This window comes from Sceloporus occidentalis, unplaced genomic scaffold, assembly GCF_023333645.1.
Source record: "Sceloporus occidentalis isolate IW3139 unplaced genomic scaffold, rSceOcc1.0.p SCAF_10, whole genome shotgun sequence".
NCBI classification, from domain to species: domain Eukaryota; kingdom Metazoa; phylum Chordata; class Lepidosauria; order Squamata; family Phrynosomatidae; genus Sceloporus; species Sceloporus occidentalis.
Genome location: NW_028316990.1, coordinates 34,975,040 through 35,119,218, shown reverse-complemented (window position 1 = coordinate 35,119,218; position 144,179 = coordinate 34,975,040). Strand labels below are relative to the sequence as shown.

Genomic DNA, 144,179 nt, shown 5'->3' with positions numbered 1-144,179 from the left:
CAGAAACAGACAAAAGACAGTCCAACTTCACGCGACGTATAATTCAGTTATGGCATTTGTTGTTGGAACGGTTATTTGACTCTGAATGGCGTTGCAACAAGATCGGAGAAATTCGAATGCAGCTTTAATGGGATATGAGACCAATCATCCAAAGACAGTAAGTCCTTCAGTAGAGAATAGCTAAAATGGGGGTATAGAACCTGCATATTCAGGGGCAATATACCTGTATCAGTTGCTGGAGAACAACAGCAGAAGGGAATTGAAACTGCGGCATCTCTTTCCAGAATGGGTTGCAGAGAATGGATGGATGGGTGGCCTTGGGCAAATCACACTCTCTCAGCCTCAGAGGATGGCAATGACAAGTATGTAGCACCTTTGAGACTAAATGAAAAAAAGAAGTTGGCAGCATGAGCTTTCGTAGGCTCCAGTCTAATTCCTGAGTCAATTTCATCATAACAACATTGATATCAATAAAGGTCATGGTCTGAGCGCTCCGTTTTAATCCTGCTTTTACTTGCCTTGTGCGCCTCCCTAAGCAAAAGGCACTTAAGTTTTATAAGTCAATACAATACAATGATGATGATGAGACTCTAAAGATCTTGGGCCTCGTAAGGCATTGATTTATCGGGTGCTGTTTTCTCTCAGTGACTGAAAAATCCTATGCAACGCTATGCAAGTCCTACAAAGTTTGAGTGCTGGTTATTTTGGAGTGTCAGAGTTAGACTACAACTCCCAGCATGTTCCATTTTAGCAATCCATTGTTGTGGTTGCTGTGGTTGTTAGCACCCAATCATTTTTTGGGGGGTGTCAGGTCCCTAGCAGCCTAAACTTGGGGGTCTCCAGCATCCCTCCATTCCAAGGTCTGTCTCTGCAGAGGCCTAAAAGTTCTCCATAGTTGGGTCAAGCAATTGGATGTAAGTCTATAAGTGGCTGATGTTTCTTTCTGCACAGAGCGGAGGGTGCGATCTCCATCCCGATGAACTGATTCCACCCCTCCACAAGGACAAAAGCAGCATTTCATTTCAGTGTCGTTCGGGACCCCAGAGATCATAATTCCAAAGGAAAAAACACCATGCAATTGTAGCCAGATCAAAGCTTTCCCACGCAATGGGGAGAGAAAGAGAGCTAGTTATATCCTCTGAACAATACTCACTTTCCATTGTGCACCGAGGGACCCAAACATTTCACTCCCAAAGCTTCGTCTCAGAATAAAGTATGCCAAACATGCAGATGTGTGCAATGTTTTATTCAGTTGCAACATTTGGAGTGTTATTCTGGGTTGAGATTCTTTTCTCAAATCTACCCATATGTCCCCGGTGCATTCAAATTGTGTGTTCAAGCCTTGCAATGGGCCATTTTATATTTGCATGCATTTAAATGGTTACATAAATTCCAGGGACTCCATTTTGAAAGTTTAGGCATCTATATCCTGCCTTTCTCCTAGGGCTGGGACTCAAGATTTGAGTCCACAGCATCATGAAACACCAAGAATGAAGTAACAGTAGTAATACAGTTGAACAAAAACGCCTTTGAAAATAAATATGAACCCAGATAAATATAGAGCAGGATGGCTGTAATAAGTGCAGTTTGAAAGGGAATGATTAATGTGGATTTTCGGTGTCCTTTCTGATTATGGAATTTATTAACATAATGTCATAATTAACTGCGATGTTTGGAGGCCGGAACAAGACTCGCTTCCAAGCCATTCTTTTGTCTTTCTCTTTTCGACATTATTGAATTAATGGCTGACCCAAGGGAGCGGGTGACAGGAGAAGACTTCATTGTCACCGGCATTTCATACAGTGTTTTAAAATGTAGTAAATACAAAATATCGACTGGCATTGTGCTTGGGACTTCACATCTTCATAAGTGGCCTTGTGTATGTGTGCAATTGAATTATTTCATAACATTCATATTCATCTAGGGAGTTTCCATGATGTACAGACATCCGTTATGCAATGGTCAGTGTGCATTGTTGCACATTGGGGCATTCACTGATGCACATCTGGATACTGCGCACCTTTCCAGTTCACTAACAGGGTTTTGTCGCATTTCTGCACCTTACCTATCCATTTGTAAAATATAGACTGTGATGTATGATCCTTAGCCTGATGAAACGTATCTCCTTCATCCAATATTTTACTCCACTTTGGATTATTTTAACATTCCTGTTCCTTTCTATTTGAGGTGGCTTATAACTGGATTTCCAAATGCCAGAACAAGACAGGCACAATGCAAGCGTAGCAATGAAGCGCTGTAGAAACAGCACAGCAGCCAGCGCATAAAACACATTGTCCCAGACTCTGAATCGAAGACGCCTGTCAGAATAATTGGTCTTGAAGGATCTCTCGAAAGACTGACAGAGATAAGTGACCAGGCAGACGCACTTCCACCGGGAGGCTGTTGTAATTTGTCTCTGCCGCTTGTGAACCACACAACTGACAGGAGGTCTGACTTGTCCCAGTCTTGGGAAAGTTACATTTTGCTCTATGACAACCAGCATCCCCAACTAGCTACTGCAGTTCTGGCAGTTGTAGTCCTGGAAAATGTCATGTTTCAAGCTCTGCACATGTCCATACCTGAGCAGGGAGGGCTGCACTGAAGAACACTCCATACATAGGGGCAGGGGCCAGATCCCATGGTAGTCTCCATGCTTATGCATGAACTTCATCAGTGTCATCAAGCCATGGCATGAGCATCCAGAGGAAAGGACTAGCATTGGTCCTAACAGTAAGGTGTGACCAGCATTGAAGTGCCTGGACTCAAACTAGGGTTCAGTGAAGGCTGAGCATTTACATGCTTAAAGCCCTTGTGCTGGCACCTGGGCACCATCTTGGCACACGCCCGACCAGATGACGGGTGCCATGATGACATTGCTCGTATGCAGTGCCCAAACAGCACTATGCACAAGGGGCATCATAAGGCCGTGGTGTGGCACTTATGGTGCCCCTGTAGCGGCATGGTTCAGTGAGAACTTCAGCCTCCCAAGTCACAGTGCTATCCTGTAAGTGTAACCACTATGCCACACTGTCTCTCAATATCCCATTTCCTTATCCTATTTCTTCTCGTATGTTCCAGGCCTATCTTAGCTGTACACCTGTAGATAGAAAGCATGTTTTACCTCCCTGCTCTATGTATAGCAACTCACTCTCTGGATTCTGTTTGGACTATATATCCCATCATCCCTCTGCCTCCTGGAAAGTCACTGGTTCCGCACTCCTAGTGCATATCTTCTAGCTGCTTTGCAGTGCCTGATAAATATTAATAAGATACAGATTTTACTAATGCTGTCATTATACATGTATATATCATTTGCGTGACCCATAAGCATATTTTGTTCAATTCACTAGGATTCCAAAATTGCAAGTAACCTTGTTAGCTTTTTCTGTTTTTCTATGAGCTCTTTTTAATATATGTACATACAGTTCCACAATGTTGGCTGAAATAAAAATTGAGAAGCCTACATTGTAATCTTATTTTATACGCTTGAATTAATTTCTGGTCTTGTTTTGAATTGGGCACTGCATGCGATACTGTTTTTGTGTTTTGATCGGCATTATATATACATGACACCGAAAGCTAGCAAATACATTGGATTTGAATGCTATTTGTATTTGGCTGTGTGTTTGCCGTTCCTTCATTTTGCTGGCAGCAAGGCTGTGTTTTCCAGGTTTCCGTTCCACAAGGCATGATGGCGTTATTTTCGTCAGGTCTTGGGAAGTTCTTTTTAAAGAAGCAATGAATACGGAGACATCTTGAAGCCATCAACAATGTGTGTGTGTGTGTGTGTGTGTGTGTGATCCTTATTATCCGCTGGGGTTTGGTTCCAGGACCCCCAGTGGATAACAAAATCAGTGGATGCTCAAGTCCCATTCAGTACAATGACATAGACAATATATAAAATGGCAAAATCAAGGTTTGCTTTCTGGAACGTATATATTTTAAAAGCATTATCAAGCCATGGATGCTTGAATCCGTGGATAAAAAATCCGTGGATAAGGAGGGCTGATAGTATACAGTGCACCGTTTGTTTATGCAGGGGATCCATTCTGGATGCCCCCGTGTTAAACAAATAACGTGTATGCTCAAGCCCCATTTAAATGAATGGGGCTCACGCATGTGGCGGTGCGGTGGTGCGGCAGTGTGCGCATGCCACCGGTGCGTGCCCCATTCGTCCCTATCAGACGCAACAGTCCTTCCTTCCCACGCTGCTTTCAGCGTATGCTGAAAGCCATGTAAAGCGCGCCTGCATATGACGCAGGCGCACTGTATATAATAAAATCATATTTGGAAATACAAATGTTCTCTTAACATACTTTCTCCCCTTAAAATGTGTGCATCTCAGATCCCAAGAACAACAACATTTCAGCTGTACAGAAAACATGAATGGCGTGCAAAACCATTGCTGTGTACATCCCAACAGCAACAACAGCTTGGGAACTGGGAATATGAACAACTCAACCCATGTCTTTTTTCCTCCCTTCTGCGGAGTATCTCTGAGAGCGAAACATGTCCTTTTCTATTGTCTGCATCCCTCTTCTCCACCCAGTTCCTGGCTTCGGAGCTCAATGATAACAGATGCAGCTCTCCACTGTTCAGTTGCCTGCTGCGTGTGCCATGGAAATGCAAAACCGTTGCTCTAGTAATGAAGCCGTTTGACTTGCCTTCTGAAACACGACATGCCAGGCCTGGGATGGGAAAATAATTGTTCTTCTGCAGCATTATGCCTTTAAAGATGGGAAGGGCGGGGAGGATGGGATTCAGATCTTGGTGAAAAATGAATTATCTACAGAGACATAAGTGGGTGGGATTGAAGGGAAACTCATGGTTATTTTTAGCTGCCTATATTTCTTCAGAAACCCAGCAGTGGGTTGGATATTTTGGAGTATGCTTCCCTAACCTGCTGAGATTTTCCAATGGGCGTAACTATCCTAAAGGCACCAAATGCCATCTAATCTTGGAAGCTAAACGGGGTCAGCTTAGTACTCAGTACTCAGATGGGAGATCACCAAGGAATAGCAGGTACTATTTCAGAGGATGAAACTGGCAAAACCACCTCTGAGTATTCCTTGCCTAAGAAAACCCTATGAAATACATGGGGTTGCCGTAAGTCGACAGGCAACTTGAAGACACTGAGGCCTGTTACAGACAGGCCAAAATAAAGCTGCTTCGAGTCACTTTGGAGGTATGGTATTTCAATGATGCATGAGTCCTAAGAGTCCTAAAGCCACACCAAAGCTGTACTCCAGTCCTTAGGACTGGAGCGTGGCTTTAGTGCGGCTTTTTGACTCCTAGGACTCATGCATCATTGAAATACCATACCTCCAAAGTGACTCGAAGCAGCTTTATTTTGGCCTGTCTGTAACAGGCCATAGACTCTCATGGACCCATGCTAGAGCCATTGTGGTGCTGTGGTTTAGATGCTGGATTAGGACTCCAGAAAACCGGGGTTCGAATCACCTCTTGGCCATGGAAACCCACTGGGCAACCTTGGGTATGTCCCTCTCTGTCGGCCTCAGAGGAGGGCAACAACAAACCCTTTCTGAGCATGTCTTGTCCAGAAACACATGTGATAGATTAGTAGATACGGTCCCCTTGATTTACTGGGGTTCCTCTAACTGGGACTATCAACTGGACTATTCTATGTAGTTATTACATCAGAGAAGCAATACTACATAGCAGACCCTCCACATTTGCTGCGGTTAAGGGCACAGGACCCTCATGGAAGTGGAAAAACCGCAAATAAAAAACATTTTTCTTTTTATATCAGAAAGAACACCTCTCTAGCAATCTCTAGGTCCTCCAGAGCAAATCTATGGTCAAAATCAGTCAGAAGCTGACCATAGAATTGCACCGGAGGACCTAAAAACATCTAGGCAAATATTCTCTCTAGAAATCTCTAGGTCCTTTAGCGTGACGTTTGGTGGACATTGACCACAGAGTCATGCTGGAGGACCTAGAGATTCCTAGAGAGAACATATTAATCTAATCAATCAATAATCAAATCTACAAAAGTCAAAGCCATGTTTCAATCGAAATGTTATTAGGCAAACTGCTTTATCACGGCCTCTTGCATTAATCACTTGCAGCCAACAAAACAACCTTGGGTCCCATGGCAGATTAAAGACTAAGACATTCATTGCACTGTGAGTTTTCTTGGACTCCAACCCGCTACTGATAGCAAGCTAGAAGACAAGCAGGCATATGGTTGGAACGGAGTCAGGGCTGCAGGGAAGTATGGTTTATCATCTGCTTTTTAAAAAGAATATCTACATTTTCGATCCAGGAAAAAAAGCATGACTTCCTCCACCAGCATGCATTATGCAAACTGAGCACATTTGCCTCGATTTGTTTATTTTGTATAATTTATTCTGCATCCGCTAGTCACAGGAATTCACAACGGGGCACCAAAGCGCTGTCATCCCTTGAATACCCCAAAACCAACGCTTGTTTCTTGAAATTTCACCAAGAATCCGACGCTTACGTTTGATCTTAAGCTCATGCAACAACGTCTTTCACACAGTTAGTCTCAGCGGTGCTACAAGATCCCTTTGCATACCGATATTCCAGACTTACATGGCATATCTATATGAATTTTGATCTTAAGTTATTGTTATTATCCTATACCTTGTGTCCTCTGGTACCACTTTAATCTCCAGATACTGAATGCCATAAGTGAGGTGTGGGTTATGGACATTGTCGTCTTTATTGTAGCTGTTGTAGGCTTGGATTCTCATGTTGAGGTTCTTCTTGATTCATATTAATCATATCAAAACACGCAAATGGCACTGCTCTTGAACTATATAACAGGGTTCTTAGAACCTGCCCAACACTGCAAGGTTGAAGTACATACTTTTGTTTCTCTTAATGTTTGGATTTGCAGCATACCTTTTGAATCCCTTTTTGGCTGCATATACACTGCGGAATTAATGCAGTTTGTGACTGCTTTAGCTGCCATGGCTCAATGCAATGGTAGTCTGGGATCAGTAGTTTTGTGAGACCGTTTAGCCTTTTGTCAGAGTGCTCTGGTGCCACGACAAACTACAGATCCCCAGAATTCAATAGGATGGAGCCATGACAGGCAAAGACGTGCCGAAGTGCATTAATTCAGTCTTAAGCATTGTAACCTTTGCGGTGAGAAATCTCCATGGTGCTCCCTGTTTGAAACTTGTTTATAGAAAGCAGGGGTGTTTCATCATTTTAAATAAAGAATGGATGCATGGCACGCTGAAATGCAAGGGGAGGAACATCTCCCAGAATCTCTTGGCCGGGCAAAGCATGTCACCTGTTGAATTTCGACCTCTCCTACAGCTTTTAAGTGTACAGAAGGAAAAATAGAAACCCCAAAGATTAAACGAGAATGCATTGCTATGGCTTCTCTTCGCTCCCATTGAGACAAGGAGGTAGAGCTCCCAGTCTTTAAAAAACAACACCCTTTGCTATCTCATTTATTCATCCATTGAGAACATGCGACTGTCGTCCCGATGGGAGCATCCCCATCCATCCCTGGAGGCTGCCTTAGGATCCTTGCACTAAAAGTGAGACTTCAAGAGCAGTTATTCTGTATCATCCTTCCCGTTTCCCTCTGAAGTCAATCCCCACGTGGGTCAGCCTACCTCTTCTCTGAACTCGCTTACTTATGATATTTGTATATGACCGCCATTGGGGATAACCGGCGAATGCGGCAAGTATGCATATAAGATACTTCCTCTGTTTTAAATGGCAACGTAAAATTGCAGAGTCTCTCAAACAAACCCGAATCGCACTGGGCCTCCCGCCAATCTCTCCCCCGCCATTCTGCCGCTCTCTGAGTTTATGAATAATATTAGTGTTTCACCCAAACCTTTGATGAATTGTCAAGTTCCTGGTGTGTGTGTTTTCCTCTCTTTCCGCCCTTGAGAACTGCTGTTTGATCAGGTTTTATCTTACTTGTGTTAATTAATTGCTTTATTAGTGGGGATGGGATGGGGTAATGCACAACCATTCGGGATTCTTCAGGCTCTTTGATAACCTTCCGCTTGGTCTTTCATCCTCCATATCTTGGCTGTTCTCATTATTCTCCAGCATTAGAGTGGCCACTTACACACTGTCGAAGCAGAAGAAAGCCATCCCCTAAAAAGAGGACAATGGAAGACACAGATTTACACACAAGTCACATAATGTCACGTAATGTTACATAAAGCTAATATATGGGTTCGTTGTTGTTGTTGTTACCAACTTTGACGTATGGTGACCCCATAAATGAAAAACCTCCAAGTCGCCCTATTATCAGTCTTGCAGACTCAAGGCTGTGGCTTCCATGGTTGTCTCTATCCATTTGGAATGCATTTTTCCTCTTCTTCTGTTGTTCTCCTTCCTTAGCAAACACTATTGTCTTTTTGTGGGGTTTTTTCGGGCTTTGTAGCCATATTCTAGAAGAGTTTATTCTTGATGTTTCGCTAGCATCTGTGGCTGGCATCTTCTGAAGAAGATGCCAGCCTGAAAATGCCAGCCGCAGATGGTGGCGAAAGGTCAGGAATAAACTCTTCTTAGAACATGGCCACAAAGCTTGAAAACCCACAAAAATCTATGGATGCCGACCATGAAAGCCTTTGACTTCACTAAGCCTTTCTGCCTCATCATCTTGACTATAATAATAACTCATTCAGCAATGAAGAGCTTGCTGCTGTTTCATGGCAATCCCAAATCTGTTGCCTGAGACGGCTACCCTCACTTTACCTAATAATAGGGCTGGCCTGATAACTAGCACTTCAGAGAAATCTTGAACCAGAGAAATCTTCCAGCCAGCCTCTTCCTTCTGCAGACTTTGGGAACAGAGCGCATGGCTGTTCCCACACCTGCCATCCTTTTGCAAAGACTGTGCATGCTGATGCTGCTTCTGACCCACAGACCTGTGGGATGCAAAGAAGGTTCTGCATCCCTTTAGCGAATGCTTTCAAAGGTCAACCCATTGCTGACAGCCGGCGTTCCTTGTTTGCAACAGTGACGCCTGGCTCCCGCTTCATGGCGTTAATGCAAATGAAATGGCTCTGTGCACAAGAAACATGAAGCCGTTATTTCACAAAAAAGGGCTCAGCCGTTCGTTCGGTAGCAATAGATCGAAACGAAATGGCTGCTTGAGCTTGGCACACACTCGCCCACACACACAACAACAACACACACACATATATATAAATACAAGGCAGGCCTCCTGATAGGCTGCCAACCCAACAAAGGAGCTGTCTGCTAGAGGGAAGATGCAAGACTGACCACACAGATAACAGCAGGTTGGAAAGAGAACATCAGCCTTCTAATCTCGAATACCCATGGGCTATTTGGGAAGAGGATTGGTTATCCATTATACACCAGGAGTTGGATTTCTATTTGTCAATTGGGAACACAAGTTGGAAACTAGGGCTGGAAAGATGTAGGCACAGTTGGCTTACCATAGCCACCTCTTTCTGATTTAAATAAACTAACCCAAACCAGTGTTGGTGGTAGCTTTTATGTCGCTGAATCTACGCTGGCCAGAATATTCTGGCCCCAAAGGCGCCCCAAATTCCCCATTACCTGGGCACTGCAGAATGACACCAGATGACAGCCTACATGCTCACCCTGCTGTGCCATCTGGCACCACCACCGCTGGCATGAATTACTCCCTCTGAGGTTGAAAATGTGCTGTCCAATGCCGAACACATGGCTGGGTACTTCAAAGGGTGTCGCTTGCTCCAACGGTGGTGGTACCAGGTGGCATGGCAGGTTGGGTAAACAGCTGGCCGATGTTGATCTGGAGTGCTCTGGATTTCTCTAGAAAATTCAGAGCATACAGTAAAGTTTTCCAAATTTGATTTAGGGGAGGGATGGTCCAAATTCAGTAAGGGATCAGTCTTCCCAAATGAAGACAGTCTTCACTTGAATCAGGGCTTTGGCATCGTATAGACAGGGTGATGCAAGAGTGAAAGGAAAATGGTGTCAATAGCCCATGTAGACATGCCCAGAGTTATACCCTAAGTTTTAAAAGCTGTCCAAGGTGCCGTTTGTCTTCTCGTGACCCTACAAACTTTCTAGGCTTTTCTTAGGCAAGGAATACCCAGAGGCAATTTGCCATCGCCTTTTCCAAAATTTAGCCTACAGCACCTGACATTCCTTGGTGGTCCCTGATCCCAGTACTAACCAGGACTGGCCCTGCTTAGCTTCCAAGATGAGATGGGATCTGGTTCCTTCATGAGAGGCAGGCTGCTGCCACACTGCAGAATTAAGGCGGTTTGACACCACTTTAACTGCAAGAGCTCAAACCTATGGGATCCTGGGATTTGTACTTTGTTGTGGCACTGACTGAGAAGGCTAAACATCTCACAAAACTACACATCCCAGAATTCCACAGCATTAAGCTATGGCAGTTAAAGTAGTGTCAAACTGCGATAATTCTGCAGTGAAGATGCTTCCCTAGGCCCTCATCGCTTCCTCCTATGTAGGCCCTGCTATGGCATCTACTAAAGTTCACACTTGATGCAACTTGAGGTGTTGCATTCCCATACAGAAGTTTGATCTTCACTTTTGCGCATATCCACACCTGTGATTCTGTGTGAACATATATAAACAGACAAAGGTCTATTGTGGTTGAATACAGTCAGACAGGACTTCTTTCTATATAGCTGTTTGGGTTTACAGTTTGGTTCGGGTTGCTTTTGGTTCTGCTCCAACTAACAAACGACAAACGGGGTTTTGGGTTCTGGTTGCTTTTTCTTTCATTGCTCATGCCAGCAAAGCCAGAGACTGTAGATCCTAATCTGTTCTGGCTGTTTCTATATCCGTCCCACTAAAATCTCTTTCTCTGCCGTGTGTGTGTGTGTGTGTGTGTGTGTGTGTGTGTGTGTGCGCACGCACACACACTCTTTTTCTCTCTCTCTCAATCAACTATATATATATATATATATATATATATATATATAATGAATGCATTATTCAATTAGGAATTTTAACACATAATCAGGTGATAGCGTAAGAGGATTTTTCATAAGTTGGGATTTAATGCGCCTGGTGCATTGAGGAACACATTCTCTTCACTGGTTTATTCTTTTATCAGATTGCTCCCCCCTTCCTCTCCTTCTTTCTCTGCTAAGCTCTTTTTAATGCATTTAATTTCTCTCTCTGTGTCTTTTCAGTGTTGTCAAAACCTTTTTCTCCCCTTCTAGGCGTCTTCCCTCCCTCACTTGAGATTATGCAAATCCTCCGTTAAGGCGTTTAAACGGGTTGAGTTTGCTGAGCACTATAGAAAGCGCTTTTCCACACATGCCTTCTCCGATTAGGACCGTCGGAGGAGGCCAAGCCTTGGGAGATGAGACCCTTGGCTCAAAACTGGCCGCTTTGGCTGGAAACGCTGCATAGGCCAAGCGTTCGGCGACGAAGCCTCCTCTGCCCGGCTTGTCAGGGCTTTTCTTTTCACATTGCAGCTAATGCCCCCAAAGCTCACTGACAGCGGTACTGTAATCTTACAGGTTTATCGAGGAATCTGAATGGAGCATTTGGAGCCAGCCCTGTCTGAAGCTATTTCTCGCTTTGTCACTTGGATGCGGGGAAAGAGCGCAAGGGTCTACCTTGGGTGGATTGGCCGCATTAAAATGGATGGGAGTTGTGCGACCGGGGAGGACTTTTCTCCCACGAGTCAAAGAGGCGTATGGGAAGACGTCTCGCATGAGAAGTAAAGGAAAGAGGCTCTTTTTTGGAGGCCCGCTTGCGACGTAAGGCCCCACAGCTAAGACAGGCTAATAAAATTTGGCGTAGATTCAATGGTATATCTTGACGCTTCTGAAAAGGTCAGCTTTTGGAGTCACATTCGGTTATTAACAACCATCAACGTGAATCCCAAAGGTTATAAAATCATAATTCTGGTTTACAATCTCACCGCTGCTGAGTAGGATGCTAGCCACGGCTTACTGAGATGTCTTTCATTTGTGCAACAAATATACAGTTGGCCCTCCTTATCCATGGATTTTTTTATCCACGGATTCAAGCATCCATGTCTTGAAAATATTATATATATATATATATATTCCAAATAGCAAAGCTTGATTTTCCAATTTTATATAAGGGACACCATTTTGCTATGCCATTATACTTAATGGGACTTGAGCATCCACGGATTTTGTTATCGACTGGGGATCCTGGAACCAAACCCCAGCAGATAACAAGGACCCACTGTATGGTCATGCTATGCTAGGATTCTACTTATGGATCTTAGAATTTGATCTTACTACCCGCATCTATCTACCCACAGAGACCTGATACAGTATTAATATCAGCAGGTACCTATCTGGGTACAGAAAGGGATTTTGACTCCTGGGGAATCTTTTTCTGAGCATGGTTTTCAGCAGAATAATCTCTCTGTCCATTGCTCCCCCGGTGCTAAATAATGCATAATGGTTATAAGCAGTAAAACAGAACAAGCGACAGAGAGTGGAATGAAAATTAAAAGGCAAGGGGATGAAAATAATCAGTTTTTAGATGAGGTTATAAAAATGAACTTAATGGTCAATGAAGCAGAGAAATGCAAAATCTGTTTGGCTTAGCTGGATGTCAGCTGAATGAATGTGAATAGAAACACATCTTTTGCTGTTGGATTCTCTCTAAGTGTGAACTGCAGTTAAGCCAGAGAGTGTCACAGTTTCCTATGTTACCCAAATCAGCAAATCATGATTATCAGCTTTGCAGGATTTCAAGTCAACTTCAAATTGGGGTTTGAGATACTGGCTTGTTGCAAAGCTAGTAATTCAGGTGCTGGAGAGACGGGTCCTATGGGGCACCGTCATCACGTGCAAAGGGCGGCGCTTCCAGATGCGACTTGCCCCTTGCACGTGACAAGAGCGTCAAAATGGTGGCGCCCTATACATACGGGCGCTGCCATTTTGACGCGATGGACACATAGCATCCGCACATCCCAGTGCCTTTCTGATGTCGCAAGTGCTGCGCGAGGGAGCCACGCAGTTTGTCCGCTGCGGCTCCCTCGCGCAACAAACCAGGGCGGCGGGAGACTGTCGTTTTTGGCGGTCTTTATCCCGCCTGAGTTTCCCAGTCTGGGCACGGAAAGAAATTACGCCTTATTTCTGTATCTGTCTCTGGATTCCCTTTTCTAACAGCCAGTATACACATACCATTCTCAGATCTATATAGGATAACATCATGCTCTCAAAGCACCTGCATATATATATATATGAGTTCATAAAGGATAACTTTATCCCTCCAACTTTTCACATATGAGAACTGAGAGACATGTGGCCAAGCAGCATCAGGGTATGATGATCAAGATGCAACAGTAATTAATGATGAAGATCACACACAAACTAGGAGAAGTTCCCAGACTTTGCTTTTGCCTGAATCTACTGGGAAGGGGAAAATTCCATTCTTCGTCTACTGAATTAACTGAATGCAAACTAGTTTTGCACTTTGCAGCAACTGAAATAAGCTGAGGACAAAGGTAGAAAGTTGGGAAAGGAAAAAAAATCCTGGGACATCTGAAAAAGTGGGATGGCAAAAGATTAAAATGGTGGCTTCACATAACTGCTGGAAGTAGCCATTGGCATTCCAGATTATGATTCCTATCTACTTTTTCCTGAACACTGATTCCTTTCATATAATCTGCAGCTATATTAATAGTCTAAAATAATAACTACACTATTAAGGTTGAGTGATAAGAAGATCAGAACAGAGATCGAGAGAGAAAGGAAGTGTAATGCATGTAAGGGATGTATACAAATTAAGCTCAACAATTACAGCAAACCGGAGACGGACATTAATGATAATAGTTATAATTATTTTTTTTTAAGATCAGGGGGAAGTGGGAAGGTTTACAGAAGATAATTGTGTATAATATAATTGTAGTAATGTATTATAATATGTAATCCAACTTTCCCCAAAATAAATAAATAAATATTAAAGTGCAAAAAAAAAAGTAAGGGATGTATACAAAGTGAGTGTTGAAGAGCGTCGAAGAGCATTGCTGTCTGTTTGAATTTCTTTATTGCATTTTTATTTTTATTTTCCCTTTTCCTTTTTTGGGGTGTTTTTGTTTGTGTTTTTATGCACATTGCAAATTTTAATAAAGCATGACTTTAAAAAAATGTACGCTGGCCGCCAAGCCGTTTAGCAACAAACCAGTGGAACCGAGAGCAATTGAGGTTTTATCAGGCCTAGTTTTTAGACTCCTCTAAATGGAAGTCAGCACGGTCCCCTTGGGAAGCGAGTGAGCTGTATTTGTCAAATCCTCCCGTTCGTTTGTGTTCCTTGCAAGCATCAGTAATTCATGAATAACTGAGCATCGCTGTGTATGAGCCACCGAGCATCATCTCCGAGTCCTTGGCTTCACTCTGGAAAATGGGCTTTGTTGCAAAGCCCTTCTCCTTCCTTCCCTCCCTCCTTCCACCTTTCTTTCTTTCTTTCCTTGCTGTCCTTTGCCTGCAGTCTTCTTCTCTGCTCTGCTTACTTTCCTGAGCTGCCCTGGAGGAGGTGACCCCTGGGAATGCATTGGAAGGCACTGGATGTTTATTTAAAGAAGCAGCTTCTTCCAAGTCAAGAATGGCTAAAGCTACCGCAGGAGCCCTCCCAGCATCATCCCATTACTGGTGGTCAACCCATGTGGAAAATGGAGCGAAGACAATACCGACTCAAAGCAGCGGGAGAAAGGGTTGAGGCTTTGTTCCTTGAGAGATCTGAGCCTGGCTGTCAGGAAGAAATAAAATAAAACGTTTAAAAAGGGCAATTTACCTTCACCGTGAACCTGCATGTTATGTAAGGCATTTTACAAGGCCTCTTATGCCTTCGGACTGGGCTGGAGTCTCCGTTTTTTGTCAGTCATCTCCAGACAAGAAAAGAGGATGTACAGTCTGCCTTTCTTATCCATGGATTCAAGCATCCACAGACTGTAAATTATATATATATATATATATATACACACACACACACACACACACACACACACACACACACACCAAATAACAAGTCTCTGTTTTCTATTTTATATAAGGGACACCATTTTTCTATGTCATTATATTGAATGGGACTTGACCATCCACAGATTTTTTTATCCACGTTGGGTCCTGGAACCAAATCCCAGCGGATAACAAGGACCCACTCTACCTTCCCTAATTTTAAGGAGCTCAGCTCTAAGCAAGAGGGAAGAGTGGCATAAAAATCTCCATCTCAGCTAGGAGAGCAGCACTTTACCACAGCTTCCAAGGCTTTACTGATCTTGGAAATATTCTGCGGGGGGCAAGGGGAAGCCTACATATTTCCTTAGTTGACTTCCTCCTTTCCTCCCAGTTGTTGTGGCACCAGGGCTCACCCTCCACTCTGCTCTGCATCCACATTCTGGCTAGACTAAATGGTTCCATGAGTTTTGGAATAGATCTCTTTTGAAGCCAAGATGATCAAATTGATGCTGTTTCCACCTCAGCTAGGAAATTTGGCCAAATCATGAAAAGACAAGACTCACTAGAAAAGACCATAATGCTAGGGAAGGTGGAGGGAAGATGAAAGAGAGGAAGACCACATATTAGATTGATAGACTTCATTAAGGAGGTCATGGATATGAATCTGCAAGAACTAAGAACAGTGGTGGATGATAGGGAGCCTTGGAGATGTCTCATGAATTGAGATCAACCCGAAGGTGGTTAACAGCAAGAACAAATCACATCTGTGTAATTCCCTAATAATCTCATTCCATTTAGATCTGAGAACAGTCCCTTTAGGAAAGATTTCTCTTAATCTGATAATTTGGTCATCAGGAAGGTGCACGGTGTGAAACTGATGGTCGAAGAGCTTGCAGATAAAAGGAAGAGTCTCAAAGAATCTATGGACTGTCAGCCAATTTCCCCCCCGAATGTTGCCTCAGTAGCCAGTGGTTTCTCAAGAAACAGGGGTAGGCAATCTTTTTAAGCCGGGGGCTGGGTTGCTGTCCCTCAGACAACTGGGGGGCCGAAGCCAAAAAATAAACAATTAAATAATTTTAAAATATATATATATATAAATAAACCAGGGCAAACGTAGGACAAAATTTTCAAATGGAAGACACTTTTTTAAAAAAAATGGAGGACACGCGAAAAAATTTGCTGATTTTTAATTTTTTTTAATATAAATGCATGTTTCTGAGGCTTCTATAGACAATTGCCCCCCAAAGGCCCCGGCGGCAATTGGCGGCAGGACCAGGCTGGGGCCAGTCCCAAGGCCTCGCCGGGCCGCATCCGGCCCGCGGGCCGCAGGTTGCCTACCGCTGCTCAAGAGCAATGGTATGTGTTCACATATTGACTAAAAGGGAACCACATCTCACCAAATGCTTCTTCACTTCCACTTCCATCAAGTAGCTCTTGACACATGACTCAATCTTTCCATTAGGGCTACATACCAAACTTTTATCCACTGATTTTTGGGTGATGAATGGATCGAGTCCATCTATTGACTGGAGATATTGAGCTTAGCAGCAGCGATTAAAAGTAGAATTAATTTTCTTTTGGCTAAGCCGTCGTTATTTGCAGGGGAAACACACAGTTTACGGCAAAGTTTCATATTTTGAAGTGTAACAGAAGAAATTGTGTCTATTAGATCTCCCTCCTTGCTTTGCTGTAGCCAAGGTGAGATGTTCCTCCCGTCGCCCCTCTTGCTCCAGATTCATTCACTGACATCATCTCAGCTCTGAGATCTTGCAAAATGAACAGTTGGCCGAAAAAGAGAACATGTTGCTATAAATGGGACACAGCTTTGGGGAACGGGGAGCTGACAGAGAGAGAGAGAGTCAAACAGTTGTTCTTTCATGTGCATTAAAAGTCCACTTAAATCATTAAAATAAAAAAGGACACAGACACACCAAGAGAACAGAAAGGATTGGAAGGATGCAAGCTGAAGACAGCAACAGTGTGAGAGGTGCAAAGCCCTCCTTATCCACAGATCTTTTTATCCATGGACTCAAGTATCCACGGTTTGAAAATACTGGGGGGGGGGAGTATTAATTCCAAACAGCAAACCTTAATTTTCTATTTTATATAAGAGACCTCATTTGACTCTGCTTGACCTTTCCTCTGTGTGTTAGGCCCCATCCTTGCAGAATAATCCATCCAGCAGTGAACAAAGCGCTGTCAACTACCAAGCCCAGCCTCCGACTAACAAGAAGACCCCATCAATATTTACAAGCCTCTAGAAATGGCAGCGTAGGTGTAGCTGTTAATGGAATACGCCTTAAGCCAGACCAATTTATTTAAAAGCAGCAACATGGATCCTGCCAACTTTCAGGGGCTGGGGGTGGGAATGAAGAAGACAGATAAGGAGATGGTTTCCAGGGCTGTTGTTCATTACAGCGGAAGGTGCTGAGGTGAAGGGTTGTTTTCTCTGCCCCACAGGCTTAGAAAGTATAGGAGCTATCCATGATTCGAATACAAATAAAAAATGCTTAAGAGCAAACACTTAAAAATCAAGGGACTGCATTGCATTGGGGGCTTTTTTGCAAATATTTTGCATTTACGGCAATAAACAATAATGAAAAATAACAATAGAACCACCAGAAATGAAAAAGAGAAAAGAAAAGACAGAAACAAAGCAACAATTGACCAAGCATCAGAAACGTGGGTTTCACTCCACCCAAAAGCGATTACGAAATTGTATTAAACAGATGAGACCTAAAAGGTTTGTTGATGTGATGGCAGACCACATAATGATTCTTTCTCAGTGACTGAATAGTGTGCGCTGCAAATAGACGCCACTGTGGGCTGCACCCTCCCATACCAGACCCAAAGATTTTCATTTTCTTCTGCAGTCTCTCTCCAAAAGGCACAAGATGTTGTGTTGCATCTCTTGCTGTTATCATTTTGAAGGGGGGGGGGTGCATACCCTTCAAAATGTATAGATGAAAACTAGGACATACTGTGGCCAAGCAACATCAGAATGTGGTCAGTATGGCACAAATTATCAGGTATGAAGAACACACCCGCTAGGAGAGACTGCAGCAGTTTGCTTTTGCCAGAGTCTACTGGGAAGGGCAAGATTATGCTCCCTTGTCCATCATGGCAGAGTTCATTGAATACAAGCTACATATGCACTTGCATTCAGGCTGCTGCCACACTGCAGAATGAATGCAGTTTGACACTACTTTAATTGTCATGGCTCAGTGCTATAGAATCCTGGGATCTGTACTTGGTTGTGGCACCAGAACTCTCTGACACAGAAGGCTAAATAGCTCACAAAACTGCACATCCCAGAATTCCATAGCAGTTAAATCAGTTCCATGGACAATAATTTTGGAGACCAGGGTTCGATTCCCAGCTTGGATACGCCATAAGTCAGAAATGACGTGAAGGCACACAACAACAACAACAACAACAACAAGCATTATCAGTAAATAAAAGACTGTCAATTATTACAACAGGGAAAGGCATGGAGCCCATATCTTTGTAGCCACCTAGGCCTCCCCTGACAGCCAGCGTCATGTAGTGGTTTAAGGGTTGGACTAAGACTCTGGAGACCAGGGTTCAATTCCCAGCTTGGCCATGAAATCCATTGGGTCCCCATGCGCACGTCACATGTTCTCAGCCTCAGAGGAAGGCAATGGCAAACCTCCTCTGAACAAATCTTACCACGAAAACCTCATAATGGCTGAGAAACCCAATGGGTAACCTTAAGCAAGTCATATTCTCCCAGTTTCAGCAGAAGTCAAAACCTCCTCTGAATAAATCTTTCCAAGAAAACTCCATGATAGGTCCACCTTAGGGTCACTATAAGTCAGAAACAACTAGAACACAAACAACAGCAAGGCGTTATCAGTAAATAAAGCGCTGTCAATTGATACGAAAGGGGAAAGAGATGGAGATCATTTCCTTGTAACCACCTAGGCATCCCCTAGTAAACACTTAGCGATGGCCCAGGTCCTCCTCCTTGTTTTTTGGCTTGAAAGCATCAACTCGTGCAACTAGACAATGCTCCCTTTTCTGGCTTTTGAGCTCTGTCATTTTGTGACCTTGCTCAGGAGAAAAGCTGTCACCAAGGAAGAAAGCAAGCATCGGTGTTATGCAACCAGGTCCTCCCATGTTCCCTGACAGCGACATGTGCTTTTTTATGGTGGTGACAAAGTCATTCCCATGGCAACTGCAGATGGTCCATCCAAACCATCTTCCCTTGCTGTTTTCACTGGGGGCAGGTCTTTGTCCTGGGCAGAGGCTGATGTAAAGGAGCCTAATAGATTTTAACTTGATAAGCATGAAGATAAATTAGGTTTTCAATCCCAAATGAGCCAGATGGCATGAGGCCGCCGGGTTGGGAAGGGCAGTCCATTAGCGCTCACCTTATTATTTATTTACCAGGGAATCCACAATCTATATCACAGCATCCTCAGAGGAACTAAATTAATGTTTTGACTGAGGAAGCTGTACTATCTTTGGGATTTGCAGTGGTCTGAAGCAGAAACCGCCTGCGTTTTTGCTCCTAAAAGCCCTGATCCTGACAGTGAGATAGTACAAAGTGAGGCGGCCGCCTCAGCCCCAATCGCAATTCTTCCTGAGCTGTGGGCAATGCCTTAAAATTAGCAGATCTGTCTATGCCACACAGCTTCTACTGGGCCCATCCAGCACCTTTTCTTCCTCATCCTCTGTCTAGATGGAAGTTGTTTGCAGGATCAGCACTGGAGGAATAGCAAGGGAGGGCTGGAGGAACACAGACTTTCTGCATCAGGTTGCAGCAGAGTGTCTGCAGAAAATAATGCAATAAACAAAGCTTGAACAGGAAAAGAATGGGATTCTACAATAGTCTATTCTACTGTAGGTATGTGCAAACAGCATTTGCCTCCAGAATCCCTTACTAAGCATGTATGAACAGGGAAACAGATACAAAGGGAAGAGGGAAGAGGGAAATCTGGTTCACCAGCTATGCCCAGCATTTTCAAAAACATAGCTCTATACACTTGGCCAGCAAAACAGAAATCATAAGGAAAGTGGTGGCTCATGAAAGAAAGAAAATATCATCCTCAGATACATTTTAAGAGAAGATTTCAAGTTGTATGTAGAGAGATCTTGAAACACCTGTGGGACTAACTGAAAGAAAGAAGTCGGCAACATGAGCTTTCCTAGACTTCAGTCTACTTCCTCAGATGCATTTGGCGGAGTGGAAAGGCTTATCTATGCCATCTAATGACATATATGTCTATCCCTGGCTTTCCACTCCACCATATGCATCTGAGGATGTAGACCTAAGTCTACAAAAGCTCATGCTGCCAACTCTTTCTTTCAGTTTAGTCTCAAAGGTGCTACGAGAGCTCTCTAGATACTAATACCACAGACTAATATGGCTATATCTTTGCATTGTACCACTTTTCAAAGCAGTTCTCTTGCCCTGAGATTCCTTCCTCTTGTCTCTGACCTGGAGCAGAGGGTCCAGGCCCTGAGATGTGGCGACTTTATGAGTCCCATCCCACCATTGGAAAAAGCACCCACCCATTGGGGCTGCCTTGCTTTCTATCATCCCCTATGTTGCAGCAACTTCATCCGCAAACACACGCTCTCTCGCCACGCAGCCGTTGGCACAGGATGAAGTTCACGCTTGCTTATCAATTCCAGCATTAATTTCCTGCTCTGTTTTTGCTGGCTGTTCAGAGAGAGGCAGCCGCTCCTGCTTCTGTTTGTTGCACCACAGCAGTGCCTGCTGCCTGACTGGAGCCGTGCCACAGGGGCATGAAACCGCCATGCACCCAGAAGTAGGATAAATGACTGATGCTGTTGCTCACAAACTTGGGAGAAAGCTGAGCTGCTTGTTGGCCCTTGCAGTTAGCTGGCCCCTAATTGCCTTCATTTTTCACAGTGGCAGGCAGCATTTCCAAGGGAAAGAGGAAGAGAATATGTATGTATGGTTAATGGGGGAAGAGAGAGATACACCCAAACCTCAAGCAGGGGCTATCATTTATAAGACGGCAATGTTCCAACCGTCTTTCTTTTGACCAAGGTAATAAAGCATCCCCTGTACAAGGTTATCACTTCTCAGGACCTGAGTCTCCAGTTTGTGTGGGTCATCTCCAGGTAGGAATTGTTGTTTCCAACTGATAGCAACCATAAGGTGAACCTGTCTCAGGGTTTTCTTGGCAAGATTTGTTTAAAAGAGGGTTTGCCATTGCCTCCTGAGGCTGAGAGAGTATAATGTTCCCACCGTCACCTAGTAGGTTTCCAAGGCTGAGCGGAGGTTTGAACCCTGGTCTCCAGAGTCCTAGTCCAACACTCAAACCCCTGCACCATGCTGCCTTTTCCAGGTGGGAGACAAGGGTTCAAATTCTCCAGTTGGGCAGTGCTCAACTCCAGGGAAGAAGAAAGATCTGTGTGCAAATTTCCAGCTCAGCCAGTGGACAAGCAGCTTGCTACCATTTGCAAGGCTTGATTTGTTGATGCAACTTGCAAAGACACTCCATGTGATCTATGTTTTTATTTGCCATATATACTCGACTGTAAGTCGATCTCGTGTGTAAGTCGAGGGCAGGTTTTGGGGCACAAATTATGGATTTTGATATGACCCATGGAGATGGATAAGCCGAGGGTAAAGCGCAGGGACATATAACAAAGGATCTAAAGGATGAAACAAAGGAAAACAATGCCAAAGAATTGGTGTTGGTTCCCGCAACACCAAAAATAGAAGAGCAGGTCAACATGTTTTATTCAAAGCTGACAATATGCACATGTGAAATGAAAGGTCAGGTAAGTCTTGCATAAGTAAATAAAGATATTTTGAACCATCAAGACACCACTTCAAAACCTCTCCCAAAATGCATCCAGGGATTACTTTTTTTTCTTTCACCGGCCTCCATTTTTTGTCATGGTTTCCATTTTTGTGGCCGAAAATAGATCTATACTTTGTTTTTTAACATGCTGGGAGTAGACATATCTGCTTTCCACTTTTGAGCCAGGGCAGTTAAAGCGGTCTCAAACTGGATTATTTCTGCAGTGTGTTTTGGATCCCTTATCGAAAGAAGGGCAGGCCATACGATAATGCCCCCAAAGGGCCTCTGTTCCAACTGCCTCCATTTACCCAAAGTGTTCTCTATATAGCCATACTTGATAAATTACTCTTGCTATACGTCTCTATACTTACACTTTAGGGGATATTTTTAATGTATTGTTAGGGCAAGTTGCCTGAGTTTTAATTATTCAGGAGTCAGCATTCTCCCAAAGGTCTCCCAGTAGTTAAATTAATCTCTCTGTCTGGAACTTGGATCTGCAAGTGGTTTTTCTTCTTTCTTTTCCTATACTGCACATAGGGATAATTTCATTTGATGTGCAGGAAAACGTAAGCCACCACATTGTGCGCGCATACCCTCAAATTCCTCCCATGCTCCTGCTGCTGAGATGTATTTGGAGATAGCATATTACACAGACAATTACGCTTCACAAGTACGCCTTTAATGGGAAGAACAAATATTGCTTTGGCTTTTAAATCCATAGGAGTGGTGCTATTGCGGAATGAATGAATGCACCGCGTGGGATATTCAGTTCTTAACAATAATAGGTTTGAGACCACTTTAACTGCCCTGGCTTAGTGCTAGGGAATTCTGGGAAGTGTAGTTTTGTGAGACACTTAACCTTCTCTATCTTTGGTGCCACAATAAAACTACAATTCTCTAGCACTGAGCCAAGGCAGTCCCAAACTGGATTATTTCCGCAGTGTGTTTTGGCCCTTAGCTATTCCTATGCTGCTTTTCTCCTTGCATGGAGTCATTTATTTGCCACTGTTTTTATATGGGAGGAACATAAAAATTCACTGAATAGTGTAGTTTATTTCACACTGGGGGAAACAAAACACAAAACTGCCGGTCCCTGATCGAATAGTTTTAAAAGCAATGGTTTATTCTACTTTTTCAGGACTCTGTTATTTCACAAACTACCCAAATGTTTGGCTAATGGAAAGCTTTATTAAAATGACCTAACCCCAAATGTCGGATCAACTGAAAAGCTTCTGACAAATAGTTTGAGCCTGCGGGCAAGGTCCTATTGCTTCTTTTCAGTCCATTTCATGTTGTATATTTAGGCAGCCTATAAATATGAGGATAACATACGGAAATGGCTTTCCGTTGCACACGATCTATCTCCTCCCTTACCCTAAAAGGCTGACGCGCCTTCGATATATTAAGCAGAATAAATGGTGGCCTGGGTTTCACTGCGAAGGAAGAAGAAAGTGTTTTATCTCCATGATTTCTCCTGGCGTTAAAGCCGGGACGGGGTCCCCATAGGACCTCCAAAGTGATAGATGGAGGGTGGCATTTATTGACTATGAGGAGATTGCAATTCATAACCTGGCGCTTCGCGTTTGCAGCCAGCGTTGGCAAAGGGAAAAAATGGGTCGCTTTTATCGTTCCGCCATTGCTTTGGCTTCAGGTTCCTTCCAGCCACAGAGAGGCAGCCATTTCCTAAATGAGAGGCAACGTTTGTGCCTTTGAGATGCCTGTTGATTTGTGGCTCTGTTAATACCTCAGTTGGACTAAAGGCATGGTGCCTTTGGAAAGGTGGCAATTTCATCGTTATTTTATTTATTTTGATATTATCTTGATACTGGAAGGATGCCGTTCTGTTTTTAACCTCGGTTTAAAGAAGCGAAGCCATTGCTTTCATTTGGCCGTTGTTTTCGCAGTGGGCTTACACATCTGAACCAAGATTTGAACCCTGGTCTCCAAAGTTGTAGGAGATTATCACACAGGGTTATAAAACAGGAGAAAAATGGAATGCTCCCATCATTATAGTGCAAGTGTGCAAAGATTTTCACGCGACGTTATGCTCATGCAGTACTTCTTCCATGACTAAACTGGCTTCTCTGCTAGATATAATCCTGACATTTGGTTTGTGTTGAAAGCCATTTTTTAAGAGGAGGGGATCAATACAGAGCTGCAAATACACAGACACACACCCGTATCCTCCTTGTTGTTGTCATTTCCAACACTGAATAGACATCTTTTTGGGAATGCTCTGATGGTGTCTTCTTGCATGGCAGCAGTGCATTAGACTGGATAACTCTTACTCTCAGGAAGTTCCTCCTAATGTTGAGCTGGAAGCTCTTTTCCTGTATCTTGCATCCATTGCTCTGGGTCCTATTCTCTGGAGCAGCAGAAAACAAGCTTGCTCCATCTTCAAGATGACAGTCCTCTAACAGGGCTATCATATCACCTCTTAATCTTCTCAGGTTAATGTTAACATACTCAGCTCTGTAAGCCGCTCCTCATAGGGCACGGTTTCCAGACCCTTCACCATTCTCCAACTTGTCACCATCCTTTTTTGAATTGTGGTGCCCAAAACTGGACACAGGAAAGGAAGGAGGGTCGCAGCAGAAGAGGGTGTCTTCCTGCATGGGGGTCTCAGGCTCCTATATTGCCTTGGGTTGGAGGACTGGGTTCCTGCATGACAGAAAGGGGTTGGACTGGATAGCCCCTTGGGGTCCCTACCAACTGGATGATCCTACCATCCAAACACTGACCTCACAATGTCCAGATAATCCAACGCTCAAACCATTACCCCAATCCCTGATCCCCAAAGGGGACTTCACTCTTGGTGTAGGAGCCTTGGGGGTCCAATTTTGCCTGATCTTTGGGTTGAGAGATCCCCAAGCTTTTGCTTTGGGTTGAGGTCTTGAGCCTACATAGAACCATAGAATCATAGAGTTGGAAGAGACCCCGAGGGCCATCTAGTCCAACCCCCTTCTGCCATGCAGGAAATCTCAATCAAAGCATCCCCAGTAGATGGCTTCCTCCCCCATCATTCCTGGGTCTCTGGGGGGAAGAAAGAGAGGAAGGTGGTAGCAGAGGAGGGTTATCTTCTTGCATGACAGAATGGGCCTGCAGTGGATGTCTCTCTGCATGGCAAAGGGGGTCTCTTCCAACTCTAGGGTTCTACCATTCAAACCCTGACCTCACACAGCCCCCCCCCCCCATCATCCGATGCTCAAACCACTAGCCTTGGGGGAGGGGTTCCAGTTTGCCCTGATCTTTGAGTCCAGAGCCCCCCTGGCCTTGTCTTGATCCCCTCCTTGCTGAGTCTCTGGAGGGAAAGAAGGAAAGGAGGAGAAGGAAAGGAGGAGGGTGGCAGGCAGCAGAGGAGGGAGCCGGTGGGCTGTCCTTTGCCCTGCGCATTCCCACGTTCACAGCTTCACTCGCTTGCCTCTTTGCTTCCCTCCCCATCCAGCCCAGTCTCCCTCTGCCACGCTGTGCCAACTGTGAGTTTGCCCGGAGCAGCCAGAGGAAGAAGAGGAGGAAGAGATGCCATGGCAAGGAGCTCCAAGCTGGCACCGGCTGCTGCCCATCTGAAGGCAGAGAGGTGGCACCGGTGCTGAGATCGGTCCATAGACCCAAGGGAACACCAGCCTCAGCCCCCCAGCAAGGCCAGGTAAGGCAATGGTTGGGGGGGGGAGCAGGGGGGATCTGTGGGGTACCTGTTGTCCTGGGAGGATGAAGAGTGGTCCTCTTTTGTTCCTCCATCCTTCTTCCTCCTGGCAAAGAAAAGAAGGGGCAGCTTTGCTAAACAAAACAATAAAATGGGGAGGAAGGATGGAGATAGGGGGGATAAGAGGAGGCAGAAGGGGAGGCTGGGGTTGAGACAGTGTTCCCAGCTTGAGAAAACCCCAGGTCCTTAGAGAGCCCCCCATCCAAATCCACAAAAACACAGTGGTACCCAAAATGCAGGTTGCAAGCTTTCCAAGTGGTTGAGGAAGCCAAGGGTCCCCCCCATCCACACACTCCAGTCCAGAAGGATAATATTGTGGGGGGCAGACGACGATTGGGTTTGTCATCCCCCAAATATTAATGCAATGGGTACACTTTCCTAGCATCCATTGCCATTTAAACACACAAACAACCCTTGGAGATGTAAATGCATTGTTCTTGGCTTCAGGCTGGTGCGTTTGCAGAGCGCCCCCTGCTGGCCTCCAGGGTTTGGTGCTCTCATCTGGGACTTTCCCCATTGCACCCCACTCCTGCCTTTGTGTGTGTGCATTTGTCACCTGTGGATTTGTGACTCTGTTCATTCCAAGGGGTTTTCTTAGGCAAGAATACTCAGACTGCTCACAAGTGGTTTTACCAGTCCTTTCCTCCGAATGCAACTTTAACCTAAGACAGTCAGGAAATAGAAATAGTCAAAAGAATTTTTCATCCCTGGGTTCAAATATTGATCAGAGCAGGGACTGTAGTCAAGAAATCATAAGAAGACTAAGAATTGGGAGGTCAGCTCTGGGAGGACTAGAATATATCCTAAAATGTAAAGACGTACAACTGAGCATGAAAGTTAGAATCATACAAACCAATCTATAGATGTGAGAGCTGGAAAGTTAAGAAAGCAGATAAGAAGATAATTAATTCATTAGAAATATGGGCCTGGAGAAGAGTGCTGAGGATCCCATGGACAGCCAAGAAGTCAAACAAATGGTTCCTGGAGCAGATCAAACTAGAAACCTTTCTGGAAGCCAAGGTGACAAGACTGAGGCTGTTGTACTTTGGCCACATCCTGAGGAGGCATGAATCACTGGGGAGAAAATAATGCTAGGAAAGGTGGAGGGAGGCCAAAAGAGAGGAAGGCCTCATGCAAGATGGATGGACTCTGTTAAGCAGGTCATGGGTATGAATTTGCAGGACCTGAGCAGAGCAGTGGAGCAGAGGGAGTCTTGGAAATGTCTCATCTACAGGGTCGCCATGGGTCAAGATCAACTGGAGAATAGACAACAAGAACAAACCACCTGGTATTCCTTGGTGGTCTCTCATCCAAGTACTATTCGAGGTTGATCCTGTTTCCAAAGCCAGAAGGGATCTGAGGCCAGTCCTAGTGTGTGCTGTTATCTTGTTCCTGTCTTTCACACTGATGGGGAAATTGTTTGATTTGGAAGAGGAGCATCTTCTAACCCCTCCAGTGCAATCTCTCTTTTGCTTTTAATCTGGATAAAGGCGACCTTTTACAGGGAATTGAACATTCAAGGGAGGATGTTTACTGGGCTCTGGCTCCAATTCCAACAATTCCACTCAGAATCGCAGGCTGCATAGTCCTGAGTTAGATGCTTATGAGCTTAGGCAGGCTTGCTTCATCGCAAAGATGATGGCTATTAATATTAATTGCATCTATGCCACTGTTTCTTCAAGGTAGTATGAGTATCTTAATATGTATCTGGCCTCCTTTGCTTTCCTCCCAACAGCCCTGTGAGGTAGGTTTGGCTAAGAAAATGTGACAGAATCTATGGCGAACTTTGAGATGGAGTGGAGATTTTGGAGCATGTCAGTCCCTTGTGCAACACATGAACCTCATGGCTCAACTTTTAGCCCCCAGATGTTGCACTGCAGACAAGGATGTTAGTTGTGGGGGGAACAAAATGAGGGTGTTGCACACAAGTTCTCAGTGTGAATGATTGTCAGTGTCTCACTTTCGTCAAAGCTAGAAATCTGGGGACTGAAGGGAGAGAATTCTTTATTTGGAAAGGCAGTGTCTGTATTTTGTGACACCTTGTAGCTACACTGCCACCTGCAGCTTCTGTCATCATTGGCCAAGATGGGTGAGAATGATGGGAGCTGTAGTCCAAGAGCATGGGGGGGGGGGTGAGGCAGGGAACCACTATAAGTTTACTATACTGTAAACTGAGTAAACCCATTCCTAGTGAATTCTCATATGTGACTGTGTGACTCACCATATTCACCTTAGTAAGTCAAGTGTGCAAGTTTGAGTTACAGACACATACTTCTTCCAAACATTTGTGGGACATATGGCTGGTGTGTTGTGGGGGCCTTTGGTTACCCACATTGAGCATTTGGAAATCCCACTGAGACTGATGAGGCTTACTACCCAGTAAGGGAGTAACATAATAGTTCAGCCTGAGCTTCTTTTTTGTTAATGAGGATTTGAAGCCTGACAGAGTCCTGGAGTCCAGCACCCAAACCACTACCTCATGCAGTTTTAATGGTTAACTATTGGGGGGGGGGGGGGTTATTTTGCAGCTGAGCATTTCAGTGCATCTTAAATGCTTGTTTACCTTGTAGCAAGCAAGACAGGAGCATCATTTTGTCATCTTTGGTTTGGTTTGCAAGGAAGACCATCTTGGGTGGTTTGTTGGCTTACTGAACATGACATAATCACTTGGATTATCATGGAAGGATGTACTCCATCAGGACCAGGAAACCTGTGGCCCTCCAGAGTCCCATAATTTCTCACAATTAGCAGTACTAGTGAGGTCTGATGGGAGTTGCAGTTTGGCATGAATGGAGGGGATGTATGGGACTGCTAGATGTTCCTGGATTGCAAATCAGATCAGACCTAGCCAACACAGTCCCACAACATCAGAGGGCCACAGGTTTCCTGCTTCTTTGAGTCGCTTTAACTTTTTTTTCCAGGAGGGACTGGGAAAAAACACATGAATCCTTGTGTGTGCAGCCAGAGGATTTCCTGGGAACTGGGTAACCTCAAAAAAGGCCTCTGTAGCAAAAGCACATTAACAAAATGTCATGCATACTTTTCCAGTGGCCTTTGCCTTCCTAGGCTATTATCGCATAAGCATCTCGGGAAAACAGTGAACAAATGCCATTATTTGCTGCTTTGGAGTCCTTCGTGGCCTGTAGCTAAATTGTTAAAATTGTTTTAACTGTATTCCACCCACCAATCTCACAACAGAAGGTAGGATAGAAATATTTTAGTTAAAATGAAATAAAAAGAAAGAAAGAAAGAAAGGTTGCTCCCTCTTCACCCCAGCACCACCGAAAGTGCCTATCCTTGTCACAAGGCATGCCGTTTTGAAGGGTAAGAGCACTACAAATCCCCTCAGCTGCTCAAGGAAAACACATTGAGGCTGGAGAACATCAACAGGAGAGCTTAAGGTAGTTATAAAGCAGCGGCAATGTTATAGGGCTACGTTTTCCATACACAATACACATCATTTTGTTCTTTAGGTACTCTGTGGACACCTAGCATCTGCTCTGGCCCCAGATAGTGTAGAGGATGATGTCCTGTTACAGATTCGGGTCAGTCTTGTGTATATGGAAAGGAAAGGGGCACCATTTTGTCCTTTGCATTAGTTGTCCTTTTCTAAAGTGCATTGGTCGTATTCAGCTTTTTGTCCAGTTGACTTTTGTACATGGAATGGGCTGTGAAATGTTTTGGGCTGGTTCTGGACAGCTCCAAAGACGATTACTGTTCAGAACCATGATGCCAGGATTGTTTGTCATGAAGCTGAAGGTGGAAAGGGTGAGGGAGGAATTTAGTGGCAGTGTACAGAAACAAGATACTCATTTGTGGCAGAGCACTCGCACACCTAGTTAGCCACAAATGCATTTCCGATTCAGAGTTGGGGGCAGAAGGGGAGCGGACTTGCCATGAATGTGGGCTTGTATATATAAAATTCATTCTAAAAGTAGCTTCAGGCAGAGGAGAACCAAACTGGTCTGCAGCACAGAGTTAAAACAAACTTCCTGCGTCATGCTCAGATGAGCGAGTCCAGATGCAAGGTGAAGGGTGCACCAATATATCCCTTTTTATCGTTGCTCTCTTTTATCTGTTCTCTTTTATCTATATTAATTTATCTTGGAATAGCTCCTATCCTTCATTTCCATAGTCACAGGCAACACCGGGAAGCTTTCAAAGTGACGATAGGATGGAGGAGAGAGAGTAAGCACACATGAGATGTCCTTCCTTTTCTAAATTCAGGCCCAAATTGTCAGGATGTACTCCACAACTGAGCCAGTGAGTTGTAGTGGTTTGCGTGTTGGACTCGGACTCCAGAAGATGAGGATGTGAATCTCCTTTCAACCATGGAAACCCACTGAGTGATCTTGGGCAAGCCACACTCCCTTAGCCTCATAGAAAAACAATGGCAAACCTACCCTGAATATATATCTTCCCCAGAAAATCCTATGAGAGGATTGCCATAAGTCAGAGTTGACTTGAAAACACAGAATAACAACAACTGGAGAAAGCAGAATCTATTTGGCACCTGATGGGAATAAATATTTAATAAATTAATTTAAATTAATATGGCAGGGATAGTCCCAATTAATCCTTCACTTGTTCACTGTTTCAACTGCTTTTGAAATGTCCCAGTTTCTCTTCCCTCCTCTCACTTTCCCATTTTCCCCCTCAGCTTATTTCAATGGCTGCAAAGTAGTTTGCACTCCATTTACATTCTTTGGCAGAAAAGGCTTTCTAAAACTACAGATCCCAGGATACCATAGGATGGAGCTGCACCACTTAAAGTAGTGTCATGCCGCATTATTTCTACAGTGTCGATGCACCTTTAAGTGCCCCACAAGCTGCTCTTTGCACATCATCCCTGAGCTGGCCCTTAAACTCTTGGGCCCAAATGGATATACCAAGCTTTACCTTCTCTGACGGTTTTCAAGGATAGACTTCTTGGGTAATGTCTGCTTCATAAGGACCTCTTTTCCTTGCCGTTATTTTGGGACTTCTAATATCGACCTGGCAAGATGGGAATTAGTTCCATTCTTAGATTAAATCTAGAGCAACAAAAGAGAGTTTATGTAAGGAGCCTATGGGAAGCATTTCATTGTGCATCAGGTATGTTGGCTGAATATTGACAAGCATCAGATAAGCAACGTTGGGTGTTTTTTTCTCCCCTTTTTAATAGGACCGCTATTTAAAAAGCAAACAACCCCCACATCTTTTACAGTTGGTATATGGAAGTAATTTCCTGTCTGCCCTTATCTTTTCCTTTTTTCCTTTATAGTGTTTACCGACAAAGATATTTTCCCGTGCTGTTGTTCTTTTTTGGTCCGTTCTGCTGTCTGTTCATCTGCCTTTGTTTTTCCGCTGAAAGGAGTTAACATGAGGTTAATTAAGCACAACTTTCTCCCATTAAGAAATGACGAAGAGAACATCTGTACTGCTTTCTATCAGCAGCGGAAGACAAAATAATAATAATAATAATAATAATAATAATAATAATAATGGTTTCTTTTCAGTAGAGGAGACCAATGCATTCTGCATCAGGTAGCAATGAGACCCTTTGCAGCTCTAACTATATGCTTTCCAACATATTTGTTTGGATAAGAAGATGTATGCTTGCTTCATGGCATGTAGATGAAATTTAGTATTTAGTAGTGGAATAATAAGCATGCATTACATTACAAAATTTAAAAATCTGCACAAGTGGTACCCCAGATCTTATACCAAGAAGGTTTGCAAATGTTGTCCAATTCTACTAGCACTTGAGAGAGGTAAGGATCTATTAACCAGTTAGCTTTACTATCTAACTTGAAAACTACACCTGGAATATTGTGTCTGCTTCTGGACACCACAATTCAAGAGGGATATTGCTAAGCTGGAATATAGTCAGAGGAGGGCAACCAAAACGGTGAAAGGTCTGGAAAGCATGCCTTATGAAAAGAGACTTAGGGAGCTGGGTATGTTTAGCTTGGAGAAGAGAAGGTTAAGAGGTGTCCGCATGTTGTTGTTGTTGTTGTGTGCCTTCAAGTCATTTTCGACTCAGGAAATCGCGGGATTTTCTTGTCAAGTTCCTTCAGAGGGGGTTTGCCTTTGCCATCCTCTGAGGTTGAGATGGTGTGACTTAGCCAAGGTCACCCAGTTGGTTTATATGCCTAAGCTGGGATTCGAACCCTGGTCCTCAGAGTCATAATCCAACACTCAAACTAATACACCATGCAGGATGGCCATGTTTAAACATTTGAAGGGATGTTATATTGAGGATGGAGTGAGCTTGTTTTCTGCTGCTCCAGAGACTAGGACCTAGAGCAGTGGATTCAAACTTCAGGAAAAGAGATTCTACTTAAACATTAGAAAGACCTTCCTGACAGTAAGAGCTTTTCTCATAGTGGAATAGGCTGCCTCAGAGTATGGTGGAGTCTCCTTATTTGGAGGTATTTAAACAGAGGTTGGATGGCTATCTGTCACAGGGAGTACTTTATGTATTTCTGCATGGCAGGGGGTTGGATTGGATGGCCCTTTGATTCCCTTCCAGCTCCATGATTCTATGATGATTCTATACAGTTTTGATTTTCCAGGGATTCATCTCTCCATATGATTAACCAACTATCCAGAAGCCTTGTTCTGGTGTTGCCTTCTCTCTATGATCTTTGCACTTTTATGCACACACACAATGCGTGGGCAATGTATGGGAAGCACAAAAAGCACATCAGCAGAGGTGGAGCTAGAATGCCTGGCCCCAGGTGCTTTCTACAAGATGTGAATCTCAAGGAGAATGGGCAAACAGACTGTAATACACTGGGCCCCTGCAACCAGGCAGATGGGTTTTACAGTCCTTGTTAGCATCATGGCCAAATGTTAACAGCTGTCTAGTGGCAATGAAGAGAGTTACCTTGCAGGATGCTTTTTATATTTGCTTTGGAGTTTGAGGCTAGGAAAAGATACGAAGGCTGGGAGAGCAATTTTTTCTCTGTTGCTAATCTTCTTGTACTGTTCTTTGCTGCTGCTGTTGTTAGCTGCACTGGTAGAATCCAAAAACATAGCCATGTTGGTCTGGAAAATCTGAAAGAAAGAAGCTGCCAGCGTGGGCTTTCCTAGACTTAAGTCAATGAAAGCTCCTGCTGCCAGGTTCTTTCTTTCTGTTAGTCTCAAAGGTGCTACAAGATCCCTTTGCATGCTGTTGTCATACCTGTTTGCGGGGAGGATGGATCACACTTGCACACTTTGGTTTTCTTTCTTTGCTTCTGCACTATAAACCCTGGGAAGCCCATCTTCCATCAATGTTAGCTTAGAGGAGAGGGCACCCCACCTCAGGTGCCCCATACATGCTTAATGATTGGGGATTTGATTTGGTTGCTGGCTGTGTGATAAGTCTGGTTAGGATTTATTTGGGGGTCCAGTTCTACCATTGGCTGCAAAGGGTGCCGTATCTTATCAGCAAAAGGGCTGGAATGCTTCTCTGCTGTGTTCCCTTTGCTGCATCATTGACCATCAATAAAGCTTATGCTGTAGCAGTAACATCTGAGAGCATTCAGCACCAAAACGAACCTTTGGAGAGGCTTGGAACGACACCCAGATCTGGCACAAGGCAGACATTATCAGTAGCATTCAGACAGCAGACTTCAGGAGGAGTGACAGCTAGTGACCTGATGTCAGAGAGGCAGTAAATCCATTCCTGAGCAAGTGCACACCTTTCCTCTTTTGGCTCCTTTGATTTCATCATGTGATGACCACGCATTTTAAAGACGTATTTAGCAACCATGAAGGCTAGAACATTAAAACAGCACAGCCGCATGGCTAATGCTGAGCCATTTGCTATCCATTTTGTTCCAACAGGAAAGAAGAATGTGCGTGCTTAATTTTTCATCTGAAATTAATAGAGTTATAATAACATTTTCTTTGAGCCATTCCGCTTCTTTAAAAGGAAGAAAAAAGCTCATAATCTTCTACTAGTGATTTGGGTTCTTTAGACCCACGCTATACAACAGTAGTTGTTGACTAATGGTCCATATATCACCTGTGGGATGCGAAAATACTCTTCTGGGGAGGCAGGACTTTTATTAGAATTACAAATCATTCCAACAGATTGCTGCAGTTTCCATCTATTAAGGAAATTGCATTATTTTTGTTGATATGTATTCTGGACAATGCTACTGGGGGCTGCAGTTCTGTATCAGCTGCTTAGTTAGAGGTACTTAACTAAGGCTGCATCCACACTGCAGAAATAATCTAGTTTGATGCCACTTTAACAGTCACAGCTCATTGCTGTGGAGTTCTGAAAATTGTAGTTTTGTGAGGCATTTAGCCTTCAGTGTCAGAGAGCTCTGGTGCCACAACAAACTAGTGTTTCTAGAATTCCATAGTATTGAACTATAGTAGTTAAAGTGGTATAAAACTGGGTTATTTCTGCAATGTGCAGGCAGCCTAAGTAAGATCTGAGAACCAGTGTGGTGCGGTGGTTTGAGCATTGGAGTAGACCAGGGTTCAATTCCTTGCTCAGCCATAGAAACCCAGTGGGTGATCCCTGGTCTCCAGAGTCATAGTCTAATGCTCAAACCACTACACCACACTGGCTCTTATCTGGTACTTGTAATGCCCTTTGAAAAAAGAAATCCCTATTTTAAAGGCATGGAGGCCTGCTCTTGAGATATTCCCATTATCTCCAATGAAATAACGGTTGTTGCATGAGCGGTTCTATGAAGAACTCTATAGAATTGTCTGGCTGCAGTTGTGATGGATCTGGATCAACATCCTGTTTTTTGGCTGTTGCAGAGGTTGGAATTCTTTACTGACCACACAGTGACTAAAATCCTTCCTGACCCACCTTTTAAGTGATGCAGCCCCCATTTCCAACTTACTGGAGAGCAGAGGGGTCTGCAGTGATGCATCCAGCTATTTTCCTGTGGCTGGACTTGCTGCAAGAATGTCATCTGCAGGGACCTCCTAAGGACCCAGGGAGGTCCCTGTGGATGCTTGTTGCAATGCGTCCAAGCACAGGAAAATAGCTGAATGTATCTCTGCCCCTGTCCAGTAACATGGGAATGACTGTGTTCAAGGGACGTCCTCCTTTAAAGATGAACTTAAGGAGAGGATAGCAACAGGAGATATACCCACAGAGAAGTAGCTGCATGCCAGACATATGCCTCTTGACATAAGAGTGTCATACGCTAGAAATATATCCACAGCCACAGCGATGGAACAGTTTATAGTTCTCAAACACAAAGACCTCTTTATCACTTGGGTTTCCGGAAGGACGTTATACAAGAGATTTCATAAAGGAGTCATACTCTGAGACAGTAATAGAAGACTTTTAATTACTCCTCCTAACTTTTACTTTGGCCTTTGAAACACAGCTTCTACGGTTTGTTTTGTTGCATTGTTGTTTGCTGGTGGGATTGCCAAGTTTGTTCTTATTTAATTCATGTATATTGTCTTGATTGACCTTCTGCATTAAAATTACTTTATTAATTAAAAAAACATAGACCTCTGTCCTCTGGAGAGTTGACTGAGAGCGTCATCTAAATGATGGTCTCCTTTTGCAATCTGTAGGTCAGCAGCCATGGGCTCCGTTGGGGGAGACCACTTCAAAGATATCAGCCCCATGGTGACTCCTGAAGGCAACGTGGTGATGAGCTTCAGCTTCGACAGCTACCAGCTGGAGGAGGAAGAACTCCAGGCTAAAGCATGTCAAGCCAAGGGAGTCCTCACCTTCATGGAGCCAGGTGAGGGTTCAACACCTGGTTGCGTGCCTTCTTTAAAAAAGAAATGTCTTGATATCCATCCTATTCCAGTTCTTTTCTAGCTTTAGAGGAGCTATACAAGGTGGTGAATATGTGTCGAGTCCAGCAATTACCCAAGTTGAGAAATTCAGGCTTCAGTTGTTTCAAATCAGCAAATCTTTATCCGGTAACCCTGGGCCCAAACAGACAGGCCAAAATAAAGCGGCTTTGGGCCACTTTGGAGGTATGCTGTTTAAATGACACACGCATCTTAAGAGGCCAGAAGCTGCACCAAAGCTATGCTCCAATCCTTAGGATGAACCCAGATGTGGCTGGGAATCCAATTGTGGTTTTGAAAATGTCATTTTTTAAAACGTCAAACAGTGCAGGAGGCCCCTGTAACCTATTTAAAAGGTGTGTCACCATTTCCAAAGGTTTCCAGGAGAGATAATTCACACTTTCCTGCCAGACAAAGAAAAATGTAGTTGAATCTTGGGGGGAAGGAATTGCCAGAGACTGCAAAAACAACTTTACGGGGTGCGCTGTGCTGTTTTAGATAACTGTTATAAATAGGGCACAAACACATTTTGGCAGTTCAGCTCCAGCCCAGACCTTCCATCTTTCCATTATATTACTGACTGTTGAGCTATCTCTGCACAGACAAAATTTTCTATTTGCGCAGCTTCTAGTAGATAAGGATTCGGTTTTCCTGCCTCTTAACGTCTCGGCACATTTGGCCTTTTTCTTGCTTTGTACAGTGTTATTTGGTTGCGTTGTATTGCAAAGGCCTGCAATTTGAGCACCTCCTGGGTATCAGCTGAAAGGTTGTAATTTGCCAAATGGAATTTAATCAGAGTGGTATTTATCATGGAGGGTACATCGTCCCCTTAGGCACTCGAGACCCTCGAAAAGCCTGCCATTTTGTAACATTAATGCCAGCATTTTATCAACTAAAGCTGAAAGTGGTGGTTAAATCCTTCCTTTTCAGTCTGGAATCAGAAAGTAGTGGTTAGTTGCTCCTTCATGTTGTCCAGTTTTCTCTCCAAATATGGCCACTACATGAACATTCATTTGGCATGTTGCATACCCTCCAACATCTCACAGATGCAAATTGGGACTCATCTGGCCAAGCAACATCAAAGTGTGATCAAGATGGCAAAAGTTATTAATGCGGTAAACACACATTAGGACAGGCTGCAGTAGTTTACTTTTGCCTGAACCTAGTAGGAAGATTCCTCCCCTTCTCCCCTCCGTTGAGTTAACTGAGAGTTAACCAGCTTTGCACTTTGAACTCAGTTTGCAGCAGTTGAAGTAAGCTGAGAACAAAGGGGGAAAGTGGGAGGAGGAGAGAGAAACTGGGACATTTTAAAAGCAGCTGAAAAAGTGGGATGACACAGGATTAATTGGGATTATCCCTGCCAAACCAGGACAGTTGGAAGCGATATTGCTGTGTTCATATCTTTCTCGTGAAGAGGGCCATTTCCTTTAAGAGATTCTTCTCTGGCTTGGAATTTCAAATGAGATTTTCTGCATGGATGATCAGTTCCCATTCAGCTCCAACTGTAAGCAAGTTGACGGTTTAGAGTCCCTAAATATTAGCCGCATTAGATAAAACTCTAGGTTGATTGCCATGAAATGTGGATTTAAAATGAGAGCGCCATTTAGAAAAACAATACCATGCTTCGTGAACCAATAAATGAACCACCTTTATAAATTTGGCTGACATTTCAAGTTGGGGAATCGCCGTGCGCAAGGCGCTTCAAATGTTATTTGCAGAAACTGGTTTTGCACAGGATGGCAATAAATTAAACCCAAGTTTTCTGCTCTGGGGATTATAATGGTGTCCCTTTATATAAAATGGCAAAATCAAGGTTTGCTGTTTGGAATTTATACTTTAAAAAAAATATTTTCAAGCCATGGATCCATGGATAAAGAATCTGTGGATACACAAGGACAAGTGTATTTTGGATTTCAGATAAGGGAGACTCAACCTGCAGGTATTTAAGTGTTTTAATTTATTTAGTGTCTTAATGGGAGGCATGGTTTAATGCTTTTTCAAGATTCTCTGGGAGAATATCTGCAGGGATATCCCCATCTGATATCCTGAACTGAAAACCAACTGCTTCTACCTCTGTTCTCCTGTTTTGGGCTGCAGTCTGCGAAGATCCGGAACCCCAGGATCGCTACCATGGCATTTACTTTGCAATGCTGCTAGCCGGAGTTGGGTTCCTCTTGCCTTACAACAGCTTTATCACAGATGTGGACTATCTTCATCACAAGTACCCAGGTATGCACAATGTTTTAAAAAACCCAGCTATGGAGATTGAATATTTTGGCATACATGGTTGTTGCTACTTTCGTCATTCTTCTTCATCATCGTCATCATCTGTAGCCTGATTCCCCACCTCATCCCCCAAAAAACCTTTTGTCCCTCCACAAAAGAAACTTTGCATGCTATGTTATTTGTCTGCTCCTTCATCCCTCTTTTCTTTGTTCTTCTGTAGGGACCTCTATCGTGTTTGATATGAGCCTTACTTACATCTTGGTAGCCTTGGTAGCTGTCATCCTCAACAATGCCTTGGTGGAAATGCTGAGCCTCCACACCAGGATTGCTGTGGGTAAGTCCTGCTACTTTCCTCTTCTGGCTTTGGGCTGTGACTCTTTTAGGGAATAGGTTTCAGCACCTAGATTAAAACCTGGAGTGAATTCACTGCTCTGTTGACATGGGAGTCACCAGAGGATTCAGAGGAGACTATATGTCAGTGGTGGTACCCTTCGGCTTTATCCACACTGCAAAAATAATCCTCCTCAACAACCTACCATTACCAGAGTTCATAGCACTGAGCCATTGCAGTTCAAGTGGGATCAAACCACAGATTATTTCTGCAGTGTGAATTCAGCCACAGTTTTAATGGAGAAAGTCTCATTTTCCACCCTCAACATTCCCACGAAGGACTAGCAATGAACCTAGCCTGAGACTTTGAAGTCACTCCTTACCTTTTTGCCTCTTTTTAAACCATTGCTACAGGTTACCTGTTTGCACTGGGTCCGCTTCTCTTTGTTAGCATCTGCGATGTCTGGTTGGAGCTTTTCACCCAGCGCCATGCCTATGCCATCAACCTCATCGCGGTGGGAGTGGTGGCCTTTGGTTGCACAGGTAGGCATGGGAATGGTTCAGCTCTTCACCTGGGCATACATATTGCTCAGATAAATGTGTACATGATATCATTTCTGAATGTGGACCATGCATTCATGGTATGGAGAAATACATGGTTAGTTAGGTTAACTTTCATTTGGTATTTACTGTATATACTCATGTATAAGTCTAGAAATTTAAGTCAAAAGTTAGACCCAAATAACCTGAGTCGACTTATCTATGGGTCAATGTAAGTACTGTACTTTAACTGTTGTTTTAAAAGGGAACCTGTTGAAAGGGAAGAGTGTAGTTTGTCCTAGAAGCACTCCTCCCTTGACTTTCTCATCTATCCAGTCTTTATCGTAACAGTTATGCCTGCTGGGATTTGGTAAATTATTTGGCATTGTTTTCCTTCGCTTCATCCTTTAGAGACTTTGTCACATGCCCCTAAGTTTTACCTTCAACTTAGACATGAATCAAAATCCATAATTTTGGCCCCAAAGCAAGCCCTCAACTTATATGTGAAGTTGACTTATAGTTGAGTATATACAGTAAGATATACAAACCTCCTCCATGTCAACCCTACTATCACTTATTGCTGTTTTGAAAACTTGGCATCACTGTTCCACCTCCAAAATTAGAAATGTACAGCATGATATGGCAGCGATAACAATAAAACCCCAATTTCCTATAAGGTTTTGGAGCACCAAGAATGTAGGCAGAGACCTGCTGTAACATGACCATCTAATCCAGCGTGCTGTTTCTCTCTAGTGGCTAAGCAAATTGCTTCTATTTATATACATTTCTCCCCTTCTTCAGCTGAAAAGCCTTATAAGACAGCTACCTAAAATCAAGAGTAAGTCAATAATCACTAGCAGCTTTGTAATCCAAAAGACTTGACACAAAAGGAGAAGTGCTTTAGGAGAGAGAAGGGGAAAACCCATGCTCAAGCAATAGATTCCTGTTTGCAGAGTTAGGCAAGTCATGAAGCTGAAGTACAAATGGAAGAGGGCCTTGCTTCCACTTCTTCTGGTGATTTAGAGATACAGTACATTGCCTCTGAACATGGAGGCTCCATTAAGCCACCCTGACTATTAGCGATCAATAGACCTTTCCTGGTCTAGCACTTTCCTTAAAGCCACCCAATGCCATGGTCATCACTGCACCGTCCGGTAGCAAAGTCCACAATTTAAATCTGTCTCATGTATAGAAAGGGTTTCTTTTGTTATCTATGCTAACTCTCTTGCCAATCTGTTCTGTGCTAACCCTCTTGCCAATCTGTTTGGGAGGAGGATTAGTACAGGCGGAAAGGGGCACCAAGTTCCTGTTCATTGTGAGTGGGCACCGGACAGACACCAGGTCTGGACTGAGCCAGGAATCAATGCAAGAATAATTCTTGTGTTGTTACAAGGAATAAATGTAGGTTGCAGTGTGCGTTTTTTATAACATAATAACTGCTTCCCCTCCTTTGCTTTCTTGTCTCTGTCTCCCCTTTGAAGTGCAGCAATCCAGCTTCTATGGCTACACCGGGATGTTACCAAAGCGCTATACCCAGGGAGTGATGACCGGTGAGAGTGAGTATGGCCTTTTTAAACCAGTCCCAAAGGACACATTGCACCAAGGGCTCATTCACACTACACAAATATAGCGCCCTCATTCCACTTTAACTGCCATGGCTACATCCCATACAACCCTGAGATTTGAGGTTTGGTGAGGCACTAGGACTTTCTGGCTGAAAATGCTAAGTACCCCTCCTTGAACTGCAAATCCCAGGATTCTATAGGATGCAGCCATGGTGGTTAAAATGGGATCATAACACTATAATTCTGTTGTGTGAAAGGTCCCAAGGAGATTTATCAGATCTCAGGCCTTGTATTTTTTTATTAATAACAACAACAGAGTTGGATTATATTACTTGGACTTACGTTATGCCCTTTGTTTGCCCTGGAACCTAATTTCGGTGCCCAAGGGGAACAGAAATATGTGAATCGTTCTCTATTTCCACCTGTGCGCTGGCTCAGACTTTCGACATCTGATCGGGAACAGCCATTTACAAGATGGATGTTCTTCTGCTTTATTGGCTTCCCTAATGTATGTTATTTTTCTGCTAATAAGAGTCAACAACTATTGGCTCTGGTGACAAGCTGTGCTTTCTGTGCCATTTAGTAGACTGAATGGCCAGGGCAGATGGTACCAAGCTGTGGTCTCTGTTCACTGCCCACTCACTGACTGGCATAGGCACTAACGGCTGACGGTTGGGGCACACTCATTTATACACAGCCTGGCACCCAGCCTTGACACATTCATGGATCTTTAGTGGACATGTTCTACTGCCTGTTAGGCTGGCCCAGAGTCAAAGAGAGAAGGCAAGCCCATGAAGAGAGCAGGCTAGTGGTCCAAAAGGAGCAATCATAACCCACACACTGGCTAACTTTCTACACCGTTCTTTTATCTCTTCCCTTTTCCCTTGGGCTCTGTTCTTTGTTTCCTCCATGTACCCTTCCAGTTTAGATTACAAATTCCTCTAGATATAGGGAAACACCTTAAACTAGGCCAGGGCTATGGCACTGCCTGGTGTGCCAATCCAGCCCATACTCTCCAACTGTCCTGATTTGGCAGGAACGATCCTGATCAACGCTCTCTTCTCCACTTTTTCACCTGCTTTTAAAATGTCCCAGTTGCTAGCCTTATGCCCAATCATTGGGTAGTTTCCCAAATTTTGTGCAACCATTCTAAAAGGTTGCAGTGCCTCTCCTAAAATGTAGGACTGCCACAAAGGCTGCATCCACACTGCAGACATAATCCAGTTTGACAGTGCTTTAATTGCCACCACTCATTGCTATGGAATCCTGGCATTTGTAGTTTGCGGTGGCATCAGAGCTCTCTGACAGAGAAGGCTAAATGTCTCACAGAACTACAGTTCCCAGAATTTCATAGCATTGAGCCATTGCAGTTAAAGCAGTTTCAAACTGGATTATTGCTACAGTGTGTTTTGGAGCTATGAGTTTTAAACTAAACGTGCGGATGCCGTTGGTCTCACCCTGCGCTGGGAAGTTGGATGCCTTTAGGTAAAAGACTCTGCATCCTCTGTGCCAGTGATAAATTCCTCTCTAGCCCCACTTTTGCAGCAACATGGTTTCATGATCCATAATCTGGAGTCACAGATTGCTTTTTTTGCATATTGAAATTCCAGAGCTGGTGTGATGGTACATTGATTTCTGAAGGCAGGGAAAGCTCTTTGGAGGTGCACCGTTAATCTAACTAATAACTGGGCAAGAAGCTCTGACTAGAAGATTAATCAACCAAAGTCTGGCAAAGAGCGGGAGAGGATTAGATTTCTGTACCATGCTGCTAGGAAATCTGCTGCCCTTTTGTAACATAAGAAAGATAGTTTCTTAACGCTTACAGTCAAGGCGTCTTATGTGCCCTGCATTGCAAAACATTAAAACTGGGCCCCAAGGCGGCCCAGATGTTGTCACCAGGAGAAGCGCAATCCGATGACGTGAATGCATTAAGTAAGTGGAACAAATTTGCATATTTTGTGCTTATTTTGTATAATATATTCAGCTTCTAGTTCAGGAGAGAATGCAGAGCTAGGAGGGGGGGAAATCCACTTCTGACCACTGGATCATTCTGGACAGGATGGTGGGTAAAGGACTTCTTGTTTAGTTGAGCCTTTCTCTAGGAGGAAAATTTAGCAGAATAAGTGAATTGCTGCAAAACAGATCATTTTTGCAATATCCAAAGACCCACTGTTAACCCTCTCCTGCCTTCTGCTCTCTCCTTGCAGGCACCGCTGGAGTGATCATCTCTCTGAGCCGCATCTTCACCAAGCTCCTCCTGTCCGACGAGAAGGAGAACACCATCATCTTCTTTTTCATCTCCATCAGCCTCGAGCTCACCTGCTTCATCCTCCACCTCCTGGTGAAGCGGACCCACTTTGTGAAGTATTACACCGCCCGCTCCCAGGATGGAGTGCCGGAGTTCAAGGGGGCCGTGGACCAGGGCACTGGATACAGGGTCCACCACGATGTCACCGCAGAAGACATCAGATTTGTAAGACGCCTTTTCGGTTGCAAAAGAAAGCCACCCTTTGGCATCCTTGCTCTGAAACATTTGCAATTGCAGTGGGACCTCGGTATCAGCGGTGAAATTGTTCTGGACTCTCCCCTCATTGTTACTAAACACCATGGGACCTCAGGTCCTGTTGTCCCCAATGATGGCATGTGCACGCAGCTGGGCCAGCATTACTGACAGCTCCCATTGTCCCCAGTAGCAGTGTGCGCACACTGATACGGCGCTATTAGGGACAACAAGATGGAAGCTTACCTGAAGTCCTTTTGTCCCTAATGGCAGCATGGCCGCATGCATGGACCACAATTAGGGACAACGGGGGCTGTCTCTAATGGCAGCTTGCCATCCACGGACGCTTGAATCCATGGATGGTAAGCCTTCAGATAAGAAGACCCCACTGTATTAAAGCTGAAAGCTATGACAAAAGTTGGACAGTCCATGAGGAGTTGGTAGGTTTTGTGGTTTGAGAGGATTTCTGGTGAAAAGGACCATTGGTTTAGGTATGCAGAGAAATCTTGTAGCAACTCTAAGACTGGTGCAAGTTCCCTTTGCATACTGATTTTTCAGACCAACACCTTGAATTCTACTACCTTGATTTAGGTATGTCTTTGGAGAGGGAGATGGCACCATCTCTTGGTCTGTGCCAGAAATGCAGGCTGAGATTTATCAAGACATATCTCTACCTGCACAGTTTTGTGACCTTCCCCAACTGGACTCAGCTATTGTTGTTGCATAAGGTTGTCCCATACCTTGCAAATGTGCAATGCAATATCATTGCATATTTCTAATCTGCTTAAGGAGATTAATGTGCCTATTTGTGCAAGAAATAACCAATGCAACAACATTACCATTGTCGGTATGCATGGCTGTTTATAAAGTACAAGGGGACAAGTCTCTGTCACAAGAGGCCTATGTCTTAAAAACTGACACATGGAAGACAACAAAGGGAAGGAAGGGAAGGGGTCTTTTATTCTCTTCATGGACTACCATCTCTTTCACATCTCTGCTTAAACTTGCAAAGCAATAGCATATACAATATGTATTATGCAATTCACTGAATCAATAGCAATGCCCCATAACTGGACACTTCCCCCCTTTACCACTTATCCTGGGGTTGCCAAGAGCGAAACTTTATTATTATTATTATTATTATTATTATTATTATTAAAAGATGAGCCAATTCAGAGCATTTTAAAGAAACCAGAGCTTGGGAAACTTAAAGAGTATAACTCTTAGAATCCCATCAGCTACAATTCTGGGAGATGTTATTTAATAAAGTAACCTTTTCTAGCCCTTTGGGGGAACTGGGGAACCCCACAAATACAAGCAATTATATCTGGCCTTGTTTTTCAGGCAAGATCATGTCTTTGCTGTAATTTTGCCGACGTGGGTGATCTTTAGGACTGAATTTTGGTTTTTAAATTTTCCTTTTCTTCCAAGGAGAACCGGCCCTGTGGGCGAGAAGGTTTCCCTCCAGACACTTGCGGACAGGAAGGCGAGTTGGCTGGCAGTGGCACCTACGTGAGATTCGATGTCCCTCGGCCTAAAATCAAAAGAAGCTGGCCTAGTTTCAGAGGTAACAACAGGCGAATGCCTAGGCAGAATACCCCAAGGCATGGTGTTAAATGCCAAGTTTGATCATTCTTACAACGTTCATTCTGTTGTTGTTTTGTAGCTTCAAGTCATTTCTGTCTTATGGTGACCCAAAATTGAAGACTTAAGTCTACTTCTTCAGGTGCATTTGCAAATACATTTGACGAAGTAGACTTAAGTCTCTGAAAGCTCATGCTGCCAACTTCTTTCGTTTCTTCCCTATAGTCTCAAAGGTTCTACAATATCCCTTTACATATTGATTCTACAGACTAACGTAGCTATGTCTTTGAATTCTACCATTATAAGAACCTATGTGAGCTCTCAGCCTTTAGTGAGCAGGATACCTTTTAGATAAGGGGTGGGAGCATTAGGCCTTGAATCTGAATATAGAGCACCAAAGAACTGGCCTTCTGGTCATTCTTGATGTGGACATCTTCCCCCATCATCCAGTGGTTTCTCAGATTTGTTATCTCTTCCCTCCCCAATTTTAAAAATGTTGTAATGCTTCCCTAATGCATACCGTCCAAAACAGGTTGCATGTGGTCAAGCAATATCAGAGATATTTGATCAAGATGGCAAAAGTTATTAATGAGGAATAACACATAAACTAGGAGAGGTTGCAGCAGTTTGCTTTTGCCTGGACCTACTGGGAAGGGCAAGATACTGCTGCCTTTCTCTCATTTCTTCACTATTGAATTAATTGAGTGCCAATTTCTTTTGCCCTTTGAACTCCATTTGCAACAAATGAAATAAGCTATGGGAAAAAAGGGAGGAGGAGAGAGCAACTGGGACATTTTAAAAGCACTGGAAAAGATGGATGATAGAGACGTAATCGTGGCTGTCCCTGCTGAATGTAGGCAGCTGGGGGGTATGCTAAAGCTTAGCTCTTGGCAGTAAGAGCTTAAATGTAAGCCACACGGTTCACTTTGGTCCTGCCCTTTTGCCTTAGGCCCTGCCCAGCACTGGAAATGTGGCCCCTGAGAAATGTACTGAAATTGAATCCAGCCCTCGACCTGGGAAAGGTTCCTCCTACTCTGCCTGAATTGATATTGCCCTGTCAATCAGTCCTGAAAAGGATTCCTCTGGTTCTCCCCTTGGACAGATATGATGCTCCACCGCTACATCGTCTCTCGGGTGATATGGGCCTACATGCTCTCCATAGCCATGAGTTACTTCATCACCCTGTGCCTCTTTCCTGGACTGGAATCAGAAATCCGGAACTGCACTCTCGGGGAGTGGCTCCCCATTCTTATCATGGCCATCTTCAACCTCTCAGACTTCGTGGGCAAGGTAGGAATCGGCCTGCCTCCTGGCGTTCGGCTGCCTCAGTAAGGAGGAAAGATGCTTCTTTTTGTAATTGATATGTAAGGGTTATGGTGGGTGTGAGCTGGTTTTATTTTTATCCACAGCATCCTGATTTGGCCAGGACAGTCCCATTTAATCCTCTGCCATCCTATATTTCCAGCTGTTTTTAAAATGTCCTAGTTTCTCTCTCCTCTCTTTTTATCCTCAGCTTATTTTAACTGCTGCAAACTCAAGTTCTAAGTGAAAATGTAGTTTGCACAGTTAACTCAGCAGCAGGGAAGAGGAGAGAAGGCAAAAGTAAACTAGGCTTAGGCAAAAGCAAACTGCTGCAGCTTGTTGTAGCGTGTGTGTCTTTCCTGCATATCGTTGCATATCAGAACCATGGTGCATTAGCTACTCCACCATTGCTCAACAGCCACCCATATGTTGTAACATCGCAACAGCCCCTAGGTGAACATGGACATTGCAAAACTACTCAGTTCTGTTTCCCACTCACACAAGTGCACTTACAAAGACCTATGTCCCATGATGAATCCCAGCCTAATAATTTCAGTTTGGCACCAGAAGTAGCTGAGTTCTCGAAAATGATGCAAATCAGATGAGAAAATAAATATGTTTTATTTTGCCACACTTTTTCAGTTTCTGCAGTTATGCACTTGGAATGGTCCTCTAAGAGGACTCCTGTTTTTGTTCTTAGGATGAAATGCACACAACTCCAATTTGATCATGTGAAACCATCAGACCTTCACCTCTCTGTGTCTTTCTCTTTCTTCCCACTGCCTCCTCCCTTGCATTTACAGATCTTAGCTGCCTTGCCTTACGACTGGAAAGGCACACATCTTCTCATCTACTCTTGCTTGAGAGTGGTCTTCATCCCTCTGTTTATCATGTGTGTTTACCCCAATGGGAAGCCCACTTTCAGCCACCCTGCGTGGCCCTGCATCTTTTCTCTCCTCATGGGTATCACCAATGGATACTTCGGCAGCGTCCCCATGATCCTGGCAGCTGGCAAAGTGAGCCCTGAGCAGCGAGAACTAGCAGGTAGGCAGAGCAACTGAGTGACTCCTGGAGAGTGTTTAAAATAATGCTAGTTTTGCTATTGCAAAAAGGGGGGCTGGTGCAGAGGGAAGCGGCATTTCCACATGGGTGCAAGAACATGTTGCTTTGAAGATGCATCTTGCTGTGTCGTTTTACAGCAGCAAGAGGGCTTTATATATTTCGGGGACTTTCATGAGTTACAGTGATTCTCTGCATTCTGTTCATAAAGGTGTACTGCAGCCACCCGTTCCATGGAACTTCTTTTTCAGGGACCCCAGGTGTCTTGCCAAAGGGAAGGGATTTCTTTTCTGTGATTCAGAAGCAATATAAAACACCCATTGTGGTTGCAAAAACCTTGTGATTTATTACATACTCAGTAAGCTATACAGAAGAGTATGTATAAATCATATCAAGCAAACACACTGATCGGCTGCTGGGAGCCCGAGAGATAGCAGCAAAACGGACCCCTTCTGTAGCCACCCAGAAACACAGCACCTCAGGTCTTAAGATCTGTGTTGAAGCTCCAAACCTGGACTAATTTCTTTGGTGTTTTTGTAGATTTCTCCAAGATTATGCCACCCCAGACCAAACCCTTCTAAGCCCATCAATCAGGTGGTTATTTTCACAGATGTTAGTCATGAGCCCAACACCAAGGACTGCTATCTTTAGATTCCTCCTTACACTGCTCCAGCTGCATGTTATGTCTTTGTCTGGATCAGTTGCTATCTTTTCCAAGTGTTTAGAGTCCTCCCTGTGCTTTCCCAGCTCTCTTTGATAGATGTTTAGGTTGGCAAATATACAACACACATGGTTTAGCACAGTGGTTCCCAAACTCTGGTCTTCCAGGTGTTTTGGACTTTAGCTCCCAGAAGCCTCAAACATCTTGGCCAACGGTCAGGGATTCTGGGAGCTGAAGTCCAAACCGCCTGTAATAACAAGAGTTTGGGAACTGCTAGTTTAGCAGAATCAAAGAAAGGTTTTGCTCAGCAGAGTGAAGAAGGCCTATTCTGGTGGCATGGAGGAGAACAGTGACAGGCCACTGCACCTCAAATACATTGCAACTGCTCATACACCAGTCTTCAGAAAACAAAACTAAACCCCTGAGAGCCTAAATCTAGCAGATGGAGCATAATGTTGTGCCCATGAAGCCTTGTGGAAGAGGCAGCTGGTCTTGGTTAAGTGAGGTAGAAGAAATGTGGATGTGGCACAGATGGATTGCACTCTCCTTTCCCTTCCCCTCAGAGTCCAGACCAGCTACATCTTCATTATCTCAATTGACCTCCCATTGGTAAGCAGTAACAGCCACTCCAAGGGCTTGACCACTCTGGGGAAGGGAGATTTTGAGCCTTCACTCCATCCACAAAAAGGCACATACAGCCCCTTAAGCCACAGTTATATAATGCCACTAACAGGCTGCTGCACCGTGACAGTTGGTAGTGGCATGTGTCTTAGCCCATTTTAAAAAAATGTCTCTTTATCAAGTGAAGAATTGCTCTGAAAGAACAATACGTAAGAATTCAAAATAAATCCAGACCCATTGATTGCATACTGCAATTTGAAGAGAGCAAACCAAAGATCGGACTGCAGCAAGCATGCTGACTTTGTCCTTTTGTTTCATTATCTCCCTTTCCAGGTAACACCATGACGGTGTCCTATATGACGGGGCTAACCCTGGGCTCCGCCGTGGCCTATTTCGCCTACAGCCTCACCAGTACATCTCACAGTACCTGCTTCCACACGGAAACCTACAACGGCTCCATCACCGCAGGGTACTGAACAGGGCTTCTCAAAGAGACCGTGCGTCAGTCTGTGGGCTGCAGGCAAGCTGGGGGGAGACGACCTGGGGAGGGAAGATCCTGTGACTCTGTCCCCCCCTTGATGTTTTGCAACCTCCGTGCAAAATAGAAACGACACGCTCACCCCCACACTCCCACTGGTTTCACATGGGGGGCAACCCATGGGGATGGTCTTCCTCAAGGCTGGTCACGATGAATGCTCCCCATTCATTCCAGCTGTGTATGCTTGGGATCGTGTTCCCGCGGCAGTTTCTCCCCTGTGGCATCCAGATCCACTCTCCTGAGGCAGCCATCTTTTCCCTTTCCTTAGGGTAGAGAGCTGCCTCTCATGTCCTCCATTTTGCTTTGGTTTTTTGACCAAACACACTCACACACTGCCTTGACCCATCCATGAACAAGAGTACTGGGGGAACTGGTACAAAACAGGGCAGGGCATAGCCTGGCTTCTGATCATGGTGTTGGATGTTTTCTTTGCATTGGAAAAGTGATCACATAAGAAAATAGCCAGCCCAGAAGCTTGGCTCTAAACAGGGAAATCCAAATGAGATTATTTTGAGGTGGATTTGACAGGAGAAAATGTCAGAGCTCAGAAAGGTAACTTCTCTGGACAACTGCTTGGGGGATTCTGGGAGTTGTCATCCTGAGAAGTAACTGTTCCAAGCTCTGGGTGAGGCAAGATGAAAGTGCACTCCAGAGTCTTAATAAAATGTCCTTCTCCTGAAGCTGTTCTGACTCTGTCAGTTTCCTCACCTCTGTGCCAAGTGTTATCCTGTCTGAAATTTGTCTGATTTAAAATAAAATAGGTGCACCTATTTTACATTAATGGAGACAGAGCACAAGAGCTGATTGTTTGATATGGCTTTTCCTGGACCATACCTTTCAAAAGATGCAGTTCAGCATCTTTTATTTGAATGTTCTGCTCTTAAAAATATGCTTCCATGGGCACTGAAAGCTAGCACATAGGAAAGGCCAATTCTCCTTGTCTCCATGTCTTGCTACCTTTCCTAGTGCAGGGCAGTCATGCAACAATGGAGCATTCAGACAGGTGATCCCTATCCCCTTCCCACACATACCTCTCCAGTTTCTAAGTGGTACAATTCAGGATTCCCTATATGGCTTTGCTGTGTACCTAACAAGAGCTATGCTGGACCATCCCAAAGGCCTAACTAGCCTGGGATTCTCTTCCTCCAGAAGCATATGTCCAAATGAGAAGCCTGCAAGAGGGAGATATATTGCTCACTGTGATGTCCTCTCAAGGTGGTAGAAAGCAAGTGTCCTAAATAAACAGCTTCCATGGAATTGGGGAGAAGCATTACTCCAAAATATGAAAGGGACAGGAGCCTTGATCTTGAAGGGTATGGGTGGTTATGCCTGCCTCTTTATTGTATTGGTAGTTTCCCTTCTTTGAATGACTCAACTATGATGGGTCATAGCTCTCATCCAAGAAAATGTTCTGGATACAGATACTTCAGTCTGAACTACTTCCATCAATCGCAGTTGGATAAGCATTAAGCATAGAGTGTGTGGGAAGTAGGTCCCCTCAAGGCAGGACTGACCTATCTGCTTTGTAGAAGCACCCATCTGCAAGACAAAAGGTCATTCTGATGGTGGTGTACTATACTGGCATAACTAGGCCAGCGTAGTTAAGGGCAGAAAGAAAAAGGCTGCTGGTGAGGAATAAAGATAAGGAACTGGAGAAATTGGGTGCTTGGAGCTAGCAGACTTTGGCTGGCATCCTGTGAGGGACATACACGTGCATAAAATTCCCTTGAGTATGTCCTTTTTTAGGGGCTATGGAGGGTGGTGTTCATTTCCACCCTTTGCAGCACCCAACATGCCCCCCAATGTACTGCACAGCCTCTGAAACCCCTCTGCACTGGCATTTCATGCCTTGTGGGGAGTGGGCAGGATTGGAGAAGTGTCTGGCTATATGCAAAATGCCAGATGCAAAATGATTACATCAGCAACGACAGGACCCTGGACACTGATATAATCATTTTGTGTCAAGCTATACTGATCTTGTCAGCTCCTTATGAAGTACAGAACGGTCTCATGAAAGGGACAGAAGGTTTTCAGGGAGCTTTTGGAGGCTATATGATAAGTCTGAGGGGAGTATGTGGCTCACCCTAGGGTAGATTTGCATGCAGAGCCACTATGCCAAGCAATAGAGGATTGCAGGCATTGTCTGCTTTCCTGTGCCATTGCTGTGCAACCTGAAAAAAGCCCAAATGTATGTGTGTTGCTGTAGCAGATGGCTGCCTTGTTTGGCTTTCTTTTCATACCCATGAGGGTCCAAGGACCGAGTCAGAATTCAGTAACTGTGGTCGCAGCTAAGACTTTGCACATAGAGGTATGTTTCACTTTGTGCCTCCCAAATGCAGCATTGCCAAGACATAAGCGCTACTCTTATCTACGAGAGAAAAGAGATAGGTCTCAAGATGCTAGAAAGATGGGCTAGGATCCTGTTGCTTAGCCCAATGGTGGTAGGCCTATTCTATGAATGGGTAAGTCAACACATAGGCAAATCCCATTGATTCAATGGGAATAGCAACAGAATTTAGGCCATGCCAACAAAAGGCCATTCTTGGAGCATTCTGAGACCTGTCCTCTGTGCTTACTTACAGCAGCTGGGAACCCTGATGAAAAACAGGAGTTTTGTGGGCATGATTTGGAAAGGTTGGTGGTGGGGAGGTGTGCTCAACCCCTCTCCCATCGGCTGTTTCTTTTCATGTCTCCACACACACTTTGTCACTAGGACAAGTTTAAGAAATCTAAACAGAGGCAGAAGACAGAGAGGAGAAAAAGCAGCAGAGAGGAAGATCAGTTAAGCACCCCTTCCTTGCTTCTCCATGCACCCAGAATCCCTCCTGGCTCCTTGCAATTGTCTGGTACCCAAGTGCCCAGCTCCATGTTGTCTGTCAATTGTCTGATTTTGTTTTTCCTCCCTACCTTTATCATCCCCTCTGCAAAGTCTCTGACAGGATCGCCTTGCTTCTGCCTCCGCACAGCCAACCACCACATTGCCTTTGCTAACCAGCTTAGTGTGGCACACAGGCCATCTCAAGTATTCCCGGTCCAAATGGCATTGCCAGGTCAGCCCTGGTGCCCACTCATGTTGCATGTCCAGCTCTGTTTCTTGTTTCAATACGGCCGATTCATCCTTGCTCCCATCCAAAGGGCACTAGATCCACTGGCTGCAGGCTGGGCCAAGAAAGAAAGCCTCTTAGGAGAGGGAAGGAGCCTTGCCTTTGTCTCTCCATTGTGGAGTCTTCTGTGTGTGCCCACACTTGTGTGGTTGCTGATAAATAAAATTATTGGGTTGCATTTTTCCCCTAAATGTATTGGCTCACCCCTTTGGTTTCTTCTCCAAGGAGTAGGGCAGGATGCTCAGAGCACTTTGGAAGACATTCCTGTCATCTCTTGCAGAAATGCCTACAACACTTACAATACAAGGCTAATGGTAAATTCAAATTACGTCAAGTTGGTAAAGGTAATCTTGGCTGAATACCAACCTCGTGTAACTTGCAGAGGTCAGCTGAATAGTAAGAACTGCTAATTTGATTGAAACCAATCTGCTTTCAAGGCCCATGAAGAAGTAAGAGGGTTAAATCTAGAATCTTAGATTCATCTGGTTTGCAACCCCACACTAAACACTTTCCAGGGTAAGGTGAATGAAAGGCTAAAGGGGTTAGCTTGGAAAAGTTACTTTTGGATTAGGGTTCCCAAGAACTTTTAGCCATGCTGTGTGCAACTGTGCTAAAGCTAGACTGAGGTCCAAGAGGCATCTGGATGCCACTTTTGCCAATGTAAGTAAGTAGGGATAGAAATGCAATCACAGACAGATTTGGAAGTGCCTGTACTCAAAAATGTGTCGCAGAAGTGACTCGGACAGGAAACAGATGAAGGAACAAGTAACCCTTTGCAGCAGGCAAGAAAGCTGTTTGCATGTGTAAAGCAATTTAGAATTTCAAATACTGAATAAAGGTAAATACCTGATGGATTTGGAAATATTTCTAACATATCCATATTTCTTGGTTCTCTGCCAAGAAACAAAACAACCCACATCAAGGTAAGAGCCAGGCTGATTTGTAGGACTTGGTAGTAATCTGTTATTCTGCAAAGACGAAAGGGAAGAGTAGAGAACTCCACCAGATGGCACTGTTTTCATTCCAAAGACCAGAATATTCTGGAAATCCCCCACCCAAACCTTGCCTAAAACCCATTTGCAAGCCTATGCTGCTCTTTGGAAAATGGGTGTTTCTAACCAGCCACTGGGGAAAACCCTCACTGAGAGCCCAAAACATGAATACAAAGATACTGGTAAGAAGAGCGCTGTCTGCAGGTGTGCATCTTCTGCTGTTGCATAGACAAAATGCTTGGAAACCACCTCTTATCTCTCAGTGGAAATGGGGCCATTAGGATGACCGCTGCATTCAAAACATTTCCCAAGGGGCAGTGACAATTCCTGCAACGCAAAAGCAAAAGAAAAGGCTCTCGGGATTCCTTCCAAAATCAAATGCTACCGCAGAATAAACTTCTCTGGCTGTTTGCTGGAGCTCCATCCCCAAGGTATATGTTGTGATAGTTATGAAAAATGAAGGTGGTTCTGGATAAGGAACACAGCAGACATATTGAGGCCACAGCCATCACCAGCAGATGAAACCCGATTTAAACATCCAATGTAAAGCCCAGCTTTTGAGCTAGACCCACTGGGAAAGGAAAGGCACTCTGGGGAAGGAAAGAAGGTGGCTGTCGTAAGCCATTTCAAATTGGGATTGACAGCTTGAACTCTCGTTGTTTTGGGATGTCAACAGGTTTGCAGTTAAAGGGGGGAAATGGGGGCATTGTCCTCCAAATAATCCCCCCCCCCCAAGAAAAATTAATTTCCCTTCAATTCCCTCAATTTATAGCATTGCAGTAAGTGAGACATTGGGAATTGTACAGACCAAGAATTCTTCTGTGTGCTGTGTTCACATTCCCTTGGTCCCCTTGCTTACCTCTTTTCTCTGAATGCCTCAACTGTATTCAGCTGAAGTTTTGCATTACTGCAATGCAAGATATTTTAGGGAGGGAAGGAAACATTTTGAGGCATAGACCTCTTATTGGGACAATCCATGGCTTCATGGCCTCCCAGTTGGTGACTCTATAACCAAAGGGGTGGGAGAACGCAAGTGATAAAATCTAAGACAAAGAAAGGCAGAGTTCTTGTTGCTTGTTTTTCAATCATATTTTTTTTATGAAAAGGAATCACACATAATTCGGCAACAAACAATGCAAAAAAAGGTGTGGGGTGGGAAGGAACTGAAAACATTAAAAAAAATATGACAACAGTGGGGGGAAAAGGGACAAAAACCTGGCTCCTTTCCTCTCGATTGTCTGCAAAAAATCCTTGTGTTCCATAGAAGGCAATGGGCAGTTAAGTGCTTTCTATTTAACATTCGCATAAATCCTCTCTCTCTCTCTCTCTCTCTTTCTCTCTGTGTCTCTTTTTAAAAAGATTTGCTCACACAAGTTGCTTCGACACGTATACAGTACACAGTTTGTATGTAAGCAACGCTCGGGATCTTTTCCTGTTCCCCTGCGGTCACACAAATCCAACAGGAAATAAAAAATAGGAGTCTAAATGTCAGACCGTGTTTTGCTTTTTTATAATTCCATAATTTTTTTCACAGTTTTTTTTTAAAAAAGTTTATATATTTATATATATTTATATATTTATATTTTATATTTATAATTAAAAAGTTGAATCCGTTTTGCTTTTATTTCCCCCTCTTCCTCCTCCTCTCCGTTTTTATTTTTTATCTTTTTCTGTCTGTTGGTTGCTTTTCGTTTTCTTTAAAGAGGGCTTATGATACAGGGATGGGGAAGGGAGGACATGACATGAGTCTTTTGGTAGATTAAAACTGTACAGAGTTGTTGGGGTGGGTGGGTGAGTTAAAAGACATTGTCGCCATCAAAGACTTTGGAAGCTGTGGTCCGGGGGGGAGAAGGCAGGCAGTACACAAAGCAGCACCACTGTGGTTCTTTAAAAGTCGGTTGTAAAGGAGTCCAGAAAGGGACTGGGGGGATTGGGATGTGCCTTCCCCTGGGCCAGATGCCTCAAGTACTCTGTTAGTACCACCGCCAAGAATAAAAAATCGGTCCATGTAGGTAAAAGAAATGTATCTCTCATTGTAGTGCTGGAATGGTAGTCCGTTCCGGGCAGAAACATTCATTGTATCTCAGCTATGTAGTGTATGGGTTTGTTTGTTTTTAAGTGCAAAATACAGAGTTGTTCTTGTCCAGTCTCACCTCACCCCTGTCCCTCTGAACCCTTGCGCCACCTCCACAACTTACGCTCTTCTCGGTCTTGTCTGTAATTTGGGGATTCGCCTTGTCCTGAAGCTGCAAGAGGTAAAGTCCAGGGGTGATGCGCCCTGGAGTGGGATGGCAGGGATGGAGGGGTAGACTGGCAAACTTCTGGGGAGTTGGGAATTGGTGGCAATGGTTGGTTGTGCTGGTCTTGCGTCCAGTTTAATGTGGGCTCCCCAGCTGCACAGCCCATGAATAAATGCAAGGTTTTTGCAAGTGCCATCTGCTCCTTAGTTACGGTGCCCAGTAGGAGATGAGAGGGAAATGAAGTCAAGCATTTCATTCTGTATGAAACACTGGGGAGTCTTCCGAAGGTGGTTCATCAGGTACAGGTATTTTAAAAAATATATATATATATATAAGGGGAGGGGAAGTGTTTCTTGAGTTCCTGAAGCAGGAGCAGCAAATAGCCAACAGCGCATGTCCCAAACACATGTGTTCTCCCAAAATCACAGTCTGCATTTAGGAATAGCTGATGGAAGCAAGGTCCGGGATTTCGAAGCAGGACCTGTCAACTTACATTCATCTTATAAGAGGAAGAAATGTTTCGCATTCAACCGCACCTACTTCGAATAAAAACACCTTCCCTCGCAAGACCAGATGTTTGGAAGGAGAGGGTAGCAACAAGAGGAATCTCGGTTTAACACAGTTCAGTGGCTGATCTCTCCTGTCCTCCTTGTTCAGCGTCTCGTAACCCTACAGGAACTTGAGGTGACTAATCTTTCTCCATGAAGCACCATTCTTGGCCATGGCTTCCAAAGCTGTCTCCTTTCTTCTCTGTTAGGGGACAGGCTTTCGAGATCAACCAGACTTCAGAATAGAGACCCATCAAGGTTCTCACTGACCTTGTATTCTTCAACATAGTTGTGTGGTTCTTGGTGAGAAAGGGAAAGACTGGATACATTACCCTGAAGATTCAGAAACACTGAGCTCAGAAGATGGTTAGTTTCCTGAAATATCCTATGAAAGTCTGAACTCTGGAGGAAGATGGCAAAGTGCCTGTAGTTCAACATTATTTTGGTGATCTGGCACAGCAACCCAAAGCAGTACCAGTCCATGAAGGGATAGAATGCAAACTCGCTGCCCATATCTCCAATTTCTTTTTTCTGTTTCTTCTTTAACTATTCCCTTCTTTTGCAAAAGTCAAGCAACCAGTTCAATCACTCTGTTTCAGTTTTGGAACGATGTGACTGAGCATTAAAACAATCATGCTGTCGTTAAAACAGGCACATACATTTCTTTACGTCCCATTCCTCATCTTTGTCTCCTTCTTCTTCCTTCTCCATGGAGAGGCGGGATGTGTTCATATGAATGCTATGGGAGTGTGGGATGTCTCCCAGAGTTCCTTTTTCCAGAAGCGGTTAACAGATGACTGGTACTCCATCTGTATTGAATATCATGCCCGTGGTGGGCTCATATGTCCCCGCTAGGTAGTATAGGTCTTCACTGTCCTGGTATTTCTTGGTTTTCAGCATCTGTTCATATTGCTCCAGGTCAACCACCAGACATTTGTGCGAGATTGTCTGGACATCGTTTTCGTCCACGTGGGAAGACTGGTACAATGCACGCTGGATTAAAAAGGGGAGGGGGGGAAAGGGAAGACAGAGAGAGAGAGAGAGATGTCAGTCAGAGTAGAAGATTTCTTCCCTGGGTCATAAACAATCAGTGCCAAAGCAGAAAGAACAACAAACAACACATCTCCTAGTGCTTACAGTCTTCTAAAGTCTTTGTGGATTATTAATGGCATAAAGCTTTTAGTCTTCACACATTTGAGGTTCTTCATCTGAATGAAGCCCCTCTTATTGTTTCCTTGGCCTCTCCACACTCCTTATCTCACACATATCCTTTAACCAAAACAGACAAACTACCCCTACTCTCTGAACTGAAAATTGAGATATTTTTATTTAGAATATATGATTTGTTCTCTTTTTGCTGTTCAGGGTAATAGAGAAGGAGTCATACAATGTCCCGAAGCCCAGCTAAGATTCCATCTAAACATTCGGAAGGGTCTCTTGACTATAAGATGTTTGACAGTGGAATAGACTGACCGTGAAAGGGGTGGACTGGGCATCTTTCAGGAATGCTGTAGTTGTGCATTCTTGTATGGCAGGAAGTTGGACTAAGTGGCCCTTGAGGCCCCTTCCACCTCTAAGAGTCTATGATTCTGGAATGCTTCTGACCATCCAGTTTCTATAAGCGGCATCTGCTGTCTGTGAAGATCACTTGCAGCTTTTTTCTGGAAGGAAACACTCTAGAACTTGGACCTCTCTTGCCAGAGCCAGTGGCCATGCTGGCTGGTGGACTCAAGGCACCTTTCGCCAAAATGGTAACATTTTCAAGCTCTGCCAGACACATATGGGCTCACATGCATCTCTCAGAGACTGAAATTGTCAAGCACTCTGTGGTGGACTTTGACTAAAAAGCAAACAAATACCTATGACTGGAAGCCAATATACTAAAGATTGGGGCCTGTTTGACAATACACACACAGGCTCTGTATCACAGGAAGGGGGAGTCCTTGGCTTTCTTTTGCCTAAGCATCAAGAGGCACCTGACGCTATCACAGCAGGGTCTCTTTAGAGGCTGTGCACCCATCACCTGCCACAACCCACCTCCATGAAGTCTTTCCTCTGGCTGGAAGCTTGGAGTGCAGTGGAGAGGCTTCGCCCAGATTTCTGATCCCAGCGCTGAAATTAGATCAAGCACAGTGAGGGTGAGGAAATGGAGTAATGGAAGGAAAGGAGCAAGATTAAAAGTCAAAACCAGCATCGTTCAAAGCTTTCTAGAAACAAAATAGCATTTTAGACCCCCTGCACACGCTCAGACATTTAGATCCATTTGCCTTGTTTGTTTGTTGTGTGCTTTCAAGCAACCCTAAGGCAAACCTGTCACCAGGTTCTCTCAGCAAGATTTGTTCAGAGCAGGGATTGCCAATGCCTTCCTCTGAGGCTGAGAGTGTGTGACTTGCCCAAGGTTCCCCCAGGGCTAAGTGAAGATTTGAACTCTGGTTTCCTGAATCCTAGTCCAACACTACACCACACTAGCTTTCTTCACCAAGCTGGCCCTCTAAATCATTTGATTTGGCCATTTCTTTAATCCATTCACTGGTTATATTTCCAAACCATGAACACTCTGCTAGTATAAAAGCTGTTCAAAGCAGAAATAGAAAAGAATATGAGCCACCCATCAAGCACACCCTCCATGCTATTTGGCTTTCTTCTCAAAGTAGACCCTGTTCTGAACAAGAACTTCCCTCTCCGGTTGTCCCTGTAAGGAAGTCTCATGCTTCAAAGGCCACCTACCTTGCCTTCATTGAGCTTCTTGCCAGGATTGGTTTCTTCTGGGTGATAAAACCATTTCACTCGGACAACCATATTGTTACCCCAGGACTCCCACATGCTCTGGATCCGGCCAATGTAGGGCAGGTTGGGCCGGCCAGCCGACAAGAAAACGGCACAATCTCCGATACGAATGATCTCCTTTCCACGGACGATGGCCTTGTAGAAGAGTTTCCGGGCTTTTCCCTTCATGCCACGCCTCTGTGGAATGGAATAATGCAGAATCCCATAAGCCTAGAGCTTGTTCACAGACATTGGGTTGGATCTGGATTCCAACCATCCTAACAAGACCCTAAAAAAGACTTATGGTAGTTTCTAAAAGGAGATGGGTTGGAATCAGTGAGAGCCAAGTTCAAACCAATAGCCCTACATAACATCCTGCTGATTTCAAAGGCTCTACTTCAGTCATGACCAATTCTGCCTCCAATACAATCTGTTTGTTTGTGTCTTCAGGAGTGTATCTTACATGCTTCTAAGCTGCTTTTTTAAATATATGCTTCAAAAATCTGAACTGTCAAAGAGACAAAAAAAAAGTAACTAATTATGTAATCCGAGAATCTCCAAAAATATACTAGGGCCAGAAGTGAAAGGGATCCCTGTTAAAAGTACAATCCATTTCAAACCCAGCTTTGCTGTTTGTAATGTATGAAACAAAGACAAAGAACTTATTATTTAAGCAGGTGGCAGAGGAATCCTTTTAATGGGGTTAAAATAAGCTTTTTTAAAAGTGTTTTAATGTGCATTGGATTGTTGTAATTTTTGTGCTTTTAATAGGACTCTTTTAGTTAACACTGTTCTAACTTTTGTATCAAAGTATTTTTGTTCTTAACGTGATGTGAGCCACTTTGGCCCTGTCCCAGGAGAAAGGTGGGAAATAAATTAAATTGAATTAAATTGTTGCAGAAGTTCTTTTGAGTGCAACTCCCATTAACCATAACCAGCACAGCCAAGAGTGAGAGAGCCTAAGAAGGAGTGGCTCACCTGGGTTGGCTTCCCAAACCACTTCCAAAGCTGGCGTGCAGGTAAGAAGGCAGCAATCTTGGGCCTGTTCTCCACAGAAGGCAGCCGCTGGCGCTTGGCAAGCTCTTTGGTGGTTGGCAGGTGGATCCCCTCACGCTTTTTGGGCCGGTTCTTGTTCCCGCTTGGCTGTTTCTGGGCCGCTTGCTGCTGCTGCTGCTGCGGTGGTGGTGGCGACGGCTGTTGCTGCTGCTGCTTGGAGCCTGGCGGGTGGGATGCTGAGCGAGACTTCCCTGCTTGCTTGGCTGGCTTGGGCGGCAAGGTCTGCTGCATGGAAGAGGCGCTGGGCTGGGACTCCGAAGTCTCCTCATCCGAGCTGCAAGAGGAGTCTTCATCCGTGGTGGAGGAAGAGGAGGAAGAAGAAGAGGAGCTGGAGCTGGAGGAGGAGGAAGAAGTGGAGGAAGAGGAGGAAGCAGAGGAGGAGGAAGAAGAAGAGCTGCTAGTACTGGAGGAGGAGGAAGTGGAAGAGTTTGATGAAGACATGGGTGTGGAGGCCCTTGAACTGGCTGAGCTGCCATCTTGGGCACCACCTCCATTCTTCTGCGTTTCTTCTTCTCCTTCAGACTCCGAACTGCTGCCACTGCTGTTGCTTTCAGACTCATCTCCTGCCTGCTCTGCCTGATCTTTGTCTTCATGATCCTTTGAGGAAGCAGGGTTCTCTCCAGAGCCACCAAACTTGCCTGAAAACTTAGGGGCGGAAGCTTCTCCGCTGGCCACTTTGTTTTTAGAAGATTTCTGCTTGGCATTGGTGCTCGCTAAGGAATTGTAGCTCAGTCCCAAGATGTTCTTGGCCTCTCTCCTGCCGGCCAGATTTGCATCTCCCAGCATCCTCATGGCCTCTTTTGTCTTCTTAGTTTTGGGGGACATGACTCCCTCGTGGTCTAGCTTGATCAAAATCTCACTGTCTGGGATCTTCCTCTGAGCTTTGGCTGTTGAGCCGAATTCCTGTGATTCCTCGGTGGACTTCCCTTTCTTTGATTTGACTTTCCCAGAGGAGGCATCAGAAGAACTGAAGGCTCCCAAGATGCCTGAGAGCTCAGTGTACGTCTCACTCCCACGAACACTGCTAAACACTGGAGACTGGAAAGAGGACTGAGAGGGGCTGTGCAGTTTGGCTGAGATCTTCATCTTGCTCCCTTTACTCTGATGTTTTTCTTCTGCAGGAGCCAAGGAAGTTCTGGCAGGGACCTGAGGCGTTTTCTTTGCACCTTTCATGGACTGCTTGCAAAGAGGCTTTTCAGGCAGGTGTGAAGGGTTTGCAGGTGTTTCTCCCTGGTTTGTTGGTTCTGCTAGGACGCTTTCTTCTGGGAAACAGCAAAAAGTAAATCAATGAAATAAACAAATAAAGACAACATTTGCAACTGGTCAAGGTGCCTCTACTCTAGATCCTACAAGTTGTTCTTGTTGTGTGCCTTCAAGTTGCTTCTTACTTATAATAATCCTAAAGCAAACCTATCATGAGGTTTTCTGGGGCTGAGACTGTGTGCCTTGTGAGTGAGTGAGTGAGTTTTCAAGGCTGAGTGTGGTATCGAACCCTGATCTCAGGAGTTGTAGTTCAACACTCAAACCACTACACCATGCTGGCTGTCTAGATCCTAGAACAGTCACCCCAAAACATTAAATTATTACCTATGGGAAAAGGCAAATAACCAAATAGAGATGGGTTGAAGAGATATTCTTCCTACATGAAGGAAGAGCTTCTTCAAAGCTGAGGGGAATCCTCTGGCTCATGGGAGGGGTCCAGTGGGGCCTTTGACATTTCTACTGACACCCGCAAGCCCAGCAATACCCCCATATTCTGCCTAACCCTCCCCCCATTGTTGACAGAGAAACACCAACCACCATACATTGAGATGCAATAAAATGTTATTTCATGGAATTCTCCACTCTGGCCAACAAGAACATCTCCTCCAAAAAAAGAGCCCCAAAGGCAACCAGGAATGACACAGGCACTTCCAGTTCCTCAAACACAACAGGGTGTTGCAGCCAGGTGAGGTAACCAAAAATTGGTGTAATTCTGTGAGCTGTGAAGTATGCCCACCTCTGTTCTAAGCCAACCTGTGCTATCTCACATCCTAACTATTTATCTTTAAAATAATTAATTTTAATGAAAAAAAGAACTTTACATATTGTCTAGTTCATTGGGGATGCCTTCTTAACTAACCAAGGAAGCAAAGACAGCTTCCTAGTGTTTTCCTGCAACACTCTCAGCTAGCTAAAAAATGGTGGTGGTGTCATACCAGCTTTCTGCTTGTTGCTCGGTTTCCTCCCACGTCCTTTGCCTTTTGGTGTCGTCTCCTCAGATCCCATCCCAGTTCCTTCTTTTCCTTCACCAGTATCCTTACTGGATTTGCGGCTGCGGCGTTTTGTGCTGGGCACCAAGAGGGCAGGAGAAGGCTCAGCACCTGGAACAGTCAAAAGCCATTCTTATATACATTACTGCCTCCCAAGTCCATTAGGGATTTACTCAAACTGGAATTATTGGCAGGAGCCTCACATGACAAGCAAATAATGTGTCAGTAAGTTCTGACATGGCTCCCATTTACCATTTCTGGTTTCTGTGGGTTCAGCTAAAAGATGGGCTAGGATTGCACTCTATACTTGAATGGAAACCATCCCAGAGAAGAATGTCTTTACTCTAACAACTCTTTGACAGCGGAATAGATTGCCTTGAATGGTGATGGACTCTACATGTTTGAGAAGTCATATGGGCATCTTTCAGGAGCGCTTTAATTGTGTATTCCTGCATGCCATCTGTAAGCTTCTCTGGTTCTACAAATGCCAGACTCACACTGGATCTTGTAATCAGGTGGAAGAAGCCGGATGTGAGATAAGGGGATCCGTCCAGTGTCGCCATCATCGAACTCTACAGTGATCAAGTCCCCATCTTCTTCCTGATCGTGTGCCCCTAAACACAGAAGAGGAAATAAGAGAGAAGAACAGGGGAAGTGAGCACATGTACACACACACACACACACACACTCTTCACCAGTTAAAATGTATGAGGAATGATGTATAATAAATAAAATATGCAGGGGTTTCCACCTGTTTTGGATTGCATGGCCAGGTACACTTAGAATATGGCCTAAGACAACATGGTCTCACCTTGGACGACTGTTCCTGGGTAGAGGCAGCGGTACTGTTGACTCCAGTAGGCAGCAATCCTTGTGCCTTCAGGCAGGAACCGCACCGAAGGGGGTTTCACGTCAATGATCTGTGTGGAAGGAAGCATCAGTAGCTGGTTTGCTCTGGGGAACACCTTTCCTACATGAGGAAGATGGTTTTTCACCTCCCTCTATGGAAACAGCAGCTTCCTGTGAGAGAGAGTCATGGCCCATCCAGCTTTTATTTTAACACAAGACAGCCAGAGGGTTTGGAGTGGATCTTAGGCACAAATGGGTATCTACGGGTAGGTCCACAACTCAGTGGTAGAGCATCTGCCATAGCTGCAGAAAGGCTCACGTTCAGTCCCTTTACTTTCAGGTAGGGAAAGGAAAGGCTCACATGAAATCTCTGAGAAATGAGGCCACCTAGAATAGATCAGTGTAGGATACTTTTGCTCCTCTAGTTTGTGTTCCCAACTCTCTGTATTCCCAGATAGCATGGTGATTGGTAATGAGGTTATGGGAGCAGTGGTACAAAACATCAGCAGGACCAAAGAGTCCCCAGCCCTGGTATGAGTGGTACGGAGTTGACTGGGCCAGCAAAGCTTTTCAGGGTAGCTGCATCCCAGATATAGACTGTCTTCCCAAGAGAACTTTGGCTGGCCTCCATCCAGTGCCAGGTAAAGGTATTTAATATTCTTCTAGCCTTTCTAGATTGTCAGTGTCTAAAATATGGGTTTTGAAAGATCTTTCCATGATTGTAGTCCTCTGTTGCTGTTGGTTGTTGTTATTATTATTATGTGACTTTCTAAAACTGTTTCAGGTATATTTTATTGTGATTCATTATACTGTGTATTTCAGGCTATTAATTTTTAGTCCGTGAACAATCCAGAGATCTTTAGGTTGGGGGTGGTATTCAAACAAACACACTATACATGTTCAGAGTCTATTGACATACTGTTGACAAAGTCTGTTTGCTCTGCCTAGGTGTTTACTTGTATTTAAATCATAGTTTTGTTTATGCTGTTAGCATTTCTTTTGGGATAGCACGAAACACTGGGATAGCCATCCAGCCACAGGGATATGGGGTACCATGGGTGATGCTATTCAGAGAAGCCTAGATGTTCCAGTCACCCTGTGCCCAGGCTCCTTCTTTCTACCTTCTGCTTTCCTTCCTCAGAAATTAAAAAGGAGTCCAATCTATCCTTCCCGGAGAATTAGGGACTTACCGCCTCCTGCAGCAGCTGTTCCAAACAATAAATGTGGGGGCGATTCCCTCGCTCTCCTTCCACCACAACTCGGTATCTGAAACGTACAGACCCAAAACGCAACAGTGAAGTAGGAAGAGAAGAAGGAGGAGGCTGAGAGACATCAAGATGTAAAAGAAAACAAAAAAAGGAAAACGATCAGAGAGACATTTTGGGCCTTTCCATGCTGCTTATAAGAATCGCTTTAGCAAACAATTTCTTCACATCTATATCTCTTGTCTTTCGTAGAAAATGACAACAGCCCCAAACCAGAACCTCTCCCACTTTGCCCCCCAAACTAGCTGTTTGCCAAATTGGGTAGCCTTATCAAGACTGCTAATTTTGGTCTGAAAAGGAGAAGCACTGTCCTGCTTAATAATTAAGAAATGGATTAATAATCTACACTGAATGCTACAATGCCAGCCGGCTCATTAAAAAAAATTAAGGCCCAGGGGCTGCCACAGTACTAGCAAGGGGCTTCCTTTTCCACACAGTCTGCTGGAACGGAGCCATGAAAATACGAGGGGCTCCATTTAATGAAAATATAATGGTCCAAAATGCTGCACTAAGCAAAGACAGACTTTTATGACTTGTATGTATTATGCACAGCAAATGTTATGCAGATTTCTTGTTTATTAATTTTGCAAACTGATTTTTTTTTTAAAAAAAAGACGTTATATCCTCAAATGACTCCAGAGGAAGATATAATATAGTGTTGAGGATGGGACAGGACAAGCAAGGAAACCAGATACCAGTCCAGTCTGTGGTTGTATGAAAAATTCACCGCAATATTCTGGCAAGGTTTTTCTGCAACAGTGTTAATTCAATGTTGTGGGTTTCTGTTTTAACTGCTTTCACGCATTTGATGTCTTGAACACTGCAAGGGTGATGTTGGTCAAAAGGCAGCCTAGAAATTTAATAAAGTAAGGAAATTGTACGAAAGCGTGTCTCTTACAAAAGCAACCTGCCTGTTTCTTAAGGTCTTCAGTTTAAGATCTTGTCTCAGTGCCTTCTCTAGAAGCATTTAATTGGAAAGCGAGAGAGAGGGCTATTCAGCAGCATTCTCCTTGCTTTGGAATATTCTCCCTACTAAGGTGTGACTAAGAGCCAGTTGGTGTAATGGTCTGAGTACTGGACTAGGACTTTGGAGATTAGGGTTCAAATCCTCACTTGGCCATGGAAACCTACTGGGTGACCTTGGGCAAGTTACTCTTTCTTAGTCTCAGAATAAGGCAGAGGAAAACCCTCTCTGAACGAATCCTGCCAAGAAAACCCTGCAGCACAACTTGAAAGCACACAACAAGGTATGACTGGCACGAACAAGGGAATCTATTTAGCATCAGATCACAAACAAGTTGGGTAGCCTTGTCAAATTTTAATTATTTAGGCTACTCAGTTGCTTTATATGCCTCTCAATCGGATCATTTGTTATGAAGGTTTTTGTTCTCTTGTTCTGTTATCTCTGTACACAGTATAATGAATTTCATCCATGCTTATTGTACACCTCTCAGTATCCATCTAGGTCAGGCAATTCAAGTTCCCCCACCAGCAACCTGGACGGCTTCTTAAGATTTTACTTGCCACTACCAACCTATTTGTTATGAAGGGGGTTTATCCTGAAGTTGAAGACAAGGTCTCCCCTTTGCTCAGAATATGGATCACTGGGATTCTAAAGCATATTTTGCCTTGAACATGAAAGAAAAGGCTGGGATTCTCAGAATTTTGTGTTCACTGTACTTGCATGGAATCATAGGATGTACACCAGAGACCTGGATACATTCACTCCACTCACTGTAATCCCCTCCCCACAAACCCAGAGCGCATGTCCTTTTGCTTACATGTCGGGAGAGTGAACTGTCTTGACATGGCCAGCATAGAGCAGCTTGTCATCCATGGGGATCAGGACCCGCAGACCATCTTTCAGCTCATCTTTGTCAATAATGCACGAACGGGGAGCTGGAGAATAATGGAGGCCCAGAGAGATGGAGAGCAGGTATTAGCAACACTTTCAGAATTTTGCCAAGTATGTCATTCAACAACCAAACATAATAAAGGAGAATGTATGTACACATTATCTTTTCAAGGCTGTGCTCTCACCCTGTTCTTCCCCCAGTATCAAAAAGTCCTGCATACCTTCCCCCCGATCCCATCCCCATTTCTTTTTTGTTTAGTGACATATCAATTAGATCAGTGAGTAGAGTCCGTCTTTTTTTGCTAAAGAACTGTGCAAAATGATTCAAATAATATATATATGGGTGGAGATAGCATGGTGTGGTACTCTGAGTGTTGGACTAAGACTCCAGGAGACCAGGGTTTGAATATCTGCTCAGGGACCGGGTTACCATGGACTGTCAGTCAAAGTCTCTCAGTGTTCTTGCTGTTGTTGCATGCCTTCAAATCATTTCTGACTTAAAGGCAGTTCTAAAGCAAACTTATCACAGCGCTTTCTTGACAAGATTTGTTCAAAGAGGGTTTGCCCTAGCCTCCCTCTGAAGCTAAGAGAGTGTGACTTGTCCAAAGTCACCCTGTGTGTTTCCAGGGCTGAACAGGGATTTGAACTCTGCTCTGCCAGAGTCCTAGTCCAACACTCAGACCACGATTCCATGCTGGATCTCTCTCTCTCTCAGCAAGTTACCTTAGGATAGAGACTCAGTAAGTCAGAATTGAAAGCATACAACAGCAGCAGCAACACTACAGGTACATACATTTTTCTTATCTTCTACTTTTGGAGGGTGAGGAAGAGAGATACAGCAGCAGGATCTGGGAAGGCAATCTGTTAATCCCTCACCTGGAGTAAGTGGCCTTTCCATAAGCACACTCAGTGGCACGTTCTCATCCTCTGAGAAGCTGCTATCTTGGTTTGGCTCAAAATCCTCCTCAGCAGCCATGCTCTCCATCAGCTTGCTGACAGCGCCTCCTTTTCCTCGGTTCTGGATGGGGAGAAAATAGGCAGCTATTTGCACAACTTTTCCATTGCAGCCCACTCTCTTGTTCACAATAAATTCACACTTAAAAATGCCTCTCCTCTTCTCCCCACTATCCATTCCTCTTGGTTATCCACAGCTCCCAATGCTCTGGGTTTATTTTGCCATGACAAATACACAGAGAGGGAAGAAAAGGAATGCTATCAAGAGGGCAAGATAGCCATGAAGTGTAGCGGACAGTGACTCTTCCCTTTAGATTCATGAGCATTAGCTCACCTTGAAAATCAGATGGTTCTATAACCTGGAGTTTTAAGGGATAGAACCTGGACTCCCCTGCATGCAAACCATACATTCTTTCATTAAGAAATAGCCTTCAGTGCTGAGAAAGCTTGTTAATACATCCTCTGGACTGTCACAGTAGCATAGATTTAGTTTCCAAAATGTTCTTCTTACTTCTGCCCCATGAAACAGTACCATGCTAGTGCTAGGAAATGTGTGATTAAAAATTGATTAATGATCCCTAATTTGTTCCATTTTCCCAACAATTTGAAGTTCACATTATGAACTACCAATAGCATTTTAAAATTTATTTTTAGTACTGAATAATGATTGGTGTTTTAATCCACTACTTTTGGGGGATAAATGAGGGGAGGTACTTTAAAATGCTAACTCTGGGAATATAATGGGGGAAGGGAGAGGGAATGGTTATTCAACGCAACTTTTTAAATTTAAAGATGTTATGTCTGGTAAATTATGATCAATGAACCAATTTTACCAACAATTAAAACCAGCAATCACTTTTAGACATTTCTCTTAAGGGATTTAACACTTCTGAATTAAACTTTTCTTCAGTAATTCAGCATAAATTGGTTCAGCACAGTTAGGCCATGGATACTCCGTGGATCACCTTGGGCAAGTCCCACTTTCTCCACCTAAGAGGAAGGCAGTGGCAAACCTCCTCTGAATGTATCTTGCCAAGAAAATCCTATGATATCGTTGCCATAAATCAAAGTCAAGACCTGTGTGATGTAGTGGATTGAGGAGCATTGGACGATGACTCTGGGAGACCAGAGTTTCAATCCCTGCTCAACAATAGACACTTGCATCACAAGTCACATACTTTCAGCCTCAGAGAAAGGCAACATCAACCCCTCTCTGAACAAATCTTGTCAAGAAAACCCTCTGATATGTTTTCATTAGGATTGCCATAAGTTGGGAACGACATGAAGGGACACAACAAGAATTCAGAGTGAATGTAAAGGCACATAAAGAACAACAAAGATGAACCAAGAGCTTGACCTGGCCTCATGAATTTCTTGGTACATAATCTGTTGAGATCAACTATACAGCATCAGTCTCTCAAGAATAGAGTTCAGAGAGCCATAAAAATATGACTATCAGTCTGGCTCATTTGCCTCAGTAAGACGTGCCCCATTCCCTTCCCAACTAAAGCTCAACCAACTGTTTTCGTTCTGCAGCCTGGACTCTTACCTCTTTCTTCACCTCTTTGTTTTTGCCTTTCCCTTTGCTCTTCTTGCTGGAGCCCAGGGAGCTTGCCAAACTGGCTCGGATGTCCAGTGGACAACTGACAATGCCAGGAGGAGAGAGGCAAGAGGAGGAGGAAGAAGAAGAAGAGGAGGAAGAGGAGGAGGAAGAGCAGAATGGACCGTCTTTGTTCTTCTTCTTCTGAAAAACCAAAGTTGGAAGACAACAGGAAAACTTTTGGTCAGTAAAATTTGACAGATGGTTGTGAGGAGAAAAAACTGGCAGCTCAGCAAGTGAAACCAAAAGGAAGAAGTCATCCTCCTTTATTAAACAAAGTGGCACTGGGGATCAAATCTATCTGCCATGCCTGGCCTGGCAACACGTGATCCATACCTTGCTGAGCTCTTTCCTCTCCTTTCCTTTGCTTCCCTCTTTCTTGGGACTCAGAGATGTACCCTTCACACAGCGCCCAGTTTTGGAAACTGGGGTTGAGCTGTTTGCTGAGGTGGGAGACAGGATGGCTGACGTCATGGTGGCATCGTGAAGGAAGATCCGCTCGCTCCTGCGCCGGTTCCAGAGGTCATCATCACTCATTTCCAGACCAAACTCAAAAGTCAGGTCCTTGGGTGACTTGAACTTCTTCAGTTTCCGGCTCTTTTCGGGTACCATCTTGGCCTTGTCCAAGCTCCCACCTGGAGTGGAATCCATGGTGTTCACGGACTGTATAACTGTGGCACTGCTTTGTTCAAGGAGGCCCTTCTTTCCACGCAGCAATCCAGAGGGTGATTTCTTCCTGATCTTCACCTCGCTCTCTGAGTCTGTGTATTCAAACTCTGTCCCTAAATGTGGAACAAGGCGGAGGCCAAATAAACAAAAAGCAGTCATCTCCAATGTTTTTTGAGACTAGTGTAGGATTCTACCACCTACTCTTTACTTTAAGGCAACCAAGCACACCCCGCACTGAATCTGCATCTGCAAATTCATTTTTAAAAAGCATTCTTGCATCCGTTCAAACAAATTCACTTTGCTCAGGCTGAACCTCAATACAGATGATCTGGGAATCTGTTTCATTGAACCTGATGGAGTTTAATTCTGAGCAGTCGTGCCCAGTACTATTAGCCACTGGCCAGCATGAAAACCTACAACATGTGCTATGACAGGCCTTATATTTCATTGACTATAAAATTCAGGGTAGTAAATTAAAACAGCAACTGCAAATAAAATGCTTAGTGTAAGAATCCGGTTAAAATTGCATTTAATTTTTGTGTGTGCAGACATAGCAAAAACAAACAACTCAAACAAAACAGCAGTGTGGTGCTGTGGTATATAGATCACTACCTTTCTAGATGGTAATCAAATTTTATTGTCTAAGGTCCTAAAAGCAATCTGATGCTAAGTAATGTGACAAAAAAACCCAACAACCCTCCTCTCAAGACTTCACTGCAAAGCACTTGCCACATAACAAAATGTATTACAAGTCTTATCTCATCCATTTCTGTAGCAATCATAGCAGGAAGGCTGGGATTATTTCCAATTTAGATGAGCAGAACAATGTTGAACCTGAATTCTCCCCCACATAAACCTCTGCAGTGGTTAAGATATCCAGCTCAAGTCCCGCTCCATTTACCTTCATCATATGAGGCAAAAATAATCTAACAGGTATGAGCTGGGCCTTGACTGAAATTGCCTCCAGGCACTGGAATGACCTCCTTAGGGATGGCCTAAGGCAGCCCCAAGTGGCTTTTGGAGGACGTAGGGCTGAATGGCTCGGGGGTGCTTAGCTGCTGAATTTGCTGTTTTGTTGTAATGTTTGCCTGCATTCTTATATATACAAACATGAGCCAGGGAAAGGCAGTATATAAATATCTTTAAAATGGAATGGGAAGGATTTGACTGCATTCGGTGATTGTTTTACCCCCATCCCATCTTGCACAAGGCAGCTTCAGGGCTTTTGACAGTACATTTTAAATCCTGCAAACAGCTCAGCTAGACAGCTTCTATTACAGAAAGATGAATATTGTATGTTAGGGTGGGAGTCAGCAAAATATGGATCTGATATCAGCAAAATAAAAAGTTTTAAATCTGTTAGAAACCTCCAAAATACTGTTTTTCCTAGCTAGATATAATGGTGGAATGGTTGCCCCATTGGCAAGACCTCTTCAGCACATGATGTCCATTTAATCAGATGCAACTGATGAAAGCTTATGCTAGACGTGTCCTTTTCTCAGTCTCAAAAGTGTTACAGGGTTCCTTTATAGCTTTTTATGCTGATACAGCTAACACAGTTATGTCTTTGAACAGTGTTACATGGAAGAAAGGAGGACTGTGAACAGTTATTCTCTCTGTTTTCCTGGGCATTTTTATGACACAGATACTGGTTGCTGGTCCCATTGTACCTGGTCACTCTGGGAGCAGCAACCAAGCAGCTGACCAGCTAGTCTTCCTTTTACTTCAAGGCTGGTTGGGGAATTTTGGGAACTGTAGTCCAAAAGGTATCTTTTCCAAGCTTAGGAGACTCAGACATGTGAAAACATTGCCATCGTGACACCAGAAAACATCCTTCCTCCCCACTAAACTCAAGATTTTTGTTCAGTTAAATTTATGGTGGGAGGCAGGGCATCGTAAGAGATGTGCGACAATTCTGATATAGCAGATAGGCAAGGCAGGCTAAAAATAAGCTAGCCTCCCATGGAAAGACATCAGTTTCTATTCTGAAGCTCACTATAAATTCCATTATCATTTAATACATATTAATAAAGGGTTTTATAAATGGAGCCTTTTACAGCCCTGACTGACTTGGAAAGCTGTTGCCCTGGGGCCACTTCTGCAGCCGCTGGCACACAAGGGAATTAAGGAGTGAAATTTCCATTATTCATGGAGAGCAGGGTGGCAGCAGCGGTGGAGAGACATAAGGGGAGGTCGAGCTAGACAGGAGATGTGCCACCCTCCAGCCCAGTTCCCTACTGAATTCTCTTGCGCATGGAAGCACTAATTCTGAGGCAGTTCTGCAGAAATCATCCACCTCTGTAATGTAGGTATGTAGATCTGAATGCAGATGTGCCCTAAATCTGGACAGATTAGCATTTGAAAGTGTCCTATTCCAAGGTCACACTATTGGTCCACCAAGTGCAAAACAACTATCTTTTATTACAGCCACAGACCAGCATAAAAGGGAAGGCTATAATCAATTAAAAACTCTTAGAAACAAAAGGTTATAAACAAACATTATTGTGTTATATAAAATACTATATCAAACCCTTTATCCATCATATTACAAATTATTCTAGTTAATAATTTCTGGTCTGTAAAAATTATTCTAGTCTGTAGTACAAGTCATGACCCAACAGATTTTAATCGCCACTGTACATAATTTGACCACTTTATTTGTTACATCGTAGTTAGTATCTGAAAACAACAGGGAGACATAGAACTTGTCTGTACATCATGGATATTTGTGATATATGGGTGAAATGAGATTGATGCGTAAGTCTAACACTGAAACAGTACATGTTCTTCTGTTTCTCTTTATCTGGCCCCAAGGGCATCGTCTCTCCAAATCCTATACTTTCAAGAAGTCATCTAAAAGTAACTAGCTCCTAGATCAAGATTGGGCAAAGTATGCCTATGGGTTACATGTGGCCTTTGAGACTTATAGGCACAGCCCCAAAGCACCCCAAACCTACAGATTAAAGGGTTTCAAAAAAAAATCAGGGTAATTTTCATGCCATTTTTGACCCCCCCCCCCACCTTTGTGAAATGTGTCTAAACCACAGCAGTTTGCATCCCCTTATTTTCCAAAGCCCCACCACCACAAAATAAATCTTTTCTTGTCTTGATCATGCCCACCTGGTCAGCTCCTTCATCTACAGTCGAGTCAAACCCCAGCCTGCCACATGCAAAGAAGATGCTTTGCTGCTGAGCAATGGCAGTGCACAAATAAGCTTACCCATCAAGCTTTGCCTCTCTTCCTTCTTCTTTGCTTTCTGCTTGGCTTCTAGCTGGACAATGGAAAGAGAAGGTGGGATGACAGGACTCGGCATAGCACTGGCTGCGAATCTTGCAAGCAGCCCCAAGCCACTCTCATCCAAAATGGGCAGTGAAAGCCTGTCGGTGGTGCCCATCCCATAGCCTTTGGCTTCCTCCTCTTCCTCTTCCTCCTCATCCTCTTCTTCTTCATCTTCTGAGCTAGAATCTGCCATGCACAAGACAAGAAGCCTGTTACAAATCAGGGTCCAGGCAGGCCATTCTTCCATCTCAGCCTGATAAGAGTAACATATCATGGAGGTCCCACCCAATACTATGGCTAGCATCTGTTAGAGACATGAGCATGCATAAGTTTCCCTTACAGATATGTATATCCTTTCTTGTGTGCTGTAAGGATCGGTAATCTCTTTGTCCCTCCATAGTAGCCAAAGGATCATAGAAGTATTGGTAACTAGATGCAAAATGAGTACATCAGCAGAGGACCCCAGTGAATCTCAGTACTGGTGTCATCATTTTGCATATGACTACAGGGACATAGCCAGACCTCTTCTGTGATCCTGCCTGCTCCCCACAAAGCAGGGCATGACTATGCGGATGGTTTCCAAGGCTGTTCAGTAAACTGGGGCTCAACCTACGGTAGGTCCACATGCAGACCAACGATGCTGCACTGAACCATACAGGATTGCAACCAAGGTTCATTATTCCATTCCTTTCTTGACTGAATTGTTTATTTTTGACCTCCTTGAAAGAGTAGAGAGATCTCACGAGAAGAGAACTTCTGCGCAAAGAGGGAAGATCTGCAAAGACTTACAAGTTAAGAGAATCAGTGTGCAAAGGGATCTTGTAGCACCTTTGAGAGTAACTGAAAGTTAGTTAAGAGAAGGATGTCAGTTCTGAAATAGCCTTCCCTCCCTCTGGGCTTAAACACTACTCTGCTCAAAATATACCAACAAGACAGAGAAATGGCACTTATCCTTGGGGAAAATAACCTACAGATGTTAACTGTTGCTGTTTCTGTCTGCACAGCACAAACTATAAATGTCTCAAATTCCCAGCTCCTGCTTTCTTCCCACACTAAGCAAGAACGAATGAATCATTCAAAGCAAAAGTTGTTTTATCCAGAGCTACATTTATAAATATTCCCTTTCTATACAAAAATGCAGAAAAGTTGGAGAATTCTGCTCCTGTCCTCAGAATTTGAAAATTTCCCCTTTCCTTTAAAAAGAGAACACACATTCTTAGCTCATGATGGCTGTGAAGGCAGGTCTGAAGGTCTTGGAGCAAAGACTAGTGAATATTTCTCAAATTAGAAAAGGACCTCAGTAACATTTCCAGTATGCAAGGCTTCAGGAAACAACAGACTCCCTCCACCACTTTTGCTGGAAGGCAAAGAGGGATATGAAAAACAAGGAAATAGATCCAAAAAACTGCTCAGACACAGACTTCTGAATAGCAAAGATGGATTACCCTACACAGCACAACATCTGCCCTTGCTGCCTTTCCTACTAAATTATCCACCACTAATTATAATTTAGGACTCTGCCATTCCTCATTTAATGCAGCTGAGATTTAGAAGCAAGCTGAACAAGGGGTGGGTAAAGGAAGTAAGAATTGTTAGCCTATATCTATGGACTTGGATAAATGATGCACACGTTAATGTAAGGACCCTCTTGAAGCTTATGCAACACAGTGAAACAGCCTGCATCTCTAGTGTTTGTAAATCTAGTCATCACATTTTCTGAATAGGTTTGGGAATACTATTGTCTCACCGTCTGACTGCTCCGAGTTGTGGCTTCCACTGAAAACTAAGTTTTAGGGCTGGTTCAACTGCCAAGACCGCTATCTCTTCTCCAGCTGCCATTGGTCCCTGCTCAACTTGTGATGTCAACTTTGAAAATTCATCACAAACCTCACTATACTGGTTGGCAGCAGAAAGGGTTGTTGGGTCAGATCTGCTCCTGCTCCTGAACATATCATGGAGCAGGACTAGGGACCATAAAAGGCTGTCATACTGGGCAAAGGTACCTTTCTCTTTCTAAAGGCCAACTTTCAGCTGCAGCCGTCCCATCCTCATATAACTATTACCTTTCCAGTCGAGATTTGTGGGGTGGACATAGAGATGCCAGAAACAAAAACAGAGAGCTGGGTGCTCCTTCGTGCCTCTTCCCACTGCTCTCCTTCAAGAAGGTAAGAGCTGGCAGCAATGGAAAGTTAGAGTTTATAAAGGAAGAGAGGAGAGATACTTTTGCCCAGCCTGATGGAGCTTTACAGTATGTCATCAAGCTCCATGATCTGTACAGGATTCAAGTTAGAAGAGCCCCATCCCATACCCAACCTAACAACTCGAGTGGCAAGAGAAGATCTGGCACAGCTATCTCCAGTAGACTAGTCTCTGGGATGCTTTCTGTCAAAATGAAGGGTATAATGGGTGTGAGTTTCTGATGCTTGAAAATCTGGAAAGCATGCAACAGAAATGGGGCATATTGCTTCTACCAATCACCCTTAAATCACAGAGGTCCGCTTCAGAAAATCTGTTTTATGGATTACTAAGGGATCACTATTAAGTGGCTAACACGCATGTTATGCCTGCAGAAGATCCAAGTCTCCGGAGTCACAGTCTAACACTCAAACCACTACACCATGCTGGCTTCCTTAATATTAGTATTCAGGCTTATGAACAAGGGTTACCCTGGCTTTTTTATTTCATTGACCAACCCATCTGGCAAGCAATCATTTCATTTCCAAATGACAAATTGACCCTTGCACTCAGTCATCAGCACAATAGCTAAACCAAACCATAACTGCCAAAATGGAAATCCAACAACATTTCGTTATGAATGCTATCAGCAGTGTGACCCCTACTTATAAGACAACTACACCTTCTTAGTGAGCAAAATAGTCTTCATAACAGCTCAGAGAATTGTGAGTGATAAACCTTTAGAGCACTAAGTAATTTTAGTAAGATTCCAACATATGAAGATGTAGAGGATCATTTTGTAGAAAGTTCTTTTGGATTTGTAGGAAAGGTTCACAGTGATTTATTTACTCATTTGGTATTTAAAAGACTAAATGTGTGGTGGTAGGCTTCCATATTTTCAGTTCTGGATAATGGGAAAGGTCTGCACATCTGATTTTATTTCTAGCTTGCTTTCTGTCTAAACCTCAAAGCTCCTAATGACCATCATAAAATTGTAACAACAAAAACAACTCCATAAATAATACAAACAGTTTTTCATTATTATAGCCATAAAAAACATCTAAACAAAAGCTCTTTCTCTGTTAAGCAAATCAGCTTCTCTCCTACCCCTGAACCATGAGGACTATGAAGTTATTAGTTTTAGAGAAATAAATGCCAGACAGTATACTGTATTAAGAATCGTGTGTGGTACAAGTTGCCCCCTGTTGATGCATATATTTAAGGACAAGTTTTCTTGTGGTATTGTCAATTGAGTACCAAAACTTTCCAAAGCACTCCCCTCCCCTCAATGAGCAGCGAAAATAAATAAAGCAAACAACAGTTTGGTTAAACAACAGACAAGACATTTGTTAAGTAACCACATAAATGCAACAAGATGACTGGAGAAAGCGTGGGCAAGGGATGAGGGGAGAAAAGGGAGAGCAATGCACATTTAAGATTAATATTGTCTTGTTAAATATATATATATAAAAGGTTTATATATATTGTAGCAAACACAACATACTTTCATCATGGTGCCAAGCAGCAAAACTACAGCACACAAAGCTGGCTAAGTGCAGGCAGACTATAGGCAGCTATTGGGTCCTCCACATCTGGCTTAAATTGGCCAGTCCAAATTCCGGTTAACCATTTGGGTTTTGTTTCACAAAAACAAGGAAACTTCAATTTTTTTGCCATGTGCGTATCATGCTTTGGACTCCAGAAATAGGCTTTGAATTTTATGGCAAAAGAAATCCATTGTGATTAGAAGAATGCCCACCCCGCCGAAAAATAAAAAAATCCCACAGTTTCAGTGTTGCTGTTGTTATTGGACAGGGGAAGTCGGGTGGAGACTGCAAAACTACCGAGATTTAAAGAGGATATATAGAAAAAGGTATTTTTTGCCTACCTACATAATAAGGTTCAGGTTCATGCTTAGGGACCTTTCGCTGAGCAGTGTCTGCCCTGCTCCAAGCCAATCGCTTTGCTTCTTTAGTGGCGCGCGAGAGCAAACGCAAGGGACCGATATAGACACTCAAAGCATCATGAGTAAGGGTCAGGGGTGAAGGGATTGGCCAAGCAGCTGCAAGGAAAGAGTGAGCACGCTAGAAAAGCTGAAGTTATTAATGGTTTTAGTAAATCAGGGAAAGCCATCAGAAATGCTATTACGCAAATATCCCTTAAAACGAAACTCAAATTTAGATATCGATAGAAATAAGATAGGAAAAAAAGGTTAAAATATTCCTCCCTTCCTCCCACTGATTCCTCCCCCTCTCCCAGGAACATACCTTTTTGGAGTTCGCTCAACAACACATAATGTTTGGAATATATATTTTCCCATAACTTGTGAAGGGGTAGAAGAAAAAAGAAATCCTTGGAGCGGGGGAGACTTTAGAAATTAACAATAAATTATATATCTGGTTGTCAAGAGCAAAAATGTGATTGAACAACCCTAGGGCATCTAAAACGGGACAAAAGTGGTGTTCGTTTTAGAAAACAAAGCCATTTTTAGAAGCAAAAATGGCCACATGTAGTCATTTGCAAAGTTTCGTTTCATTTGCAAAGTACATCTCTTTTTTAAAGATACAACCACAAGCCACTGAGGAATAACCTAAGCACAGCTTAGCAAGCTGCGTTTAATGCAAAAGAAAGGAGAGGTCAACATGCAGATTTGCTTTTCTTCCTGGAAAAACAAAGCACCTGAGAAAACGGCAAACCAGGGATATTTGAATAATAGAGAGGACATCCCCAATTTTGTTAATTTCATTCCCCCTTCCCCTGCAATTCTTTAGGAGTGATGAGGGATAGCGGGATGGAGTGAAGCAGCAAGCTAAACCACCTACTGAGAGACACAGCAAGAGAGACAAGGCAGACCGGTTTAGTTAAAAACAAACTGGATATTTTTAATAAAAAGCTTGGTACCAAATTGCAGTACAAACATCAAGGGGGCACTCCCACGCAACAAATATACTAATTTACAAAGCTTCCTCCCAAACCTCTAACACAGGCCAAAATGAAATTGGGAAAAAGGAAGAGGGGAAGGGAAAAAACAAAGAAGCCACGTATAACAACAATGATGGCGACAAGAGATGAAGGGTTTTTTAAGAGGGGGAAATCAGAAAGTGTTTGCGTCTGTGTGTAAGGGGGGTACGGTGAAGACTGAACCTCCAGCTCTTGGAAGAGCCCATTGATCATAAAATAAGAGCGACAAAGGCAGAACATTGTTGTATAAAAAGAATCCTGATAAATCAGGCCATACAGCCAAGGAGACAGTAATCCAAGATTGCTGATCACTGCACCATCCAAGACGGATGGCCACCGCACCATCCCACCCAAATCCCATGCTCTCTCATCACTCACTCAAAACACGGAAGAGTTTTGTTTTGTTTTTGTGTTATAATCTAGTAACCTTGATCGAACGAGTCCTCCGAAGAATCACTGAACGACGATCCAGCTTCGGCCTCTCTGGGCATCAAACAGAACGGCTGCTTCCTGGTCGCAGCCAGTTTAGATTTGAGAGTTCTGGTGGCGGAGAGGCCCTTTTTGGTTGCTTTGAGGCCTCCAGTGATTCTGCAGCTCTTTGGGGCCACTACACTGTAGAGGCTGGGGGGTCTCATTCTGGAGCTGGTCGGGGAACGAGAAGGCCACCCGTCCTTCAGGGATTCATCGTCTTCCTCAGAGTCTGTATCTGCAGTCAACGTAGTTATTATTTATATATATACATATAGATGAACAATGATTGTACAGTTTGCCCATCTCAGAGTTGCACATCTGCCTGCATCACTCAGGGAGTATAAACATTTACTAAAGGATATACTACAGGGGGGGAAGTCTTGCTTTGAAAACACGCCTCTTAATCCTGGCTATCCTACTCCTTTCTTGTGGAGTTTGATGCCGCTGGGAGATGTAGCACAACCTCTAGGGACTCAGGAGCTGAGACCCATAGCAATAGAATAGAATAGAAATTTTCTTTTTACCCCTCCTCTCCTGCACGATCGAGGTGGCTTACAACACAGTAGTATAGAGCACATGCTTTTTATGTATAAGGTCCCAGATTAAATCATCAAGTTGCAGGTAATCCTGAAAACTAGTTGGGCAAATACTCAAGACTTGGCATAACGCTGCCTCCTCCTGGTGAGAAAAACAATCAAAAGACCAAAGTCAGAGAGAACACACTTTCCTTCTCCTCTCTCTTAGCTAAATGGCTGTTGTGAAAAAATGCAAGACTACTTTATCATCCATCAGGCATAGATGTGAGGGAAGATGGTTATTGGTATACACTCAGTATAATGTCCACTCCACTGCTACTACCCCTGACTGCAATTCCATTCTGATAACTCTTTACTTCTAAAAAAAGTCAACCAGAAACCCAAAAATATAGGAGAACCAAAAATAAAAATTGCTTACTGTAGGAATAGCTGCTAACTTCAGATATTGCTGGTGAACTGGAAATCTTCAGGTGACCCTTGACTCTTAGCCCCATTTCCATCTTCTTCATTTTGGCAGCCATTTTATTTTTACCTTCTTTGGAAGCTTTCAGCGAGAAGCTCATAGTTTTGGCCAAGCGCTTCCTTTCATCCTTGCCAAGGAAGACTTCGTGGGGTGAGAAGTATCTACTGCTGTAACATCCGCCGTTTTTATGCCTGCCTGCAGAACTGTCTGCAAACTTAAAAGGGGATTTCAACTTGTGTCTGGTGAGAGATAGGGCTTTGTCAAGCTTGCTCACCAGTTGCTCCTGATCAGATGCCAGCTTCTTCTTCTTAATCTTTAACTGCAGAAGGAGGAAATCGAATGGGCACAGGTGAATACATAGCAAATATCACCGGCATCATGTTGTGTGTTGACTTATGGCAACCCCATGAATTTCTTAGGTAAAAACTACTCAGGAGTTGGTTTGCCATTGCCTTTCTCTCTGAAATCTAGTCCACAGCAACTGGTATTCCTTGGTAGTCCCACATCCAAGTACCAACCAGACCTGACTCTGCTTAGCTTCCAAGATCAGGTGGGATCACCTAAATCCTTCAGGCTATTTAGCAGAGCTGTGTAGTAAGCATCCCTGAGTCATGGAACTGGAAGCAATTTTGGATAGAGTCAGAGTGAACAGAAAGGTACCAGCTCTGAGTCTGGCTTCAAAATAAAAAAGTTGTACTATTTTAACAATATGCTTCTGTTAAAACCAGAAGACACACACAAAAAGTGTCAATACAGCCAGTCAGGGATGCACTCAATTGCACAGATGTACTAACCTCACTGGAGAAGTTTGCCAAGACATCTTGTTCATCCCAACTGCGGTTCCTGCTTTTTGCCTTCCTGCACTCCATCTCTTCTTCATCCTCAAGGAGAATGCCCCTGTGCCTCTTCCTTGTACCTTCACCAGTCTCTGAGTCTTCAGAGAGGAGTAAGGACTTGCTTAGTCTGGAAACCAGATGAAAAGAGATTGATTGATTAATTGACTGATAGTATATTCCATCTATTTGATACCAAATTTTTAAAAGCTTTACATAAACAGTTCCATTTTAAAACACTAAACTACAACAGTTAAGAACACATTAGCCATAGGGGAAAGGATAAAACATAATATACTGCATTAAAAGGTCATTCTGCTACAGTAACTTAAAATCCAAAGGATGGGATTTGTACAATAACTACAGAATCTGGATGATGAAAGTCAGTATTAGTGGAGAAAGCACAAATTCCAAATGCTCTAGATGGAGAGTATTGCTTCTTCAGGTTTTCCACTGTATTTCCTAGGTACATGAAGAAAAAAACACATACACAAATGCCAAAGATTTTCCTACGTTTGTAAAACTAGCAAAGCAATTCAAACACAGAAGGCACAAAGGAGGGACAAAGCTCTGTATACACAGAAGGTAAGAAAGAGACAAAGACAAACAGAAAAACACCAGGGGCTAGGCACCCAATTGCCCTTTAAGACCTTGGCAACTCTGCTGAGCCTAAAGACTAGTTGTGTCAAAGGAAGGGTGGGTTCAAGACAGCAAGAATGACCTGGTCTACAATATCCTGTCAAACAGAACTTGCTTAAGTCTTGCTTTTGTAAAAAGCTGCAGGAAAGGGAAGGGAAGGGAGCAACAAAAACAGAACAATCCTGCAATGTTCTAGGAAACAAGTTCTAGTTTCAACTACAATGGCATGAAAACAGAATGGAAGGTAAAAGAGCAAGGACTGCAGACAGACACAGCAGGACCAAAACATATCTGACATAGATTCAAAGCAGACTTGGGGTTTCCTTTTTTTAAAAAAAGTGACAACAATGTCTAGTAGCCAGTAGCTATCTCCTGGATCAAGACTGCCTCCTCAAACAAGCAAACTGTTTTATATTCTGCTCTGTTTCACCAATGCTACCAATGCTCCCATCTTATTCCCTCTCCATGCCATGGCACCTATCCTACCCCACTGATGTGAGCTGTACTCTGGGCACCACACAACCTTCCTCACGCTTCTACCGTTCTTGTTCCAGATTCGAGGAACTGACCATTTGCCACTAAGCAAAGATCCAGAGAGAAGGAGAGAAAGAAAGAGAGAATGTGTGTGGGCATGTGCATGTGCATGTAACCCATCCAGGGCCGAACCCCTGCTGTGCCCTTCTTCACCCCACAGTCCAACTCTTACTTTCCACTCCTGCAGTCACTCTTCCCTCTCTCCTTAGGAGGCGACAGAGCACTCGATCCATGCTTCCTCTTCCTGGGCCTTCCTGGGCCTCGTCTTGCCAAGCTTCTACTTTTCTCGTCATGCTTTTCCCTTTGAAAAAACCATAACGCTTGACTGTTAACCAAAAGCAACTAGAACGTAATTTTACAAAAACAAAAAGGGGAAGGAAAAGTAGTGGGGAGGGGGGAAATAGAAGCAATTTAAAAGAAATTAGACGAAACGAAAAATAACTCAAAAGAGCCCTGACCCATCAACAAAACACTCAACTGACCTACTCAAATCCAAATCCTCCAGGAAGGCCACTGCTAATGGAGTGCCTACAAAACCAAAACATGGCTAGCACAGGTCACGTTTTATGAGCCACCGAATTGCCAACTCTATTCATAACCTTTCTGCCAAGCTTGATTCAAGAACACTGATGAACTGAGAAAGGGACAAGGAAGGCCCCAAAGGTGTGAGTCTAAAGACGACAGTGGCGGCCAGAAGTTACCAGAAAGTCTCCAAGTCACTTACTCAGAGTCTCTCCGTCGCTGCAGCTTCACCAACTCTCTCTGCTTTTCCTTGTACCTCCTCTGCAGCTCAGCCAACCTCATCCTGTAATCAAGCTCCATTGCATCCATGTTCTCAACACCTGATTTTATGGAGTACATCTGAAAGCAGAAAGCCAACATGAATTTAGAGTGGATTCAGGGGAAAGAGAAGGTGATAGCGCAACTCATAGTACAGCTCATGTCGTAGTCAATAGCTCACCATTAAACTCAAAGTGTGGTTCAAAACTGAATCACTAACAAGAACAAAATAATCAGTATATATTACACCAAGCCTACACTAGATACAATGGTCCACATTTTGTTTCTGTGCTCAATTTAAAAGCACTGGTGTTAACTTTTAAAAGCCCTAAATGATATATAATGACAAAGAATAGCATCCCCAATATGAACTTATGAATGGGAGACCAGGTCAGGGCCTAGCATAAGAGCACCTGTTCTGCAAGTATTAGTTCCCAGGTTTTATCTTGGGCATCATGAGTTTTACTTTTCATAATTAAATCCCATCTTTCCTCTATGGAGCTCAGGGATGCTTATGTCTGGTTCCCATCAATACCCCAATCAGAACCAGGGCTTCCTAACTTTTCAGCATCGTGTACCTTCAGACCCAACCCAGGACCAAATGAAGGACCTGAGGTCAAAGAAAAGTGGTGCTATCAAAGCAGGACTTGGAGACAAGTATCTAGGGCTGTATTCAGTAGGATGAGTACGAGCCTCAGCTAAAGCAAGAAATGAATGCATACATACTTTTTGAACTGCACAAATATATACTCCTGTCTAACAAACCCAGCTACCCATCTGCTAAAACTATTTAAGACCAGAGTCCAGCTGCACCTGCTATTCATTGGCAGTTTCCCATCCAAGTACTAGCCTGCTCACCTTCCAAAATCAGATGGGATCTGATGCCTTTCAGTGTCCTCCCTGAAACTGTACATGAATCCCTCAGAATCTGTTCCCCTTCACTAACTACTCACTGGTTCATCTTTCTTTTGCATCCAGCTATACTTTTTGTTGGGATTCAATTCTCGAGGAAGACGGATGTTCTTCAGGCTGTCCATAAAGGGTGTTGAAAGGACTTCCATCAGCATTTGGGTACTGGCAGCTAACAGACTCTCCAGGGTTGGGCGAATGGGGAAATTTTCCAGTCCTGCTTAAAAGATAGTGCAAGCTTCCATTATTTCAAGAAGGATGGATAATCCTCAGATAGGTGTAAAAGGAAATGTTTAAGACACCTGTGCACAACACACACAGTGGCTGGGTTGGACTGTAGTAACCACAATTGGGTGGTGAAGCCTCATCTTCCCTCCTTGGCTTACATGTTCATATCCCCTCACTCTCCATGATTTGTGACAAACTGTATTCTGTTTTTACATCCAAACCAGAAAATGCATGGTTTGAACTAACTAGAAACTGATTTCAAACAATTTCCAAACAAACTGTGGTTTATATTTTTGGTCGAATCTCAATTGATATAAAGTCAGATTAGGGTTTGTCGTGAATCAAAAGTTAAAGTGGATAGTGGAAATTAGAGTGCAGAAAAAGATGAAGAGGAGAAACTGTGTGAGATTAAGAAAAACCAGATTGACCAGTCCATACTCTCCATCATACACATGTCCTGTCCACTGACTTCATTACTCTTATTATCACTTCCTACTACTATCTTCCTCAGTTTTCAGAGAAAACGTTGGACTAGATGAGACTTTGGCCTGATCCAGCAAGGCAAGTCTCATAAGGTGACAATTTCCTCCATCTCAGAAATGGAAATGGAAATGGTACCTCTGTTCATTGGTACCTTGTATATAAATGAAATTAATACTAAGCTTTTCTAGTGATCAGACAAGGCTTTTGCAGCCCAACACAATGCATGCCAATGGAGAAGTGGGTCCCAATGTAGAGCTCCCTCCCCACCCTAGGTGCGAAGATAGCCGTCAAGTCTCTAAATCACCTTGAGTTTCCTGCCTCCTCTTCTCCAGCTCCAGCTCTGCAATTTCGCTCAACAAGGTGATCCCCTGCAGGAATGTGTGCTCTGGTGACAGACTGGAAGACACTTCCAGGTTGACCACTGCCTCCTGCGTGATGCCATCGCTCGGCAGCAAGGGACAGGCCTGAGGCAATTCGGCCGCCGCCGCCAAGACATTCATGCCAGCCAAAGGGTCATCTGGTTTGATGTCCAGGTGTGGGACTTGGCAGGAGGCATCCTCGTTCCCGTAACAGGGCATTTCCAACATCGGCTCCTCCTCTTCCTGGAGCGTGCTAGGGAATTCTCTCCTTGTCTGAGGAGAGCTGATGTGAGGCATTTCTGCAGCCACACAAGGGCTCTCTGGCTGAGGAATAAGGTCCACCACAGGTTGCTCCATGTCCCTGCGTAACAAAGTCCCATCATAGTCAATGTGGGCAGGACAAGATTCAGTGTCACTGGCATCTTCCGCTTGGGACTCCATTTCCACAGAGCAGGCCATTGCTTGATATGTCGGCTTGCACTCCTGGAGAGTTACCTCTTCTCCTTCTTCCTCCTCCTCCTCCTCAACCTCTTCTTCCTCATGATCTTCCTCACACTGCAGGGGTTTAGTGTGATGCAACAGAAGGGTGCAACTGCTCACTTCCTGGACTGGGAGAACAACAGAGTCTGCCATGTTCAGGGCCTCCATCTCTGGCTCGCAGATGCCATTTTCCTGGTTTTCATCCATCTCCACCTCAGTCTTCACCCGCTCTTCCAAAGACTCCTCTTCCTCCATGGTCTGGATGGGTTTAATGATTTTGGATGGGGAGGGATGGATGGGTTTGGCCTCTGGAGAAAGGGCCAACTGCTCAGGTTCTCCGGTGGGCAGAGGGACATCGGGAGCCAGGCCATCTGCATCAGAGGCAGCAGTTGGCTGGAGGAGGTATGGGTAGTGTCTCCTGAAGGATGCTGGGAGAGACTGGAATGGATATCCCGATGGAAGTTCTACAAGGGAAAGAGTGGCTGATGTGATTAATAGAAGCTGAAAAGGAGGAGTTCCATTTTCCCTTAGAGAAGGTCTCTGAATGGCCACCAAACTGTTTCCCCAATTGCAGTAGACAAGAAACTAGCACTGGGTACAGAAAGCAGCATCCATTTAATAAAAATCATAGCTAATAAGTATTACTTATTAATCAATCAACAATTAAAAGTCAAGGGCCGCCTCCCACAACAAGTATCCTGAGATGTGTTGGACTACAACTTCCATTATCCATACGCTGCATGGTCATTATTTTCTATTAGTTTGACAGCATTTATTCCACAGGTGTTGAAAAAGATGACTGAGAGGGCAAAATCCTTTTAGATAAATGCAGAAAATGAGGGCTAAGGGACAATATTTTAATGCAGATCTGACAAACTATTTTCTAAACTGTAAAACGTTTAACTTGCTGCATAGAAATATAAAGAAAATATCCAACCATTAAAGTCTTCATAATTGGAGAGTTATTTTGGGGAGAAATGCATTTGTGCAAAAATATACATGTACAGAAAACACGTTTGGAGACAGAAAACCTGTGCAAAATACATTGATTTCTGAGCAAAAATATGGCTTTTCTACACAGGAATCCAGATGTTTTCACAACTGTGTAATTTTTAGGCAAGCTGCCTACAAGTCATGCACTTTGCATAAACAGATTCCTGAAGCTAAAAAAAAATCTGTAGTTTGTATGTATTTTTGTATATTAAAAAATTAATGCAGGAATCAGTGTATTTTGCACAAGATACACAACTAGTGCTCCTCAAAATGTGTTCTGCACTGAGAAGAAAACCATGTGTTTTTTATGGCAATACATTCTCCTGAACAAAATCCTGAAATAAGAATATTGCTTTAGAGTTGTGCAGCAATGTTTATATTCTCGCAGAGCGGAGAGAACATGGCTGGAATTATTTGCTCTGGCATGTGCAAAGATTTACATCCCTAATGTAGCACAGCAGAACCACCCAACTGGAAAAGACCTCAGCTCTGCATTACACAGAAACCCAGACATGCTGAGATTTAGTCCTTAAGCCTTCAGTAGAAGGTGGGAGCATTGCTGCTTTTGGTGGGAGGTTGGGAGGCAGGAGAGAAAGCAGGAAGGAAGCAGGAAAGAAAAAGGAAACAAAAGGAAGGGGGAATGCACAAGGGTGCTCCACCACTGGACAGCTCTCTTACCTGGGAACAAAGCCTGGTATGGACTGGAGGCCTCCTTCTCCAGTTCCAGTTCTTTCTTCTCCACACTTTCTGGTTCTTCCTCTTCTTTTGGAGGCATGGCAGGGGCAGGAGGTGGAGAAGCAGGGGGTGGGCTGGAAGGGTGGGAGATGGGAGTAGCGGGATAGGAATAGGCCGGCTGCGTAGGTGGTTCCTCCATCTTTTGGATAACCTCAGCTTTGAGTACAGATACAGGAGAGGCCCTGGGAGACAGGAGAGGTGGACTCACAGCCTTGCTGTAGGATGTAGATGTGCTGGGGGACAAAATGGGAGGCTTTCGGTGCAAGAGCCCTGCACTGGAGGTGGCGAGGCCAGCCTTGGTGTTGTCTAGGTTCCGTTTGGACATTTTCTCTTCCATCTCCACTCGCTGTTCACTAGCTTTTAGCCTCTCCTGTCAAGAAAAGGTGGAAATTAAAACTTAAAATACATTAGGGGCCATAGATCTGTACACTTATAACAATGGGAACACTAAGCTCCACTGTATGCAAAAGAGCTTACTTCTGAGTACGCATGTTACAGATTGGGCTGACAATAATTTAGTTACGGTTCCTTATTTGCACATACTCGGTTTTGTTCTTATACAAAAGCACAATGTTAAACTAGCTGTCAGAATTTGTCATGGATATCAATTTCTATATAAATGAAAAATATATTTAAAAATATTTGGGTCCTTTGATTCTCCCACCCCTCACCAATTTTGAGAGTATCCAGAATATATCTCCAGCAAGAGTTCCAACACAATGGATTAAGGTTTCCCAATTTTCTCTGAATCCCTTTTCCCCCCTTGGTAATATTCAAGAACACATTTAAAATTCAACATTAAATTCAATATTTATTAGCTGCAGCTGTGTCATTTGGAAAGAGCCTATGTGACTTTGACTAAACAGAACCTGGGTATATCACAGTAAGAGGAAAGACAGTATTCGACAAGCGAGTCTGGAATCTATCGACACCTTCCAGATTAAAGTTATGAAGTGATATAATTTCAGAAAGACTATGTACATGAATCTAGGTTTTGGAATATTATTGCCGTAGTTAAGAAAATGCTGAGACTTTTATAGTCAGGGCAATAATTGATGGGCTCACTGAGGTCTTTCGAACCTACCACCAACTGCGCACTCCTGTGCAACTCCATGGCATGCGCTGCCTGCTGCTGGAGGATGTACAGCTCATGCTGACGGATTAGCTGCTGGTGAGACAAGAGCTGGAGCTGGTGTGCATGCTGGAGAGAGTTCCTTGTAGGGGGGTACACAGCAGGCCAGAGAGGTGGCGCACGATCCATCAGCTCCGCTGTAATTAATTAAGAAACAAACAGATCATGAGTCATAATAATATTGCTACTGAAGCAACATAGCACTGGATGTACACCTTTAGCAAGTTGTGTTTGTGGAAGACTGGTGAGGAGCTTTTGGCCTTCTCATCAGTCCATACGCTTTCGTTATATGCTTAACCTACTTTAAAACCCCTGTTTTAACTGTTTCATGGCTTCATTGTTCTTGGGTTGAGTTTCGTATACTCTGCATGGAGGCCTTAAATGTGAAGGTAAACAGAGATGCAGTTACGGCAAGATAAGATGCTGGCCCTTACTTTCCATGCCAGCCCCATCAGGTAGTGCTTTAAGAAACCTATGGGAATGAAGACATTGTTCAGTTAAATCTGGAAAGAGGATAACAGGTTTAGTTACTTTAAGGAGTTACCTCTTTATCCATGATTCAAGCTGCTTATTAATTTTCATAATGCATTTAAATAAGAGGTGGACAAAGCACAGACTTCCAGACAGTGTTGGACTACAGCTCCCAGTACTCCCCAACTATTCTTGCTAGGGTTGATGGCAACTGCAGTACATCTGGAGGGTTACACTGTGTTCGCCTCTAATTTAAACAAAATATACACATCCAGAGGAAAAGTCACCATAACGAAAAAGTGATGTGTTCATGTGTACGGAGGCAGTGTAGATTTCACACATTTCCTTGGAAATCTCTGATTCTTGAGAAACAGGGACACAGATAGATCTGGCCTCTGGAAATGTCACACAGCCTGGAAAACATTATTAAGACCCACTCCTTGCCTCTTTTACTTAGCTACTCACCAAAGTGTGGCAGATGCTCACTGGGGATCACAACAAGCTGGCCGGACTGAGGATCCCTGGCAAACTGGTATGCAGAAGACAGTGCTGCCCCCATGGTAGGCGGGAAACCAGGAGCCATGCCTTGGTGCAAGGAAGGGTGGCCAAGTCCTAGGAGGAGAATATACATCAGCACAGAAACCTAGATCTGTTTGTGTTTTTTTTTTGTTTTTGTTTTTGTTTTGTCATTGTCTGTGTTGATGTTTTATGCGATCCTACCACAGGGTTTTCCTGGCAAGATTTGTTGTTGCCATTGCTTTCCTCTGAGGCTGAAAGTGCATGGTTTGCCCAAGGCCACCCAGTGCATTTCCATGGCTGAGCATGGATTCAAACCCTGGTCTCCCAGAGTCCTAGTCCAACACTCAAACCATTACACCACGCTGCCTACTATGGTCAATTAATCCAACATTATCTGACATGGTTTATCAATGCAAGCTCCACATGGTGAAGTGGGTGCCTCTTGGATTCAAGACCCAGTCCTAAACACCTTCAGAAAGATTAACAGGATTATATGAGTTGTTTTTATTAAGCTGCATTTCTACACATATTTACTTAAGAGGCGGTCCCATCAAAAACACTGAAATGTATATTCAAGTAGGCATACATAAGATTGTTTTGCTATTGACCTAGAGCCTAAAAGGAGAAAGGCAAAACAGCCAAGCATCTTTTATTCTGTTTCTCTACCTAGTCACCAGGAGGCAGCCCAGGCAAACCAGGTGGGTAAATAGTTATATACAACCCCAAACTGTGTACTTTTGAAAACATAACTCAGATAAGAAAACTGAACCGAGTTGTTCCAATCACCTCCATATCTTTTTCCAGCTTGACAAACTAGTTTAAGGTTGGAGGATGTTTTTAATAGTGAGAAAGTAAGGACTGTGAGACCAAGGTGTAAGGAACATAGAGCAGAAGACACTTACAAGGGGCAGGGAAGCATGAAATGAAAAAAAGGGTGGAAATGAAGGAAGGCTTCCTATTTCCCACAAGCTTGACACTTGGTAACCTCATCTTACCCTCCACATTTCTAAGATGTGGTATACAATTGCCTATGTGCTTTCACATCTGGGGTAGTCATACACAACACAAAGTACAGAGCAGGCTAGGTCTGATTTGTTTTGTTAAGCCCACTCACTAGTAAGTCTGCCAGTAATTCTATTGACAAGTTTAGTCATAGACAAGGTATTATTTCAACCTACTATAAATATATTTCGAGGGCTTTTCCGCCGTATGCCATGAATATTAGTAACCCAGTTTCCTTTTTTTTAGGCAAAATATGAAGTGTAAATGAGTCTGTAAACTTTCTGTGATGGCTGCTAATCTGTAAATTTGGGAGAGGTAGTCACAGAATGTGCTTGATGGCCAGTAATAGCCACAGATAGTCTTTGACCAGGACACCTTACCTTTGGAAAGAAAAAAAGGACAGATAGTCCAATGCTGAGTGAGATGAGTTTTCATAGCATACAACTGGTGCACTTCAGAGTATTTCTTCCTGTCTCACAAACTCCCAACATAAGAAATTCAACAGCAGAGTTGCATGTGCAGATGGCAAAAAAGATCTGCTATCTGATCTACGGCTGGTCTCAAAAGTCTTACAATTCCAACTTGGGAAGAAAAAACAGATACTCTGAGATGTATGAGCTAGATGTCAATAGTTGTTAAAACCTCATCTCATTCAGCACTGGTCTTCCTGTCCATTTCCTCTTTGCCGATCCTCTAATTTGATGCCACATTATCTTTAGATACTGCCGGCAAGGAATTGGTGCCACTAATTTATTTATTTTCATCTATCTGATTAATTAATGTATATGTTGCCTTTCTCCCGGACCGGGAGAAAGTCCTAATATCCTGCCAGATATCCTAACCTTATATTCCTTGCTGAAAACTCACCGTAGGGATGACCTGCTAACCAAACGGAAGAACTGCCAGTCCTGGGTAACCAAGGGTGAGTTGCCAGATGGGACGCTGGGTCAGCCGACCATCGCCCTGAGCCAGTCAGGGGTGGGCCTCCCGTCACCATGAGGTTGGAGTTCAAGCCATTTGTAGCACAGCCAGTGGGATGTATCCGAGCAAAGTCTGCCAGTTCTTTACTTTCTCTACAGGGAACAGAGAAGGGAAAAAGATGAGGAGCCAAGAGCCAGAAGCCATTGACTGGTTTATATTCTGGGCCTGAGACGGAGCAGGATTTAAAGACATACAGTGTATGTTAATTAGGACTAAAATGCCTGATTAAAAATACCTGAAAATCATGCTTCAAAAACTGAAAAGTCAAAAGTAACAGATGGCACCTGATTTTTTAATACTGAGTTACAGTCTTATTTCCCCATCAAGGGGAGAAAACTATCCCATTGTTGTAGCACAGACAGCTAAGAAGCAGGGCCATTCCTAGACCTTCATGAGACAACAGCTTCAGCAAATTCCTTTTCTCCCTGAACTTTTTCCATTCCAACTGATCATTATATACCAATTAATATTTAGAATAGATTGTTGTATCTGCTTTATTTCCTCTTCCATTCCTGCCACTTTCTCCTTTTCCATCATGTCTTTTAGACTGCAAGCGTACAGTTGAAGATGGATTTATTCACAATCTATCTCAGGTAAGCTGCTTTAGGAGTCTTTATGGTCAGCAGGTAAAAAGTCCACATCAGAAGCCTCACCTCAGGAGCTTTTCCTGGTCCCGTTCCAGGCGACTTGCCAGGAGGTGGCTGTCTCGATGGCGTGGTCGATCATCCCCACAATCCTCATCTGAACGCCCATGTCCTAGAGGACAAAGAAAATATAATGGTCATAAGAGGTAGACCAACTCCTTGTAAATATGGATGGATATCATTCTCTGACGCTTCTAGTGTAATCCTGACTCTAGAGAGTGACCATTCCCAGGATTCCTCTTCATAAACTAGGGGCAACAGGGACCAGAGGTGAAGCAACAAATAAGCCCAAATGTCTCACCCAGAGTTATTTTTTAAACTTTTAGAAAGCAAAAAAGGAGAGAGAAAAGAAGGTGTATGGTGTGTTCTGGTTAAAGATACACTAGAAAAACATAACTTCATCCCACAATGTTACCAAAAGTTCCAAAATAATATAGAAGCTTCATCATGCAATATAGCAGCATGGTCATAAATGGGCGACTTCAACTGAATATCATAGAGACCATAACCCAGACCAACTAGGGTTGCCAAAATGAAAATCAGAGGAGACTCTTGTCCTTTCAAAGGGTATGTAGAGCGTGGCATAGTGGACTGCAACTCTGGAGACCAGGGTTCGATTCCCAGCTCAGCCATGAAACCCACATGATGACCTTGGCAAGTCACACGCTCTCAGCCTCAGAGGAAGGCAATGGCAAACCGCCTCCAAACAAAGCTTGCCAAGAAAACCCCATGATAAGTTTGTCATAAATCGGAAACGACTTGAAGGCACAAAACACAACACAACAGAAGAGCTTTCACTCTGGCAACCCTAAGCCCAACAGATAGCCTCCAGTGGGTTACCTCCTCCCCCTACTCCATTACTTCTCTCCATAGAAAATGTAATATTTATTCAATCAAATGCCTCTCCAGTGGTTAGACTTGGTTTCAACCTCCATTTTGGAAGCTTTAAAACACACCCACAAGCAACTTCATTATTTCAGTTTGTTCGTTATAGTTCATCATGAATCCCCAATAATAATAATAATAATAATACCCAAGCAAAATCATCTTTGCCTAGCTTGCACAAAACTGTTGCCCAGTAACTACATAAGGACAATCTGCCTCCCCCCCGCCCCCATCACTGCCAAAATTTACAAACTGGCAATTGTCTCTCCCAATTCAATGGCCAGTCTTGTCTTTATAAATGCACTGACATGACGCACGAAGCGCACAGAAAATTCAATCCGTTATGCGCTGAGTAAAAAAAAGTGTGGGGGAAGAAATCTTAGGGCTGTTTCCTTGGCGACCGATGCCCCCGCATTAAATATGTGTAGGGTTTACTTGCCAAATACTACAAGATTAGCCAAGTAAAGCCCTTGCTTTTCTCTTTCTTAAAAGGTTTTAAACATTCAAGCACCCTCCACTCGGCGCAAGCAAACCAATGTTATTAGTAAAACGTCTCTTGGCACAGACAAGGCTGGGGAATGGGGTTGGAGGGTGAGGTGAAAGGAAGGGGGGAAAGGGAAAAATGGGAGCCTTGTTTCCCTTATGAAAGCCAATTCCATTGCTTAGCAACGGACCCGGGTGCCTTGTTTGCAGGCTTTTCAGTTCTGCTCAGTAAATTACATTTAACCCAGCCGGAGGGTGGGGTGGGCAGAACAGCCGGGATGGAGGGAGGGGGGCAATTTTTGGCTACCAGACCAGTCTCTTGGCTCCAGCCAAAGCAAAGGACAAGAGGGCCTAGGCTGTGGGAACTGAGAATGAGGCGGAGTAGTCAGTGGTTGCCAGCGGAGAGAGAAATGGAGGCCCTGAAACAAAAAAAAGGCTGAACTAAGTGTCTGTGGCAGACGTATTGAGAGATAGCCAAGTCTCAAAGAAAGGGTAGAGATGGGCGGGTGGGAAGAGACCTCTCGCCGGCAAAATTAACACATCTGTACAACTCTCTCAGGGAGGGCAAGCTGGACATGTCTTTCCTGCACACACACCCTCACACACTTTGCCAGCCTGCCACCACTACTCCATACCAGGGATGAATATGGGCAAAGTAGGTGGAAGATGGCAGGATGGTTGGGGATATGGCCAGGTTGGACTGTGCTTCCCAAGGTGCACGGGACAGTGCGTGGTTTTGTGAGCTGGCGACAAGTGCACTTTTCCCTACTCCAGAGTTTCTCCCTGCATCTTGTTCTTAAAGAGTCAGGAGTGACTGCTGTACAGTTGGCCCTCCACATTTGCTGCTTTGACATTTGCTTCAGATCTGATTATTCACAGATTTGATTAAATATGTTCTCTCTAGGAATCTCTAGGTCCTCCAGTGTGACTCTGTTGTCAACTTCTGCCAAAAGGCACACTGGAGGACCTACAGTTGCCTTGAGAGAATACTTCCCTGGGCATCTGTAAGTCCTCCAGTGCAATTTCATGGTCAACTTGAACTTGACCAGAGAATTGCCCTGGAGGACCAAGAGATTCCTAGAGTTGTTCTTTGTCTGCAGTTTTCCCACTCTCACGGGGGTCCTGTGTCCCTAACCCCAGCAAATGTGGAAGGTCCACTGTGCTTAAAAAGCCTTCCTTCTTTGTGAAGTCGAAGGCTTTCACTGCTGGCATCCATAGTTTTTTTGTGGGTTTTTCAGGCTATGAGGCCATGTTCTAGAAGAGTTTATTCCTGACGTTTCACCATCAGCAGTGGCTGGCATCTTCTTTCTTCCACCTTCACTATCAGTGCACTGGCATGCCCTCTTTCCCTCTCTCTTGTGCACTGTTCCAGCTAAACATCCAAAAAATGCTTCCAAATGATAAAATCTGTTTAACAGTGTTTAATAGGCTGCCTTGGGAAGTGATGAGATTCCACAATTCAATGTATAGTACTTTTAACATTTTCTTGTACTTTTTTGGTAATACAAGTGTGACACCCCATGGCCAAGCCAATTATTGCAACAAGGACTCTTCAGGTGAAAATCTGCATCAGTGCAGCCTTGGTTTCTATCCTGAAGGAAACAAGTAATTCAAATCTGCATTCAGTTGGGAAGAAGCTACCTGTGGTTATTAATATCCTATAAAAATGAAATGCAGCAGCATTCAGATAAAGAGGTGTTAGACTGAGGGTTCGGAAAGGGAGATGTGTATGGGTATATGTGCCATCCAGTTGCCTATGGCGACCCCATGGATTTTATAGGTTTTTCTTAGGCAAGAAGTACTCGGAGGTGGTTCTGCCACTTCTTTCCTGTGAAGACAGCATCTGGTATTCCTCAGTGGTCTCCCAGCCAAGCACTAAGCAGAGCTGGCCCAGCTTAACTTCCATGATCAGATGGGATCTGATGCTTTTAGGCTATTTAGGCTCACTTACAGATGGGGACTCCCTGTTCCAGCCTTAAACATGATATTAAACATGAGAAGGAATATAGAAGTTGGATAAAATACACACACACACACACACACACACACACACAGAGCCCAATTTGTTGTTGAAATTACTGATAGTTGAAAATAAAAAGAAATAAGCAAGGCAGCAGAATGTTTGTAGATATCTTTATCCAATATTTCATGCAGCCCAATGGCTCCATTGTGTATGTGACTTTAAAAACATCATGCAAATGACAAAAAGAGGGGGGGGGGGGATAAAATGGGAGGACTACAGCATATGCTCCATAACATGCCATGTATGGATTATGCAAACTTTGCATACCACAGAGCTGAAATCTCTATGCAAGTTACTACAATAGCAAGTTTCAAACAGCTCATTATTTCCCATCCTTTGTTCTATTCTTGTGAGGAAGCATAAAGGCCTATTGTAGGCCACTGAAACCCTGATCCACAGCCAAGAGAAGTCCTACTGGATCCCGCATTCCCTCCACCACCTCCCAAGAGACTGACTTTGGAGTTTTTGCTAGCCTCCAAGGTCCACATACTTTCAAACATTTGTGCAGGACAACCCTGGCAGGTGAAAGAGGACCTGCTTTAATTACAGGGGGGGGGGAACCACCCACTTAGGTTCAGTATTTTATGTCTTTAGTGCAAGGGTCTCAAGGAGCAGGATGGACGTTGGGAAGATGCCATATCATAGCAGGAAAATACATGCTTTGCAAGCAAAAAAAAAAAAAAACCAACAGCACCCAGTTAGATCCTTGACACCTTCTGGAGTTAAAAAAGAAGAAAAGGTTCCACGTTAGAAGACAGGGGGCAACCTCTGTCCCAAAACATGCAGGGAGCTAACATGGACAGACGATGCTCCACAATGGGCTGCCAACATCCAATGGCGCTAACCCAGCTATGCTCCCTCCACTGTTGTCACAGGGTCTTGATCACAGAATGCCAACAATAATGGGTCCATACTTTCCAAACCCCACTGACACCCTCAGTGCCAGAAGCCTACCTTTGATGTTGCTCAGGGAAACAGAACGGTCACGGTCCACTAGGCCTTGCCCCATCTTGGTGCCACCGCTGTTGTCCTTTTGCCGGGCCACAGCCACAGCAATGCCCACAGGTAGATGCCTGACTTCCACCTCTCCCTGAGACCCAATGCTCTCGCGCCCAAATGATTTGGCACTCTCGGGGCGCTCAGGTTCTTTCTTCAGCTGTTTGCTGGCTTGGTGGGGCAGCAGTTGCTGGATCTTGGATGAGCCCTGCTGGCTGGGGTCGAGCTTCATGTTGCCAAGACCCCCAAAAGGGCTCTTCTTGCCACTCCCTTGGCGAGCTGATGTTTCCTTGGCAAAGCTGCCACTGTACTTGATGAGACTTTGCATGGCAGATCCTTCACCATGAGAGGTGGGATGGAGGCCCTCGGGGGCACTCCGGGATCCCACCACTGAGGACCTTTGCAAACCGCTGGGATCAAGGTACACTTTCTTGGCTTCCTCCTCCACCCGGCTGGCATGGTTGTGCTGGGCGGCCAAGACGGCCATCTGGGTGGTGGCAAAATTGCCCATTTCAAAAGGTTTCCACTTCTGTTCAGTAGGCTTCAGTTGTTGGCTCTGATCAAGATGCTGCCGGGAGGAGGAAGAGGAGGAGGAAGTGGTGGTGGAGGAAGAAGACGAAGATGAAGAAGAGGAATCCAAAGTGCCATATATCTTCGCCGATTCCTTGCAGCCGGATCTTTGAAACCGGTCCCGCTCACAGGAGCGGTGTTCCATCTCTGAGCCCAGTTTGAGCAAATCTTTTGAGGCATGAAACTCCCTGCTTTCTGGTGAGCTGAGCCTTGGCTGGTTCAAGAAGCTTTCCGAGGCCCCCTGCTTCTTCAGCGCCATGGCATTGGCCCGAATCACAGAGCCTTTCTCCCTCAAAACCTCCATTCTTTTTGCCTCTGCATGAACAGGGAAATCTTGGGATGAAACGTTCCGAGAGGCGTCAGCCAGGCACCTTTCAGGCACTGCCTGCAAGACACCCACTCGGGCAGCAGTGGGGATGTCCTTCTCCTTCCCCTTGCAGTTGTCCCGGGCCTGGGAAGCAATCTGGATAGGGCCATTCCTTTCATCGTAAGCCTCAACAGAAGGCACAAACGTGGGAGCAATAACTTTGTGTTCCCTTCCGGGCTCCTTGGTCAAGGGGAAGATGGTGTACATGTTGGAATGGATAGGTTGGGGAGGGAAGGCAGAAGAAGGGGGCAACTTCCCTGGCTGGGCTGGGGAGGGGCAACTGCAGGCAACGTGCAAAGCAGCTACTGAGCCCAGCGTCGAGTCTCCCCTTTTCAGTTGGTCAGAGTGTGCGTGAGCAGAAGGCCTCATGTTCTCATCATGTCTGTTGGGCTCCTTGGTGCAGCGGTCCTGCTCAGAACTCACCGCTTTTCCCAAGAGGTCCCCTCCACCGTTGCAATTGCTGAGCGAAGAGGTCTGCAGAGGATTCTTGGACTTTGGTTCTCCACTAAGGGCGCCCCGGTTTGGTATATGTTCAGCCAGGAATGGAGACAACCGCTCCCTGGCCTTGATGGCCTTCTCAGGGCAGCCCACTTTCCTGTCGCTGTCGGGTTTAGTGTCCTGGGTGAGATCCACCACACTGTGGGGCCGTGATTCCTCGCGCAGCTTGCTCTCCTTTTTGGCCCCAAGCAAAGAGAGGTCGCTCCGGCATGCCCGTTCCTTGACAGAGGGGTCTTTCGGGCTTTCCTTTGAGTTCCTATGTAAGTGCCCAAGGTCCTTTTCGCGAAACAAGGTGTTCGGTGTGTGATTGGTTGCCACTCTTGAAGGAGGGCCCTGGGGATGCAAAGCAGACTGTCCTGCATGGCCAGCGAGGTAAAATCCATCTGCAAAAAGAAGGAAGGGAAGAAGGGGAGAAAGTGGTTTAATCCATAGTAAGGCACATCTGAACTGTAAGGAAATTTATGGGTGTATTTTTTTTCTGCTGACAAAAGCAAACAATAAAAACAGAAGAAACCATCAGAATTGGTAAAAAAGAAAACATTAATTGGTCAGGCCTCCGTAGTGCCAAGTAAACATAAAGCACTATTTTCCCCAAAAAGAACTGAAAAAAGCAAAGGGCCAAGTGCAGCACATTGAAACCCTGCCAGAAAAAAAAATACCCTCCCCAAATATCAAAGTGGTATGGGAGGCACTTTTCCCGTGATTTTGGGGGGAGCGCTATTTGATCAGAACTTCTTGTTGTTTTAAAAAACAGGCCTCTCCTAGGCTTAAAATAGTCAGAGGGGTCATAAACATGGTGAAAATGACCCCTGCCTCTAAAGGACATATAAGAGTATTTCAGGGCAAAAAAATCATTTCATATTTGGGGGATCCTGGGGGCTACAAAAATGGCCCTGAAGGGTCCACATGCAGCCTGGATTTTACCCACCCCAGGTCTATCTAGTACTGCCTAGAGCTGGCAGTGTGAGTGTTTTAAGACTAACATGTTCATTTGAAAATTAATTTATTAATTTTAATCACTTGAGCTAATATTAGAAAATTAATGTCAAATTAATCATTTTAAATTTTTTTAAATCAATTAAAGTCATTAAAATATGACCCAAAATGGCCAACTGCCCCCCAAAACATAACAAATCAAAGTAGTACAAGATGTTAATGTTCACTCAGATCTTTAGGGTCACTGGTAATAAAGTGATTAAAATTACTTTTAAAGTGTTCTTTGAAATATATGATGGGCGATGGGTAATGAATTAATTTTAGTGAATTAGTTCCAAACTCTGAGTGTTGTCTAGTCTGATTGGCAAAGGCTCTCCAGAATGCCAAGCAGCCCTGGTGAAGAATTCCCTTGACTTTGTTGGTTATTATTATTATTATTATTATTATTATTATTATTATTATTATTATTAAAATGTCTGAAATTGGCATTACCAGCTAAGCCTCTGTTCTTTCTATCTAATCACACATGCTCTGGTTAGGATTGCCATGTTTCAAGGCCTGGCTCTGAGTCTGGCATCACTGAAGGGGACCGCACAGGGTGACACCCCAAAAAAGGGAGGACAGCCCTCCTCCTTTGGAGCAAGCGGGGCAAACAGTCATTCTTCCCAGCTGTTCTGTCACCAGGCTTTCTCCCTGGGGAGAAAACCCAGTAAGGGAGAAGCAAGAGGGGCAAAAGCATGCCCTTCCCGGGTGACACCCTCCATACCAGGTGGCACCCTAGCTAGTGATCCATTGATTCTTAGTTTTTCTGAGTTATCTCTAGGTCAGAAACAAAGGTACAAATTCTCTGATGGGGTGGGCTCCTCTCAAGGCAGGAGGAAAGGGCTGGAAGCAAATCTCCAGTTCAGCTAGGAGAGCACTTGCTTTTTGTAGCAGTTGCTACAATTTGCAAGACATTAATTGATTTGTTGCTTTTACTTGCAATCTAGCCAAAGAATCTGTCTTGAATCCCAGTGCAGCCAGCCCTCCACGTTTGCGACCTGGACTTTTGCAGATCTGATTATTCAAGGATTTGATTAATATCTCTAGGAATCTCTAGTTCCTCCAGCACAACTCTGTGGTCCACATCCACCAGAAGTCATGCTGGAGAAATTCCTAGAGAAGACTTCTCTAGGCACTTGCAGGTCCTCCAGCACATTTCTATAGTCAACCTCTGGCAGATATTGACCACAGAGTTGTGCTGGAAGAGATGTACTCTCTCAGGCAAAAAGATTTTTTTAATTTACAGTTTTCCCACTTTCACAGGGGTCCTGAGCCCCTAACCCCAATGAACGGAGAGGACCCACTGTAATGCCAGGACCCAACCTCTGCTCTGCATCCATTTTCTGTCTAGAAGCAAGGAGGTTCGATTAAAGGTTCCTCATCCCATCTTCCTTAATAAGGAGCAATAATCCCCTCATTTCACCTTGATCTGGAAACTGTCCCTTTAGCTAAAATTCCTATCTAAATTCCTGGTGGGAGGAGAGTTTAGAATGACAAGCGGAGTGCAACCTGTGGTTGATACTTAATTCATAATGCTTCATGACATCTCCTGGGGCTATCACTAGGACTCAGGTTTAGGTACAAAACCTACAAGACCTGGGACAGTCCTGAACTGGTAACCCATAACTTGGACCACCAGTGGCTCTTCAGGGTCTTCAACAAGAGGCCTTTTCCCTTAGCTTTTCTACCCTACTCTTCTTTCAAATACAGATGCCATAGATTGAAACCACAACCTTCTGCATGCAAAAGCATGCACTCTGCTGCTAAGCTTGTTATACATGCAGGGCTGGGCAGAAGGTAGATGAGAATCTACTGACAGATCTTTTGGTAGTTTGCAGTAGATTGCAAAGACTGTTGACTCAGCTGTTGCACAACAGTATCATTGGACTGATATCCATTGGACTGAACAAAGTTTAGAGAAAGTAAGAGAGGGTTTAAAGAAAAACAAATTTCTTAAAAGGAAGTTTGCCACTGCCTTCCTCTCAGTGGGGTTTCTATGGCCCATGGCTGAATGGGTATTTGAACCCTGGCCTCTCGGAGACCTAGTCCAAAACTCAAACTACAACACCACACTGGTTCCATAACTGGAGAAACATGCTGGGAACTGAACGGAGGTCTTCTGGAAACACACATGAGGGTGGGGAGCTACTAGATAACTTGCAAAAAACCCCAGACACATAAAGATAGATCAACTCACCTTTTGGAGACTCAAAGAGGCTGTGCTGGCCCAGCTGAGCAAGCAAGGGGCTCCCACTGTTATGGGGTTCCAGGTGGCTCAAGGGAATGTATGATGGATACAGACCGGCTGGTAGATGGGAGAAACCTGAAGAAAAGGAGAGAAAGAGTGCGATGGTGTAAATACATCCAGGTGATATAAGATTGTTTAGTTCTTTACATCACATCTTATCCATAACCATATTTATATAGTACATCCATGTCTATTTCCTAATACTACTCTGCCACCTTAGCATAGCACAGAAGTGACTTGGAGGTTGTCAAAGGTTATGACAATGAAGTATGAGATCTGAAAGGATCAACAGGCTGGCAAGGCTCCAAGTACAGTACAACCACGGAGATGGTTTGTATGTCTTCTGTCCAAGGATCTGTTTAACTAGGTCCAAAAAGGCACATCATCAGAAGGTTGACCAGCAGGTGACAAACAGGCCGTAGCAAATATGTGTGGAACAGTTACAATCTGCACTAGTGGATCAAATAATCTATGCTGCTAACATCACAGATCTTCTTCAAGATAGGTATGTAGATATGGACATAGCCATGCACACTTGTTTCTACATCATAAAGGGCACATGTACATATATAGTCTCACTTGTGTTAGTGCACAATTTAGACTCCATATACCCATCCATTAAGAGCCAGCATGGTGTAGTGGTTTGCACACTAGACTATGATTCTCGAAAGCAGGGTTTGAATCTCCACACAGGCATGAAAACTCACTGGGTGTCCTTGGGCAAATCATAATCTTTCAGCCTCACCAAACTTCCTCTGAACAAATCTTACCAAGGAAACTGCCCAGTAGGGTTGCCATAAGTCAGAAACAACTTGAAGGCACACAGCAACATCTTCCCATTCTCCTTGATTTTGTTTAGCTTCAATCATCTTCTCTAGCAGAATATGGGCCTTACTACAGCAAAGAACACTGTGACTATGTTCACACAAAACAATAAACCACATCTCAAGGAAGGGTTAAAGAGAATGGTTGCATAAGAAGAATGGCAAGCTGTGGAAGACTGAAAGATAGAAGACATGGAGAGCAAGAGGATGTGAAAAGGTACACAAGTCTGGGGGAAAACAAGGATTAGGGCACAGTATTGCTACTGCTGTTGTATCTGTTTCATCAAGAAGTGACACATAAGCCAGCAAGATGAAATATATCTGTGTTTATGAGTGAACATCTATAAGACTTTACAACAGGTTGGTTCAGATTTTTAAAAAATGAACCAACATGGCATTTAAGAATTCACAGGAAGGCTATGCTTGTTGTTCTGATGTCTGAATAATGGCTGTGTTGGTTGTACCTAAAGGTCAAACAATACACAAGAATACACTCTCTGCTTAAGATAAACTGTGCAAGAAGTCAGTTGTTGCAATTCAAAGCATGCAACCTGTTGAAGAGGGACATATCAGTGACTCTAGCTGTAGTGTTGCTCCTGGCCTGGTGAGAACAGGGGATAATAAGCTGATAAAAAGAATGGTTGCATGAAAGTTAAGCATGGACACATAAAGGCTAAGTTGTAAGTGAAAACATAGAAGGCATATTGTATTAGCTGCATTCCTGCCCGTTCTTCCTTCCAGACTCATCTGTCAAACGTAAAGCATGCCAAATAGGTGGAGATGGTGTTGTCTGTTAGTGCTATTACCTCCCCAAAAAACAAGTTCCTGAAAGTGGCCAAACGGGCAGCATCTGTGCATCCTGAGCAAAGCTTGCTCAGCCTGCTTGTGAAACCACAACAGCCACAGTGATCGGCCAGTAGCTGCTAAAGGGAAGCACAAACTGCAATGGGTGACAAATCTCCTTGCACATGCCTGGGTTTGCTTCCTTCCAGATCTCACACCTACACACCACATCTAGCTCTGGCATCTGCAATAAAGGAAACAGGTCTCCCACTGCTGTGTCACCCATCCTGTTTCATTCAGTACAAGCCTTTGGTTTAAATGCCCCAAATCTTAAAATGCTCTAAAAACGTGGGGTTTGTGGTCAAGGAAACTATCAAGAAAGCTGGTTGAACAGGGAGAGTAATCAACCAGTTTTCAGTCATAATAAATAGAGAACCCTACAAATCTACTGGGCTCCGGATCTTGCACCAGAGTGCAGAGGATACGAAGAAAACGCAGCTAACAGTTATGCTGTTCTGAGAATGGGAAATGCTATGGCCAAACAAACTTGTATAGCTCTCTGACAGCAATAAAAAAGGTGGGAGGAGACCTAAAAATAGGACCGGTTTTATAAAAAGCAAAACAAAGAGTTTGGCTGGATTTTCTAGTAGATAGAAAGAAATTGTGCTTGACAAATATTTCTTCAGCTGTGCTGGACAAAGGTAGAAGTGAACGCTGGTATTGTTCGCACAGTAATCAAAGAATCACAGCTTCCTTTCTTCTTTTCAATATGCAAGTATGCCCTTGAAACTCCAAAGGCAAAGGATGATAAAACTCAAGACACTTGAAGTGATGGGGAGGGGATTATTGAATATAAACGTCCTCTTTGCCTTTCCCTGCAACTACCAGGAATAAAATAAATGCAAGTCTAAATAATGTAGGGCATACAATTCAGTTGGTCTTGGCCAAGATTTAAATCAACAACATGTATCGTTCTTAGCCATGTTGGGGACTGGATGACATGTCAGAATAAACCAGGATTCCCAGGGTAATCCTGGACTATCATTTGTGAGTTTGTTCTTATGCATGCAATTCACACAATGGTGTAAAACACTATCTTAGTGGGGGAGAGACAATCTGGCATACTGGGTTTAGACATCACAAAAACAAATTACCAACAGATAGGTCTGTGGTTTGTTTAGCTGCTCCTGCTGGCAATAGATATGATCATCAGGATGAATCAGAATGCTTTGATAGTGTGGCTTATTATGACATCCTAATGTGCTCTGTTTGTATGTGAGAGTGAATGAGGCAGACAAATAGACAGGAAGGATATGTACGCTCTCATTTATTGAGTTCAATGGTTCCCAAACATTGTTTGTTTGGAAAATAATCACAGATTTTGGGAGTCGTAGTGCAACATCTGGGAACTCAAGTCCAGAAACCACTGACCTAGCATCCATTAGTTTTATACACACACAGTTTTAGGTTATGTTAAGTCAGACTTTAGAAAACGTGAGAGGTGACAGAAGTGTGTATGAGTAAAAGTATGTGTCTCGGGTTTACTTTCCTTACCAGAAAAAGACCATCTTCTGAAATATTCTGTGGTTTCGATTTGTATTTTTATGAGGGAACTGACCAGACTCCAGCAGGAATGAGAACAGCATTGTCTGTTTCCTATGGAGACAGCTGCTCTGAAGCACACTGGGATTCCTTGGCAGCAGAGCCAAGAATCCTGTTAACCAGGGGGTACTTTCAAGGTGGGGCAATGCTAAACCGAATCTATGAGAAACCAGACAGGTAAGCTAGAAAGTTTTAGGGGGTGACATGGGCTTGTGCAGAATTAGTTAATGCAAGCATTCAGCCCCAAAAGGGACTGGGCTGAATTTTTCTCCATTTGGCAAGCCAGATCTCCAACATGGACCAAAGGCTGCTGACTCTTAGAAAGAAAGGAACTGCAACCTTTCCCCCTCAGACCATGAAGTTCCCTACAGCTGAAAGACTTTCAAAACATTGCATAACTCAGTCCTTATCACAGGCCTTGTGTAATCTTGTTGAACTTAAGCCCCAAAGGCCAGCAACTTCCCAATTCTGGAAAAGAATCTAGAAGTAGCTCTCTATTAGGAAGGTTTGCATATACCTCCACAGCCATTCTCAATACTCCCAAGATGGAGGGGTATGTTTTGGAAACATTTGGAGAGTCATCAGGGCCCACGTTCACCCCCTCCACCATTTTTACGGCCACACCTGGTCTCAAAGCTTTGGGAAAAAAACCTAGTTATGTAAAAATGTGGTTCCTGCGGTTAGTGGATGCCTAATCTCATGACTGGACGCTTCCTCTCTTATGAGTGAGTCACCAGCTTATTTTTCTTTTGGGGAGAAAAAACCGCCCTCCGTTGTTTGGAGAGCCGAGCAAAGATTAAGATGTTTTTATAGGGCTGAGACAATTGGGTATGCCAAGTCCTTGCAATAAACAGCCCTTGTACACCGGCTGGAGCTGGTCTCCTCCCAGTTCCTATCGAAGTAGGTCAAGCTCATTAACCCCATTTGAGAGAACAGGCAACTGAGGAACAGGGAAGGCTGAATTACTCATGAGTCAGCTCTGAAGAGATGGATCAGTGCTGACAAATGCTCAGCTTCCCAAAGCCCTTGCCCATCTTATATTATATAACTACAAGTCCAGGGGCAAACGTAAGCCAGATGGGCCCTGATGGGAGCAGGAGGGGTGAAATCTATAAGCTAAAAATCCTTATTTTTTTTCTTTGCCCACCACTATATCACCACTAGCATGCAAAAAATGGGTTTCTGCTCTAGCCAAGCCTATTGTAGCTGTGTGTGCCTACCTACAACAGGCAAGGTAAACAACAGTGGTCTTGTAGAGTCCTTGCTGAGTATGCATGAACAGCAAAAAGAGAGAAGAGCAGATACGCCTGCCTTACCAGCTACTCCTAGCATGTTAAAGAAGCATAGGCCCATTACATCTTATCACCAAAATGAAAATCATAAGAAAAGTGGAGGCTAGTAAAAGTAAAAAATGCATACCAGGATGCACTTGGGAAGAAACTTTACAGTGAATGGTCTCTAGAAAGTTCAGAATACTCTGTTTTATTTATGCAAGGCTTATGTGAACTCGCTATTTCATTTCATGTGTGCATATTGTTTAGCTCTGAATAAAACAATTGCTGAAATGTGTTTTCTTATTTGTGGTGTAGGAGCATATCCTTTCCATGTTATTTCTGCCCTTAGTACCACATTTTCTGATAAAGAAGTAATGCCCAGGAACACACCTACTATGTTTGCTGAGGTATTCCTGTACCAGGGACCAGATAAAAGTAAAAACACTGACGTCTACAGACTGTAAAAAAATATTGCCCTAAATTAAGGAAGAAATAAAGATAAAAAACCTCTAGGCTCCATTCCAATGCTACCATTGTGATGGTGGAAGAACTGAGACAATGGAGTCTGACTGAGGCTGTATGTTCTGTTATGACAGTAACTGGAAATATGGTGCTGGGGTGGTGAAACGTATTAGAGAACAATGTTGTTGTTTTGCATCTTCAAATCTTTTCTCACCTATGGCAACCCTAAGGAGAACCTACCACTGGGTTTTCTTGGCAAGATTTGTCCAGAGCAGGTTTGCCTTTGCCTTCCTCTAAGGCTGAGAGAATGTGACTTGCCCAAGATCACTCAGAGGATTTCCCATGACTGAGCAGGGATTCAAACCCTGGACTTCAGAGTCTTAGTCCAATGCTCAAATCACTCCACCATGCTGGCTCTCAGAGACCACACACTATACATTTTTCGTTCCTGACAGATGTTTCAAAAGATGATTTCCTTCAATAAATGTCCTGCAGTGTATTCCAATGCTACAAAGGGACAACTCCAGAAAGAGTACAGAAAGATTCCTTTCGTGAAATCTCCTTCCGAAGTCATCATGCTTATCCCTCCTCTTCCAGAGAACTAGAAATGTCATCTTCCTCCTGTTCTGAAGTGAACATTTTTCCTTCTCTACCCCCTGCCTTGACAGTATCTTAACGTTTTCTCCCCCTCCGCTCCCATCCCTGTCCACAAAAGCAGTGGTTTGACCCTTAAAAATTGAGTGGGGAGAGCAGGGATGTTTTCTTTCAGAGACAGACTCCTCTTGGGACAGGAATGCAGTTACACAGGCCGACTGGAATCCCAGGCAGGCCTGTTGGGGCACAGAGAGGCCAGGCATGGGTCTTCTGCAAAAGAAATCCCTCTGAAATGAATAACCCAGCCCAGGAACCGAGACGTGCCTCGGTTGCTCTGCAAAAAGTTCATGAGGTTAGTTGTGGTTATTATGGTGATTACTGTCTTGCAAAACTCAGTACCCCCTGCTTTCCACCCCATGGCACTCAAGTAACTGATTTAAAATGTTATTCTTTCATTGTATAGAACTCCAGTAAAATCTGACATGAGGAAAGCACCATTAGCTCTTAGGTTTTCTGAGATGTATCTGAGAGTGACCGATGATGCTTGGTCCCTTCTCTAGGGTTGCCAGATTAAAATCTGGAATGGCTCCAGTGCCTTTAATGGTTGTGTAGAAGAGGGAATTTCATCCCGTTAACCTGCTTGTTGCCAGGTTTACAAGCAAACTCTGCTACGCAACCATTAAAGGTGAGGGAGCTCATTCTGGTTTTCACTCTGGCAACCCTATGCATCTCAAAGGGACAAAGGGTCAATTATGGCACATTTTGTCAGAAACTAAACATTTTGTCTTTTTGGCACTACATAAAAACTGAGTTTGTCATACTTTGGGCATAACATAAGACAATGTGACACACTGGAAAAGTCAATAATTCCAAGCCTACCCCACCCACTCCCATTGCTGCTTGCCCCTAAACTGAAAAATTCAGATTTACAATATTGTTAGGTTTTAAAATATATAAGAAACAAGAGCAGCTTGAATATTTCATGTGCTAAGGTCCTTTCACCGTAAACAGTTATGATTCCACCTTGACTGCCATGCCTACACATCCTAGGGAATCCTGGGATTTGGAGTTCAATGGGGCACTAGAGCTCTCTGGCTGAAAACTCTAAGCCTTAAATGCTGGATATGGAAGTTCCACGTTGTTGTCTGTTTGATGGAGGGGGAAAGGATGTCGCCCACACTCAGAGAATTCAAAGCAAGGAGGAGGAGGAAGAAGAATAATTTAAAACATCAAAACAATCACAAGACATTACAGAACTCAGCAAACAACAACAAAAAAGAGCAGATTTCACCATGCAAGCCTGAGAGGCCTTTAAAAGCACATACTGAGTTGTGAGATATGTTTGGACTTTGTGAGCATTCCAGTGCGTATTGGGGGTCAGGGTGAGGGTCTCACAAACACTTCTAGTCCTGACCCCATTGAGAATTCCTGTGTTCCCCTCCCTCAATGGGGCCAGCCAACAACAACCCGCCCAAGTCACTTCTGCTTCACTGCATCAGTTTGCCCCAAAACACCAGCATGACACAACGTCTGTCCTAGTTACATTGGCTATGACTGAAAAACTATTGCCATGCAAAATGTAATATGATTTGGGGGGATTTTTGGATCATTTTGCCATTCTTGTGTGCCTTCAAGTCGTTTCAGACTTATGGCAACCCTAAGGCAAAGCTATTGGGGGATTTTCTTGGCAAAATTTGTTCAGAGGAGATGTCTTTACCTTCGTCTGAAGCTGAGAGAGTGTCACTTGCCCAAGTTCACCTAGTAGGGTCTTTTTTTTTAATGCTGGAGCAGGGACTTGAAACTGGATCTGCAGAGAACAAGAACTATACACACATAGGGATGGCAAAACCAGAACATTCACTAAGCATCAAACATTGTTGAATCTGTTCTTTCTGTTCTGGCCCCTTAAGCATCCCTTGCCATCCGCCTGCTTTTATTCCAAGGGCACTGGAATCAGACACATTTCTCTGCCCTTCGCCCACTTCAAGCCAATTGCCAAAGCCATTTGGGCAGTGGGGGACCTGGCTCTCTTGAACCCACCTCTTTGTTGCTTGGCTGAGCAGACTCCTGCTGCCCACCAGACCTGCTGTCTGCAGCCATTCAAAACCATCCTCCCAACCAACTGTCATCCTACGACCCTTGTTCCCCAAACTGGCACTTTTGAGGGGGCAGCAGGAAAAGGCTGGGAAAAAGCAGGCCAAAGCTTAACACTAACTGCCATTTGGATTATTTCTCCAAGGGTCAAGCCTGGCTGCCAACTGGCTTGTACGTTTGGCTGGAGCCGTTGTGTTTGGCAGTGCCAGTCTTCCAAAGACCTTCCTTCCTATAGTGGCAAGAGATCAAACAGCAACAGCAGTAACAAAGACCATCCAATTGCTTCCTAAACCTGACCTCCTATTTTGAGCAACTGTCACTGAGAAACACACACACACACACACAGAGAGAGAGAGAGAGAGAGAGATGCTGCAAATTGAGGACAAAGTGCAAGAGAAACATCACTATGTCCTTGATAGCCCCCCCCCCCCCACAAATGTATCACAGGCCATGGGGTCATAAAAACTTTTTTTTTTAATGTACGTTGCTGTTATAGGTATTTGGCATTCTAAAAAATGACATCAGATTTGCTCCATTAAGTAGTTTTTGTCAAAACCAGCTTTGATGTTTCTATGTTGCAGTATGTGACCAAATGAAATGATCCCACAAAGATTAAGAAAGGGGTTCAAGTCTTCTAACCGGCTTCCAAAACACTTTAATTTGCTGATATGACACACAAAAATCCATTCAAAGGCACTGTAAGAAATCACACTGGAACATCAGCGTGGGCACTTCATCAAAGCTGAGTAACAACCAAATTGATAAAACTATCAAATTTATGAAAGAGCAGTGTGTTGTACGATGTTTTTTGTGCATTTTTAAAAATTCACCACCCCAAAATACACTAAAAGCAAACTACAATATCGAAAGACCTTTTTTAAAATTGCAGGCCTATAACGTCATTCGTTGTAGCACATTCATTCCAAGCTCTGGTTTCAATCCTGCAAGCCCTGCCTCCATGACAGCATTAATTTGGACACAACACTCCCATTCTAGAGGCATCCGTGAAATGATCCAGCAAAGCTCTGTGTATGGGTTGTGCTTTGCCAGCTTTCCTTCCTTAAAACAGAAGATCAACTATGGATGAACAAGAAACATATTCAAGGGTAGCCATGTTGCCCATATAACAAAGTACAGCAATATCCAAAATCCACAAAACATTGATGCCTCTATTTAGCAAACCAAAATGCGCAAAATACATTAAAAGACAGCATGCCCATCACTACTGCCCTTGCCCTGAAATCTGTGGCTACAGGAGAATTCTGGGAAATCATCTACAACAAAGATGGGCGACTGCAGTGGCTCCAAGGGCCAATTTTCTGTCCCAGAGACCCTCTGGAAGCTGCACAGGAAGAACTAAGGGCCACCCAAAAAGCTTCATTGTGGGCAACATGCAGCTCCAGGTTGACACTGTTCCCACCCCGGTCCAGTTTTGTGTGCCACATTTCCACAGGATTGTGGTCAACACAACAGAAGAAGACATGCCTCCAAGAAGCTGGCAAAGAGGGTGTGAAGCAACAGATCCACTGCCAATATTTTGGAAAGTGGCATCCAGAGAAATACCACTCCTGAATATGGAGGCTCACTACAGCATCATGGATTCTTACCTTTCATGGATCCTTCCACCACACACACATATATATGAATTATTCTTTGAATGCCAGCAAAGGAAAGCTCACTGTAATGTCCTTTTTTGGGGGTACAGCTCCCAGCTTTCTCCAGCAAACCTAGCCAGTGGCTGGGGAATTCTGGGAGTTGTAGTCCAAAAAAAAAGAACTTCTATAAACTTTGGGAAGTAATCTGAGACAAGGAGGGAGCGAAGAAAAAGGAAAAATAATAATCTGGTAGTTAACTACTAATGCCTTGCCCCTTCACTTTTGAGCCACTTTGGCTACCAGCCACCACCCATAAATATTGATCACTGCCCATCAGCATTTCGTATTTAATTTCTCAATGGGAGGCGAGACCAGGAATGCCACCGAAGGTTGCTTAACCTGCCAGCGACCTCGTCTTAAGTCACCATGACTGAAAATAGATCTGTGTGTCGTTCCGTCAAACACAAACACACATACACAACCCACACTCTGCCCCCCCCACTGCATTGTTAATGAGCCTGGGAAAAAGATGGAAATAGCAGACTTTTCTGGCTCGTGGGATCACTTTCTGCCAGTCGCTTGCCACCTGCAGAAGGAGTGCCAAGCACTTGTGCCATCCCATTGTAAACCTCAGAACAGCAGTGCTAAATGTGGGGGGAAATTTGGACTCACTGTGTTTTCTTGTCTTTTGTTATCGTTGTTGTGTGCCTTCAAGTCATTTTCGACTTATAGCAACCCTAAGGCCAAGGAGTTTTCTTGGCAAGATTTGTTCAGAGCAAATTTGCCATTGCTTTGCCCTGAGGCTGGGAGAGTGTGACTTGCTTAAGGGCACCCAGTGGGTTTCCATGGCTGAGCCGGGATTCGAACCCTGGTCTCCATGGTCCTAATGCAATGCTTAAACCATTACGCTACATGTCACACTACAAAATTATAGCACTATGATTCTACTTTAACTGCCATGGCCGTATCCGAGGATATCCTGGAATTTGTAGTTCAGGGAGACATCCAGGAAGTGCTTCTTAATCTTTGGTTCTCCAGATGCTTTGGATTTCAGCTCCCAGAAGTGCTGGCCATCATGGACAATGTCCAGGATTTCTGGAAAGTGAAGCCCTAAACAAGGACCAAACTTTGAGAACCACTAGAGACCTCTAGCAGAGAAATCTAAATATTACACAGCACTACAAATCCCAGGTTGCTGTTTCTTGCACCTTTCCCAGCTATATAACTATCATAATTACTAGGGGCCTTTTCACACTGCACAATTATAGCACTAGGATTCCACTTTATAATGGCAATATCTTCTGAAATCCCAGGATTTGTAGTTTAGACAGAGGCATTACCAGATTTGCCTCCCCAAACTATAAACCCCCAGATTCCACAGGATGGAGCTGCGGCCAAATCAAAGTGTTATAATTGTGAAATAAGAAAAGAGATTTGTCTTAACTGGGGAAGTAATGTGTGATATTCTCTGTGTTTGAGAACTTGGGGCTATTACAGGTTGAGCATCCCTTATCTGAAAAATGAAATGCTCATGGATGGCTGAGATAGTGTCGTCTTTGCTTCCTGATGGTTCAGTGTACATAAACATTGCTTCACACTCAAAATTGTTTTTAGAGACTGCATAAAATTAGCTTCAGGCTGTGTGCATAAGGTGTATACAAAACAGAAATGAGTTTCATGTTTAGACTTGGGTCTCATCTCATGGAGATCTCATTTTGTATCTGCAAATATTTCAAAATCCAAACATTTCAGGTAAAGGATACTCAACCTGTATTATGAAATCACTGACCGATGTGGGAAAAACCACCTTTTTCAGTCTACAAATCTCATCTGAGAATCTTAACAGAAAGGGACTTGCTTCCAAGAAAACACTTATGAACATTGCGCTGTGCTCCCATGGGAAAAAATGGGCCCTTCTGGGCAAAGCAATACATATACATACATACACACTCACACACACACACACACCAGGTTTTAACATGGAACGGACCTTTCATTGAACCCAGGCTTGATAAATATACTTAAAAGCTCAACCTGATTAAATAAGGGTTAAAGCACTCTTAAGAAGAAATCCAAAAGCCGATCAAGGAGAGATGAAAGTGCAGGCAAATATGAGGATCGGGTGGATTACGTTATGTAAATAGAATGCAAATTTAACAGCAGTGCTCTCTGGGGCTGGGAGGGCTGATGGCTCTGAGGCACTTTGGTCAAGTCCAGTGCTGCACATGTTTGGGGCAGCCTAGCTCCATCTCCTGCATGGGGCTGCCAAGGGTGGGAATCATGCAGCCTCCCAAATGACGTTGGACTGCACTTCCCATCATCCCTCACCATTGGCCATGCTGGCTAGGATTGCTGGTTATTGCAGTCTAATATTTGGAGATAGGGTTGCCGGTTGAGAATCATCCCAGGCTTTGAAGTTTCAAAGCCAAAACCTGAAACCTAGGGACAACTCTGGGGGACCCTCTCTTTTAGGGGATATCCTCAATGAATGTTATCCATTAAAAACCAACTACAGTTGTTCACAGTTTATTATTCAAACAGAGAGAGGTGGGATACAGCATATTTTCCTGTTTGGAAATGTAGACAGAAGTCTACAGGGGCTATTCTCCAAATCAAGAATCTTCTAACTAAATATATATACATCCTGGAAAGGTTTTTCAAGTTAAAGAAACAAATCGACGAACTCTTGCAAATCAGAGTAAGCTAAAGCTCTCCTAGCTGACCTAGGGATTTGCACACAGACCTTCTTCCTGCCTGGAGCTGAACTCCAGTCTACCTCGCAGGGTTGTTGTTACAAGACAAAAAGCAACTCCACAAGCACAATGCTACCATTTTTTACCTCTCAAAGGGAGGTTGGAATGCAAACACAACAAATGCAATTGCTTAATTGTTTTAAAGCCAAAAGAGTCAATGGGCTTTTTAAAAAGCCTCTAGCAGTTTTTGAGTCTGGAGAAAGGGTGGAGGCATCTTAAAAAGTAGTGCTTGTGTTAGCTGCCTTTCTTGCTTGTTCTTGTTGTGTGCCTTCAAGTCATTTCCAGCTTATAGGGACCCTGAGGTGAGAAGGTTTTCTTGGTAAGATTTGTTCACAGAGGTTGGCCATTGTCTTGCTCTCTTGCCTGAAGCCTAGTATGAAAGAACTGGTGAAATAGCACTTCTGGAAAAGCTAACATTGACTATACAAGATAATAGAAATGACCAGCCTGAGTTAAAGTCCTATGTGGTGAGTATGCCCCTTCCCCACAGTCACATCTGGACCTACACAGAAATGCTTTAATTGAATGGGAAAAGAGTATTCATTTCTTAATTTATGATTACTTCCTCATGCCTTGAATCTTATTTTCTGAGAAATAATGCTCAAGTGCATTTCTTGTTCAGTTTGTCATAAAAAGAGTTGTGTCACTATATCACATTGTTATCCCCGCACTGGTTTAATTGCAGAAGATCAAGCAATAATTTCTGACACACCCACGGCAATATCTTAGCCCAAAATGACAGCTTTTACTCCTCCAAATTATACGGGTGCAATAGACAGCTTAGATGTTCCCATGAATGGATATGTGTGTGGTCACTCTGGCCTCTCATCAGCTCTAGCTCTCAAAACAAGTTGTTGTTGTGTGCCTTCAAGTCTTTTCTGACTTATGGTGACCCTAGGGTGAACCTATCACAGGGTTTTCTTGGCAAGGTTTGTTCAGAGGGGGTTTCCGTCACACTCTGAGGCTGTGAGAGTGTGGCGTGCCCAGGATCGCCCAGTGAATTTCCATAGCCAAGCAATGATTTGAATCCTGGTCTCCAGAGCCCTAGTCCAGTGCTCAAACCATTATACCACGCTGGCTCAGAGACAAAATTCTTTGATTATAACCCCATTTATTATTTATTTCCCATTTGTTAAAATATTTATATTCTGCCCCTATACCAAGGGACTTCAGAGCCAAGCAAGGAGAGTAAAACAACATCGAGCAATTATTAAAAACCATTTAAAGCAGCTAAGCAAGAGAAGATAGCATGCAGAAATACATAACGTGGCAAGTCAGAGCCAGCCAAGCTGTGGTTAGTAGATGCCAAAGGTTTGGGGGAAGAGCCAAGCTTTAACTTGATCCAGGCTGTCTTCTGCACCAGGATCCTGTGGCAAGAGGAAAGATCTTGGGGTTGCAATATACAAACTAGGCCCCCACAAGAAGCAACAGCTCTTATCAGTGGGGCAGTTTATCTATGCCAGGTTTTGGCTAGCTCCTTTAAACCTTTGATTAAAGCCTGGAGTAGACTCACATCCCACTGACATGGGAATGACCAGCCACTTGCCTTAAGCCTTCCCTGCCGCTTCCCAAATGGGAGTGATTGTGGGAGTTGTGGTCCACAAGACAGAACATGGGTCAAAGAGTCTAGGATTCAACAATGTAGTATATAGTGTTAAAAGGTATACCAAGAGCTATTTAGTCCAAACTCCATTTAGCACACACATCCTCAAGGAATCCCAGATACTTTACTTGGGCAACTGGGGGGGAGAGGGAAGGTTGGAGCCTATTTTTACTCCAGTGACACCCTCAAGGGCCTCATTCAGATTTTGTGGCATACTGGAACTGACCTTGCATTTTGGGGTGGGTTTTAGGCTAAAATTGCCCCAAAATTGTGTGAGAGAGAAAAATTACACGTCAGAGGTCTTTGGGATGTTTCTGGGGACTGCAAAATTGGGTTTTGTGAGCTGCATCAGTTCATGAGCCATACCTTCAACATCAACCTCTGTATAAAAGCATTAATGGAGAGCAAACCACCTTCCAAGGTGATCCGTGCCATTGTCGAAATAGCTCTTACAGCCAGGAAATTCTTTTTAATACCTAGTCAGAGTCTCCTTTCTTGTAATTTTAATCTGGTTCAGGTCCTATATGCTGAAGTGACTGAAGAAAGCATCTGCCACATGACAGCCCTTCAGACTTTTAAAGATGGTTGTCATATCACCTCTCAATCTTCTCTCCTCCAGACTAAACATACCCAAATCCCCCAACTGTTTCTCAGCAAGGTTTGGTTTCCAGATCTCTTACCATCATGGCTACTATCCTCTGGACATAGTCCAGATCATCAATATCCTTCTTAAACTGCAGTGGCCAGAACTAGACACAGTATTCCAGGTGAGGTCTGACCAACGCAGAATATGATTACTTCCCTTGATTGAGAATCTGTGCCTTTGTTGACACAGTCTAAAATTGCATTGGCTTCTTTAAAAAAAAACTTCAGTCCCTCCATCCAGAAACTGACCTCAGGGTCTCCATCTTGGAGAAAATACCCACCCCTTAGGTCTCAGCTTTCATATGGCTACCAACAGGAGTGTGGGGGGAATGGGATATCACCACCCTAAACTCTAACACACTTGCTAACCAGCGCAGGGATGCATTACTTAGGATGAAGCAAAAGAGGATGGGCATCAAACAAGATGTAGTAGAAAAGCATGTTCTTCCTAGTGGTACAGTTAGGTAATTTCAGATTCTAAGTGTAGTGATCTGTGATTCTCCTCTCTTTAGATAGTCACATAGGGCCCAAACAGACAGGCCAAAATAAAGCTGCTTCGGGTCACTTTAGAGGTATGCTGTTTAAATGACACACACATCTTAAGAGGCCAGAAGCTGCACTAAAGCTGTGTTCCAGTCCTTAGGACTGGAGTGTGGCATTGGCAAGGTTTCTGGCCTCTTAGAACACATGCATCATTTAAACAGCATACCTCCAAAGTGACCCAAAGCAGCTTTATTTTTGCCTATCTGTTCGGGCCCATAGACTACTTTCCTTGCTTTATTACGCAGTAAACAAGGCCTATGGCAGACTGGAATTCCCTCGGGTAGAGAATTATCTGTTGTGATTCTCCCCTCTTTAGATAGTCACATAGGCTACTTTCCTTGTTTCAGAATGGGGTAATCCAGGCCTGTGGCAAACTGGAATTCCCTGGGACAGAGTCCTATTTCTTTTTAACCTTTTTAACACTCTCCATCCTCAATCTCATCAGCGCCAGTGGGCATCAATGGCCCACTGATAGAAACATTGATAGAAATGAAGGCTGCAGGCAGGAACTCAAACTAAGTATGGGAAGGACAGCTATGAAAGAACTAGAGAAGATCCTAAAATGCAAGGATATACAACTGAAGACAAAGGTTAGAATCATACTAACCAATGTATTCCCTATTGCCATGTATGGATCTGAGAGCTGGGCAGTTAAGGAGGAGGAGGATAAGAGGAAAATCAACTCATTCAAAATGTGATGCTGGAGAAGAGTGCTAAGGATTCCATGGACAGCCAAAAAGACAAACAAATGGGTCCTGGAGCAGATCAAGCCAGAAATCTCTTTAGAAGCTTAGATGACAAAAATCAGGTTGTTGTACTTTGGACACATCATGAGAAAGTGTGAATCATTGGAAAAAATAGTAATGCTAGGAAAGGTAGAGGGAAGTAGAAAGAGAGGATGGCCACATGCAAGATGGATGGACGAGTATGACTTTGCTGGAGTTGAGCAGAACATGGAGGACAGAGGGTCTTGGAGATGTTTCATCTGCGGGGTCGCCATGGGTCAAAATGGACTCGAAGGCAATTAACAACTACAAATCCTCAATCTCATCAGTCCCAGTGGGCATCAACTGCCATTGCAACCCAATCTGCAACCCAATCTGGATTACAGATGTATACACTCAGTGTGTGCATGCATCACGTATGTATTAACACACAGGGCTATGTCAATGAAACAGAACTGGGGTGATACTGAGGATTCAGAGCACACAGACACTCTGTTGTGTTGTGAGTGCTCTGTCCACCTCTTTCCACTTCCACCAGCTCTTTTGTCTGCATTATGAATATTGCCTCTAAATCTGTAGAGTTATTTGGGTATTTGAGTCCACAATTAAGAGCCGGCCAGGTTGCCTGTGTTGGGCTTCCCCTCCTCACTTTCTTCCTCGCCAAACACACCATCAATCCATGCAGAAATTCTATTTTGCGCACAAAGCCGCAATATTTACTAGCTCATAAAAGCACTTTTATCATCCTGGCCACAGGTGCCAATTATAATTAATTTGTGGCCCGCAAACTGCTTAACCAGCAGGGAGGGGAGGCAAGAGAACAGAGCTATTCCCACAAAGGACAAAACCTTCTCCTTTCCCAGTTACCTGGAAGCCCTGCAGAGTCACCACAGTTGACCAGCTAAGCCCATCCTTCAGAGACAGCCTTTGGTTTTTCAAAGGCTCACCCTGTCTGTGCTCTCTGGCCCATCCTTTTGCTTTGAGCAAGGCTGGTAAGGACATCACAGTTATGGCTGTGTTCCTGTGCCAAATATTCTCCTTGTTGGCTTCCTAGTAAGCATTCACACTCTACTGTACATCAGTCAAAGCAGACGTGACTGGAATAAAGGCTCTTGCTTCCAAAGTGGTGCAGTTGGGCCATTTGAGATTCTGGATTTAATGGTCTGATGTGTCTACTTCTCTTTGCATAGTCATGTAGATTTACTTCATTGGCTTCAAAGAGTGGTAAACCTGTTGTAGATTGGAAAAACCTTAGGACAGAGACCTAACCATTCACCTTTTTAGACTTTTAAGGCCACTGATGGCATCACAGAAATAAACATATGAATGAATGGGTTAAGTCTGTGGGCACTGCATGACAAAACCCAGAGAAAGACTCTTCTCACTCATTCCCAGCTTCTCAATAAACTTTTTTCATTTCCTCAGGGGGTGAGACAACAAGAAAAGAAATGAGATCTACTTCCTCGAAACTCTAAAAAGTTACTTTTTAAAAGCAAGCCATCCCCATTACCTGCTACATTGTTTAAAATGGAAGTCACTGTTATCACCCATTCCACTGTTTGAAAAGTAACTGGTGCTCCTCATTCCTTTTTAAATTCCTATTTACCAATGAGACTAGGTTACTTTTAGCAATAAAAGCAGAACAAAGTTACATTTCCAGAAGTAATGTCACATTTGAGTCACATTGTTAGTGCAATTAGCAACATTTACTGTACTTACTATGTTTTGCAGTTTCTTTTAAATGGAAGTCACTGGAAGTTATAATGGAAGTCATTTTTAGAGGGCTATTTTTAAGTTTTATGCCAGTCTCATATCACTCCTGACTTTTTGCTATGTACTATTTTCATTGTGCTTTTTTTAAAAAATTGCTTTGCCACATTTACTTGTACCTTTGAAATTGTCTTCAGTGCAGTTGATAGTTTAATTCTACTTTAATGTTGCTCCTTCATATGTTTTTAACTAGGTTGCAGTTGTTTTTTGGCTTTTTAGCCACCTTTAGGGGCAAGGCAGGGTATAAAAATGTTAAATTGGTGCTGCTGCAAAAACAGCTGATGTGGTCAGAAGAAGTTGAGAAAACTGGACATGTTGCAAGCGCTTTATATAGAAGGGCAAACACACACCTCTAGAGTCAGGCATTTACTGATGAGGGCAAAGCTTGATGGAATGAAGTCACACATTTAATCCTTCCCTCTCGCCTACAGTGAATGTGACATAAAATACTTTGTAGGCTGTCCTCAACACATTGCAGCTCCTACATTTTATGCTGCCCTTCCTGAAGCCAATACAGTTATAGCACTATGACTCCACTTTAACTGCCATGGCTAAAATTACAGTTTAGGGGGAAAGCATTCTAAACTTTCAACCAAAGAGCTCTAGATCAATGACAAATCCTGGAATCCCATAGGATTCCACATGGCAGTTAAAGTGGAATGACAATGCTGTAAATGCATAGTGTGACTAAGCCCAAGGCTGCAGAAGACTGCTTTATTTTGCTCTGAGGAAATGAATGGTGGGTGGACAACTCCAGAGGGGGTAGCATAGCACTACAATTGTGTAATGTGAATAAACCCTTGTGTCCCCACACAATACCCTCCTTCAGCTGCAATGCTGCATCCCAAAGATCTAACATTCAGGTATATGCAGGCATGTGGGCTAGGAACTCCATTAGCCTGAATGGAAAGCCCCATTAGTAGGCAATGTGCGTGGAGGGGAGAGCTATCCATTGCTCCAGCTCCCAAGCCAAGAAGGTAAAATAGCCTCCTGCTCACCTTGACATTTATTCCCCTCCTGTCTCTCCATTATTCACAGCTCTAAAGCCCTGTACAGAGAGGTGGGGCTACTTTATAACTGCCCATACAAAGGACTGCCTGTTCCGCACCCCAGACTTTTACAAGCTGGTATTCCTGAAAAGTCAACATTAAAAAAAATAACAGGAAAAGAAGAGACAGCTGCTGGTGAGCTTTATACCAGCAGAGCAATTTCCATCCACACCCCACTCCCTCAATGGAAAGGAGCCAAAATCCCTAAAGACAAGATTTCCCTGGCAAAGATCTTTCAAGCCCAGAGTATACAATAAGCTGCACTAAAAAACCCATGGCATTATGCTATTGGTAAAACAGGGTATTTATTAGAAATGAAGGACCGAACCAGGACTAACTGGATCTTGCATAGGTATAGCAACAGCTGTATAGCTATGGTGGGGGTCCAAATGAAGGCACTGCCCACCCATAGGAAACCTGTTCCTTCAATTAAATTTCCCTACAGTCCCCAAATTATAGAAATACACTTTGGTTGTGTATTTAGAAACAGAGTTTAAGCAAAAGTTCCTAAGGGAATGAAAATACAGCAATTAGATATAGAAATAATGTGGTAGAGTGGTTTGAGTGTTGAGTGGTAAAGTGGAAGGCAGGAGGAGAAGAGGAAGACCTCACTACAAGTGGTTTGATTCAGTCAAGGAAGACATGCCTATCCTGAGTTTGCAAGACCTGCGCAGGGCTGTGAATGACAAGGGTTGCATCCCCACTGCAGAAATAATCCAATTTGAAGGCACACTAAGTGCCATGGCTCAATGCTTACTGAATCATGGGATTTGTAGTTTGTTATGGCATCAGAGCTCTCTGATAGAGAAGGTTAAATATCTCACTACAAATAGTGTGGATGGTGCCCAGGGCTCCTGGAGGTTTCTCATTCATAGGATTGATCTAGTGATGGCCAACATGACAGCAAATAAGAGTAACAACATACACTTACAACACTGTTGCATGGGGTGGTGGTTTCTACATACAAAGACACATTGCAAACCTTCACCCTATGATCCCTGCAACACACAGGCCCTGTGTCTATTCACATATTTGCTACTCCATCCCAAAGCGTTTTCCTTCATTATAAGATAAACCAGGATAAGTATCACACAGCCATCCAGATGTTGGATTGCAACTCCTAGTAGCCCTAGACAGCAAAGCCCTTGTTGAGAAAAGATGAGAGTTGCAGTCCAATGACACTTAGATGGCTGCAGGATTCCCACATTTAAGGTTATACATCTTCTTCACCTGACTCCCCATCATCACCACTGCCCTCATTCTTCAAATGCAAAAACTCCAAGGCAGCAGCATTCAGCGATACAATAGACATCAACACCTAGGCAGATTGCCACATACAACATGAGCATACTATTCTCAGCTGTTGTCATTTCAAGTTTTCCTTAAAACCTAAGCGAATGATGATGGTTTTGGGCCTTGGTGCCATAAGGGGGAAGAAATGCCATAACTGGAGCACCACCACAGAAAAGACCCCATCTCCAACAATGCTTAGAAACATGACTTGTAATGCAATTCTGAGAATCTTCCATCCAGACTGGCACCTGACCATTGCTGGCTGGGGCATCCTGGAAGTTGTCATCCTTTTAAAAAGTAACGTTTCCAAGCCCTGGTCTCCAGTTGTCACCAACCTTGGCTCTGAAGAGAGGAAACTCTGAGCAGAGCTTCTGAAGAGGGCCTCCAAAAGTGGAGCAGGTTCCGATGTGAACAGGCAGGCTTTGCAGTCCTTTTGTGGTTGGACCACAAAGGCATGAGGACTCAGGGCAGCCTGGCTTCTACCTACTACCCACACTTTTTAAAATAACAAATGCTCCCCATTGAAGCACCTATGCATGTTAAGTTCAGCAGAGGTGTGGCATGATATACCTTCCAGACCATACCTTGGATGAATGCTTATGTATCTGCTGAAAGATTGGTGTGTATGGAAAAGAAAATACCATACATGCACACATCCACGCCTACCATAATCCTCTCTAGGTGTTTATCTTTCTTTTAACATGCAGACGTGGGATATATATACCCTTCCTTGCAAAATGTCTCTGGGTTGGGTCCACAAGTAGAACTGCAGCTATCACTAAGGAAAATATTATACAGGTTGAAGCATAAGATGGTCTTCCTTTTGAGAGGTACAGGTTTGTATATATAAATATATATAAAGCCTCTCCAATTCTGTAAACTTGGTACATACTAGAGAATGGAAAGGGAGGGGGGAGTCCAAAACACACTGCAGAAATAATCCAGTTTGAGAGTGCTTTAACTGCCCTGGCTCAGTGCTAGGGAATCTTGGGAATTGTAGTTTATTGTGGCACCAGGCAATCTCCTTATTCAGACCCTGGCTCTGAACACCCCAGAAAGAGAGATAGGTGAAGAACAGGCAGCCAACATAAGAGCAATCGCAGAGGAGAAAACAGTTATGAATAGGCTAAATATATAAGCTACAATGCCTCCAGAAAGACTTACATGCTAAAATAGCCCTGTTAAAATAAACCCCAGTGTTACGTGCAGCTTATGTTTGCCTGGACAATGGGTTGATTCTCCCCCCCAACTAAAGATTAGAGATTCCTCTAGAAGGAAGGGGTTGTATAGGGAGGGAGGTTGTTTGGAGGGAGGGATGTTAAATAAAAGGGGTGTTTGCTCATGTGCTTAGTTTTATTGCTTTTCATTCTACACCTCTTGTTTTAGCACCTGGAAAATTGGCGGTGCCACCTATTTGAAAAGCCAATAAATCTTCCCTCTCAATGCAACCCCGCTTCCTTCTTCGCAGATGTTGGCAAATCGAGTTTGCAAAATTTCAAAGCCATTCATTCCAGGAAGGCAAAGAGAGGAGAAGCAGGTTTCGCTATTGCAAAACTTGTCACCCAACCAACCCCTAAAGTAAACTCCAGATCACCTATCCACGCCCAGTCTGGTTTTTTGTTTTTAACCCTGGAGGGGGGAGGTTGGGGAGAAGGCACACAGAGAGAGAGAGAGAGAGAGAGAGAGACACACAAACACACACACACATTGTACTGGAGGGGTGTGTGGACTATTTGCACATTCAGCTTCACAACCCAACTTCAGCACCAATGGACACAAAGGCCTGGAAAGTTGCTCAATTTGAGTTCCAGAGTCTCAGGGTGGGGTGGCGGAAGGCACATTTTTCTCATCTTGGAGCTGAGCGCCGCACATCTGCAAATGGTTGGCTGCTTGGTTTTCTTTTTTAAACCCCATACTCTTGGGTGGGTTTGTGAACTGAGCATCTTGAAACAAAAGTCTAATGGAGGGAGGAGGTGAGCAACTCCAACAGAAAATGGTTTGTTCTTAATAGAGAGGCGGAATAGGCCTGAAGATCTTAGAGGGAAGGGGGGTGTTTAAAGTTGAAAATGGATTTTTCTTCTGGCCTTCGAGGGGTGTGGAAGGTGAGGTTTCCTATATGTGCAAGTTTTCTGTCTCTCTCTATATATATGTATATATATATATATATATCAATGTAAAAGATCTTCCTTCCAACTGCTGCTCAGCTTCTGCACAAAATCTCTTTGCAAGGCAGCGCTAACCGCAAAAATCTATCTGGAGCGAAAGTGTAGACATGCCTCCCGACCATTTTGAAAAGAGGTTCTGTCTAAGCATTCATGCTCTCCAAGTCATGCTCACCATGCGCCCTCCTCGCCACAACCCCCCTCCAAAGCCTTTGAAAGAAGTCTGGCGCAACAAGCCCTTTCGGAGAAACTTTAGAATCCTTCATCTGTTTTGAATCACGCTCACACATCCCTGCGCCTTTGCTTTTATGGCCCACTTCTCACAATGAATTACAAGATGTGAAGGAGGGGAGGGACATTCAAAAAGAAAGATGTAGACCACTGTATAGGCTTATTTTTTCCCATTCCATTGAAGGCCTAGACTGTTTAAAACAAGAAACGAAGCATTGGTTATGCCTTGTTGGTCTATGTAGGAAAACGCCAGATCTTCTTGGACCACATTATTAATAAGTGTCTCTTTTTCTCCCCCAAAAAAGACTGACAGCAATTTTTTTAAAGAAAGACTTCTTCTTTCGCTTTTTCGACTGAGTTTTTAAAAAGCACTTTCGTTTAACCCGGAAAACACTGGGAAACAACCAAAGATAGCCATCCATTTCTATGGCAAGACCTCATGGTCAACAAGATAAACAGACTTTGGAAAGACAATAGAATGGTTATTTTAAAAGCAGCCCAGGTTCAGAAAGGAGAGGGTGACATTGCCTTCCCTTCACCCACAAACACACCCACAAACACACACTCACACACACTACAATTTCCTTTGGCATTTGTTTAGATCCAAACAGCAACCTCCCTCCATTGAAATCTGAAGCAGCCATGCAGAAACACTCCTAGGATCCTCTTGCAAAAACCTCTCTTTTCTACTAAGGTTCCAAGCTGTCCAAAAACAGACCTCTTTCAAAGGTTGCTGGGTGGGGGTTTCTTTTTGGATGTTATTTTAAAGGGGAGAGGGTCAATGGAAAAAGAGGGTTTAAAAATACATCCTCAACCAGCTGTTAGCAAGACTTGCAATTCTGAAACAGCCATAAAAACTCTGGCAGGGCTGCCAAAAGGTTTCGCTGAACAGGGCCAGACTTACTGTACCTCCGAAACCCCCGCCTCCCAAAATACCCTCCATTTCCATCTCGGTGGAAAATATAACTAAATCTCAAGGGCTAGAACATTGAATGCAACGCAAAGGAGAGGGAACCAGATAAAGACTCCAGCCACAAGGATTAATGGGAATCCAAAAGAAAACAGAGGACAACTTCTAGAATCAATCCATCCAACGCCAACCAAGCGCTGCTTGGGCTTCACCATAAAAGACACCAGTGAAAGGTTGAGCTGAATAAAGGGCGCAGTTTGGGGACCACTGAGCAAAAGGAAAACTGTATACACTTGGAAATATCACATATATGCTCCTCTCTCATTTGCCAGGTCTTAAAGGGGAAAGGTTTTCTTTCACCGCGTTTTATGAAATGCCACGTACAAAGGCAAAACCTATTTTCTGACTGTCAGATCAAAACTGGCTTACACTTCCTCCTTCCCCCAAAGTCAAGGATTCTTTAGATCTCTTTTCACATGGTCCCAATGCCTGCTTCTAGGCTGCCTTCTGGAAATCGATTCTCTGGCATTTGTGAAAATGGGAGTGTGGTTTTGGGGGGAGCCTTTGGTTGCAGGGGGAGACTTTCCAAGAACCCATCTGCTCTTTGGGGAACAAAAAGGGAGACTGTTGAAGCGCCAGGTGAAAAGAGGCTGTTTTATGGAGGTGTTATCCTGGAAAATGCTCTCCCTCTCTCTCTCTGTGTCTAAAAGGATGTATGGACTCCAGGAACTTACATAAAATAGCAGATGGCTGCATGTGTACAGAATTCAAACACAGAGATTCACCCCCTTCGGTTTGTCAGGCAGCCAAATAGGAAAAACGCCTGAACTGTTTGGAAGGAGGAGGACTGTGATCTCTGGGGCTTACAGCCGGGAGGCAAAACAGATTGTGGGGGAAGAGACAAAATAAACTGGGGCCCAAAGATCCAAGAGACCTGGAAACGTGAGCAGGACAGCTTTCGGAAGAGTCTACAAACCTATCTGTATCTATCTTCCCTGGCTGTCTGTGAGGAATGGGGCGGCATGTATACACATATGTGCACACACACACACACACACACACTCACACACACACACACAGTCATAGGAGGGCTGTATAGGATTTTATAGATCCTATATAATACCGATATATATTGTGTGTATCGAAAGAGTATACATCCTTTATTATACATGCATGTAAAACCCTATGAAATTCATGGGGTAGCCATAAGACAGGCGACTTGAAAGCACACAAATACACACACACACACACACACACAGAAAGAGAAGTGACTAACAAACAGAACTTTAAATATGTTTCAAAAGCAACACGTTTCCGCTTCTACTTTCTTTCATTGCCAAAGATGAAACTGAGCCCTATAGTAGATAGAAGATACACACACACAATGTGTGTGTGTGCACTATCGGTATGCTTTTTAATCACACATATACATGTGTGTGTGTCACACACACACCCCTAAATACTCTAAAGGCACCAGATCCTGTCTGATCTTGGAAGCTAAGCAGAGTCAGCCCTCGCTAAGTATTTGGATGGGAGACCTCCAACTGAATATCAGTTGGCTATCTGAATATCACTATATTTCAAGGACCACCTCCTTGCCTAAGAAAACCCTATCAAATTCAACAGGCAACTTGAAGGTGCCAGCAAGCAACCCCCCCAACACACAAAATACATACTGTGCATCGGTTACATACAAACATTATGTAACCTGGATATATACTGTACACACACATATTAATAATATTCTTATGGGTTATGTAAGATCTATAGGCATAGGCTACATACAGACAATATATAACCTGGATATATAGTGTTCACACAGGCATTCTTGTATAGGGTTATATAGCATCTATAGACGTAGGCTGCATACAGACAATATATCACCTGGATACTGTGCACACACATATTCTTATGAGTTATTTAGTAGCCTCCATACATACAATATATAACCTGGATATATACTGTGCATACACATATGCTTGTGGTTTACCTTGGTTCCAGATCAGAAAACACCCCAGACACACCCCCAAAAGCGAGGGCTTCACTTACCCGGGTGGGAATGCAGGTTGATGCCAGAGGCGGCAAGGTATTTCCCGGGGGCCAAGGGGCCCGGTGGGAGCCCTGCTGCCGCCAAGGGTGCCAGGCGGGCAGCAGCAGCCGCCCCAGCAGCAGCAGCCACCCGGTGGTGGCTCTCCATGGCCAGCCCAGAGAGGAGTGGCAGGGGGACGTGGACCGAGCGCGGGGCCCCCAGGTCTCTTCCATCCATCCTCTGCAAGCGGGGCTCCGGGGATGCCTTCCACCTCTCGCCCCCAGACTCAAAGGCTCTGGACCCCTCCGCAGTGCCCCAGCCTGGGCCTGGGCTCCACCATCATCTTCCTTTAGCTTGGGTGCCTCCTTGCCTGCCTTGGGGCTGAGGGGCTCCTCCAGGCGGGGTTGGCTCTTCTTTTTCCTGGAGAGAAGGGAGAAACAGACCATTCAGACATGATGGCACAGGGCAATGGAAGGGGGGGGGGGGCAAGGAAAAGGACCCACCCAGAGACAGAGGGTCCCTTTGGGGTAGGAAACAAGGGGGGTAAAGACCATTCAGACACGATGGAACCGGACACTGAAAGATGGGGAGCAATGAAAGATAGGGAGCAATGAAAAGGACACATCCAAGAAAGGGGATCCCTTTGGGGAAGGAAAGAAGGGGGGAAAGACCATTCAGACATGATGGAACCGGACACTGAAAGATGGGGAGCAATGAAAGATAGGGAGCAATGAAAAGGACACATCCAAGAAAGGGGATCCCTTTGGGGAAGGAAAGAAAGGGGGAAAGACCATTCAGACATGATGGAACCGGACACTGAAAGATGGGGAGCAATGAAAAGGACCCACCCAGGAAAGGGGTCCCTTTGGGGAAGGAAAGAAGAGGGGCAAAGACTATTCAGAGATGATGGCACATGACACTGAAAGATGGGGAGCAATGAAAGGACCCCCTAAAGAAAGGGGGTCTCCCTCTGGGGAAGGAAAGAGGCTCTTTTTAATGACATTTTGGGAACCCCCTCCATTTTCTCATTTACCCCCCCCCAAAAAAAGAACCCCAATAAATCCAATGTGGACTCTTTCCACCTTTTAAATATATTTCACATACTGTAAAGAAATCTAAGCCTTTTGCAACATTATTTACTATGGGGTTCAAAGATTCCCCCCCAAAAAAACCACACCCCAATCTGGACTCCTTCCACCTTTTAAACACACACACACACACACATATAATATACTGTAAAGGAATGTACCCAAGCCTTGTGCAACATTATTTACAAGGATATTTAGGGTTGGTGAGGGCAATGTTCATGAGAACATATCCATCGAGGCCTTTTGCAACACTGTTTGCAAAGCAGGGTGAAGAAAGCCTAGGCTTCATGGGGGAAATATGTAAAGTTCTGGGAAGAAATTGGGGTTCAAAGATGCCCCCCCCAAAAAAACCACAACCCAACCTGGATTCCTCCCGCCTTTTAATACATATATATATTTAATATATAGTAAAGGAATCTGCCCATCTAGGCCCTTTGCAACATTATTCACCAGGTGGAGAAAGCCAAGGCTTCATGAGGGAAATATGTATGATTTTGGGAAGAAATTGGGGTTCAAAGTCCCCCCCAATAAAACCCAATCTAACTTGGACTCTACCATATAGAGAGAGAGGGGGGAAGAGATACACAGTATATAGATAGATAGAGATATCTATTTCATAGATAGATAGATAGATAGATAGATAGATAGATAGATATCTCTCTATCTATAGTAAAGGGATGTATCCATCTAGGCCTTTTGCAGCATTATTTACAAGGTTAAGAAAGTCTCCCAGCTTTCATGAGGGGAAATGTTTATGTTTATGTTTATGTTTGGGACTTAGGGGGGTTCAAAGATGGGGTCACAGCCACCCCTCTTTTATTAAAAAGGGGGAAAGTATGGAAGGTGGCATTCCCATGGCAGCAATGGCAGCCATTCCCGCGGCCCCGATCCGAGAAACGAGGAAGGAAAACCTCCTTTTTTCTCACTCACTGAAGCTTTTTTCCAGACATTTTTTACCTCAGAAATTGTGTGCCTTTTGCAACATCTGCAACATTTTACCTCAGAAATTGTGTACCAAAGGGGCTCTACTTTTGAGTAGACCTATACATGGGTTAGATATGTGTGTGTGTGTGTGTGTGTGGGAACACTGTGTGAGGCCAATGAGCAACCATCCATATATATAAAATGAAAGGTATATTTCACACACACCTTTCATTATCTATATGGATGGTTGCTCATTGGCCTCATATATATATATATATATAGAGAGAGAGAGAGAAAGGAGAACACAGTTTGATGCCAATGAGCAACCATCCATATATATATATATATATATATATATTGAAGGATTTATGGGGGGAACACTGTGTGAGGCCATTGAGCAATCCAAATATCCCTTTCCCTAAAAACCAACCCTAAAATAAAAACTATAATTTCCTAAACAGAAAACAAAAAACCAACCCTAAATAAAGATTTAGATTTCCTAAAATAAAGATACTGGCCATATATATATTTTTTTCCACCAAGAGGAGGAGAAAAATAATAATCTGTTTTCTCTCTTTTAAAAATGGGCATTTATTTATTTATTTATTTATATCCACTTATATTTATATTACAGCCCTATTTATATTACATTGTATTTGGGGTTTGTTTGTTTTTGGAAGGGGGTGTATATTTTTGTCATCAATTCTTCTTGAGATCTTCAAAAGGGAAGAAAGATACACCCCATGGGGATATATATATATATATATATATATATATAGTTGCTAATAATTATATTTCCCTCTTTTCCATCTTATCAGTTGTGGGTAAAGCAAATAAAAATGGAGAGGGGGAAGGTTTTCCTTGCCACCCTGAAGTGAAAAATAAGCACATCTTATCAGCATCTTAACCCTGAAAAAGCATTTAATGTTTACCCTTTTTGTCCTCCTTCCAGCCAACAAAGACCTTTGAAACTGACTTTTTGTTCAAATATCTTTAGAGAGAGGAGTTAAAAATGGAGATTTGTTTTTTGCAATGGTTTATTTTAAGCTGTGAAGCCATTTCAATGTTCATTATTTCAACCAGAGACCATTTTCTTTAAAATCTTCCTTTTCCAACTCCCTAAACCTTTAAATCTATTATTATTAGTAGTAGTAGTAAGTATATCCTGCCTTTCTTTCAATATAAGGGCTCAAGCCTAGATTTAAGCCTACTCTAAAGTAAACCCATTGCTTCCAATGGAAATTTACTCCCGAGTAAGGGAGTGGCACAGCACTCAATGCCATTAAAATGGGCTTGAAAATACAAAGAATGGGGAATGGGTCTCAAAAACATTAGGTAAGGAATAAAATTCATTCCTTAAAAATATATGTATATTCCAGAAACCATCCATGTCTACTCAAGAAGTAAATCTCATTAACTGCAATGGATCTACTCCTTAGTAAAGGCTATAGATCCAGTCCTACTTTCTCCAAATCCAAATGATTCAATGGCTTCCAAATCTAACATTTTTAATTTGGGGTTTTTTTTGGGTTCATATTTTTTTTTAAGCAAACATCGTTTTAAAATATCTAAAGAATTAAAAGTTTGAATTTTCCCAGGCTTGAATTTTTCCTTTAAATCCTTTTATTTTATTCCCTTTTAAAAAAAGGGGAAAAGTGTGGAAGAGAGAAACCTAAAAGAAAGAAACCTCACTTTTTAACGTGAAATAATTTAATGTTTTTTCCCTAAATCCTCACATTTTTGCTCCCTAAAAAGAAAGGAGTGAAACAGAGACCTAAAGGAGGGAGGGAAAAAACACTATTTTAAATGAATTAATTTAATATTTTTTTCCTAAATCCTCCCTAAAAAAAAAGAAAGGGATAGAATAGAGAAACTTAAAGGAGGGAAAAAATAAACACTTTTTAAAAGGTGAAATAATTTAATATTTTCCTTTAAATCCTCACATTTTGCTCCCTAAAAAGAAAGGAGTGAAATAGAGACCTAAAGGAAGGAGGGGGGGGGGAAACATTTTTTAAAAGTGAAATAATTTAATTTTTTCCCCTAAATCCTCACATTTTGCTCCTTAAAAAAAGAAAGGAGTGAAATAGAGACCTAAAGGAGGGAGAAAAGACCCACTTTTCTTTTTTTAAAAAGCGAAATAATTTGATATTTTTTCCTTCCTAAATCACTTGTATAAAACCCCAAAATTAAAATTCTCAATTAATCCAAGGAAGGGAAAAAAATTACACTGGAGTTTAGCTCCAGGTTTTGTTTTTCCTGTTTAAAAAATAAAAATAAAGAGGTCCTTTAACTAGATTTAACTGAGAGTTTCTCCCTTTAATCTGGGTTTAGTTAAACCGATCACTGGCTTTTTATCAGATTAAAAGAAAAAAAACCCATCTCAATCCCAATCCCAATCCTTGGTGGGGAGAATCCCACAAGATTTTAAAAAGGGGTTGATTCAGTTTTCCTAAAGTAAAACCATAATTTGCTAAAACCCAACCCTTAAATAATGAATGGTTTCCTAAAAATAAAGAGACTGGCCACATTGGTTTCCATCAGAGAAAAATCTTCTCTTTAAAATGGGGAGATGATGATATAAAATGGGAATGCAGAATCCCCCTTCATAGCCTTCCTTTATTTGTTTTGGAAAAGGGGGGCATTCTTCATGAATTCTTCTACAATTCTCCTGGCTTCATATATACAGACCCCATAATAAAATAAAAACTCCTTCTCCAACAAATCTACCAATTTTGGGTGAAAAAATGGGTGTTTCTGGTGTTTTGGGGGACACTCAGTTTATAATCTTCCTAACTTTTCCTTCCCTTCTTCATTTTCCTGCCCCAAAATGGCTGAATTCCTGATTTTAATTAAAAACAGGCTTCAATCCTGCTTTTAAAAAATGCAATATTCCCCCCTTTCTCTTTTAGTTTTTCTTCCCAATGTAACTTCTGTGACCAAAGAATAGAGAGAAAAGCCTATCTAAGGCTGCAAATTTCTCTCCTGATCCATCTATTATCTATCTATCTATCTATAAGTAATGGATCAGGAAAGAAATTTGGAGCCTTACAGATAGATAGATAGATAGATAGATAGATAGATAGATAGGACCCAATGTGTGGGGAAACTGAAAAGAGGAGAAATCTGGGGTGGAAACTAAATCCAGATCCATAGATAGATAGTAAGGGTCCAAATTTCTTTCCTGATCCATTACATACATATATATATATATATACACACATATATATGTTGGGGGAAATGAAAAGGGGAGAGAAATCTGGAGTGGAAGCTAAATCCAGATCCACATATATGTATATATGCTCCAAATTTAATTTCTGGTCCATCACTCTGTCTATCTATCTATCTATCTATATTGGGGTGAGGAAACTAAAAAGAGGACAGAAATCTGAGGTGGAAACGAAATTCAGATATATATATATATATATATATATATATATAGGCTCCAAATTTCTCTACTGTTCCATTACCTATACACACACACACACACACACACACACACACACACATATACGTGTGTATATATATTGGGGTGGGGTGGAAACTAGATCCAGATCCATATATATATATATATATACACACACACATATATAGTAAGGCTTCAAATTTCTTTCCTGATCCATTACTATATATATGTGGGGGGTATATATATATATATATATATATATTGGGGTGGGAAAACTTTTGAAAAGGAGAGAAATGTGGGGTGGAAACTAAATCCGGAGAGAAAGAGAAAAGCTCCAAATTTCTTTCCTGATCCATTGCTATCTAGATATATTTATATTGGGGTGAGAAAACTAAAAAAGAGGAGAGAAATCTGGAGTGAAAACTAAATCCAGATTCAGAGAGAGAGTAGTAAGGCTCCACATTTCTTTCCTGGTCCATTCCTATCTATCTATATACTTATATATCTGTATCTATATTGGGGTGGAAGAGCAAACTGGAGTAGAAACTCAACCCAGACCCCTTGAATTTTGGGGGGCTTTCTTTGGGGAAAGCCAAAGCTTCCAAGAGAGGAGAGAAAAACGCCTCTTTTAGTTCGTTATTTCCCCCCAACTTCTCCCAAAAGAGTTCCTCCTCTCTTACCTTTTCCTTTCCTTTCCAGGGATGGATATTCCTCCCTTCTTGTGTTTTCTTCTTCTTGTTGTTGTTGTTGTTTCCCCTATAATATAGTCCTCTTCTTTGGCATCCTTTGGGGCTGCGTTTGCACCCCCACCCACCCTCCCCAAAAAAGAAGCAATTGGGAACCAAATTAGATCCTAAAAGCCATGCATTTTGCAAGAATGATGCTGCTGCTGCTGCTGCTGCTGCTGCTTCTTCTCTTCCTCCAGTATCAGGCACTGGTTTTTACTGGTCCCCCATGGTCTCCGTCCCCCTCCACCTTGAAAGCAGAGCCTGCTCCAAACAGAGGGGTCTTTCAGATGCTCCTTGATCCGGATCCACTCCCCCAAAGCGTTCACACGAGAATCCGGATTAATCCACTCCAGGTCCCAAGAGCAGCCTTGCTCCAGTTGAATCTCCATATACAGAGTGCAATGAGAAGGAGAAGGACATTACAACATAGCCCTCCTCCTCCTCCTTTTTCTCCTCCTTTAATGGGTTTCAATATATATGTTTAATATATATATATATATATATATAGAAAAAAAAGAGAGAGAAGGGAAAAAAGGCAAAGCAGAAAAATATATATCCAATTTTTTTCAATTTCATGAAACAAGCATTGTTCCTCCTCGTCCCGCCCCCCTTTTGCAATCATTGGTTGGCCCATTCCGGCTCTCCCATTGGTCCAGGCGGCTGTCAATCACCTTCATGTAAACACTCAGCCTTTTTATACAAACCAATTATGGGAAAGAGGAGGAGGGCGGTTTCAAGGCCCCCCGCTCGCTCCGTCAAAGAGGCCTTGAAACAGTGGCTGTTTCAAGGCTCCCCCCTTCCCACAATTCTTTTTTTTCCCTTTTTTGCAAAAAAATAGGAGCTCAATTTCTCGTTTTTTAATTTTCCTCTTTTCTTTTCAGGGCCCTTTCAGCTTCACTTTAGTTTTGGGGGTTTGTTTAATTGGTTTCTTATTTTTGGTGCTGTTTGAGCAAAGAAAGAAAGAAAGAAATGCTACATTTTTTAAGGTCTTAAAAATGGGATTTTCTTTTCAGTCCTTGCCTCTTTCTTTTCTTTTCTTTTCTTTTCTTTCTGATGCTCTCCTGCAAAGCTTGCAAAATAGAGGTCTGGGCAGTGCAAAAGGTTTGCAAGAATAAGTTTTAAAGGGTGGGAGAAGATTTGGAGCAAAATAATAATAATAATAATAATAATAACAATGATTGATAGATAGATAGATTAAATTGCAATTGTCCTCTTTTTTGTCCTCTTTCTCTACGCTTTGCTCGAGATTCAACCTCGCTGGCTCCATTCCCAGGTAAGGAGGCAGGACATGGGTTCAAAACCAGCCATGCTCCTCTGTGTTGTTTGTTGTTTTGTTGTTGTTGTTGTGTGCCTTCCAGTCATTTCTCACTCATGGCGACCCTATCATGGGCTTTTCTTGGCAAGGTTTCTTCAGAAGGGTTTTGCCATTGCCTTCCTCTGAGGCTGAGAGAGTGTGACTTCTTGCCCAAGGATCTGAGCCAGGATTCGAACCCCGGACTCCAGGACCATAGTCCAACGCTCAACCACGAGGCCACACTGGGCCTCTAAATAACAACAACAACAATATCCTGAGCCAGGATTCGAAGCCTGGTCTCCAGAATCCAAGGCTCAAATCACTACGCCACTAATAATAATCATAATAATAAGGTTGGGTTTGAGGAAAGTGGAGGATGATGGGCTTAGCAGTGGAGAGGTTGGGTTTGGGGAAAGATGGGGAGGATGATGGGCTTGGCAGTGGTTTCCCTAAATCCACTGTCAAGCCCATCATCCGCCAAATCCAACACCTGTCCTCCATCCCAAAATCCCATCCAATACATATATATATAATACGATAAACTACTGTATATAGAAAATATAAATATATAGAAAACAATGCCTTAGGAACTAGATTCAACACAAACACACACAAGCCAGAGTAACAACACACCGACTGGCATTTTCCTTCCACTTTGTTTCGATTTAGTTTTGCAAAACGAACAGTAACTTTCTTGCAAAAGCCTCCAAATGCAAACTTGTGGCTCACATTTAGATACACTTTCTCTTTTTTTAATATATATGTATATATATATATATATATATATATATATTTCTGGAGGTGAAGGAAATGACTTTAACCCTAGTCTTTTCCCATTCTCTCCCTTGCTTTTGAATGCGTGACCTCCAAAGGGCCCAAATTGGAAATTAAAAACATCATCATCATCATCATCATCATTATTATTATTATTATTATTATTATTATTATTATTGCCCTCTTCTCTCTTTACTCAAAAATGAAGACTTTCCAGGCTGCAATTTTGGATGAGATTAAAATGTTACTCTTTTTGTGTCCCTTTTGTTTTGTTTTTTGTTTGCTTGTTTGCTTGCTTGTGTTTGTGTATATATATATATATATATATAAATGGTCTTGTGGCTTTTGAAACAGAGAGGGATGTAGTTTTGGATGAGATAAAATATTATGTTTTTGAATACGTTTTGCTTTTTTGTTTGCACGTGTGTCTGTTTTTGCAAAATAAAAATATGCATATATATATATACATACATATATAGTCTCGTGGCTTTTGAAAAGGATAGGCTGTAGTTTGGGGCGAGATAAAGTTTATATATATATATATATGTATGTATCCGTTTTGTTTGTTTTTTATCTCCACATATATCAGTTTTTGCAAAATAAAAATGTGTGTGTGTGTATATATATATATGATGTATAGTATATATTATACATATATACATAAATATATATGTTTAATATATATTATATGTGTATATATATATGTATAAAATGTGTATACATGAGATAAAATGTATGTATATGTGTATATATGTGTGTGTGTGTTTGTGTATGTGTGTGTGTGTATATATATATATATATGCATATGTTTTGTTGCACCCTTGAGCCTGTGTCTTGTTTTTGCTCTCTCTATATATATGTGTGTGTGTGTGTGTGTGTGTGTGTGGTTTTGTGGCTTTTCAGGCGGATGGGGGTTTTATAATGTGGGTCTGCACACCCCCCATTTTGGAAAGTGTGCCCCTGAGTGTGTGTAGAGTAAGAAAAAGAGGGGAAAAGAGAGGGAGAGGGAAACGAAGTCCTCCTTTAATTCCAGTGTAAATGTTTTGTAAAAAAATAAAGGGGGGGGGGAAGCTACGCAGCAGTTTCAAAGTGCCCCTTGGAGCTCTGGCGTGGCAGTTTCAAGGCTCCCCCTTTTTGGGGAGGAAGGGGAGGGGGCCTAGAGGCAGAGGGAGAGGGGGAAGGGTGAGAAAAAAGGACCCAAAATAGGACCACAGAGTAAAGCCGAGGGAGGGAAAGAGGCAGAAAGGAGGCTTTTTCCTTCTCCTTTCCTTTCTGTAAAAGCCCAGGAGGGAGGAAGAGCCCGGGCAAAGTAATGCAAAGACAGGGAGAGAAAGGGCTTGCTTTGCCCCCCCCCCCCAGTTTTCCTTGTCCCCCATGAAAAGGGGGAGACTTGAAAGAAGGACTGGAAGGGTCAGCCTTCTTGGGGGGGGGGGTTCCAAAGGGGAGGAGGAGGAGGAGAAAAAGGAACTTTTCTAAAGGCCCCCTCCCAGCCCAAGGAGGGTCTTGGGGGCAGAGGAGGCAGCAAAGGTTAGGAAGGGTTGCAGGCAAAGGAAGGGTCAGCAAAGGGGGGGCTGCTTTGCAAATTGGGATTTTAGGATGTGTGTATAATAAAAGGAAGAACTATATACACACACACACACACACACATATATATATATATATATCTTGAAGGACTCTCTCTCTCTCTCTCTCTCTCTCTATATATATATATATATATATATATATAAAGAGAGAGAGAGAGAGAGAGAGAGATATGTACATATACCTGTATATATCTGGAAGGACTACACACACACACATATTTGGAAGGACTATACACACACACACACACACACACGGGAAGACTATACGTGTGTATGCGCGCACGTGCACACACACACACCTTTTCAAAAACTGCACCCCAAACCTCTTTCCTCCTACAAAAGGAGATGCAAAAAGTGCCTAGTTTGGGTGGGTTGGTTGTTTTTCCTCCTCCAGCCCTGTCCCTTTTCCTCTACCATCTACCCTTCTTTCCACACTGGAAAAGTATTAGAAACACAGGTTCGAGACCCATCTCCAATAGTAATAATAATAATAATTAATAATGACGATGGTGGTGGTGATAATGGGAAGAGGTTAATATGGCACCGATGTTCATGCTTTCAGGGTTTAACCTAAAAAAAGAAACAGAGAGTGAAAGTGACCTAGGGCTGATGATGATTTTCCTTTCCCTTTCGCACCCGCCTCCCTCCCTTTCTTCTTCCTCTTTGGTGCAGTCTGCAGATGGGAGCCATTTTGTCGTCTGGGTGGAGCTGGAGGAAGCAGAGGACCCACTTACTTGCTCTTCAATCCCTCACACTCCTTTCACAACAACAACAACAACCCTTTGCATTTCAATATACATAGGAAACAATCCCTTTGACAAGTGAGTAAATGGGGGACCCTCTCTGGAGAAAGGGGGATCCAGTCCTTAGGAGGCAGCTTTGGGGGAGAGGAAGGGTCCCTTTCCCTTTTCTTTTCCCCTTTCCCTTTCCCTCCATTCAATATAAATTTAGATTTGTCATTTGTGTATGTGCTTTTTTCCTCTCCAAAATTGCTTTTCTAATGATTAAATGGGGTTCAAGAAAGGCTCCCATTGCTCTCCGAAGGAAGGAGTAAAGCTAGAGAAGTTAAAATTTTGCACTTCAGTAGCAGATCCCTTCGAAGCTGAAAGGATTTACCTTGTGATCCTAATTTGCTCTGTTTTTCCTCCTCCCTGCTAGATCTCTCACAGTTTACTCATCCCAAGTCCTCTCGATGTGTTCTTTTAAAGCTTTGCGATTAATGACTTTAAACATTATTATTAATATTTTATTATTTGTACCAAAATTGGGACTCAAAAAGCTTACAGTCTTATCTTGAAAAAGCTTGCAAAAGTGACCGTTAAAAGAGGAATGAAGCTACTACGACGTTAAAACAGATCATTTACAAAGCAAGTAATCCTTTCCCGTATATATTTGGACTCCGTTGCAACCCCAAAATGGGTGCAAAGTGGAAGATAGAATTGAAGTTAAAAAGCACCAGCATAACATAAACCTATATTTTTCGGTGCAATCCTATATATATATATATATATATATATATATATATAGGTCTCCTTGGAAGGAAATCCTATTGAGCTCAAAGAGTCACTGAGTTTGAATCTGGCCCTTTCATTTGTTTCAATTGGGATTTTTTTTCTCCTCCTTCCCTACTAGAAAAACAACCTGAAGGCATTTTTGGGACACCTAATAGTAAACCTACTATCTTCTTACTACTTGTGGAAGGTCATGCCAACCTTGAAACAGGCCCACCCACCCTCTTTTCTAACACTTTACTCCCTTTCCAGATCCCTTGATGGAAGATTTAGGGGACAGCCCTGTCTACACTTACCTGGGAGTAAGCCCTATTGCAGACTATGAGGTTTCACCTTTGAGTAGGCACATGCCTACTCAAAGAGTGGGGTTAGGTTTACTACAAGTGACTTTCTCTCTGGAGAGTAAGTCTATATTTTGTTAGGTTGTGAATTTTATAGCGATTTGATCTATTTTTGGTTTCCATAGCCCCCTTCTTCATGCAAACCAAAAGGAGGCCATTTTTCACAACTCCAGAGTAGATCAGTTGTACTGCAGCCACACTGCAGAAATAACCTGGTTTGACACTGCTTTAACTGCCCTGGTTCAATGCTAGGGGATTCTGGGAGTTGTAGTTTTGTTGTGGGCCCCGTATCGGTGCCACAATTGTGGCTCGGTTCTCAGATTTCCCTAGCATTGAGCCAGGGCAATTAAAGTGGTGTCAAACTGGATTATTTCTGCAGTGTGGATGCAGTCTTTGAAGGAAGTTTTATGAGCTCCATCCAGAACACATTCAGATATTATTAGTATCAGTATTAGTATTATTACCATTTCTTCTGGGTGAAAGGGAGTGAACAGTGTAGTAGAGGGAGGAATGCGGAGAATCGATCCTTCCCATCTCAGACACACAAACACACTTTTCTTTTGCAATAAACCTTTTCATGTACAAGATCAAAAGGCTTGGCCTAGTTGTTTCCTTGCTTTATAAGGCTGCCTCAAATCCTGTTGCATGTTATACCTCCCCATTTCTACAACAGTTTCTCCCCCCGGTTTCCCCCAAGGGGCTCATTTGCTCCTTGGTTTATGGAAATAACCTTCTAAATTGATTTTTACTTGAGTGATGTTTCCCCTCTTTTCTTCTCAAAATGGACGTTTGGGTGGGGAGAGCCCAAAATAAAGAATTAAAACTGGAGTTGGCGGATGCAAGAGAGACTTCATTGATATGGGAAGTATGAGAAGGGCTGGATTTGCTATAAACTGGGAGATGTGGCATCATCATCATCATCATTTGTATCCCCCTCTTTTCCAAGAACTGGGACCCAGAGTAGTTCACAACATTAAAAGAGCATTACACTGAAAAGCATAGCCTTGGTGTCAGTTGTGAACTCCGATGGTCTTCATGCAAAGAGTTTGCAAATCTTTTGGTTTCATGGTGTCGCTGGGAGGCAATGCATTCCTTTTGTCCATTGGGTTTGAAAAATGACTCGACCCAAATATAGTTTGTCTAAGTAAGGAGATCTCAGCTCTGAATGCTTTTTAGGAGAGGGAATGGTTTATATCTTACTCCGCCCCACACATAAACACATATACGCACCCATAACATGTCCACCCTGGTATAAATTGCAATATGATCTTTTGGCAGTGCTTCGCGTTTCAGACGGCTTCATGGGAAAGACCAGTTCTGCTTTCAAAGTAGGATGGAATTCAATATATAGGTTTTTGACTCCCGTCACCTATATAGATCCCTTCACCTTCATACCTGCATCCCTTCCATCAAATATACTTTGATTTTTCTCAGGTGCCACTCAGACATGGTCTATCTCTGAAATTAAAACCTAGCAACAAAACCCTGGAAGGTTTAGCCAGCAAACACTCTTTCCTTTTTTATTCTGCAATGGTGATACTGGGGAGACTAAAATGGTAGCACTGGTACCTTTGTGGCTGTGCTGTGAGTCTTTATGGGGTCCACAGTCCAAAACACACTGTGGAAATAATCCAGTTTGAGACCACTTTAACTGCCCTGGCTTGGGCAAGTCACACACTCTCAGCCTCAGAGGAAGGCAAAGGCAAACCCCTTTTGAACACATCTGGCCACGAAAACCCTGTGATAAATCAGAAATGCCATGAAGGCACACGACAAGAAGAGAAACGCCATGTGTAAACCAGCCAGGACTACAACATTACAAGAAAACAAGGTGCGTTTCCAAAAGTATTTTTATTTTCCTCCTGGCAAACCTTTGCCGATGAACACATAGACAATCTGTCCCTGAGAAGAAAGGAGCCAAAGTGTGTGGCGTTCCTTATTTAACTGCACAAAGAAGTTATTATTTTAACCCTGCCACCCCGGAGCAGGTTGCCTTTTTGCTTTATGTATCTCTCTTTTTAACTTCATGGCCCTTAAAGTTCTCCCTTTCTTTCCCTCCGTTGACATTTCCGTATGCGAGCGCGTTGAGGCAAGGACTTCCCTTTCATTCCTTTAAACCTGTTCCTCGGCAAAACATTGCACACAATGGGTGATCGCTCTATAAACAATAAAAATGACTCTTCAGCTGTGCCAACAGGGTCAGGGAGGTATTTTCCCCGACTGAATGAAGCAAAACAATCCCAGAACATGGCATTGGCATCCTTGGGCAAGGTCAATGCTGCCATTCCTCCAAACCCGCCAGCCGTTTTATCAGCAGGTGAATTGCCAGCAAAAAGCCCGGAACAAGGGCGTTGCTAATTGAAGTTAGTTTCTTATCAGTATTCTGGGGGTAGAGCTGGAATATTTGCACACTCTTTGATTATAAAATCCCACGGTTTGTCTAGGCCTTAGATCTAGCCTTAGATGCAGCTCTTTTCTTTCTATGCCTGCACCTGACACACTTTGCATCGGTGTAAAAAGTCACTCTTGCATTCTGCGGAAACAAACATTGGCAACGATTCCTTATTCCAGGCCAGCACCCCTTTCCTGAACATTTTTATTATTATTATGAATCCATTTTATTTTAATGTTTTGGCACTCGGTTCACTTGCGAGATAAGGCCATCCGCAACTTCAGAATATTTTAATGGTTTGATAAAGCAGATTGTCTTGACTGAAGGGTCATGCTTGTAGGGTTCAAATGTTGGATCAAAATCAAATGGGAGGGGTGTTTTGTTCCCTTCAAATTTCAGATTAAGACTTCCTATTTAACAAGAGGGAGAATGGACCTTTTGAGCTGATGAAAGTTCATAGGAAACTGCTTACCTTCACCACAATGGGATGCAAAGGTAGCAAGTTGAACATCAAATGAGCATCTTCAGTCTCCATAAGGAAGTGGGAAGTAACTTAACAATCCATCTGTTGTCCCATCATAAGGGTGTGAGGGTGTGTGTGTGTTTGGACACAATCTGTCCAGTGACTCAGGAATAAAATTGCTATTGTTACAAAAAATATGGGACCTCCCCAGTAACCCTCTACTTGGGTTTCTCCAGGACTGGGTCCAAACCTTTGAGGAGAAGCTGTGACTCAGTGCCAGAGCAAATATTTGCCAGAGGTCCTGGGTTCAATTCCTTCCTGTGAAAAGGCCCCTACATGAAACCCCTGAGGATCACTGCCAGCAATTGTAGCACAGGCCAATGTTTCTTTTGCTATCTGATACGGGAAGGGGCAATAATTGAGTGTTTTCCTGGGTGCTAGGGACTGGCACTACATTTGTGCCCACTGGGCATACTTCTTTCTTCCTTTCCTGGAAACTTGTCAGGGACTGGCATCCAATGGTTAGGGCCCAGAACCAGCCCAGGGACCACTACTCTGAGTTGCACCGGTGCAGACAATATTGAGCGAGAAAATATAATGACTTCAGATAAGGCGGCTTTATATATTCTGATTTAGAAAGAAACATGGCAAAGCACATGCTTTGCAGGTATAGATGTCGCTCCTTGGCATCTCCAGGACAAGATGGGAAACAAGACTGTTGAAACTCCCAGGGAGTTCTTGTCAATCCGTTTAGAGTTGGACACTGGTTTGAATAAGGAACATTAACCACTAAGTCCAGGATTTCTTGCCATCAATAAAAACAAATAACACAGGAGGGCCTCCATCAGTCAAGGCTTGGATTAACAGAACGTGGCATGTAACAAGTTTTAAATTTATGTTTTATTTAAAGAAGCCCACCGAGGCAAGGCTGATCTGAGTTTACTTTGTAAAATATAGCCTGCTCTGCCTACGAAGTTCCAATGACTTGAGTATGATTTACTTTTGAGTAAGCATGATGAGAATCACTCTCTATTCATCCAGTACTGGAATACAGCAATTGGCAACAGCCTTAACCCATTTAGCAGGAGAACATCAATAGAACTGCTTTCTATTTTGGTGGTGCACATCTAGGTCCAAAACACACTGCAGAAACAATCCAGTTTGGGACCGCTTTAACTGCCCTGGCTCAGAGCTAGGGAATCCTGGGAACTGTAGTTTGTTGCGGCCTCAGAGCTCTCCAGCAGAGAAGGCTAAATGCCTGACAAAACTACACTTGCCAGGATTCCCTAGCATTGGTGGGATTCCCAAGGTTGGGTTCTCCCTTTTGTTTAATGCTTTTTTCTCCTATCAGACTGTGTATTCTGTTTCTCTGGTCCTTCATGCATCTGCAACTAAATTTGCTTTTCCCGTTGTATGTCCCTGGGAGGGTTGAGAAAAGGCAAAATGGAGTGGGTAGGGGAATTGTAGATGGAGAAAGAGCACTTGGAGTGGCACTTCCAGAATGAAGAGTCTCTGCTTGCTGAGCAATTTTGGGTGTTGTTGCCTTGTGAATGGTGCAGGATGAGTGGGTGATCCAATGTTAAAGGCGTCCATTCTTAACCCAGATATCTGCAGTGCTGAAAACCATGGCTGGGCTTTGGGTGCTGGCACATTGATTTTTCTCTTCGCTGATGAAGCCTTTGAAAGAAAAGGCCTGTTTCAAAAGGAAAGATAACATTAAAAGCAAAGGGAGAGGTTTGAAGCTATTCCCCGCAAGGCAACCGTTGATTAGAGGACTTGCAAGCAAGGCTAAAAACATGAAAACCTAGATCCCAGTGACTTGGAAAATATGTGCCAGCTGAGGTTTTCTTGGGCTAGAAAACAAGAGCTTTCCAAAGCCAGCAATTGTCTATCTCCATACACAAGATGCATTGCCTTGTGGATAGAAGAGACAAGAGATAAATGATGGAGTACCTGCACCAAGCCCATACACCGAGTCCAAACAACATTGTTGTTTTTGGGTGTCTTCAAATCCTTTCTGACTCATGGCAACCATAAAGCAAGGTTATGGATGCCAGCCATGAAAGCCTTCGACTTCATATCACAAGGTTTTCTTGGCAAACATTGGCTCAGATTTGCTCAGAGCGTGTTGCTTTTGCCAACCTTTGAGACTGAGAGAGAGCGACTTGCCCAAGCTCACCCAGTGGGTTTCCAGGGCTAAGCAAGGATTCATATCCTGGTCTCCAAAGTCCTAGACCAACCCTCAAACCAGTAGACCATACTGGTTCTCATACTGTTTCCCACAGCACCAAAATCAAGCCGTGAAAATTGCTGTGAAGTTTGCAAACAAAACCTTGGGAGTCTGAAGGTACCACGAAGGTTATCTCATCCAAAACCCCTGCCATGCAGGACTATATCACTAAAGGACTCTTTAAAAATGCCCACACAACCTCAGTTGCTGACCTGGTGCAAGGTGCTAGTTCTCAGTAGATCCACTTAGCAAGGTTATTGTGAAGGTACAACTAGATCACTCTCTTCCTCCTTCACAGCTCTGGGACCTTGGAAGAAAAGCAGGAAAATGTTGGGTAAAGACACTGGATGTGCTGCTTAGCAGGGTAACATAAGCAAGAAAGATGTAAAAGGGACAGCGAGCGAGTCTGATTGTGAGAATGGGAATAAAAGGGGAAGTGAAGATAAGATGGGAAGTTAAGACAGGATGAATGCAAACAGATCCTTTAGAAACAAGGAACATATGGTTATGGTACATTGTTGCTGTGTGCCTTGAAGTCACTTTTATGGTGACCTGGCCTAAGGCCATATCATGGGGTTTTCTAGGCAAGTTTCCTCAGAGGGGGTTTACCATTGCCATCCTCTGAGGCTGAAAGAGTGGGACTTGTCCAAGATCATCCAGTGGGGTTCATGGCCGAGATGGGAATCGAACCTTGGTGTCATAGTCCGACACTTGAACCACTATGCCATGTTGTCTCTCCCTGGCAATAATATTCACACTGGATAAGGTACGGTCTTCTTGAAAGGTTGTTCTGTGTACACATACTCACATGCAAACATGAAATGGATGCTAGCAAAGTCTGGCGCCTCTGATGTCCCAAGAAAGCATGCGAAAACAGAAACATTTTTAAAACCCCACCAGCCATCCAGTAGTCTTTCACTGCATGGAGTCTGCTTCGGTCAAGGCTCAGCGGGAATATTGGGTCCAGTTCTTTGCAGCCTGTGCGTTCTTCTCAGCAACTTTTGTCATCTTGAGTACACTCTGATGTCGCCTGGCGACATGTGTCCCAGTTTTCACCTACATCCATAGCGGCGAGGATGGTATTCTCAGGTAGTTGTGAATAGACTGCGTGGAGCCATGGCAGTCAAAGTGCAGCCTGCTCTTCTTAAAGGCTCATCGGGAAATATCTGAGTCATTTGATTAACCTTATCAGTCCATAAGGATCAAGAAAACACCCTTTAGATTTGAGGTGGGAGTTGTGTAGGACTGCAGCTCCCAGCAGCCTCGCCAACATGGCCAATGGTGGGGAACGATGGGTGTTACAGTCCAACGTTTCCTAACCCTGTTTTGTAGGTAACAACCTGCTCTAAAACAGGACCCGCTGATAAGGTTGCCGAAAGAATGAATAGTCCGAAGGTGGGTGTTGATGTTGGTTTTTCGAAGGGATGGCGGACAGGGAGGTGTTTATTAATTAATCAGACTATCTCCTTTCTGTCTCTCTTTTACCTTAAAAGATCAGATAATAAAACCTGGTTGCTTGGCATTCTAAGTGGAGAGGGAGTTACACAAGAGGGATGAACAATCTTAATATATTTATTAGCCTGATTCGGAGGCTGCGGCGAGGAAGCCGGGCTGCGAAGGGGGAGCTGAAAAAGTGATTTTCTAAATGCTAGCAAGGCCTTTTAAAAAGAGAGAGAGACTCCAAGAGAGAGAAAATGTTTAAAGACCACAGCAGGCTGATAACACACTGCGATTAGTTGTACTTTCCATCTGACCTTTGTGGCCCAAATGGATCAATAAAGAGGACAGGGAGAAACCGGAGAGAAGGGAAGAGGCTTGTGTTATGTTTAAAATTTCCCCCTGGAGACACTTAATCCTTAAGTTCATGGCACAACATTGTCTTAAAGCACCATTCCCTGGGTCCCAGCTGGAGCATCTGGGAGGACAGGGTTTTGTTATTTTGGGGGGGAGGATCATGTGTGGGGAGGAAAAAGGGTGCTTTGATGGAAGGTTTTTGGATTGGGGACAGCACTTCGGTGTCCTTTCCTAGAGTGTATCCAATGTATATCTGATTATATGGAAATTGGAGCATGGAAAACAGCGAGAGATATGCATACAAATATGAAACTCGGACGCCTTTTGCATATCGATCAATCTGTTTGCGAGTTAAAATGGAGATTTCGCCACTACTGCAGGTTTTCAAAACCTGTTTTGCTTTGCTTTTTTGAAAAAAGAAAAGAACTTGCAACCTGAAAGCTTATTAGACTCACACGAGGAGCCCAGGAACCCACCTTTGAACAGCCGGAGCCATCCGCATTGAATGCCCCAAACTGCTTCTGAAAATCCCTTGATTTCAAAAGCAATCGGTGTTAAGGTGTAGCTCCTAACCATCAAGAGCCAACATGGTTGGAGTGGCGGACTAGGGTTCGGATTGCCTTTCAGCCATAGAAACCCACTGGTTGACCTTGGGTAGGCCACACTCTCTCAGCCACAGAGGAAGGCTCCTCTGAACAAATCTTGCCAAGAAATCCTTGTGACCAATTTAGGGCCACTGTAAGCCAGAAATGACTTGAAGCACACAACAACTGACCTTCAGAGAAGTTATAAATGTGTGATAAAAGTACACACGGAAGGTGTTTCTCGATCCCTCTCATCTTTCCATGAAATGGTGCACTCCAGTTCTCACCTCACCAGGTGAGGAATGATAGGCAGAAAAGGATGGTTATCATGGCTTTAGTTTAACACAAAATGCCATTGTGTTGCTGGAAGAGCTGGCTTCCCAGTTCTCTGGATCCTGCCTTATATATTTAAAGGCAGCACATTTTTAGCTGTAAAATGACCTTCTAGTGGACTTTAAAATGCCAGTGCAAAGGGGAAAGGGGACATCTCAGCAGGGAAGTGCATGCCTTGCATGCATCAGGTTTCCAGTTCAATCCCTGGCATCTCCAATTATAGGATCTCCGTTGGAAGGGCTGGCTGGCCCAGTCCTTGGCAAGCCACCAGTCAGAGGAGACAAGGCTTCCTTAGAAGGATCAATGGGAAAACGGAAGCGTCTGTGTGTCTTCTTTGGCTGCATAGTGTTCCCACTACTACTGTGATACAAAGGAGACTGTACTTTTCAGGCCACTAACCCTGCTGGTTGGAGTTGTGATCCAAAAAGTTAGTTTCTCCATGCTCTGGCAGAGATTGTAATTGGGTGGTAGATTATCTGCTTGTAGGCCTGACTCAAATAATTTGCTGCCCGAGGCAGAGCGGCAAATGGCGCACCCCTGACTCCCACTGACTTCTGTACCGCAATCCAGCCAAATTATCTTTGCACCCAAAGCAGAATGTCCCGAAACACCTACCGTATACCTGGCAGTCAAATAAATCAAGTAACAGCCTGCTGCCTTTTTCACAACGCCTCAAATTTGCCACCTGAAGCAAAGCAGCAAAACGTTCCCCCCGCAACGCATCCACACCCAATTCCAGGTACATTGCATCCAAAGCCAGCCAAGTTCTTTTGGCACCAGAGGCAGTGAATCGCACAAACGTCTCTCCCCGAAGCGGTAAAACTACAACAGTAGCACACGAAAAAACGAACAACCATTGTGCAACGATGCAAATGTGCTGCTTGAGGTGCTTTGCT

The 144,179-nt window shown here is 43.5% G+C and overlaps 2 protein-coding genes across 5 annotated transcripts; one reads left to right on the top strand and one right to left on the bottom strand.

Annotated features, from left to right (window-relative positions):
- Positions 1-25,051: 25,051 nt before the first annotated feature.
- SLC29A4 (solute carrier family 29 member 4) lies at positions 25,052-53,270 on the top strand. The gene is made up of 11 exons (XM_089477143.1): positions 25,052-25,355; positions 34,941-35,113; positions 37,266-37,397; positions 37,615-37,728; positions 38,139-38,267; positions 39,746-39,820; positions 42,037-42,302; positions 43,761-43,896; positions 45,016-45,203; positions 46,019-46,259; positions 47,890-53,270. Exons 2-11 carry the CDS (start codon positions 34,951-34,953, stop codon positions 48,030-48,032), a joined length of 1,587 nt encoding a protein of 528 aa, XP_089333269.1. The 5' UTR covers positions 25,052-25,355; positions 34,941-34,950; the 3' UTR covers positions 48,033-53,270.
- Positions 53,271-53,712: 442 nt separating this feature from the next.
- On the bottom strand, positions 53,713-130,470 carry TNRC18 (trinucleotide repeat containing 18). Of its 4 annotated transcripts, none has more exons than XM_089477140.1 (30): positions 129,937-130,470; positions 123,862-124,261; positions 98,850-98,975; positions 94,198-96,057; positions 89,862-89,964; positions 89,095-89,300; positions 87,172-87,318; positions 86,188-86,372; positions 85,047-85,473; positions 82,841-83,839; positions 81,870-82,042; positions 80,861-80,997; positions 80,309-80,437; positions 78,925-79,093; positions 78,086-78,449; positions 77,088-77,366; positions 71,465-71,710; positions 67,912-68,357; positions 67,525-67,719; positions 65,898-66,039; positions 64,948-65,065; positions 63,894-64,016; positions 63,092-63,167; positions 61,864-61,972; positions 61,550-61,666; positions 60,999-61,163; positions 58,723-60,059; positions 57,706-57,942; positions 57,016-57,090; positions 53,713-55,971 (listed from the first exon to the last, which is right to left on the bottom strand). In XM_089477140.1, the coding sequence occupies exons 2-30, from the start codon at positions 124,076-124,078 to the stop codon at positions 55,765-55,767; spliced, it is 9,114 nt and encodes a 3,037-aa protein (XP_089333266.1). In that variant the 5' UTR covers positions 124,079-124,261; positions 129,937-130,470; the 3' UTR covers positions 53,713-55,764. The 4 variants fall into 4 exon arrangements, with proteins under 4 accessions (XP_089333266.1, XP_089333265.1, XP_089333267.1 ...); XM_089477139.1 differs by having other exon boundaries at positions 58,723-60,062; positions 129,937-130,469; XM_089477141.1 differs by lacking the exon at positions 63,894-64,016 and having other exon boundaries at positions 58,723-60,062; positions 129,937-130,469.
- Between the last annotated feature and the right edge of the window lie 13,709 nt (positions 130,471-144,179).

Coding starts and splice junctions, on each gene's coding strand:
- SLC29A4 (XM_089477143.1), top strand. CDS start 34,951: ATGGGCTCCGTTGGGGGAGACCACTTCAAAGATATCAGCCCCATGGTG. Junction 39,821..42,036: donor GGGAGTGATGACCGGTGAGA/GTGAGTATGGCC, acceptor CTCTCCTTGCAG/GCACCGCTGGAGTGATCATC. Junction 45,204..46,018: donor TCTCAGACTTCGTGGGCAAG/GTAGGAATCGGC, acceptor TTGCATTTACAG/ATCTTAGCTGCCTTGCCTTA.
- TNRC18 (XM_089477139.1), bottom strand. CDS start 124,078: ATGGATGGAAGAGACCTGGGGGCCCCGCGCTCGGTCCACGTCCCCCTG. Junction 77,367..78,085: donor AGTTAGCAGCTATTCCTACA/GTAAGCAATTTT, acceptor CGTTGACTGCAG/ATACAGACTCTGAGGAAGAC. Junction 60,063..60,998: donor GAGCAACAAGCAGAAAGCTG/GTATGACACCAC, acceptor GCTGTTTCCCAG/AAGAAAGCGTCCTAGCAGAA.